General features: G+C 41.1%; 5 protein-coding genes across 5 annotated transcripts in view; 2 read left to right on the forward strand and 3 right to left on the reverse strand.

Moving 5' to 3' along the window:
- The first annotated feature begins 15,710 nt into the window (after positions 1 to 15,710).
- Positions 15,711 to 21,246, forward strand: irak4 (interleukin-1 receptor-associated kinase 4). Its single transcript, XM_085357616.1, has 11 exons — positions 15,711 to 16,009; positions 16,112 to 16,257; positions 16,601 to 16,738; positions 17,176 to 17,336; positions 17,417 to 17,481; positions 17,576 to 17,690; positions 17,789 to 17,898; positions 18,495 to 18,681; positions 19,199 to 19,261; positions 19,620 to 19,784; positions 21,163 to 21,246. Exons 1-11 carry the CDS (start codon positions 15,849 to 15,851, stop codon positions 21,223 to 21,225), a joined length of 1,374 nt encoding a protein of 457 aa, XP_085213742.1. The 5' UTR covers positions 15,711 to 15,848; the 3' UTR covers positions 21,226 to 21,246.
- Positions 21,247 to 22,462: 1,216 nt separating this feature from the next.
- Positions 22,463 to 30,540, reverse strand: twf1a (twinfilin actin-binding protein 1a). Its single transcript, XM_085357618.1, has 9 exons — positions 30,458 to 30,540; positions 29,032 to 29,112; positions 28,707 to 28,885; positions 27,589 to 27,684; positions 27,322 to 27,426; positions 25,509 to 25,634; positions 24,672 to 24,822; positions 24,408 to 24,529; positions 22,463 to 22,730 (listed from the first exon to the last, which is right to left on the reverse strand). The coding sequence occupies exons 1-9, from the start codon at positions 30,480 to 30,482 to the stop codon at positions 22,563 to 22,565; spliced, it is 1,053 nt and encodes a 350-aa protein (XP_085213744.1). The 5' UTR covers positions 30,483 to 30,540; the 3' UTR covers positions 22,463 to 22,562.
- Positions 30,541 to 37,314: 6,774 nt separating this feature from the next.
- Positions 37,315 to 83,882, forward strand: tmem117 (transmembrane protein 117). Its single transcript, XM_085359382.1, has 8 exons — positions 37,315 to 37,585; positions 37,957 to 38,258; positions 55,572 to 55,704; positions 67,157 to 67,256; positions 73,084 to 73,181; positions 74,800 to 74,959; positions 79,945 to 80,074; positions 81,110 to 83,882. Exons 2-8 carry the CDS (start codon positions 37,979 to 37,981, stop codon positions 81,769 to 81,771), a joined length of 1,563 nt encoding a protein of 520 aa, XP_085215508.1. The 5' UTR covers positions 37,315 to 37,585; positions 37,957 to 37,978; the 3' UTR covers positions 81,772 to 83,882.
- Positions 48,932 to 51,812, reverse strand: LOC146628157 (P2Y purinoceptor 1-like). Its single transcript, XM_085358897.1, has 2 exons — positions 51,767 to 51,812; positions 48,932 to 49,920 (listed from the first exon to the last, which is right to left on the reverse strand). Exons 1-2 carry the CDS (start codon positions 51,810 to 51,812, stop codon positions 48,932 to 48,934), a joined length of 1,035 nt encoding a protein of 344 aa, XP_085215023.1.
- An 8,197-nt stretch (positions 83,883 to 92,079) lies between the features above and the next one.
- Positions 92,080 to 127,012, reverse strand: part of nell2a (neural EGFL like 2a) — a 93,903-nt gene continuing 58,970 nt past the window's right edge. Inside the window, exons 14-20 of the mRNA XM_085359383.1 lie at positions 121,438 to 121,560; positions 118,852 to 118,947; positions 104,496 to 104,636; positions 101,298 to 101,491; positions 97,298 to 97,474; positions 94,105 to 94,329; positions 92,080 to 92,121 (exon numbers count right to left, since the gene is read on the reverse strand). Coding sequence (XP_085215509.1) covers positions 92,080 to 92,121; positions 94,105 to 94,329; positions 97,298 to 97,474; positions 101,298 to 101,491; positions 104,496 to 104,636; positions 118,852 to 118,947; positions 121,438 to 121,560 — 998 coding nt within the window. The remainder of the gene's footprint in view (positions 92,122 to 94,104; positions 94,330 to 97,297; positions 97,475 to 101,297; positions 101,492 to 104,495; positions 104,637 to 118,851; positions 118,948 to 121,437; positions 121,561 to 127,012) is intronic.

Below are 127,012 nucleotides of genomic sequence, written 5' to 3' on the forward strand. Positions count from 1 at the left end.
CAACAGCTTCATGTTTCAGCATGACAATGATCCTGTACACACTGTCAATGCAGTAGAAGTCCATCGCCTTGAGAATAGAATAGAATAGAATTCAACTTTATTGTCACTGCACATGCACAGGTACAGGGCAACGAAATGCAGTTGAGGCCACTGATGTTGTGATTTAGTGCTGCATAAATAAAATTGAATTGAAGTGAATTGAATAAAAGCCTACCTGGATAGGAAAAGACACTGTGGAACACTATCAGTCATTGACTGGCCTCCCCAGAGCTTCAAAATGATTGAACCAGTATGAGATCATCTTGACAGACTCTAAGGAAAAGCTTTGGATGTCCTTTAAGAAACCTGGAGAGATATTCTTCAAGACTACTGAAGGAAATTTGACTAAGAGAGTTCAGACTGTGTTAGAGAATACAGATATTCATACCAAATATTGACATTTACTCCTCGAATTAGAGTTAGAATTGTAAAAAAAAAAATCTTTTGTTGCTCTATGTGCTGTATTTTCACGTGTTTGCACATGTTTTAATATGTTCCAGTCAGCCAACATTTCTTACGATCTCAATGAGTTAGTACTAAAAAGCTGATGAAATTTGATCAAATAGTTGATAAAAAAGGATATTTGGAAAAGTTGTACGTCGATCTGCTTATCACTATTACAAGCATTATCACGTCAAGCAAAACAAAACTGCAGAAGTATTAGCAGCAGTGCATATTGTGGCAATAATAAGTGATGACAATTTGTTACCCTGGTGGTGCAGGACATCTAATTAAAATATAGTTATCCAGAGCGCGACCTGTCTCTACTTCCCTGTTTTGCTCCTGCTCTGGTTGTATAACAGATGTGGAGAAAAGTAGGTGGCCAGTGTTTTAAAGAGAGCAAACAGTGTTATCCAGCATGCTGATAACATCTGTATTCCATCAATGACAGAGCGGGTGTGGCTGGTGGTTTCAAGGTTTTGAGATGTATGTAAGTGTTTGTACATATATGTATGCACGATGGGTGTGGGGTACTCACTGGTGGGCTTAAGGTGGACCTGCTGGACAAATACTGAGGGTGATCTGTCAAGAATGGAAAGGAAACAAGTTGGCACAACCTTAATTCACCTACACAGTGAACTTTTGTCCGTGGGATCACGTGACTCCTTTTAGTTTGCGAGCACATGTTGAAACAACGTATGCAAACAACCACAACATCCTGCACTATAATACGACTTTAAAGATTATTCAGTCACACATTTGAACTCACAAATCCAGTTGTTTTAATGTAGTAATACGAGGGTCTATTGGTAAAAAAAAATAAAAGTTGCTCCAACATTATAGCTAGCTATTTGAGTATGTGCCCCAGAATTCCAGATCATATAGAATAAAGCAGATCGTGAGCTTCAATTTGTGCATTCTTTAAGTAATTTGGAAATCAGTCAACTTGCTCCTTACCCAGCAACTATTGTAATGATAAGCTGAAGCCTGTAATCTGTGGGTCTGAGTTTCCACAGAGCGCTGCAGTCGGTATGGATGCACCCTTACACTTGTCTTCAGCGACCACTTCTGCCTTGGCTTTTGATCTACTCTTCAATTATACCATGTAGCAATCATCTCCCCATGGCAGAGATGGTGGGTGAAGTTAAAAGGATTCACACTGATAATTTGCAAACACACTTGGCTATGTTAGGCAACCACAATTTGCCAATGTGTATTTTAAGGGATTTTGCAACTTTTTTTTGTAATTTGTAGATGTTCTTTTCCTGGTTAACACCCACCCTCTACAGTAGTAACTATGCCTGTAAAATCTAAAAAAAAGATGATGTTGCTATGACTTGTGGGACATTGTGCATGATAACACTGACAGTGGGTTACATGTTAAATATTGCACTCCAGAACATGCAAGTTTTTTACACTTACTGGGTAGTAATGTTCAAGTATTAAAGAAAGCTAAAATAATCATTCAGAACATAGAAGAAGGATTTCTTAAATTATATTTTTTTTTAAACTTGTTTAAAGCTGTAACCAACATATTAAAGAAAACTGGTTTGAAATGACTAGAAAGAGAAAGCACATTTCTCCCATATTGGCTTTTCTTCATTGGCTTCCTGTTAATTTTATGTTAAAGAGCTCATAGTACCATATGACCAGAATAGAGCACTTCAGTCTCAGGCTTACTTGTGATTTAGCCTCGTCTTCTCTGAAACCAGCTCCCAGTTTGGATTCTGGAGACAGACACCCTCTCTACTTTTAAGATTCAGCTAAAAACTTTCCTTTTTCATAAAGCATATAATTATGGCTGGATCAGACGACCTTGAATCCTCCCGTAGTTATGCTGCAATAGATCTTGGCTGCTTTTGAGTTCCCATGACGAGTGTTTATTCACCTATTTTCACTGTGTGTTTATACATGTGTTTATCCAACAATTTGTATTTAATAATTTGTTAATTTATGACTCTCCTCCACACTGTGCCTCTTATCTTGTTTATCCCCCTGCCAGAGGTTTCTTCCTATCAAAAGGGAGTTTTTCCTTCCCACTGTCACCAAGTGCTTGTTCATAGAGGATCATCTGATTGTTGGGGTTTTCTCTGAATTATTCGAGGGGCTTTACCTTACAATATAAGGCACCTTGAGGTGACTCTTCTTGTGAATTGGTGCGACATAAATAAGATTTAATTGAATTGGTTTGATTTTTGAAAGATCTAGTCTCTGAACTGAGTCACAGCTAAATAAAATTTTGAAAATCACAAACCCGACTTAGCTTCAGCACACCAGACTTTAATGGACAGCCACATTCATCAAAAGTAATAACAGATACTTAAGTTCTTAAATTAATTTAGAATAAGAGTTATACTACTGGTGCTTCAGGGGGAAAAGACTTACACAGCCCACGTGATCATGACAGGAGACTGCTTAATCCATAGACTGAGTCTGTGGTGGGTGTGCGCAGTCCAGCATATCATCCACAGCTACCATTATTCTGAGCTGTTCTTATTTACAGTCCACTAAACATTGCCACCAGCTGTTTTCACTGTGGATAAAAGATAAATCTATGGGATTAGCATGACTCAGCATTTTAGGTGTAGGTATAAGAGCTTGTGAGGCGTTAACCCCAAGTGTAGTCAATGCACAAAACAAAAAGCCTTTGGTTTTTTCAGATCGAGAGGGATCAGTCGCATGAGAAACATGCACATCTCTCACTATAATGAATAGAAGCTCAATGTTGGAGCTTGTGAAGGTGATTATGAGATTTACGACTTCACCACGAGGCTGCTGAAGAGTTGTGACCTGGATACTAATAGTTTTTTGTTGTATTTTTTAAATATGATTATTTTTATACACCTATGGCTGATATTCATGGCCTATTTAGTAAATCATTGAGTCAATGTTCAGCACTGTAGCTGTATTATATATTATGTTATATATCATTATCATGCAACAAAGAGCACACGGGCAAACCAAACAGGAAAAAGTTACAGTGTGTGTCAGTGTATCCACCCTTTTATTGCTCTTCTTTGCTCTCCCCACAGCGCAGACCTTAACCTCATCCATCAGCAAGTTCCAACAGGTTTTTAAATAAGGAACAAATAAGGTGCAGCATTGTTTTATAGTTTAAAGAATAAACCACCTGTGGCAGTGTTCTGTCATTTTTTTGAGCCGAGACTATTGTCAAGGCCTCAGAGCTGAGGTCTAGACCTGCTTTGAAATTTCAGAGAAGTTTATTGTGGGAGATCAGAGCAAACCGCCCTAGTTTGCCTTGGGTTATTTATTCAGCTACAGAATGGCATTTTCAAGCACATCGCTACGTGACAATACAAGGGAACAGTGTAGAAAAGAGGTCAGAAAACCTTGAACAAAGTAGGAGTTTGTAAACCTTTAAAAATTGCCTTTTTGTGCATGGAGACTAGAGTAGATTAGCATCTCAAGGCACCTGGGATTGAAAGCCTCCTCAAATCTCAAAGAAAGTTCTTCTCAAGTGTTTTTTCAGACTTTCTCATGCAAACTTGGATGGCACAAGTAAGAATGAAAGCAGACCAATTCAGTGAGTTGACCCTTGACTCCTTTGCAGCAGTCAATCAACCTGCCATTGTCAAGGAGGAAATTCGTCATTTTTCTGTCAGAATCCAAAGACAATTAACCAATTTCCACCTCTGGTCATCTGCGCATTATGGTTGTTACTCAAAACATTTGCAAGTCAAACACATAAGATGATGTTTGCTTTGTAGCTGCAAAGCTACAGAGATTAGCACTGACGAGCGTTGGATTACAGGGTCCCTGCTGGGATGTCAAAGGGCTTCGCGGACTCCTTTCACCTCCACCCTCACTGGAGCAAAGCATCAGTGGCTGGGGTTACCTACCATCAATGATTTGCTTCAAGAGGATCAGAATGCCTTTTCAGTATTCAGAGTTACTACTGACCTGCAGCAGCGCCTCCCCCTCACCCATGAGTTACGCCCCACTTATATCTTGGCAAACCAATACAAAAAGATCCCTCACAGAAATCGGAATTCAAACAATGGAGGTTATAGGCTCAACGAGAGCCACTCCAGAGCTCAGACCACAGGGAAGTGAAGGCGTTGTGTACATACAAAACTATGTGGAAGCTATTATTATAAAACAGTTCAATTTTAAGACTTTGAGAGCAAATGTTAGCTGTGGCACAGTGGGTCAGCTTGATCAGACACTCTGACAGCTACAAATGTCACTTAGGACTAATAAGTGTTAGTCTGATGTTTCCTGTAAAGGAAAAAGGGTCAGAAAATTGAGATATTGATGTCGCTTCAATTCAGTGTTGTACAAAAAAATAAATAAAGCAACACTTCAAAAACACATCAGATGTCAGTGGGGAAAAATAATGTTGGATATGCACACTAATGTGGTTTGGGTAATGTGTTAGGAATGAAAGGATGCTGCATCATCTGATGGAAATGATATTATTAACCCACAGAGGGCTGAATTCAAAGATATCTCAAAAATCAAAGTGAAAAATGATGCAGCAGAAATGAATTACTTATCCAGGAACTGTCTACATAGTCTCATCACAAGCGGCCAGGCATTGTGGAGGAATCCAGAACCCACTGGGCAAGTGTAGAGTCTGACAATAGCTTCAAGGATGGGTCTTAACTGCTGTTGCCTAGCCTGTAGAAGTCTGTGTGTCCCTCCCCAGACCGTCACTGACGCGCCACCAAACCAGTCATGCAGAAGGATGTTATAGGCAGCATAACCTTCTCCACAGCTTCTCCAGACCGTTTCATATCACTCATGTGCTCAGAGTGAACCTGATCATCTGTGAAAAGCACAGAGCACCAGTAATATACCTACTAAATCTACTATTCTATTGTAAATGCAAATCGGGCTCCATGGTCCAGGGCAGAGTGCACAAGGCCTGCTAGAGGACATCGGGTGCTGAGGCTACCCTCACAAAGTCTGTTTTCTGATTGTTTGGTCAGAGACATTCACACCAGTAGGCTGCTGGGGCTCATTTTGTAGCTCTGGCGGTCCTCATTCTGATCCTCCTTACACAAAAGAGCAGATACCGCTCCTCCTGATGGGTTAAGAATCTCAACAGCCCTCTCCAGCTCTAAATGCCTGGCTCCTGGAATCTTCTCCATGCTCTTTGCTGGGAGACACAGCAAACCTTCTAGCAATGATACGAATTCATGTGTCATCCTGGTGGAGCTGGACTACCTGTGCAACTTCTGCTGGCTCCAAGTATCTCCCCATACTACCAGCAGTGACACTGACCATAGAAAAATACAAAACTAATGAAAAAACAGCCCAAAAAGATGAGGAGGGAAAAAATGTCAGTAGACCTATGAAACCATTCCCGTTTTAGAGGTTTCCTCACTAGGAATAACTGTCTTGTGAAACCAGTCTTAATAAAGGACAGTGATCTGCCACAATGCTATGTTAATAGAAACATGCTCCAGATACACCACCTCACGTGGTCACAGTTTTTATTTACACTTACTACCCGGTAAGTGTAAAAACACTTACATGTTTTTGGAGTGCAACATATAGCATGTAATTCACTGTCCTCATACACAATTCACAGCAATTTTCTAGCTTATTGCTACATTTTTACATCTTCAAGGCCAAAGTAGCTGCTGAGAATACTGAATGAGTTACTCTGAGTGAAACTAGTGCGCTGATACAGTGGGCAAAGCAAAAGTGTAAAAGTTTAAACCTACAGTATGTTAACTGCCACACAGTCTGTTATCTAGCAAAATGCTGTGGTGGTTAACACTATCGCTATTGTTGACTAAACAACGTCACAGCCAACGATAAAAAAGTATTTACATTTGTTTTTAGATTTGTTTCCTTTGTCTTTATCAAGATAAAATAAAATTTGTGAACAAATTTCTATAAAAAATCTTAGTATTTTTGATTTACACTCTTCAATGTAAAAAACAAAATAAAACAGGTATGCTTATATTTACGGAGCCCCCCAGGGGACATGGGAGAAAAAAAAATTAGGGAGGAAAAAAAAAAAATTAGGGAGGAAAAAAAAAATTAGGGAGGAAAAAAAAAATTAAGACGGACTTTTGCGAGATCTCGCAATAAGTATTGCGAGCGCTCGCAAAAGTATTGCGAGATCTCGCAAAAGTTTTAGCCGCATTCTTCGGAGGCCGCCAGCTCGAAGCCGACCGGGAGGTCGAGGCACGATGTGCCGGGAAAGTGGTGTTCCTCCCGGCTGTAGTAGGTCTCGACTTCCCGTTAGCTTCGAGCTAGTGGCCGCCAGCTCGAAGCCGACCGGGAGGTCGAGGCACGATGTGCCGGGAAAGCGGTGTTCCTCCCGGCTGTAGTAGGTCTCGACCGCCCGTTAGCTTCGAGCTAGTGGCCGCCAGCTCGAAGCCGACCGGGAGGTCGAGGCACGATGTGCCGGGAAAGCGGTGTTCCTCCCGGCTGTAGTAGGTCTCGACCTCCCGTTAGCTTCGAGCTAGTGGGTGTCAGATCTCCAAAAACGTCGGAGCTCTTTTGCAAATATGTGATGTCTTGTAAACCGAGCAGGTATCTGACGTTTACACAACTACATTCACGCCTCAAAATATCTTAAAAGTGTATTTTGTGACCCAGAAAGAGTAATATTACAACTAAGTAGCTGCCGCCATTGTTGGAGTTTTGCGAGATCTCGCAATACTTTTGCGAGCGCTCGCAATACTTATTGCGAGATCTCGCAATACTTTTGCGAGCGCTCGCAATACTTTTGCGAGATCTCGCAAAAGTCCGTCTTAATTTTTTTTTTCTCCCTAATTTTTTTTTTTTCCTCCCTAATTTTTTTTTTTTCCTCCCTAATTTTTTTTTCTCCCATGTCCCCTGGGGGGCTCCGTATATATTAATAAATATACCTAATGGTCTGTTTCTATGTGTCATGCTGGATTAAATTCAGACATGGCATTGCATGACTCCTGGCATTTTTCCAGATACCCCAGAATACACCGTGCTAACAAGTAGCTTTGGAGCGGTGGTGGAGATGCCAGGGGAGGCTGCTCTTTTTGTTCTCATGCTGGTGTGCTTGGTTGGACAGAACATTTTGGGATCGCAGCCAGAGATTTTTTGAGGAAATATGAGAGGGCAACCTCCTGCAATCACCCAGTGTCGATGACCACTCGAGTGCAACGCAGTGGTGAGCTGCCACTCAAGATGCCGCCAGATCATTCCTTAGAAGTAAACTCCTGATGAGCTGTGGATGTGTGAGTGTATGCTTGTGTGTGCGTGTGTAGGCCAAGAGGAAATTGGACAGGCAAACAGCTGCTCTTTCCCTGCAAATTCTTCAGCCCACAAGGCAGAAATGAAAGGATACTTTGAAACGCAAAAATTGCTTTAATTTCTGGTTGACTTCAAGCCGTATTGCCTTAAATTATGTGAACTATTATACGCTGCAGAGGAAAAAAGACAGGGTTTCTTTGTGTGTGTGCATGTGTGTGTGTGCTAGAGAGAGAGAGAGATTTCAACATTGCCCCATATTCTAGGTTTATGCATATTTAAGTAGGGCTGGGCGATATGACCCAAAATTCATATCTCGATATTTTTTAGCTGGATGGCGATATAAGATATATATCTCGTTTTTTTTTTTTTTAAGCCATAAGTTAAGAACAAAAAGAGAGTTCTTAGTCACACTGTGTCCCAGATGTCACACGGGCACTTTTATTTACATACAGCGTAGATGTACATGAAGAAATTACTCAAAAATAAATTATCAGCATTTATTAAATAATCATGGTCCATAAATAAAAGAAAATGTTGTTTTTGTGCATAACAAAAAGCTCACAATTGTGCAGTCAAAATGTAAACTAATAGACGCTGAGCATAATAACAAAGAGACAGATTTCACAGCTGCACCACGTCTCTGAACAGGTGCCATTTGTGGTCCTTATACACACACAGTACGTATCACTCCGCGAGGCTCCTCCCCGGTAGCCATAATCCTCCGACATCAAGCCTTCACAATGATGTTGGAGCTGTTAGTGGCTGTGCAGTCGTAGGTGTAGAGTGAGTACAGGAGAGGGCTCAGTACACACCCCTGTGGAGCACCAGTGTTCAGTGTGATGGGGGATGAGGTGATGCTGCCCAGTCTGACCACCTGGCGTCTGTCAGACAGGAAGCTAAGGATCCAGCTGCAGAGGGAGCTGCTCAGTCCTAGATCCTGCAGTTTCCTGTCCAGCTTCGAGGGAACGATGGTATTGAATGCTGAGCTGTAATCTACAAACAGCATCCTCACATACGTGTCTCTCTTCTCCAGGTGTGACAGGGCAGTGTGTAGTGTCAGGGCTATGGCATCATCAGTGGACCTGTTGTGGTGGTATGCAAACTGTAGAGGGTCCAGTGAGTCGGGTAGTGCAGAGCAGATGAAGTCCCTGACCAACTGACCAACTAGTCAAGCAGCCAGGCATGCAGACTGCTTCTACAAACATTCGTGAAAGAATTGGTCACTCTCAGGAGCACAGGGAATACCAGTATGGTACCGTGATAGAATGCCAGTTGTGAAATTTCGTCACTATTAAACATTCCACAGTTGCATGTTAGTGGTATTACAGTAAAGTGGAACTTATTGGTAACAGCAGCAACTCAGCCGTGAAGTGGCAGGCCACATAAAATCACAGAGCAGGATCAGCAGATGCTGAGGTACATAGTGTGCAGAGGTCACCAAATTTCTGCACAGTCAGTTGTAACAGACCTCCAAACTTCATGTGGCCTTCAGATTAACTCAAGAACAGTGCATTGAGAACTTCATGGAATGAGTTTCCATGGCCAATCAGCTGTTTCCAAGTTTTACGTCACCAAGGACAATGCAAAGCATCAGATGCTGTCGTGTAAGGCACCCTGAGACACTGGACTCGAGAGGAGTAGAGACGTGTTCTCTGGAGAGAAAAGTCCCACTTGTCCATCTGGCAATCCGATGAACCAAATGGTTTTAATGGTTTAAAAATACTCATTATTATTTGAGAATTGTGCCTTTTATGTCCCCTGTTATTGTGTTTTATTGTTATTCCGTATCTGCTTTAGTTTTGAACTATATCACAGTCTCCTGAAAATAATATTCTAATGGGATTTTTTTTTATTATATAAAGGCTACATCTGCTATTCTGAGGGTGAAATTTCTCAAATCTTTTCCTAAACATTTCAACAATTTTAACCACGGTTATTAAGTTGAACAGTTAATAAGAGTTTTCCAGACTCCTAAAAGCTATGAAACAATAACGTCTGCTGCAAAAAATATCCCACATGTAACCCCAACACCATCATGGTAATTTGGGAAATAGACGTAATTCTGCATGTTATGCAATCATAATGGACTGTATAGCATCCGTGGCTAGCACAACTTCTCATTTCATGTGTCCTTGTTTACCATTAAAGTTTCCTAGATATCACATGACTTCCTCAGATCACTTCCTGCACCTGCAGCGTTTCCACCCGCTGATTTAAGCCACTTTGGCATGTCTCCCACCTCTGCCCTTGTTCCCAAACTACAGGGGACCTCGCTTTCTGCTCTCCCTCACATCTCCACCTCTCCTTCGCCTCTATCAGATCCTCTTCTCCACCTCTTTTCCTCTGCACTCTAATTATCGAGAGCCTTCTCCCCTGTGCTGGCTGTTAGTTTTCCTTTTTTGTTGTTGTTGTTGTTGTTGTCTTTTGAACTTTTATGCTTCTCCTCATCTTTAGCGTCAGACTCTCCCTTTCCAGCTCTCTTTATTTTCTTCTCCCTTCATCCCTCCACTTGCCACAGGAGAGCAGAGGCTCTGGCTTCACTCCCTGCCTCTGCGTGTGAAGTGTGCATGCAGTGTTTGGATCCTGTCAGTTGGGTTAGAGGAGGCACGAGATGATTAGGCACTTCAAAGAATCTCCTGCGCACAGGTGTGAGAGCTATCCTTCACCAGGAGCACACACACACACACACAGGGAATTTACCTGAGCTCTCGGCAGCTCGGGTCCTCGTCAAACAAGCGTCTTCTTTGATGGTCTCTTGGGCACCGCTGGCTTGTGTTCGCACCCAAGGTTAGCACACATACACAGAAAGAAGACAGGTACAGATACACTCCATCTCCTCTAATGAAGTCCCACGTCATTATGCAGAGGTACTCAAATGTCCTCACCTGTCATTTAATAATAAACAACTTCTGACGAGCTCCAGTTGGTCTCATGTATTATGTATTTGCAAAAGATGGCATCAAACCTCAAGCATAAAGAGAATAAACCCTTTCGGGCACCACAATTGCAGTGATGGCTCTCATTATGCTTTTCCCTCACAAAATAACTTAATTGCGTTTTGGTTATTTATGTGGTGAAGTCTCCTTTTCATGTAATGCAGACCATCTGTATGCATTGTCATAGAAGTTGTTTTTAAGTTTATGAGTCACTAACTTTTATTAAGAGTATCACTCGTGGTGTCATCAGCCAAGCCTATAAAAATATAATCATAAAAAGCCTGTGGGCTACAGTTGCCTCTCTCTGCTTAGATCATCTCTTGTATGCTCCTTTCACAGAGACAAAGTGAAATGACTCGCAACTGTGTAAAATCATGCAAATGTTGCTTGTCATCATTGGGACTCATCAAAATCACATGCAGCATTAAAGAATTGTATTAGCGTGTGTTGTGAGGTGCAGTGATGGCCATGTGCTCTGGGTCACTGGTTTCACAAGCTCCATGCTAAAAGTAATAGCCTTACATACAAACATTATTTATGTCTTACTTCAAATAGGTTTTGGATGACTTTGGGTAGATTGAGATGACATTTTAAAGTTTAGTTTGTAATGTAATTTTCAATCTTTTTTTTTTTTATGTGTTTGCCTGGAAACAAAAGTTGAACACAATATATATATATATATATATATATATATATATATATATATATATATATATATATATATATATATATATATATATATATAAAAACACCCAGTACGCCCCTGCGGGCGGTTTTATCCTTCAAGCTCGGGTCCTCTACCAGAGGCCTGGGAGCTTGAGGGTCCTGCGCAGTATCTTAGCTGTTCCCAGGACTGCGCTCTTCTGGACAGAGATCTCCGATGTTGTTCCCGGGATCTGCTGGAGCCACTCGCCTAGCTTGGGAGTCACCGCACCTAGTGCTCCGATTACCACGGGGACCACCGTTACCTTCACCCTCCACATCCTCTCGAGCTCTTCTCTGAGCCCTTGGTATTTCTCCAGCTTCTCGTGTTCCTTCTTCCTGATATTGCTGTCATTCGGAACCGCTACATCGATCACTACGGCCGTCTTCTTCTGTTTGTCCACCACCACTATGTCCGGTTGGTTAGCCACCACCATTTTGTCCGTCTGTATCTGGAAGTCCCACAGGATATTAGCTCGGTCATTCTCCACCACCCTTGGGGGCATCTCCCATTTTGACCTCGGGACTTCCAGGTTATACTCGGCACAGATGTTCCTGTACACTATGCCGGCCACTTGGTTATGGCGTTCCATGTATGCCTTGCCTGCTAGCATCTTGCACCCTGCTGTTATGTGCTGGATTGTCTCTGGGGCATCTTTACACAGCCTGCACCTGGGGTCTTGCCTGGTGTGATAGACCCCAGCCTCTATGGATCTTGTACTCAGAGCTTGTTCTTGTGCTGCCATGATTAGTGCCTCTGTGCTGTCTTTCAGTCCAGCTTTGTCCAGCCACTGGTAGGATTTCTGGATATCAGCCACCTCCTCTATCTGCCGGTGGTACATACCGTGCAGGGGCCTGTCCTTCCATGATGGTTCCTCGTTTCCCTCCTCTTTCTTGGGTTTCTGCTGCCTGAGGTATTCACTGAGCACTTGGTCAGTTGGGGCCATCTTCCCAATGTATTCTTGGATGTTCGTTGTCTCATCCTGGACTGTGGTGCTGACACTCACCAGTCCCCGGCCCCCTTCCTTCCGCTTAGCGTACAGCCTCAGGGTGCTGGACTTGGGGTGAAACCCTCCATGCATGGTCAGGAGCTTTCTTGTCTTTATGTCAGTGGCTTCTATCTCCTCCTTTGGCCAGCCTATTACCCCAGCAGGGTACCTGATCACGGGCAGGGCGTATGTGTTGATGGCCCGGATCTTGTTCTTACCATTCAGCTGACTCCTCAGGACTTGCCTGACCCTCTGCAGGTACTTGGTGGTTGCAGCTTTTCTAGCGGCCTCTTCACAGTTCCCATTCGCCTGCGGGATCCCCAGGTACTTGTAACTGTCCTCTATGTCTGCAATGTGTCCTTCTGGTAGTTCAATCCCCTCAGTTCTGACTACCTTCCCTCTCTTTGTTACCATCCGACTACACTTCTCCAGTCCGAACGACATTCCAATGTCATTGCTGTATAGCCTGGTAGTGTGGATCAGTGAATCGATGTCTCGTTCACTCTTGGCATACAGCTTGATGTCATCCATGTACAGGAGGTGGCTGACAATTGCTCCGTTCCGTAGTCGGTATCCGTAGCCAGTCTTGTTAATGATCTCACTGAGGGGGTTCAGGCCTATGCAGAACAGCAGTGGGGACAGAGCATCTCCTTGGTAGATCCCGCACTTGATGGTGACTTGTGCTATGGGCTTGGAGTTGGCCTCTAGTGTTGTACGCCACATCCCCATTGAGTTCCTGATGAAGGCTCTTAGGGTCCCATTGATCTTGTACAATTCTAGGCATTCCAGTATCCAGCTGTGGGGCATTGAGTCATAGGCCTTCTTGTAATCAATCCAGGCAGTGCACAGGTTGGTCAGTCTGGTCTTGCAGTCTCGGCTGATTGTTCTGTCTACCAGTAGCTGGTGTTTTGCGCCTCTGGTATTCTTGCCAATTCCTTTCTGTGTCCCGCTCATGTATTGACCCATGTGCCTGTTCATCTTAGCCGATATGATGCCTGACAGGAGCTTCCATGTAGTACTGAGGCAGGTTAGTGGTCGGTAGTTGGAGGGGACCGGTCCCTTCTTGGGGTCCTTGGGGATCAGGACCGTCCGGCCTTCAGTTAGCCATTCCGGGTGTCTCTCGTTAACTAGCAGCTGGTTCATTTGTGCTGCCAGACGCTCGTGGAGTGCAGTCAGCTTCTTTAGCCAGTAGGCGTGAACCATGTCGGGCCCTGGTGCTGTCCAACTCTTCATACTGGAGACCCTTTCTTGGATATCTGCCACTGTGATGGTTACTGGACCCTGTTCAGGGAGGTCGCTGTGGTCTGCCCTCAGATCCACTTGCCACTGAGCATTGCCGTTATGGGTTGCGTCCTTCTCCCATATGCTCTTCCAGTATTGCTCCGTCTCCAGCCTTGGTGGTGCTGTTCTCTTATTGTTCCCTTGCCACTGAGAGTACACCTTTGCTGGTTCTGTGGAGAACAGCTGGTTTATTCTCCTGCCTTCGATCTCTCTGGTGTACCTCCTCAAGCGGCTGGCCAAGGCTGTGAGTCTTTGCTTGGCAGTTTCCAAGGCCTCAGGTATGGACAGCTTGCTGTATTTCTTAGGCACCTTATTTGTCGCACCTTTCTGCAACTCCGTTAGTTGGCTAACCTCCCTCCGTGCTACTTACATATATATATATATATATACACACACATATATATATATATATTATGTAAGAACAAACATTCAAAGGAGTGAGAATTGTGTCCCATTCATGACTGAAAGTTTAATATCAAATGAGATCAAAACTCAAGCAAACCTGAATTTAACTTTTGCTTTGATGCAGTTTGGTGTGTGCACAGTGCAGCAGGTCTCTGTGGGTGGTTTGTTTGATGGTTTGAGCTGATGTTAATAGCTCAATAAATATCAAATGGATTTTAATTTCACTTGTTTGTATTAGCATTCAAAACATGTTATTGTAAGACTTTTCTGATGCAAAAATAAGTTTTAATCTTGTGTGTGGGTTTTTTCTCTGAAATTTATGTCTCACACACACGCATCTTGTACTTCATCACAAATCCACCCAGTAATCCATCCCATCCAGTAATACAGCTAGGCCTTCCATTTGCACATGGAACTGATCACAGTTCATCAAATACAGTGCAAATAGCAAATAACACACACCATAAACAGATCCAGCTTTTTTGTAACACAGAAACAAAAAAAGGTACTCCAAGCAGTTTAGACCAAATGCCTCCAGCTGTTTGCCAAATTGGTTTGACATGAGATGGCTCGATCGAGGTCACCTCCTTGATGTGGTTTTAAAGTTTCCAAGAAAAAAAAAATCTGTTAAAGAAGTTTTTTTTCCTGCAACACATTTGGGGAGTTTATTTGGGGAGTGGGGTTCTATGCTGGACTGTGAGTGGGATTTAAACACCAGTGAAAAAAAATTGTGCCTTATGGGTGATGGATAGGCTGATCGATACCTAACATCCTGCAAAAATGGCACCCTTTGGTTTATATTGTGTGTTGATGTAGCAACATAGGAGTTCAAAAATGTCCAGTTGAGTGTTAAAATACACAAATGGGTACAAAAAAGATGTTTGTTTTTTCCTAATACTTACTTATATAGTTATTTGATCACATTTCCAAATGAATGCGTGCGTGAAACCTAGAGTTCAATAAGAGAAGATGAAGATGGAGATTGAGAAGATGTTAAGGGAACTATTTTCTTCTGTTTTTGTGCATTTAAATTATATGCATACAAGTATTCTAATATTTGACATACGCAGCAGTTATTATGAATTCAATCACAGTTCTAAGGTCTCTCGGTTATTCATTCCATCCATCCTCTTCCGCCTATCCCAGATATCGTTTGGGTGAGAGACAGTTTACACTCTGGACAGCTCGCCAACCTGACGCAGGACTAACACAGCAAAACAGGCAACCATTCACACCAACGGGCACCACTAACTACATGTCTTTTGAAGGCAGAGCGCCCACGCAGACACCATGCAAACTGATCACATGACAGGCCCAGCCGAGTGGTGGACTCAAACTCAGGGTGTTCTTGCCGGATACCGTCAGTGTGCACCCACGAATGGAAGATTTGTTTTATTTTCATTATCCACTAGAGGGCACTGTGACACTGTAAATCTCCAAACCACCATCACACGACAGCTGTCTCCCTTTCTGCTCTTGTGTTATCAAAAAGATAATTATATGAATAACCACACGCAGGTTTATTGTTAGTTTGTTGTGCCCGCTTACAGGTAAGAACAGCCAGCACAGACTGTATTATACCATAGCACTCAATCTTTGCGTTTCCGCTTTGTAGGTGGAGACCTTTTGTAGGACAGCCCTGCTGTTTACGTTTGGGGAAGTTGCTCAATATCGGAAAACACTTTTTCTTTTAGGTATGTGAGCAAAACCTAACTGTTTGCGATTTTTCTGGGTTAAAGAATCCACTCGATGGAGTATAATTAACGTCTTCAGGTCTAAGATCATGACAGCATGACTGTTAGATAAAACCCAATCTCAGGTTTGGTCACAAGCTCCCCGCAGAATGGATAATCCAGTAACTTCCGCTACTTATATTCGCAACATCGGTTTTCGTTTACGTCGCAAATTGTCCGATTTTTTGGATCCTCAGGACAGGTGGAAAGAAGTTCTTGTAGATATACAGAAACCGAGCGGGGAGCCGAGGTATTCCCAGCTTCATGTCAGGTAAGATGCGGGCAAACTTTCTGACGTGCTTGTTTTTCATTGAATGAAATCACGCTGATTGTTTATTTATTGTTTACTGAATTTGTGCCGCTGTCTTTGAAGGAGATTTGAAGGTCTTGTTGCACAGGGTCGCAGTCCCACAGTGGAGCTGCTCAATGACTGGGGGACCACCAACAGCACAGTGGGTGAACTTGTGGACATTTTGAAGAGTCACGAGTTACTGGCTGCTGCCAGTGTTCTGCTACCTGGTATGACTTTTAAAAGCCATTAAATAATAACCACACGCAACAGGTAGAATAAACCTGTTGAATCTTAACTTACCCCAGATCTTTTTCCCAGTATCGCCCTCTTTTTAAAAAAAATTATTGTAAGAAAATAAGATGTTAACCACGAGTTGTGAAATTGCAATAAGAGATGTAGCAAAAAACTTCTGCACTTTTTGGGTAGAGGATGAGTAAACATCTGTTATGTTATATTAAAGGTGTGATGCCTGGAGCATGAGGAGAAACAGTCAAACCGCATTGATACAGGATGTAAAACCCAATCATTTATTCTGATCATTTTTTTGTTTTTGTCCTCACACAATTGAAGAGTCCAGTCCACTGGAGACACAAACCCAAAGCACTGCTTCAACCAGAGTGCTGGAAGAGAGAGATGTGCAGCAGCAGCCCGTCACCACTGTGCTGCAGCTTCGAATGCCACAGGAGAACACCGAACCAATACACACAGGTCTTTCACTTTTTGATTATGTATTAATTTTACGTTCATATCTTGATTGAACATGTGACACTGAACGTATGACACGTATGACATTTATTAACACAGTCATTTATGAGTCATATTCATGCGATGTTTTAAGTAGATAATGTTCATCTTTCATTATCTGCTGAAAAGTCTGGTTTCAGTGAATTAAAATGTCATATCTTTCTCAGCACCATGTAAATCTGCCACTGCAGTACTAAAGTAGTGCAATAAATCTACTTGATTACATTAGAGCACTGTAAACTAAGCTGCTCTATAGTGGTGTAGTGTAGTCAACAAAGATGTTTAGATTTCGATGCCGCTTCTTCGTAAAGATGTGATTTTACGTAATCGACAGCAGGTGGCAGCGTCGGGCTCTTGATCAGAGAAGTTAATGAGGCAGTTTACTGTGTCTCCCTCCTTAGGCTTCTCCAGTTTCTTATATAGTGACCTGATGAGGATCACAGGCAACTTTGATGACCGGTCCACGTCAGCTGGTGGCAGCCGAATTGGAGAGGGAGGCTTTGGGACGGTATACAAAGGTCTCCTGAATGACAAACCAGTTGCAGTGAAAAAACTCAATCCAGTAAGTGAAAATATTTTTTAACAGAACCACATGCCTCTGTGTACTGCTGTTAATTGCATCTGAGATATTGTATTATTTAGGTGGATGACATACCACTGGACAAGTTGCAAGATCAGTTCAACCAAGAGATCCAGACTCTGAAAGTGTAAGTTTCCCTCAGGAAGAAGGTGAAGAAGCATATTTAACATACATGTATTTACAAATGCAGGTATGGTTTAATAACAGCATTTGTTCCACAGGTTGAAACACGAGAACTTGGTTGACATGGTTGGATTTTCCTGTGACGAACAGCACCTATGTTTAGTGTACGCTTTCATGGCCAATGGATCGTTATTAGACCGACTGGCTTGCTTTGTAAGCATTATTTACTCTTCTACACAAACAGTCTGCTTTTCAGTCCCCGTGCATTCATAAAGGGATTTAATTACATGCTTTTTTTTTTGTTTATTTAGGAAGGAAGTCCTCCACTTTCCTGGCACCACAGGTGCTTGATAGCAGAAGGGACAGCCAAAGGTTTGGAGTATCTGCACTCCAACCATCACGTCCACAGAGATGTTAAAAGGTTCATAGTGCGAAAGCTTTCATCGTTATTGGTTTAGAGATATCCTACAAAGAAGAGAGAAAATATCCTGTTTTTGATGTCCCGTACCTTTATGGAACACTATGCAAATTACATCACATTACTGTTTTAGACAAAGAACCAAAAAAAGACTTTGGGGATGTAGAAAAAGCTTTCCCATATGGTTCTCTGCAGATCATATGACAAAATTAAACTAAATTAAAAGTAGAAAAAGGTTTCATTTACACTTGTATTTATGTCCCTGTTCAGAGGCACATGAAAAAACTGATGCCACACCTAGATTTATTTTATTTTTGTTTAATCTGATGACACCACTAGTAGCTAGTAGTTTAAGTTAACATGAAGATCACGAACAGGTTCATTAGTAATGCAACAGTACAGTTTGGGCACGAAAGGTACAGTTTGGTAATTTAGTGAGTTTTATAGAGGCTCATAAGCAAAATCATGCAAGAGGTATTGATGTTTTAATTTAACTCTTGGCAAGGAAGCCAGTAAAATCACATTTCCCTAAATGTAGAAATATACATGACACATGACTGGATGTTTTGTTGCTCACTCTGGTATTTCTTCCCTGTTAGTGCGAACATCCTGTTAGATGAACACTTTGTGGCCAAAATCTCAGACTTTGGTCTGACGAGAGCATCGGCCAAGCGAACCTCGACAACCATGATGACTGAGAGGATCGTGGGTACCCGTGCGTACATGGCACCGGAGGCGCTAAGAGGAGAGATCACACCAAAATCCGATGTCTTCAGTTTTGGAGTGGTAGGCTTTCTTCAGACACACACACACACACACACACACACACACACACACACACACACACACACACACACACACTGATACACACAGGTAGGGCTGGAGAAACTGCAGCTGTAATGTAAAATGTAGAGCAATACTCAGCACTTTCCTTGACTCCAAGGTTCTCCCAAACTACTGACACATATATAACTGCAGGACACAAGCGTTGCAGTATACTTTTTTCAGTATTTGTGAAATAAGTGCTCTATATTGTTTATCATCTGTCATTATCCCAAATCTGCTGTGGGACACAGCGATACGTATTAGTAGCTATAATTGTCAAACATAGGTGATTATTAGGTGATCATTAGATGATTTCCGGGATCAGTACTTTAGTAGAATCTCTGACCTTGCCACGAAGCATATGCATTCCTACATGCTGTGGGAATACTGCAGTGTTGGCGATGTTACCCGCCGCCACATGTAAGTTTTCCTGTTGCCCAGAGCCGTGCGATTAACCCCGTCTCTCTGCCATCTACAGGTGTTGTTAGAAATATTGTCTGGACTCCCGCCAGTTGATGAAAACCGGGAGCCACAGTTCTTGGTAAGTTACACAAAAGAGGCTTTCATCGTGTTACCTGCCAAGCTACACTTTGTGCTTCCAGCTTATTAAAGGCTTTGCCTTTAATAAGTCAGGGAACATTATCGGTTAATAGTCAATTTGTTATTGATTTAAACAAAAAAGTTCAAATCTTCCACCTTTAAAAGTTTCATCTGTGCTCATCATGTGCTGATACTGCATTTGATGTTTAATATACAAGTCAGCATCTATGGAACATGCTTGCAGAAGATGATTGTTACATCACTGTGTGTGTGTGTGTGTGTGTGTGTGTGTGTGTGTGTGTGTGTGTGTGTGTGTGTGTGTGTGTGTGTGTGTGTGTGTTCCCTACTTCATTTCCTAGATGGAGATGAGGTATGACATAGATGATGAAGATGAGGAGCTGACTCTGGAGGATTTTGTGGACAAAAAGATGAAAGCCTGGGAGCTGAGCCAGGTGGAGAGTATTTACTCCTTGGCATGCAACTGCCTCCATGAGAGGAAAAACAGACGGCCTGTCATCAGACAGGTACAGGAACGATCCCAGCAGATTTAATGTATAGGTCAAGCTACTGTGTTGGCATCTGCACAGCTTTTCACCTTGAGCTGTTTGCCTGTGTTATGTGCCTCTGCTGGACCAGGCTGAATGAAGAAATCCCACAAAGGGATTTTTTTTTTTTGTTTTAGTTTTTGAAAAGAGGATCATTAACAACTGAGTCGGGTCATTGTTTGGTTTTTTTTTTAATGGCATTTATTAGCAAAAATACATTCACCTGTTTAACTGCTTATTAACACTAATATCTAAACAGCCAATCACATAGCAGCAACTGACTGCTGTATAGGCGTGGCTGTGGTCATTTAAGCACCTCGAGGTGACTTTTGTTGCGATTTGATGCTGTGTAAATAGCACATAACCATTTCCAGTGAGTGGCAGTTTTGAGGGTGAAAATGCCAGAGATCAAAGGAAAATGGGCAGACCGTTTAAAGCTGATAGGAAGTCAACAGTACTCGTTATCTTAACAAGGTATGCAGCAGAGCATCTCTGAATGCACAACATGTTGAACCTTAAAGCAGATGGGATGAGCAGCAGAAAGCCGAGGCCACAGTTCACTCAGACAACAGAACATTGGAAAAACATTGCCCAGGCCAATAAGTCTTGATTTCTTCTATGACATTTAGATGATAGGATCAGAATTTGGCAAAAACAGCATGAAAGTCCAGCAATGTACCAAAACCTCAGGCTGCTGCTGGTGTCATGGTGTGGGGGACATTGTCTTATCACACTTTGGACCCCTTAATACAAACTGAGCGTTTCTTAACCACCACAGCCCACCTGAGTGTTGTTGTTGACCGTGACCACAGTAAACCGACGTTTTTATGACTGCTTCCAGGAAGGTAACACACCATGTCACAAAGCTCAGATCGTCTCAAACTGGTTTCCTGAACATGACGAGTTCACTGTAATTGAATGGCCTCCACAGTCACCAGATCTTAGCCTTAATAGAGCATGTTTGGGACGTGATAGAAAGGGACATTTGCATCATGAATGCATGATGCAAATGTCCCTTTCTGCCACATCCTGACAAATCTGTGTGACGCTATATTAACCAAAATCTCTGAGGAATTTTCCAACACTGTGTTCAATCTGTGCTGCAACGAATTAAAGCAGTTCTAAAGGCAAAAGGGGCCCAACTTGATATAGCAAGGTGTACCTAATAAAGTGTATGGGGAGTCTATGTAATAACAAACATATTATTTAGGGGATTTAGGGAGCAAATGCAGGCAGTAAGAGAACGGAGGCTGCACTCTTGTCTTGTTGAACTAAAGGAAAATGTCATATTGTTGCTACGATATATATATATATGCTAACTTCATGATGTAGTCATGATTGTTGTGTGTCTGAACAGGTTTACGCGGAGATTCACGGAGTCGTCAAAAACATTGCACTGGATCTTGATAGAAAGGCGTGAAGCAAAGCATCGTGGGAATTGTGAGCTTGCTTCAAACTGCAGACTGACAGAAGAATTACTGCACTGTTTTTTTTTTTAAAGGCATGTAGCTTACGTGTGTAATTGCTGTAAAAATACTGCTGAATACATTTCTGTGCGGCCTTTAAACAAATCTAATGGCCGAACTCTTTCAGAATGCTGATTGGTTGTTCTTCCCAGTGTTAAATGTATTTATTACGAACAATTAAAGAAGTGAAAGAAAGTGATTTAAATATTTTATTTTTCTTCTTTAAAAGAATTATAAGAAAACATAAGACCAAACATGATTTTTCTATTATAATGACACTGTATGAACATAAAGGGATATTCCCTTCAAACATGAGGTGAGCGAAGTAGTTTGCCTAATATTAATCAGTACATCAGTGGATGTGGCAACATTTTGATCAAGGTAATTATATTATTCCCTTTCCCATCCAGTAGCGTGGCATTCCCTGTCATTATGGGAACCAGAAAAGCTGGAAAAGCTTCCTTCCTTGTGAAATCTGAAATGTGTGGATGTAATATTTCTGGAAGCCCCAGTTCTTTCACTGTGATCCTTACCGACGTGGACATCTACCTCAACAGACCAGACTGTTTCTTAATCAAAGAGCATCACACAGCTACAATATGTACATTTACAGCACTTGCATAGAAAAATAAGTATCTCAGCAGATGATTTTTTTCATGTAAACCACAGTTATATCAAAAAAAGAAGTCTTTTTTTTCCCCCCCCCAATATAAAATGAATCATCAGACACAAGTTTGAGAATTTTTTTTTTTCTGCTTTGGAGCACCTCATTGTGCAAACAGTAGGAGACAAATAATCAACACATTAGACACAGAAACATTAATTGACACGAGGAGGAATGGAAGTTAGGAATTTGAGCACGTGAACACAAAATGGGGTCTTTTCATCACATCGGCGCAAGTTCACATTAGTTACACTAACATTTTTGAAGTCTCAGAGCTGGCAACGATGTGAAAATTAAAAAAAACAACCTCATCTTTGACTTGGTTTGGGCCTCTCTGAATTATAGTAAAAGGGTTTTTATGAATGTACTAACCTACATGAATGTACTTCCATTTGGCAAGCTACAAATGGACATTCTGAAGTGTGTCATTGCTCAGTTGTCCTTGGCGTGCATAGCTGGGTCTGTGGGTGAACTCTGTGGGAATTTGAGGTTTTTGTCTTATTATTTTAAACAAGCGTGTCGAAAATGATTAACCCCCCCCCCTCCTGCCTTCCCCTCCCCAAAGCAGGAATGTTCCTCTGTGGACCGTGCTCGGGGTAGAGGTGGTGGTCGGGCGGTGAGGTCTGTTTAATCTTCCTCCTCTCTCTCCCCCGGTGGTCGGGTGATGCGGCGGCCGCCCTTCTTACCAGCGGGGCCTTTGGGCTTGGCAAAGCGCTGCTTGTGTGCGTGCTGCTTGGGATGCACCTCCTCGTACAAGAAATCACTTGTCAGTTCTTCTCCGTTTTCTATTTCCAACTGGGAAACAGAAATATTTAAAAAGTGCATTAAAAAGATGAGCTGGACCACTGGTGCATTGTGTGACAGATTAAAGGAAAAACATTCACCCCTGTGCCCAACATTGAGCATGCTGTTTGAGGCCCATTAGAAAAGGTCACTACAAATGAGTTCTAAGATGACAACATGGCTTTTATTTGCATGACAGATGTTTAAGCTGAACAGACAGTAAATTGTGGAAGTGTTCCTGAGCCTGTGCAGCGTTTTCCATGACATGTGTGCTGTTTAAAATACAGCGCATGTGCTCGAATCGATCCAAATATAGATAGTATCAATGCCAACGCTGGTATTGGTGTCAGATCAATATTAGTGCCATATTATTAATGCTTTGTCTCCATCCTTTCCTCCCAGTTCAGTATGTAGCCCACTGAATTGTGTTAAAAAAAATTTTTGAGAAAAACTCAATTTAAATGAAAAAAAAAAAAAAAAACTATGAAAAATGTCTGAACGTTTTTGTTGACTGTCACGTTCAGAATTTGCAAATTGATGCCGATTTATCTCATAAATCATGACACACTTCTCTCCCCTACATAAGCTGTATTAATACATTAAAAGCATTGGCAATATGATGTGTAATGCAATGTGGAGTAAATTATGGGTAGAGTGCCCTTCACCACCATCATCAAAACACCTTATGAGGAAAATATGCTTTGGAAGCATGGCGCTCCACCCTTCCTGTAAATGCCTGGAGATTTACTGTAGAATCAATAATAACACTCTGTAGGTTTTCAGTCTTGTTTAAGCAATACATGTAGAATAAGGTTTACATTTGTAATCAGTCATATCAGCCACCAAAACCATTTTAAACTCTGTATGAAACACAGTACACAAATACTTTTGTTATCAGGAAATCTCTTATGTAAATAAATGATATTTATTTTACATAAGACATTTGATTATTATAGTATATCATAGGGCTGTTCGATATAACGATATATATCGGATGACGATATAAAAACGTCTATCGTTTCATTTTACGCTATCATTTGTTTCGTGGTGTCGCAAAATAAACTGTTTACGACAATATTTTTTCATCGTTTTGATGGTCACTGTAGTGGTTATATTAATTTCTTAAAGTTCTCTCTTTCTCTTATATGTAATATAACCACACTACTGACGGACAAGCGCCTGTTTTTATGAGTTGTCGTTAGCAACAGCGACAGCAACACCTTCGTGGGGCCGCTTGTTTATGTTCCACATAAACCTTTCACAATAAAGCTCAAGATCCTGTTGAGACTTTTCAGAATAAACTGAATCACGTGAAAGAGCAGATTATTTACGGATGAGAAGTAAAAAAGAGCCGCCAGGTGCTAAAAAATAAACCTTAGACTCAAACGTTAGAACAGGCTTTTCCCCGCAGCACGCCGTGTAATAAATACAAAGAAAACGGCGGCCGTTACAACTTATGTCTAAAACTGTATAGTTTCATGCATCGGTTAAAACACTCGACTCCAGATACATGACACGCAGCTGGAAACACTTCACACAAGTCGAGCTGCCCGAGATTCACAGAATTTACAGAAAATTTTTGCGATTTATATCGTTATCGGGATTCGGGACGATAGAATTCTTATATCGGGATATGAGATTTTGGTCATATCGCACAGCCCTAGTATATCACAAAACACAGTGTCTTACTTTTTTCTCAATCTCAATCTGGAGATTGTTTTCCACCATGTCGACCAAGGGATTTTTGCAGCTGGAATACAGCATCCTCTCTTTGATGCTACACTTGTACCCTGGCATAGAATAAATGAAGACTACAAAGAAAGAAGGAAAGGACAGTGAGATTGGAATCACGTGAAGCACCATTCAGAGCAGAACAACACAGAAACCTGCACAAAATACAGTGTTTGTTTGTTTTTTCCTGCTGTTCGTAATAACCCGTGGGAAATCATTTACCTGTGGACTCTAAGTAGTCGCCCTCATGGGAATGTTTGTAGAGGAAGAAGTGGTAACGTGGAGTATCTTTAGGGATTCTCATTGGGAGATCTTTCAGCTCCGTTGGCTCAGTGCCGCACAACCGAATGAGCTCCTGTTCAGCATCTAATTTCTTTTTTGACAAAAGAAGCAAAAAGTTACCCTTTAAGCAAGCCGAGTGCTCCTGTAACTACAAGCTCCCTGCTTTGGTTACCAGACAATGTGAAAAATCTAGGTGGTGCCAGTAAATACCAAACAGCTCCCTTTACTCTACATGCTAATGTGATCCTCAGCAGCCAGGAGTAAAACTAGTAAGGATGAATAGAACCCACAAAAGAAAGAAATTCACTTTAACTAAGCTTTTAGACTCATGAAAAGGAAATCTGATGCACAACCACAACAGTGCTACAATTATTCCTTTGTACTGGACTCATCTGATCTTGTGACACAAACCGACAGAATTTCAATGAGCAGAATTTACACAAAGGCTTTTTGGACAAACTGAGTAACTCATTGTGTCAAACTAGAAAGGTCTCCTCGCCAAAACAATCTGCATCTTTCCAAACACAAGGTAAAAACTCCAACTGCACATTCAAATTATTGAATATGAATATGTCAGTGCTGAGCTAATTACTGTCATTTAGACCAGGATACAGCCTTGCAGACGTGTATGCAGAAAGCTGCAGACACCAGGAGTATGTGGCTGGCCTTACAATACTTTGTAATCCCATGGCATGTAAAAATGCCCAGATGTAGTGCTGTGACAGGTATGCTGACACTTGGCCATGTAGAGGCTAATAACCCCAGCTAATAACTCACCAGTTGTACGTAGTTGATTTTCTTGTCCCTGAAACGTTCAAGTGCTGCGATGGCATCTTTATGAATAGGGAAAGCCACTCCCTGCAGAGTCTGCTGCTTGGTGTCCACACTGATGTCAGTCTGCACCTAAACACACCACAAACGAAGACACAGAAACGAGACACACTTTGAGTTCTACAGTCACATTATCGTCATTAAAACACTACAATTGACAAAAACACTGAAAAATGATATCAAAGCCTTTAAAGTAGGCTGATCAGAGCATTACTTAGCAAGCATCAAATGTCTTCAAAATCAAAACATAAGCCACAATAATTCAATAAGTGTAATCATGTGAGGGCACACCGTTAAAAAAAGAACACAAAAAAAAAACTTTTTAGGATTACAAGTGCTTTGCACATCTTCAGAGCTAGACCTGATGATTACAGATGAGGTGCTTGTATCGAAGTGACAAGGCGCCTCCGAGAAATTGCACTGAAAACTGGAAATTCTGGAAGGATTACACTGATGGATTGCATCTATTTTTAGAGGCTTGTTCCCACAAAATGAAATGCCATGCAAACATGATTGAGCCTCCCATGTAGCTATCGCGCATACCAAAAAGGATTGCAGGTCTTTTATCCATCTGCTTGGAAAAAAGTGTGCAGTCTCCGAGGCAAAGCAACAATAAATATTTCAAAGGCTTTTTGAGCTAGGCAGTACAGATTAACAGTATATCATCTTCCTTCAACAGCTGGGCAAGTGGGAAGAGCAAAAAAACCTCACTTCCCATTTGCTCTGCTGCTTTTAATTGACCGTACTTTTGGAGACAGCCTGCACTCTACTCAGAGCACTTCCATATATGGTAAGAAAGATAGTTCTTGTTCATGTGGCGGAGCTGGGAGAGCAGCAATTAGAAACAGGTTGTTTCTTAACACTGAAGAAATTCTCGGCAAAATTCTAGGAATACTCTCCAGAAGTATAAAGAGTGAAACTTCAAATGTTCCCATTTTCATTTGTCTGTTGGAGTCTATGTGGCACATCCCCGGAGACCTTGATATCAGCACTGTAAACACTGCTGACGACACTGCCTGCAACAAGTATCACATTACAGCACTTCTTTATCTGATCACAACAAAGGCACAAGCCATTGATGCAGCTCACCTGTACTCTTGTGACCAATCACTGCCAAATACTAAGAGCTACAGAACCCTCTCATTTGCATTTAGCTCCCAACATGTAAATGTTCGATTAGAACAATCAAAAAGCTCTTCTTTTAGTCCCTTTGCTGATTAGGCTAACCAGTGTTTACAACTCTAAACAGCACGTTTTGTGGAGCTAAGGATATACACACAGCTAATAGCTTTATCTCTTCCCGATGCATTAGAACATCCTGCTGTTCTAATGCATCAGCATCTCTGCACTGCACTGATACTGCCAGGCAAGCATATGCACACTTGCATTGCTGCTGACCTTGCGCTGTTTGGAAAGCTTCAGCGCCAGCTTTCATTGATACCCTACACTGTACTGGTTTGGATTTACCTACCACACCCAGGATATGCAATGAGGAGGGATACCGCTGAGCTAAAGCAAGCCAGTGCTTTCTCCCAGTGAAGCCTCCAATGTGATAATGACGTAATGCCAAAAGAGAAACGAGAAGCCTAATCCACACCCACTTTAGAACACTTCAAACCAGAGAACTTGTCAACAAGTGACCGCATGTGTGCAGCAAGCACTGCACAGAACATCGTTTCCTCCAAGATGATGACAACTCTAAGCGGTGACCAAGTGATAAAATCCAAATCACTTGTCTGTGTGTGTGTGTGTGTGTTACCTCATTCAGTTTGATCTGCCTCAGTTCCTCTTCTGCAGCAGTAAGAGGCAAAGGAGCAGCTTGAGAGGTCAGATGTTTCTTGTAACCACTGAGGCTCAAATCATCCTGCAGGTAAAGAACAGCCCAATCACACGGCATGCAGAAACACACACTGACTCACTGTTACTGATATAGTAATCACAGTTCCTATTAGGTGCTAAACACTAACACTGACATTTAACTTGGCACTGTTAAACTACTGAGTAACAAGCCTTTCACTTGACCAACCTTGCTGGTACCAAAAATCTCATCCTTGATGTGCCCGCCTCCAAACTCCTTCTTCAGTGTTGCTCTGGTAGCAGCATATAACATTTTGTGTCGCACCTGTTGTGAATATCCAAAAAAAATAAATATAATATTTAGCAAACTTTACACAGGACATAAGGTAATGAGAGCTTTATCTTTAAAGAAAAAAAAAAACATTTTATTGTTGCTTGCCTTAAAAAAAGTGAGAAATATTATAATACATATTACAGCCGGTGCTTCTGTCAAGACATTCTTTCATGTGTTTGCTGGTTTATTGCTGCATTTCCTGTCATAAAAATAGGGAACTGCTCAAATTCATAGTTACACTAGTGGTAACCAAAACTTTACAAGATACCTTTAAATATCAAACGTGTGATTTAGGCTACGTAAATCCAGCTCCAGTTCTAACGAAGCGAAAAAGAAAATGCACATGATAAAAACGAGTGCATGCATGCATTGGAAAAATGTTTTGCAACTTCCAAGCAAGCCTAAACCTGAAGGCTCGTGCTTTATACTAGAGGTCAGGAATGCTGAGCTCAGCTCCTCCTTCAGAAAGTGATTCTAAAGTCCACCGTGCTACAAATAATCCTCCATTGCACTTTATCTGGGCACCGGTCGCTTCTCCTCGCAACATTCCCCATTTCACTGCTGCAGAAACACACTTGTGTGTTATTTGTTACGGCTATTCTTGTTCACAGCAACTCCAGGCTGCAAGTGGTTCATCAAGTTTTAGTGAGACCAAACAACAATGACTTAAATGACACTGTGCGAGACAAGAACGCATAAATTGCAAGCACACACATTTGCATTACAACAAAACACCAATGCATGAAAGGAATATGCCACCTAAAAGCAATGAGGGTAAATTTTAAGTCAAGAAGGAGAGGCTGAGGCTATGCACCGTGCTATTTGGAAAAACATAATTTACCCATATTTAGCTTTCAAGAGGTCTGTTAGGAAATAATGAATGCATATAAAAGAACGGCTGCCTTGATGTGGTAAACCCCACCCGTCTGATACCCATAGCAGAGAAGGACAAATGCCATGCAGAATGGAAAGCTATTCATTAAAGCTGGGGTAGTTTGGGGTTTTTTTCTTACAGCAGAGTGGTCCGGTGACCAGGCCAGGAAGATCCACTCGTAGCCCTGGTTGTTATTGGAGTCTAGCCGGTATAGAACGTAGCAGGGCACATCATCGTCGAGGAGGGGTAGCACTAAAGAATCATATTCCTGGTCCCATTTTTTAGATGCTTTCCTGCTGGCACCTAGAGTCAGCTGCTCTGGAGAGCAGATGTGGACAAAGAGAGAGAGAAAAAAAAAATCAGCAGTGCAGAGTTTTGTTTCTTTATAAAGAAATGCTAATGTCAGCCTTGGCAGACATTTAGGTAGAAGTAAACAAACTCCAGGACGCTAGAGCGCTGCTTACCATCCTTGATGACGATCTTTAGGGCACGATACTGATCCCCGCTCTTCGCACTGGCAAAGATATCCTTCACATCATTCCCCGCTGAGAGAAAAAAAGACATAAGGTCAGGGTTTTCTTCCCCTCCTTTAAACAATGCAGGCTCAACAACATCACGCTCATCTTAACATGGCCATCATGAGTCATATGATTATGAGTCTACACCTAAAGGTTTAATGACTCATAATAGCCTGTGAACCATCTGATGTCAGCCATTAGACAAAGGCCACAAAATGATCTTCTCATTAAGCATTCAGCACCTGCAGACCTTTGTAAAGTTAGCATTTTATCCCGTATTGCACAGGCTTTGAGTGAGCAGGCCATCAAGAAAACTTGTCAGTCCTATTATTTTGGTTCAACCTTTGATCTCAAACCCAGTCACAATAAATACATTTTCTTTTAATAAATTTAAAAAGGGTGATAATTCAGATTCAAACCAACTTCTTAATAGCTGTAACACAAAGCCCAAGGGAACCTTAATGGCACAAGTCCAACAAACTATTTAGACATTTTTAAAATCACTTTTGCAGGAAGGCACTAAAGAAAAATCTTCCATGTAACACAACACATACATGGTAGTAAATGAACTGGGTCATATTCCCTGAATTACTAGGATTCACTTTTGTTTTTCACCACCACCAAAATCTGGTGAGCTACAAACAACCACAAAAAGGGTTTAGCTTAGAGGAGCCCCTGTATTAAGCTTTACGTTTAACATATATATATATATATATTTAAAAGATAAAACAGAAAAAGAAAAAAAACACTATTCGGACACAGCAGTAACAAGTACGTTTGTACTTCTATTTTAAGGTTGCCTGATTTGTAAGTTTAACCTCGGGGGTTGTTTCTATTTTTGCTGCGATGCCATCGTGTATAACAAGTGGTCACGCCCTGCATAAATCCCTTTTTCCTTTTAATTACAACACGGCTTAAGCAATGCCAGTACCATTCACGGATTATTGCAAACACCGACAGGTATCAGGCCAGCAGTTTGTCAAAATGAAGGCGTCGTCTGTCCATTCAAAATCTACTCAAAATCTAAACACTACCGGATTTATGCTTGATGCTAAAAGGCTGGGGAATTACAGGCTTTTCGAGCACTGCGAGGGTGAAAAAAGTATGAGTAGTCGTGTTTTAGGTCGCTCGTAAACTGATTAGAGACTCAGGATTAGATTTCCTGGTCATAAGTGTCCAAACAGGGCACGCACACACACATATGCACACATCAGGATAGCTCAAAGCTAGCTAGGAGTGGCTAGCTAACGTGACGCTAGCTTCCCCTTGCAATTAATTGTTGCAGGCGCTTAAAGCTCGCCGGGCAATCAGACACGCAGCAAAACAAAACACGTAAAGGCCGAAAGCTGTGAATCAGAAAGAAAGCATCTACCTTGAATGCCCGTTTGATGTGACATTGTGGCTTTCGTCGGATAAAAGGCTGATGCGGCTGATCAGGCGAAACCAGGGCAGAGAAGCAGGAAGTGGACTACATCGGCGAGACCCGCCCCGAGTCTGTCGTCACTAAAATCCTAACAGGAAGGTAATCGTGTTTTATTTTAATATGTGTTTTTTTTTCAGTCTTTAAAAAAAAAAAACAAACGGAGACGATACTTCACTCTTTATTATTGTCTTTATAATTGTCGCTGCTTTCTTTTTGTCAAATATGAAAACTGTGTTCTAGCTTTTTTTTTATTTTTACTATCCTGTGGAAAAATGAACCATACAGTTTGTTGATTTCTGCTGAGCTGTGTCATTCAAAGACTCGGCGTGTAGCATTTATAAATACTGGGGTTCTTTTGTCACATTTGATTAAAAAAAAAAAAGAAAGACATAAATATCGACTAGTCAAGTCCTGCACCTGAATGAAAACGACCAATCAAGGGGAGGGGGCGTGCCCAATGGTTGCTCGTGCATCATACCTTTGCTGTGAATTAAATTGGACTCAACAGGCCAAGATATTCTATAACTTCTTTTATTTTTTGTCTCTTTTGGTTATGTAGTGCATGCTCGGTGTGAAGTCTCATTTTTTTCATTCACCTTTTATCTGCAGGTGCATGTGGCCTCTTGGTGAAGAGGTGGAAGAACTCTGGTGTGGATTGCCTACCAGCCAGGAAACCAGTGGCTCTTTTCGTGGCTTCCTGCTTTCAGAGGTCACAGTCACACCTTAAAACTTGCAGTGATGATTATTTTCATGATAGAATAAAATACAATACAATAGCCTTTTATCAGTTTTTCTGAAAACAGGCTTTGTTTTTCTTTCTTTTTCATTTTTACAACTTCTGCTTCTTCTTCCTGATAAAGAACTCAATTAATAGAATAGAACGGAACAGAATACCCAAACCTGGCTCAAGACTTGGCAGTTGGTCTTGTAATCGGAAGGTTGCCGGTTCGAGGCCCAGCTTGGACAGTCGTTGTGACCTTGGGCAAGACCCTTCGTCTACTGGTGATGGCCAGAGGGGCCGATGGCGCGATATGGCAGCCTCGCTTCTGTCAGTCTGCCCCAGGGCAGCTGTGGCTACAACTGTAGCTTGCCTCCACCAGTGTGTGAATGTGAGAGTGAATGAATAGTGGAATTGTACAGCGCTTTAAGGTTCTTGAAAAGCGCTATATAAATGCAATCCATTATTGTCATTGTACATGTAAATGAAATTACGGAATTAAATAATGATTTCAGCTCTATAAATTTAGAAGTAGTATTTTTCAGCATTGATTTTTTTGTTACTACAAATACAACAGTACAAATCCTTCTACTACACCTCTTCCAGAAGCTGAACTTAGAGCTTCTTTGAAAACAAAGGAGAAAGTGCAAGTGTTTGAATGTAAAAGCACTAGCAGCAAACCTCTGTAAAATGTGTTTAGCTCTTATTAGTATCATTGCTTTAAATCATTTTTTTTTGCAATTACTCTGATATATACACTATTGTTGAATCCCAGGATACTATTGGTGAGATGTTTTCATATTCATAATGGAAATAATAATGAAAAATAATAGTGACATTAAGTTAATGTGCTACCTTGCTGCACTTGTCCCTCTTATCTAGTAAAAACAGAGCTTCCTTCCTCTGACCTTTTTTTTTTTTTTTTTAGAAATATCTTTGCTGGTATAAAAAAGTCAAAATATATCTTGTATTTCACATTTTCACATGTGTTCATATGAGCATGGATGAAACGGGACATTTTCTTACACAGGGAACTAAAGGGGACCAGGCTTTGGGCAAGCACAGCAGCAGTACTCATATGCACACACCATTTTAAAATAAGACAATTACTTAGTCTCTTAGAAAAGTCAAAATACAAAAGTTTAGAATTGCCAATTAACCTAAAACCAAGCCTTTGGACTGTCAGGGGAAGCCAGAGTATTAAGATAAGATAACCTTTATTAGTCCCACACGTGGGAAATTTGTTTGGGTAAGAATTCAAACAAGCACAGGGACAACATGCAAGCTTCACACAGACAAGCCAACACAAAGAAACAGACATTCATAGCACCAGGCACCAGCCACTGAAAAGAGTCAAGAGAGTCCTGGGTTTGAATCAACCAGCTGGCTGGCGCCCTTCTGTGTGGAAAATTCACGGTCTCCCTGTGCTGCTTGTGTTTTCTCGAGGTACTCCAGCTTTGTCTCTCATACAAAACACATTCATGTTCGGCTGACTGGCAATTCTAAATTGACTGTAGGTGTGAATATAAGTGTGAATGGTTGTCTGTGTAAATGTCGTAGCCCTGGTGACCTGACTAGAGGAAAACTCACCTCTCACTCTGACTCTACTGGTGGGTTTTCAGCCTATCCCCACCCCCACCCCTGTGGCTTTCTTCATTTCTTGTTTATATGTGTTCTTTGGTGATTACATATAAGTCTGTTTTTTCAGTGTTTGAAAACAGACAAAAACATTCTGTACAAGGTAATAGATCTTAAAAGAACCTCACATTGGGACTCTGGACAAGGAAAACTGAAAACACTGTGGGTTTATTCCCATGGCTTATGTGATGCTAAAAGTCTATCCAGTTTACCACTTTCTGCCCAGCAGCGTGATTAATGTGTGAGACCTGTCCCAACATTCACAACACAGAAGGCAATCATATCCACAGCTTACCATGCTATTTCTTTTACAGTTTAAGGGTTAGTACTTAAGTTTCTTATTGCTTGTGTTTCTTAAAGGTGATATTTGGCTATTGAAGAAGCAGGTGTGCTTTCAGTTTCAATTTCTAGAAGACTGCATGCGATTTGTATTTTCACCAACATGCTGTTTTCTGTGCTAAATATACCTTTGGCTGTAGTGGCAAAGGAGCTTAAATTCTACTGCATTGGAGTCCAAAATAACTTTGGCTTATCCAGATGTGGCTTTGCATACTATTTTTATTTTCATCAACACTGCACACTGGTAGAGTGCATCGCTAATCCTGCGTAACATTTGAAGATTTTCTGTTTCTTTTCACTTATTAAAAACAAAAGGATTCTGTAATACATAGAGTGCCTAAAGTTTTATATGTGAATTCATAGACTATACTATGCTGACAAGGGACACATTTCTACACAAGTTTATGTTAAATGAAAAAGCCAAGAAGAAAGGGTATAAGGATACTCTTTCGCATGTGTATTGGTCTTGGTATGTTGAGATGCCAGAAACCCACGAAGAAGAGCATCATATATATGCATATTCATGCTAACAGTTCTGGTTTATTTATGGGATATTTTAATGATATTCTATTATTGGGTATTTAAATTAAAGGGATAATAAAATAATAATGAATGCTTTACTCCACTATATGTGTATGGTATCTGCTTTTATAATGTAATAAGTTCCAAGAAATAAAGTCAACTTGTTTTCTGGTTTAAATTCAGCTATTTTCTTCAAGAAAAGAAAAAATAAAGCACTGATTGTATTTAATTATGGCTTAAGATGAATATTAATATAAAGATCAATATTCATTCATCTTTCATTTTTTTACATTTTATTCAGTTTTTCCACATCTCTGATCTGTCATACCAAGCCACGGGCTTCCTGCCTCTGGTCTCCTCTTTAAATAAATAAATGAGCCCCATGGCAGCAAATTCCCTTCTCAGCTTTGCGTCAAGTATGACACACAGTAGCACAGGAAGTGATTTGAACCCCCCCCCCCCCCTTTTTTTTTTCTTTTTACAAAATAAACAGATTCTAGTGTGGCTGATGAAACCTGTGCTCTGTTACTAGTACATTTATGTGAAACAAAATAATTTACCAATGGTATTAAGCAAATTGTTTACTGAGCTCTGGTCCACTGATTGAGATGGGCTCATCTTCAACCATTCAAATCAAATCAAATCACTTTTATTGTCACATCACATGTGCAGGCACATTCTTCGATGTGATGTAGATTTCAGAACATATAAATGAGTGTAAGTGTCTGATTTGCCATTATTGTGACCAGAGATGGGCAGTAACGCATTACTGTAATCTGATTACTTTTTTCAAGTAATGAGTAAAGTAAGGGATTACTATTGCAAAAACGGTAATTAGATTACCGTTACTTTCCCGTAGGAACGCTGCGTTACTGCGTTACTAAAACCATGATTTTTGGAGAATGTCTCACCACAGTGACTAGACAGTGACGTAAGCGAGTGCGCCGTTAGTGACAACAGCTGTGTGCAGATCAACAATGGATCACATATCAATTGTGGGAGAGAGTATGAGCGTGCAGCGTTTAAAGCGTGGAAGTACTGACCTTACTTTGAGTTTGATTCCATAAAAAGTGACAAAAACATTAGCGTCCACCGTGCGTGGGAAGAAAACTTCTTTTTACAGCGAAAAAACCCCTAAACTTCCAAGCAAGCACCGAGTGTGCAACGACGTAATGGGAAACTCACAGAGAAACTCGCGGATTCTTCAACTGACCGCGGCACACCTGCACCAGGGTAAACCTCCGCCTACCGCAGTCCTGCTTTACAGATGAAAATAGAGCAACAGGACCGCTGAGTCTTTGACTTTATTTATTTTCTGCTGTGTTTTACTTGCATCTATTTGAAAGACTGAGTGTAAACACAAAAAATATGTTATTTTATGTGCTGGAACGTGCAGAAAATAGGTTTAAATGTTAAACTAATTTATTCAAGTCAGAGAATGTTGCATATAATTAAATTTTTGCTTGATGCATAAAGTTAAAAGATTAAAACTGATAAAACAAGTTAAAAAAATAGACTTTTCCATTTGATTACATTTTGTATGATGGATTATGCAGAAAAAGTAGAATTGGGCTGAAAGATCTATCACTTTATCACCTCTTCAGGTTGTAAATCGTGTTTTTTAAAAGTAACTAAGTAATTAATTACTTTTGAAAATAAGTAATCAGTAAAGTAACGGGATTACTTTTTGAGGAAGTAATCAGTAATTAGTTACTGATTACTTTTTTCAAGTAACTTGACCAACACTGATTGTGACTAAACAAATGAATGATCACTGGCAAATTGCACCTCGTTCCAGTGTCCAGGTAGGATAGACTATTCCCCTGATATGATGAGTTTAGATAATGTGGATAATTTTATCGGATATTCTGGTTGAAGATGAAAGACCGTTGACACTCAACTCTTCAACATAAACCAGGACGATTACAGTCACTGTGGAAGTTTGTTTCTGGCACTGAAAAAAAAAGCTGGGATCTCAAAGTTTTGAATTAATAATTCAAAATTTAGAGGAAATAACTCCAAATTTCGAGTTAGGTATCCCAAAGTTTTGAGTTAATAAGTTAAAGATTTGCGTTATTATCGAGTTATGGGTGACAGTTTTTTTTCCAGAAGCGGAAAAAATCTTCCTCAGAAAAATCCTCATAGAAATCTGGTAGTTTCTAATGATGTTTAATGGGTTAAGTTCAAGTAACTTGAAAAATAAAGGAAAACAACATCTAATCCGTTAATATTAGAGGTTCGTCCTTGGCCTGTTGTGATACATATATTGGTATACTTATAGATTCCTCAAGTCTTACTTGTGTTATGGATGTCGCTATCATTTTATTTTGAAACACGTGAGCGGAAGTCGTGTATTTGTATTGGCTCTGACTTTGGCGCTAGTGAATCAACGTGTTGGCTACATTGCGTTGCACTGATGCTGCGCTTGCTGTGTGGATTCAGCCTCCTCCATCCTTGCTACAGCGGCGGTAGAAGCGTCCTACTTACTACCCAGAAACCGCACCTCACGGCGGGGACTCAGTGACGAAGCACCGCCCGCTTAATAGCCGCCCCGCCCGGCGTATGGACAGTCCGGCACAATGACAGAGGATTTGTGGGTGCCTCTGTCGTATACCAACAACAACAGGTCGCATGGATAATCCCACTTCAGCCCTGTCGTATCATCTCCTGTTTAGGATGATTAGAGCGCCGCTGCCGGCTTGATGTGGCCGGAGAGCAGAGCGGGAGCGGGGCTTCTCGTCCTGGACATCGACTGAGAGATAAAACGGCGTGGAGCAGGTGTGTAAAATCGTGTTGACTTTACCCACTGCACATGCACAAATGAGAAAAAGCGACGTGCATGCAGGTAACTTGCACGGATTTTGGCTGTCCCACATCTCACTCGGTGTACCCTACATTCAGATAAGAAGGAACCAAAATGGTCAAGCTTGTTGTGATATCTCATAATTATATAAGGTCAGTGATGTGACATTTGGCGTCGTTAGAAGGGAGATTGGTGCGATCACGCACTAATGCCCTGAACACGATAGTCCATTCAGAAATTGCCAGAAGTGCCTCAAATAGAGAGGCCATTTGGAGTATTTCCTGCAGCACTTAGACTGCTCTGCTCTGATCAGTGCAAATCTAATCTTTATGCTTTAGAGGGAGTTCAGGTCCCGAAACATCAGTTGAGCTCTTCATTACTCATCGTGGTTATCTAGGGTATAGCCCACCCACCCACCTTCAGATAAACTTATCCCGGCCCAGTTTGTTCTTTTTTGGGTGCTAAGTCCCACTTAACTCATGTTTTGGGACTCTCTGGTCACAAGTTGCTAGCCACAGAATGGGAGCAGGTCCCTGGTCACACTAAAAGTCTGCCTTCTCCTCCTGCTCGTCTTCCTCTAAATGCTTGCAGTTTGATAAAGAAAGCAAACTAAATCTGCATTTTACCTCATCAGCCTACTATCACCCAAGGTGGCAGCATCATGACAAGACAAACATGATGCTGGTGAAATTTAATAGCCAGGTCTATTTTTGAAGCCATTACATAATTCCTTCTTCCCCCTCCATGCCCTGTTTTAGGGAAGGTATGAAAGCAGGCAGAAGTTCAGCCCAGCAAAGTCAGATGGTTCAAAGAGGTAGAGAGCGATGGAGTAAAGAAAGAGTGGAGTTCATGGGTGAATAATGATTAAAAATACAGGAGGGACGGGGTGTCTGCAGGTTACTCATGCACTGCTTGGCTGGTGTTGCCGGGGAAAGCCTCACTGTAATGCTGGAACAGTTTTTTTTAAGAAGAGCGCAGAGCAGACGGGCTGAAAGGAGACGAGCCAGCGATTTATAGCTAATAGATATATAGTACTTCAAGAGTCCACCACTTCCAGGTATGACACGTGATTCACCGGCACAAGAGGACACTTGAGTGGATTGATCGTCCACTTTATGTTATTTTTCTCTCCTTTAAATCGCTTACAGGATATAGGCTGTTTGCTAATTTACAGCTGAGTGATAATCTTAGGACTGATTGGAAACTCTGGTTTTGTGTTAAGAAATCTGTGTGCGTTATTGGAGGTGCTGCTCTATCTGAGCCGGGTCTGAATTGAGCATGATCCTAATCCATTATCTTTAGTGATATTCCAACCACTAATCTGTGTCTGAGGGGTGCGTTTGCTCTAATCTGCCTGGCTGGTAATGTAATCTGACTAAAAGAAGCACTTTCTCTCTCTCTCTCTCTCTCTCTGACTCCCATGTGTAGTGTGGCTGGAGGGCTTAGCAAGATGGAAATAGATGCCCTTTTTCGCTACTATTTCCAGCACCCGTGGTCCCGTCTCATTGTGGCGTACCTCGTCACCTTTTTTAACTTCCTAATTTTCGCCGAGGACCCCATCTCTCACAGTCAGACAGAGGCCCATATGATTGTGGTGGGGAACTGTTTCTCTTTCCTCTTCAACAAGTACCCAGGCCTCGGGTGGAACATCCTGAAAGTAATTGGCTGGATACTGGCCATTATCACTGGCCTGTTAGCCGGGAAGTTTATATTTCACCGCCAGCTCTTTGGTAAGTCATGCACACAATAATGCAGTGGAATGTGCAGAGTAATGGCTTTTCTGTCTGAGGGAACTCCCCCCACCACCCCCATTGATGTTCTTGTTGTTGCTATTCATCGGGGAGAAGCACGTTTATACTCCTGCTCTGCTTTTTTTTTGTCAATGGGAACGTAATTAAAGAGATTGTTAATTATTTTCTTTGTTGAAATCGCTGCTGATTCATCTTTTCATTGCGGCAACTAGATGTACACTGAAATTCTATATGAGGACTTGCATTCCTTCAACAGATTTGTGACTAGAGGTGTTTAGAAATGTCTCAGTAGAAAAAGTGCAGATGGAAATAATATTAGAAGATTACCTCAGAGACTTAACGTTGGACTCACAAGCACACTCCTGTATTCATGGCAGACACCCAAGCAATAAACAAAATTTCCCTTATTTCTTCCTCTAATTATTCCAAAATATAAAATGAAGAGTGTCTGCTAAAGTTTGTGTATGCAGTGATCTTTTTGTATGTGTTTCTTTATACATTGCTGTGCAATAGTCCTGAGCTTTCTCTCGTTTTAATGTATTTTTGCTGTTGCGGAGCCAGATGTTCTTGTAATGTTTTTTTTAACCTGCTCTTGAGAAATATTTCTCCAGGCTTTCTGAAGGTCTGTGAAAGTTTTTCTTTGGACATTCGTTTGCTTTTTTATTTTAATTTTCAGTCCTCATAGCTGACCACTTTCAAATGCTTTTTGTTGTTGGTTTGTTAAGTGACTTAACAGGATGATTTATAGGTCAGTGTTATGTATTTACACATAACAGACAATTTAGCAACTTCTACATTTTAAACTGTATTTATTATGTGTTTATACTTTTATATTTATTTATTTTAGCTTGATAGGCATACAATTTATGTACCAATAAGGTGATTCCCAAAGAGATACTAGTCGAAAATCTGGTGTTGCATAAGCAAGCATGTTGTGCAATGTGCCCTTAAACATCTACAGTAGATCAACAGTATCTGAAGGCATTGTCCTTAAGAAATATAATAAAGTACCAGCAAAGACTTGACACAGAACCTGAGTGAAGCATTTCGCTGTTCAGTTGATCCGTCTGCTGTTCACTGAAGCCTCGTCAGAAATGGTCTCAATGGTTGTGAAGACGTCTTTCTTAAGGAAGGGAAACGGGGAGAAAAAGGCTGAGGTGTGCCAGCTACACAAGAACTGAACTGTGAAAAAAGTGGCAATCGGTCTTAAAAAGTGATGAACTTAAAACTTTGAGATTTTAAAGCCTGAAGTATTTGGTTCAAATTGTCATCGATATGCATGGAAAAGATCAAGAGGGAGGTACAACAGTGAGTGTTCAAAGCCATCTGTAAAGCACGGTGGAGGCTCTGTCATGGTCTGGGACTGCATTTAAGCCAGTGGTGTTGGGGACATTGTGAATACAGAAGAGTATGATCTTTTTGGTTCATCTTGCTGATTCATCTGAAAAGCATCTGATTGGTATCAGTTTCGTGTTTCAGGACACCAATGATCTCAAACACACTACCAAAGCAGTAATGTCATACGTGGACAGAAAAAAAAAACACAGTGCGACACCATCAGTCATCGACTGGCTTTCCCACAGCCTGGGCCTCAGCATTATTGACGCAGTATAAGAACAGAACAGAAAGCAGCCAACACCCAAAGAACAGCTTTGACTGATCTTCAAAAATCCTGATGAACTATTCCTAAAGACTACTTAAAGAAATGTCAAGAAAACTTGCTTAAGAGAGCTTACACTGTGTTGAAGAATACAGGTGGTCATATAGTAAAGACTTTCAATCATTTTACAATTTTTCCTTTTCTATATCATAGTTGTATGTATGTTTATATGTTTCAATAAATCACTTCCTCTATTTATCACTTCTCTAGGATAATACTGTACAATGAATTGAGGGGTGGATAGAGACTTTTGCACAGTGCTTTAGCACTTCGCTTTTAACATTCTTGCTAACAAGAGATGGTTGTAGTGAAATAATATTAACTGCAGCATGTCGTATTAACAAAAGTGCAATGAAAGCTTCCCAAAAAATGTTACACCAAACAGAACAATGGTGAGAGTGCGAGAGACTGAAGAAAGAGTAAGAACCTGACAGGAAAGCATCATCATCAGAGCTTTTTAGCTAAGTTTACAGTCAACTAAAATTTATTGTAAACAACCAAAGAGAAGCTGTTGGAGTAATCAGTATGAAATGCTTCCAAACTGCTGGCGTTCAGCTGTTAGCCTCCTCCATGCTGTATTAGCTTTACCAGTAGCAGCTGGTGCACTGCTGTGTGGTATAATAAACAGAGAGCAACATGGAAGTGAATTCAATAGATTAGCTTTATATATATCAGCAAATTGTCACAATATCCGATCCAGCCTTTTGAGTCAGGATAGGACTGATAACTGACCCAAATCAATTTTTTTTCCCCCCCACAGATGCAGTAGTTGTTCTCAAAATCTGTATTCAGATTTTGATGTGTGATATCAGTAAAGTTCCCCGTTTAATAGAGCTGTTTTACTAGAACAGGGCTGTAGTTTTTCATGCCAGTCAAACTGTCTCAAGTGAAAGACTAAGGGTTTGTCACTGCAAGAAAGTTCAGGTGGTGTCGGCATACGAATGCATTAACACTAATGAAGGCTTTGTTCAAATATGATAGACTATAATAGCAGAACTCTTTATGTTGTTACTTCGAGCTGTGTTTTTCCTGCTGTGACAGGTTGAGAAGCTCTGCAGCGGAACATGTTAGTCAGCTCTCACACCTCTTTGATACATTTCCTCTTCTTTTTCACCAACCTGGCTTTGTTTTCATCTGTTCGTATGACACTTGTATCACTCTGTTGCTCGCTCGGCTTCCTCCTAGTCACTCTCCTTTATAACGGCTGTGACTCCATTGTCATCCTCCCTTCACTTTTATGAACTGCGCAGTGCTTCCAGTTGAACTCACGCGTTTCATTTCCTGCTCACTTCACAAGTCACTTAGTGCCGGATATTATTGGGCACGCTGGTTTATCTTCTTGGATGAACCGTTACCGACTATAATTAGACGGCACAGAGTGGTGGCGGGTGCTCGAAGTGATCATCTTCTCTGAACATAAATAGAAAACTGAGAGTCCATGATGACATGACAGTTTCAGCAAATGCAGAGTCCTTCCTATAAGACGGGAAGTGGAGCAAGTGGGGAGTTATTAGATCTAGTAATAGCAAAATTGTCTCTTCACTTGCAATCACTGAATAAATTGGAGGGTTTTTATACTTAGTCTAACGTTTTTTTTTCTTTCTTTTGGGTCAGGACTCCATTACTAGACTGAGAAAATAAAAACGTAATTTGATATGATTTAAATAAATGTTTGTCTGAAATAGAACATGTAATATTTATTCATTGCAAAATATAAAATATCATATATAGTATATAATACATATAATAATTGCATTTTTAAAGCCTTAACAAAAGGCCTTAACATGATGCGTAAATTTACATATTTTGGATTTTCTGGGCTCATCTATCATTGGTGGGTATAAATGCCCATATCTAAATAAATGCAAGTTTTGTTATAGGAAGTTGGGTTGCTGCAACTACTTCTTGATCAGCCACAGTGATGTGTTCACGGTGAAAAGATAAAAGAATGGATTTTCATTTGGTTTAAGATGATAAAACTAGCTAGCTTATTGCTCAGAGGTTCTAAATTATAGCTTAGTGTCACTGTGCGCTTGCGTGTATAGACCATCAACAATGTGGCAAATTAAACCCCTTTCAGACGTGTGTACTCACTAGGCTGTGAAATGAACACTGATCACTACAACCTCATACACACTTTCAGTACAACAAGTCTGAACTGCATGGAGTTGCATTAACGAATAGACACCCATCAAGAGTACTGACTAATTGACTCACATAGGCAATGCTTACATGTGTGAGACATGAGACTGTAGAGCACCTACCCAAGAAGTGGCACTTTAGTCCCTACTCTGATCATCACATTAGGGTTAAGATGAAATATTTCTTTCTTTGTTTTGTTTTTTTCACGGTTTCATTTTCATCTTCTGGGGTATTTCTTGTTGTCTATCTCTCTCTCTCTATATATATATCTATTGTACCAGTATCCAGTATCGGTTGACTTGAGGTGTTTTATGTTGTAAGGTAAAGACCCTGCATTATTACATATCACAAACCCTATGAGCAAGCACTTGGTGACAATGGGAAGGAAAAACTCCCTTTTAACAGGAAGAACACTCAGCCAGAACCAGGGGCTGCCATCTGCTGCGATCGGTGACAAAAGACATGCTGTGAGAGAGAGCCAGAGTTTAAAAGTAACTAATGATTAAATGCAACAAAAGGGTCCAGTGTCACCTGATGCAACCCTAACTATAAGCTTTATCAAAAAGGGAAAATTTAAGCCTAATCTTAAAAGTAGAGAGGGCATCTGTCTCTGGAATCCAAACTGGGAGCTGGTCCCACAGTAGAGAGGCCTGATAGCTGAAGAGTCTTCCAGCCATTCACTTCTGTATGCAAAATCTCATTGCTTTTTCTTTCTTGTTTAATTTTTATTAATCTAAATATCAGTACAACAATTTCAATTTCAAAACATTGTAAAAAGGAGGTTTTAAAATTAATTGTAAATGTGTTCTTTAGGTCCATCTGCAGTACTTATATTGTCCACCAGATTAATAAAGGAAAAAATTTAAAGGGTCTATTCATCCTTCTATCTAACCACATGACCAGTTTGGTCGGGATTAGGAATGGAGGATAAAGTAAATTGTCCTGATTTTTGTTCATCTGCTTGGCTGTATTAAGAAAATCCTTGTGAGTTAGGGAAATACCCACTGACTCTCATCACCAGAGAGTGCCTTCACTTTAACAGACTGGCAAAGCCAGCGTGTTACATTTACTGGATGTAACGGAGGTTAAGTGTCAGACTGCTCCCCAAAACAGCAGATTTTAAAATGCGCGCTGCCATTTCATTACAGTCGGGTTAATCAAATTTTATTCATTGTGCATTTGGCACTCCGAAAGCATTTCCAACGTTCATACAAGACTTCAGTCAGAAAATGTTTAGCAGTTCTAACTTCTTCATCGGAACGAAGTTGCTTTTTAAAAAGTAAGTTTTGTGATATTTTGTTCCCAAACTATTACATGTTTATGCTACAGTATTTTCTTGGTCTGTGATTTTAGTTTGTTATTGGACGATTGCTAAGCAGCATGATGGCGTCACAATATGTCCTGCACAATCAGGTGGCTACAGGCAGCATGATGATGGAAAAGAACCTACAGGGGACTCGGGTGTATCTGTTTGCATACAAATAAATCCACTATATAACTATTTTCATAATTCACATAGTGCTCAAACTGGGATTTGTACATCATTTTAAAATCACATTGACACAAAATATTTTTCCAGTTCTGGAGTGTTGTGGAAGCTCCAGACTCTTGGTGTGTTACACCACCAGCATTTTGTCAGTTGCATGATTCATAATGGTAATGTACAGTAGGTGTGCATGTAGTTCAGTCAGTTTTATGTCAGGTTTTACACTAGGGCCCGGTGGATCTGTATCGGGTCAATGCAATTGCATTAGCTCTAAGGTATGTAGGAGAGGAGTGCAGCTCATTCATAGCCAGGTGCAACTAATGCACTTTAACAAGCTTCTGAACAGATGGTTTGGACTTCTGTGTGCGGGCGTGTGTGTCTGTAAGTGTGAGAGAGCGGCGATATTTTGCAAGCACATGCACGGATGTGTGTTTGTGCGTGTGTCTGAGTGAGGCTGAGAGTTGGAGAGGCGAGATATGCCATGCACAACATTTCAGTGGAGCGGTTATGCAATCACAAACACAGGTAGAGCATAAGAGAAGCACTACAGAAGCAGGCCCACAATAAAATCTATCATCCATTATAAGTCTGCCACACAGGCCCACATGGCCCACTTACTGCTCATCGTGATATCCCCCACTAACATTGTGCAGATATCAGTCTACTATCTCTTCTATCCTCTGATACGTAGGGAGCCAGTGGGAATGCTTCTGGGTAGGAACACAATCCATGCAAAGGTCTGAGCATCTTTAAAAAAAAAAAGCACTTTGGAGTGGCAGACTGAAAGTTTTTTTTGTTTTTTCCTGTATCCACATTTAGAAGAGGGTGTCTTCTTGTTCCCTTGAACCAGAGCTAAAGTTCTGACACTGTTTGCAGTTTCATGCCTAACTTTATAGAAATGTGTCTCAGGCCTGGAAGCTGACATCGGTTTTGAAAGGTGACACATCCCCTGCATCATTTATAATTTATCATGGCCTAGAAAATGTTTTGCTGTGAATTGCACCCACAGCCTTCCTCTTTTTGTGCGGTATTTGTCACAATATATATATTATGTCCCCTCTCAGAAACTTACAGTTTTTAATCCAGTTGCTGCATAACACTTTATTTGAACTAGTTTTCATTCGTGTTGCTATACGGGTTAGGCATGGGTGCACTGCAGTGTTTCCACAGTGAATAAACGCTCTTTGATGAGTGACTTGTGTGATTTTTAAGTTGACATTTGAGGCTCAAGGAACAACCTATCCTGCTCCATTCAGCCTCTCAAGGCTATGTTTGCTCTCTAATCGAGTGGGTGCTAGCCAATGACTTCTGGTCATTCAAGGCAAGACTGGCTGTCATTACACATTTGTATGAAATCTTGGGTCATACTGGGTTCTCTGGGTTTCATGTCAATGAGTTCCTAATGAAATAATTGTTAGAGCCAGACCCAGTGTTCCAAGTCTCAGTCACGCAAAGCCACGTAACTATATGGGTATAGCTATTATAAATGCCGATACCGATATATGGCTAAATTGCTAATATTAGCCTGTCAGTCGGGCTCTAATAAGTGTGTTACAGGTGAAATAATGTGAAGAAGGAAGATTGTTTTTAAAAAGTACAGCTAAAATTTAACATTTAGTTTAGGTTAGTATAAATGCAGCCGTCTATTTTGTCAATTTTGACTTTGCAGAAAATGACACTGCCCATCTCTTTAATGCTGCCTCAGTGACCATATTAGCATAAAATATTCACCTATTTCTCTCTGAGGCTTTGTGAATTCCAAAAGGCAAAGTGAAGGGTAATGTTAATTCATGTGGAGCACTGTCCTAACTGGATTAGAGCCTACTTTGCATGTTATTACAGACACTTACATTCAATCAAGCTATGACTTCTCTTATCCACCTGAATGAGTCATTTAAGGCTCCAGATATTGTGATTAGCTCTTAAAAAATAGTAAGTAATGTGAGAGTTGTCCTCCTATGGTCACAGACATCTGTGTGTGTGTGTGTGTGTGTGTGTGTGTGTGTGTGTGTGTGTGTGTGAGAGAGAGAGAGAAACTGTGAGATGTGTTGTTGGCTGCTCTGTTGCTGGAGTGCCTCTCATCCCCTTTTCTCTAGTCTTGATGATTGTAGCCTGCAGGATGCCATCTGGGTTCTGTCATGAGTTATTACTGTGGCAAGCAAAGGCTGACATGGCTTATGTACAGCATTATGTGGCCGCAGGTCAAAGTGAACTGAGTCTGTGTAGGAGTCAATGTGTGGGTGGCAGGATAAGAGGCTCTGTGTGTTATATTTATATGTATGTAGCTATGCGATATTTTATTGCCCGTGCATTTGTCTCTTAGATGATGTGCTACAGTCGTGAGCAGGAAGTCTTTCCGAAATAATGAATTGTTGAAGTGAATTTTAGTTGCAGTCAGTTTCCCTGACTTCCCTGTCATTGTAAATTTAGGTGTGAACAAAAATAAATGTGCTACCTTAGGCTCCAGGAAAGGTTAAATGCACACAGGTTTTAAAGCTTGATCACCATCAGCACCTCTCTACGGAATGTTTTTTAGAATCATTGCTTTGGTTCAGTCTCACCATTTTCATGAGAAATTCAGTTAGTGTTTTCCTAGCTCTTGGACATAGCTAAGCGTGTGTCAGCTAAAAACGTAACACAAGTTATTTCCCCAGGATTCTGGCTCTTGCACCTCCTACTACATGACAAGCAGCAGGCGTAGTGGAGAAAAGGAAATCGTATTTGGAAGCGTACCTTTCCTTTATGAGATAATAACATAACCTTTTTGTTGGTTGTGAAGGGAAATTTGCCTTTTATCTTGTGTTGATATACAAACCTCAAAAATTATCTGGAATATCACATGAAACTACAGATCAAGAATTAAAAAATCAAAAACTGACAAGTAATTGAACAGCAGAGGGAGACAAAGACACAAAGAGCAAGCAAACAAAGGAAACCAGCCAAGAGGAAATTGCTTATTTACCTGAAATGTATGACTTCAGAGCCAAGCCATAAATAACAAAACTAGACTTCCACACTGCTTACTGGAACAGGTACAGTGGTACACTGGCCTAGTTGCCAGCTCTCTATGTCTCGGCTCTATTTTCTGCAGTCTCCCAGTGGAGGGAGTTCTTTTGTCACTTTCCCACCTCTGATTTATTATCCATATGCTTAGTTACAGAGGTGCTCAGCTCTGGGGACATTAGTAGCCGTAGCTGCTTCAACAAACACCCCCCACCCCCCCACCCTGCCTCACAGTGTTGCCACAGCTTGGCAAATAAGCAATGTGATGAATGGGTTTGGTCCTGTTCACATGCTCAACTGCAGATAGAGAGGAAACTCAGGGTTTCTGTTCTGTTTTTTTGTTGTTGTTTTTTGTGTTCTGTTTTTTTACTCTTAGATCCCTAAGGGGGCAGGATTGTTCTGAGGTTTGGAATCAAAACAAGATGCAATAGTGCTGCATACTGAAACCTAAAATAGATGAAAGTGCATATGCATTATATGCAAACCCTCACAGTTTACAGTATAATGTGTATGAATAGATGACTTGAATACAGAGCAATGTTTGCAATACAAAGACTGTGCATTGTGTAGTTCAGGTATCAGTATGGATGGTACATTGTTGATGATGATCACATTTTCCATGGTAGCATCCACTTCTCTGCAATACAGTCAAAATATTTGAACAGGTACGGGCACCATAACTAACGAATAACAAGCGTCTAACAGGATTATATTTAATTTACCTGAGCCTTTCTGTTTTGATACAGGCTGAAGTCAGAACCTGAACGTCATATAGGGATTGTTAAAATCTTAAGGGTCGGGTGACATAGAGTGTGTTTGGCAACCACAAGCTGTCAGATCAGCTTTGATGCTCCTCTTTAATAGACTCTGATAGTCAGTGTGGGGTGAACATTTGATAAATAACACAATTCACGTGATTGTCATGCTATGAAAAGCATAGCAGGCTAAACATCCATTCAAAAATGAGTAAAGTTCTGATAAGCAGACATTTAAGGTCTTCGAACTTGACTGGTCTGATGTTTTAAATTAGTAGTGTACTATGCAGTGTGGACTCACAGACACTAATTTGTGCTTTGAGGTGTGAACGTACAGAAAAAAGATTAACGGAGACTGGATTTTTAAGATTGATACCAATATTTGGCCGATGTATATATAATTTTTCTTTTCACGAAACATAAACAGATTTCGGTATTTTTTGTTATGCGCAGTTACAGAGTTCTTACTATCATAATGTAATATGACAATGCAGTTTAAAAATAATCTTGTTTTATTGTCACAGCAAGTCGTGGATTACCTGTTTACACTCTGCCCACCTCTGCTCGGATCAGCTGGTTGTTGTGTTTGTGGCATTCCGTGTTGCCAACAGGGAAGTTGTGGCCAAATTCACCAATGTGGAAAACTTCCACATTGGTGAATTTGTTATGAGTAAAAGACTCACTGCCACCAAAACAAGGAAACTGAAATACTTTGATGTAAAGCAACAAATAAAATCTGCTTAAAGTAAAGGAAAATTGAAAGACTTGGTCGTGGTATAATATCCTTAAGCCAGTGATTTAGACTTGGCACACTAGTAATATTAAGAAATTCTGTGGACACAAAATAGATTGTGCTATTATTTGCCAACGGTCTTGGAGGATGAGGTACTTAAAGAACCTTTTATTCAGGTCTTTGGAAAATAATTTGTCACCTGTATGACTCTCATACATTATATAAGCAAAACTCAAGCTTGTGTTATCAGTGAGTGTGACGTTAGCTGTGCACAGATTTTAATAGGCACAGCTTCAATGCACAAACAAGGATAAGACCACAGAAGATTTATTGATTAATCTGATTTATTTTCATCTTAACCAAATGTTTATGTAATATAGAATAGACAATAATGCAATCTTGCTGTGTTGTTGCATTGATCCCAGATGGTCAGTCACAGCACTATACTTTTTCATTCCTCTTACACAGTAGATTCAGTAGCAGACAGGCCAGGATAATTATACTATTATATCATATCTGCCACTGGCACTGTAGCAACAGGGAAGCTGGATTCTTGCTCTAGCACTTTTGTCCATTTGTGGAGGCGCTTATGGTAAAATGCTGATTGTTTGAACTGGAGATAGTGTGTTGACTATACATTGTTTTTAACACTTAGTGCTACTATACTACAGACCTGGTTGTTATGCTTTGTATCCTCTAGGGGCCATTAGGCCATAATTGCCACTAAGGTTGTTCTATATATTTTTGCCACTGGCTCTAAATGACTGGGTCTGCAAAGGAATGCATAGCGCCAACATTATCCTAGTACCATGCCAGGACCTTATTTGAACCAAGGCAAGTTAAGGTAACTAGCCATAAACTGTCTCCAGCAAATCACTCAATTACCCCAATCCTCCTGCTGGCTCTGCAGCAGAACCTCCTGTATTGGCCTCTTTTCCATGCCAGGAACTTCCTCTGGAATTGTTCACCTGCCAGAATATACAGCACTGGGTCCAGGCAGCTGCTTACACTGCACATGGCTTCAGAAAACTCATAGCAAGCATAGAGTACATTGGTGTTGGAGGGGGTCACCAGGTTAGAAATCCTCATGAATACCATGGTGGTGGCCATAGTGTGGTAGGGCAGAAAGGAGACCACAAAGACGAGTATGGCGGCAGTAAGGAGATGCAGGGGCTTTCCTCTCGCTCGGTTGCTTTGACCTCTTGGGAGACGCCTCAAAACTCGAACCGTCATGGTGTAAAAAGCAAGCATGACAGTGAACGGCAGCAGGAAGCCTATTGTTGTTCTGATAATGATGGCTGTTCTGACATAGTAAAAAGGATCCTGGATCTGGTCCACACACACAGTGACATTTTCTGTGGGCTGAATAGAAAAAGTTAGAAATAAGTCAGGAATGGAGCTAAGGACGACCAGCACCCACACGCAGAAGGAGCACAGTTTGGCTTTACCCGCATTCCACCAACGAAGAGAACTGATCGGGTGCACTGTGCCAACGAAGCGGTCGAAACTGATTAGAGTCAGGAAGAGGATGCTGCCATATATGTTGATGTTGAAGAAGGACTTCTTGAACTGACAGAAGATCTGTATGTTTGTGATGTGGGGCCTCCTCAAGGTAATGTAGAGGGAGAAGGGCAGTGTGAGGATCCACCCCGAGTCACACAGAGTCAGGTTAAGCAGGAAAATGTTGCTGGAGCTTGAGGTTTTCCTAAAGCAGGTGTGGTTGATGAGCACTACTAGGTTTCCCAGCAGTCCCACCGGAACAGTGAAAGCAAAGAGCACCAGCACGATGTAGCAATACCAATAGCTGTCCTCAAAATGGTTGCAGAATTCTGTTGACTGGTTCAGGAACACGAGAAGCTCGTCTGGGATTTAAGGACAGGAAGTTGTTAGTTTTTACTACAGTAGTTTTGAAAGGTTGGCTTAAACTAATGTGAGTGGTCAACATTACCATGAGGATAGTTGGATGTCTAATTTACCGAACGTAGCCTTAGAGCTGCTTTGTCTGTCATATGAATGTTTGGACATTTGAAGAGTAATTTGCTCTATTGCTGAGAAGTTGGTGACAAATTGGAGACAGCTCACACATCTGTTTGATGTGAAACTAGATCCAACCAAAGTCTGATAAGCCTGCATTTGTGTTATAGGAAAAAAGTTGATTAATTAACAAGATACCATATTTTAATTTTGCATTGCAATAGGCTGTTTGGGTCTTACCATGATGCACTCTTCTTTACTTCTTTTCACTCTATGTGTTTATAGACGGGGTGCAGATAAGTGGTCCGCAGGTGCGCATGCGCTGTCAAAATAAAAGACGCGCACCAGATAAGAAGTTGCAACGCGCGCTTGCGTACATATAAAAGGCACTGTTTTTGTCCGCTAGAGTGGGATTTTTACGGCATATTCTGCACCACATCTCTGTGCGTTCATCATTGGTTTGAAGCCAGCTCACCTCCTGCAACCACTTTTCCGAGAATACGCGCTTCTTTTGCGGTTCGGACTCCTTCTGACATCTCTTTGGAGGTGGAGGAACACCAAAGTAATTGCTTAAAGGAGCTTCTTCGACATCTTTAAGAGTTCTAAACAAATGTTTGTCCTCCTCCAGAAAATCTTATGTACGCAAACGCGCGTTGCAACTTCTTATCTGGTGCACGTCTTTTATCTTGACAGCGCAGGCGCGCCTGCGGACCACTTATGTGCACCCCTGTTTATAGACCACTTTGCATTTAAAAATGAGTTATTATTAATATCCGTCTCTATTCTACAGTGTGTTTTTGCATCAAACTGAATCTCATCTCATGAAATCGCATTTTGTGTGTTCACAAATGTAAAATTGTGGTTTTCCAGGTACAGCAGTGGGGTTCTTGAAATCTTGTAGCCTTTGAAATCGATGTTAATGGTCAAGAAATGGTGTTGCCCCTCTTGCCTCATTCTAGCACTATATTTACACGGACACACTTTAATGTTTTATGTCATTCTTATTCTGTATTTTAAGACTGCATTCAAAATACTGCATTTTTGTATTCAATAGTTTTTTTTTTTCCCCCCCAAGTCAGATGTTTTCATTTGTTTCACTGACTCTGCTGAGTACTTAAAGTAAGATGTTTCCCCACTCTCTCTCAGGGCTCTCTGTATTTACACTACTGTCTCTATAATCTCTGAGCATCACCAGTGTGTCCAGGAAGTGAGTGCTTGATTGTCTGCTGTGAGCAATGAAACCTGAGGGGACTGTTGATCTGTTCCCTCCACCATGTCGGCCGATGTTTGCACTTAATCAGAGATCAAACATTCATTTTGCTCAGGTGAGCAGACCTTTAATAATTCACATCTTAGCACCCTCTGAAAGGGAGAACAGAAAAATGTCTGCTTTGGTTATTTAAAATGCGTAAATGACAGTGAAACATTCGTCACACTGGTATACTGTACATGTAAGTAATAAATTGTTTCCACAGCAGGAAGCTTTGCATGTTTAATTTGAAAAACCAAAAAAAAAAAAGAATTTGTTTCTCCTTCCAGAATCAAACTGGGAATCTTCTTTTGCTCCTGAGTGCTTGGATTAAATTGCAGGGCACTATATAAGTACTGCTCCATTTACCATTTACTAATTATGTCAACAACTACTTTTCACTCAGAAGCTTAATGTTAAGTTTTATAGGTTCATTTACAATAAACTAACTAATGAAAGTATTTGAAGTTGAGATTTGATCTTACCTTCTTTACTTGGTGCTGTACTGTCCCTTTTTAAGAGCTGTGTCATGATGGAGGGATCACATCTCAAGCTGGCTTCAATGCTTCACCACCAATTGTTTGTTTCCCATGTGACTGGAGCTATCGGTGCGCTGCTGCTTTATCTGTGCTGTGTGTGTGTGTCTGTGTATCTGTACATCCGCACAACACAACAAAAAGAGGATTAAACAGAAGTACTGTTTAAATATCAGGCGTAATTGCTTGTCCACGTGTGCCAGTGGATGATTGATTGCTGACTTCTGTTAGTGTTTACTGTCTGTGTGACCTGTGAGTGGATTATGATTTTGTAACCCGAGCACTTCCCCGAAATATCAAATAGAGGTGGAGACTGGAGACCATAAAGACAGAGAGGACCCTGCAGACACAGATTTAGCATTTAATAGAAATGACTTAGGAAGGAAACTGTCAGATGATGGCTAATAGTAGATGATGCCGCCTATTTGTAATGAAAAATAAAGCACAAAATACTGGTGTAATGTTTTATGTCCCAAAGATTCTGCCATATTTTACGCTTTATTTTTTACCTTGGTAAACGTGCTATGAAGACGGTTATGTGCAGTGTCAAATCGTCGCCAGTAGATGGAGACAGAGCTGCATCATTGATTTAGATAGAAACGACTTGAGGGAATTTGGGCACTTTAGTAACAGTTTCAGAAGAACGACACTATAAACGTAACGGGGATCAGAATGTAATGTCTGTGTGTTTGCACTGTGATTTACAGACATGCAAAGTGTCCCCGTTTCTCTCTGTCTATCTTTTTTTCTTTAGTTAATTTTGTGTTTATGTGTGTGGCTTTCTTGTCAATGTGTGGTGTTGTTGTTGTTGTCCCCAGCCGGGCCGAGCCTTGCAGTAGACATTGCTCATGAATCACGCCTTATCGGGATCCTCCACGGTGGGGAGTTGCAGTGACTCAAAAGGCTTGGCTGAATAGCCTTGAATCACCCCCGAGTTCAATCCTGCCCATACAGGCAATGAGAGGACCCCGTGTTCGATGGCTCAGCGCGCTGCTTTAAAAGTCAGATGTGCCGATGCGCACTGTGCATCTACATCTAAGCGAGGACTCAGTGGCACCGGAGGCAATTAAGTTCACCCATGCAAGTCAATTCAATTATGCAACTGTGATGAGCCCTGAAATACCACAGACAAAAAGACGTATGGTGTGGCCTCACACCAGGCCACTTTGCTTTTGCTTCAACCGCTCCCTCACACCCCTCAAAAATTGAGGAGGAATAATGTTATCAGGAGAACTTTCAGCTTTCTATTCTCTGCAGTACTTGCAATCAATAATCAAAGCTTTCACTAATCCAGCAAGATAATTTTATTATATATATATATATATATATATATATATATATATATATATATATATATATATATATATATATATATATATATATATATATATATATATATCTCAAATTCATTTTCTGCAGGATTTTCATTCATTATAACCTCACTTTTTTTCTTTCTCTCCTTATCTCAGCGCCCCTTCCACTCCTTTGGAATGTCAACCTCTTGGGGTTTTTTTATACGCACAGTAGAAAAAACTGACAGTGAGCAAGCAGAGATCGAACAGCATGTAAAACTATTCAAGAGTAAACCAGCCAGGCTGTAATGGGAAAATAAATGGAGCATTCTGCTTTGCTGTCTCTCTCTGGCTGTGTTTGTGTGTGCGCGCTTGTGAACACAAACACAATGAGCTCTTCGGGGAGCTGTAACTCAAAGGGATGCTGACTGAGCTCGAGGAGAGGAAAACAAAGAGTTGTTCCTGGGAAGATGGCCGCTTCTGGCACTGGATCACAGCTCACAGAGATGAAGCAGAGACTGTGCGTGTGTGTGTGTGTGTGCACATACTGTTATAAACAGTTGGTTTGTGGCTTGTGACTTGCTAATGACAATCACAAGTTGTTAGCTTTTAGAGGATGGTTTCACACCAGTGATAATCCTCCACTTTGAAACATAGCAGGGACAGATTTATAAAATAGACTTAATTTTTTATTCAGCGTAACCCAAAAACTAGTGACTGAGCACTGAACTCATTATAAAAGTGTTTACAGAGTTCAAGTCAGAAAGCTGTTTCCTCAGAGGCTTGTATAGGACTGCAAGTCTTTTTGCAACCACAGGTATCGCCATCTAATGGCCTGCAGATGAAGTGCAGATGTAAGGCACTTTTGCATTGACCTGAAAGCTGGATCCATGTTTTATATGCCTGTGGTCTAACTGTTTGTAACAGAAAATCAATGTTCAGTCAGTGTGCTAAACTGTGTTTTGTTTAGTTTTTTTTTTTAATAAAGACATTCTTCACGGATCTCTCACATCACCTGCATCGTAATACAGTTATTTGTTAACTGGGTTTATTTTACTTGCATTGTAAGTGAAAGGGACAGAAGTAACAGGATATGTTTACTTTTCTGTCAAATAAGGCAACACACACTGATGTATTTGACTTTGTGGGGATTAATTGTGTTTTCGTGCTCAGTCACCGCCCCCCCCTCTCCAACCTGTCCATTCTGAGCCAGGAAAAAGCCCTTAATGAGCACATTTCAGTTGGAATTGATTATTGAAAATCAGATTTTCAATACTGCTAATTGCAATGGCATGGAGGTATGTCCTCTCTATTAGCTAATATTTATATGGATATTTCAAGCAGAGCTGCCAAAAACAAAATTGCTTGCATTTTCCTAGCACTTTTATCCAAAGTGCTTTGTAATTGGCCTCTCACTCATCTATTCCATTCTCACTCAGACGCTAAAGGCAGCAAGCCACCTTGTAAGGTGTCGTTCTCCAAGGACACTTCAAGCCATCAGCGCTGCGATTAGAAGATGACACGCTCTCCCGAGCTAGCCTGCTAATACCTTCGTTGAGATCGTCAAGAGTCAAACAAAATGATCCTTTTCATGAATTTCTTCTGTGATTATTCCGATTTTATAAATCTGCAATGTAAAATCTTTTGGGAATCTCCTAGTATATTTAAGTGTCATCTATTTAGTTAAAGAGTCAATTTGACCCAGGTGGTAGGAAGAAGCACACTAAATGTGCAAAACAGATTGCTTCTGTTGTGTGAGCACTTTTGGGTTGTAGTTCGAGGACTTTGACAGGTGTTGTGCAGTTAAGTTATGCGTGTCTTTGCTTCACACTTGCTATTTTCCCATCATCTTACTTACAAAATAAATGCCTTTTCATCCCACTCTAACCACCAAGTGTGACTTTAAGGTGTAAATATATTAAACAGGAGTCATATTACAAAAGCCAAAATAGCTGTAGTTTTACTAGTGTACAAAATAACCTTCAGAGTTGTGTTGAGTCCTGCCACCAGCTTTCTTTGATTATGTGTTCTGTGCAGAAGGCTGCGTATCTGAATCAATCTTATACTCTGCCAGAAAGGTATTTTACCATAATTTGATTCAAAGCCAGGACTGTATTTAAAACAAAACACCACGGGTCACAAATGTCTGAATAATTTCTCTAAACTGTAAGCGTCATGAAACACAAGCAGACATCCATCGCTGGCATCATCAGCAGATATAACGACATCCTGAAACCGGGCAGGAAAAGGCCCTTACTTCAGGGCGCTAGAAGTGACGCCTCTAACTGGTCTTTAATCTTAATTTCACTGTGTAAAGGGCACGTGTCTGGCTGTGGAGGACATTATTGATCTCCGACTAATTAATTTACTTTTATCCCCATTTTCGCGGCCATACGTGTTAGCGGGTTGACATGCTGTTTGAAGCGCCACTGACGGCAGTGTCCTTGTCGTGCTCCCTTTAGGTCGATACCTGCGCCTGAAAATGTTCCGCGAGGATCATGGCTCCTGGATGACCATGTTCTTCAGCACCATCCTCTTCCTCTTCATCTTCTCACACATCTACAACCTTTTCCTGCTGATGGCTGGGAGCATGAAGTAAGACGTTCAATCTCTCTCTTTCTCTCTCTCTGCTCCTTCCTACCCCCACCCTCCTTACCTCCTCATTCTGTGCTTCCCATTTGTTAGGGCCATTGTATGCTCCCCTTTGGCTGCTGTAATTGATCTAAATGTCTTGCCTGAATAGAGACTCGATACCGGTCTGATTAATCAGCCCTGACTTTAAATCTCAGGTGAGGGCAGACAAAGTGGAGGGTGGTTAATCCTGAAAGATCACCTTTAGCACCTGCACTTATTCTCCCACGATCTTGACTTTTATTTATTTATTTTTTTAATGTGTTCTTGACATCTCTCTGGCTTAAAACCAAAATGTTGTTTGTTTGTTTTTGTTTTTTTTTCCCCGTGTCACTCAGTCTGGGGTCTCGTGTTTTTAGCTACTGCTGCACCAGCTTTCCTGCTGAGAAACCATAGCAGAGCTCCCACACCCACACATCAAGCCCGTGACAGAAATCAGTTTATTGCATTTGCAATGTGGCCATCTAGATGAAGGAAAACACGCCCTTGAAGCGGGCCAGCCAGCCAGACACGAGGTCGCAGCAAGGTGATTTACCATTTTATCTGTTTGGCCTGTTAAAAGAAAGAAAGAAAGTGTGGCAGCTGTCTTTTCAGGTACAAGCTGTCACGAAGGGAAGGCCAAGGCTGTTGTGTGTCTATACAGCACTGCTTTTCCATATTAACAAGGAGCTTGAGCTATCCATGAGGTGCAGGCAGATGAAGGCTATTAGCTATAGGCAAGGTGTGGTGTTTTTCTATGGCCAGAGGGATGAGTTTGTATAATCGGCCCATCTGTCACGCCGGCCGGCACTGTGGCACCGGCATCCATCTTGTTCTGTGTCTCGCTGGCCGAGAGACGGGAAGTGGACGGCCTAGCAAAGGGGCCAGAGGAGGTCTGGGAAGGGGGGTCTGCTGAGATGTCGAATGCTGCTTGCTCAGGGAAAAGTTCCCCTCGCAGTTCTGCCGAGTCCATCTGTCACAGAGATGACCCTTATTTTAACATTTCAGTCTTGAATCATAGAGGGGGGGCGGCTTTAGTTTTTTACTCTGTCACTGCATTTTAGAACAGTGTTAAAATGACATCTGGATAATAGTGATGGGGGAGAAATAATGACATGTTCAGACGCTTCCAGAGGCGTAACTTATCATTTACATTTAACATGTGCAAGTTACACAATCTGTTCATGCATCAAATTCATCAGTTGTCTACGTATGAAAAATAAATAGATAAGTAAAAATGGCAGCTGTAACGGCCAATTAAGCAATTACACTAAAACCCATCCCTGTTTGCTTTGGATGTGTGGAGAGTTACAGCAGTTAGTGGGGGGCTGTAAAGCTCTACTGGTGAAGACAGATGGTGCTGTTGTAAAGCGAGTTAGGCCGCCGCTGCCAAGACACCTGCTCAGTTTTTTTTTCTCCTTTCATTTTTTATTTATTAATTTATTTATTTTCTGCAGTTGCTCCCACCCGCCCCCCTCCTGTCCCTCTATCCCTCGCTTGTTTTCTTTCGGCTCCAACAGTGTGTCCACCAAGGACCCGGGCCCTGCCAAAAACCATTAGTGCCAGGACGCTCCCTCAGAAAACCGGGCTCTGGGCTGTAATAGCAATGTATGCAGCAACGTGAGCGAAAAAAAGGTGACGGAGGGAGGGAGGGAAGAAGCGTGGCGGGCAGTGGGAGAAGTGCTTCAGCCCTGATGATGCAGTGAAACTTAAGTCTTTTGATCTGTGTCCAAAACCCTATTTGCATCGCCTCCTTTCACTCCTCAAAGCGCTTCCCTCCTCCTGCAGCGAGACCGTTGGAGTTTTTTCTCTCTTGCCACAGCCCAGAGGAAAAGTACAATATCCCTTTGTGGCTGCAGCTGCCCCTCCTGTGAGGACGAACGCTGCTTTACCTTATTTATTTATACTGAAAGAAGCAGCTCCTGTGAGGGATCATTACCTCTATGAGCAGGCACGGGGTTTTCCAGCTTTGACATCTTGCCATGTTGCTGCACTGCAGGGGATGCTTTTCTGGTGGCCAGACAGGGGTTTGGCCCGCACTCACACACGCACACACACCCCATATTGTTCACGTCTTGCACCTCGCTCAAGTTAGTAGGGGTGTGTGTGTGCGTTGAATTGGGTGTCTGAGTATGTGCGTGTATGTGTGGAGGGGTGTTGGCTCGCTGACCTGATGCTGTATGCTGGCCATGCCCTGCGCTCATTAATATGCTTTAATTTTCTTTGACCTTTCAGTTGGTCTTGAGCTTGATTTAATTAAATCCAGTTACAAATCTGCAAGGAAAAAATAAATAAATAAAAAGATAAACTGTGCCATCAGGATGCCAAACCTTCGCTGATAAGAGATGGCATATCATATTTTCTTTTTCTTTTTTTTTTGGATGACAAGTATTTAGCCATGATTAGTCATGTACAATGGATTCATCAGTGCTGTTATCACTCAGCTGAAAGAGGTTTCCAGACTGTGTAATCTTGCACGTCCAACTGCATGTTAGCCAATATTTAAACAGCCACTTGTAGGTCAACAGCGATCAACCTGTTACCTGGCTTATGTCACATCAGGAAAAGGCTTCATCCACCGTGGCTCCCTGGGAGCTGTAATCTACACTTGTTACCGAACCCCTCACATATGGGCTATTTGCATTTTAATGTAACTGTCAGATTAGGGGAGGGTGGAGGCGGGGGGGCTGTTTGTGCGAAACCAGGGGAGTGTGACCGCCCAGGGAGTTTGACGGGCTTCATGAATGTTCTGTCACGCCGCGCAATCCCATTCGCCATCTTACGGCACCATTACCAGCCGAAATCAGTCCCTAATTAGATGGTGTTATTTAATTAAGACGGCCCAATGCGTGGCGCACACATTAATCATGACTAATTTAGAGGAAGGGGGAAGGTAAAGTATGCAGAGGTGGAAGAAAAGCGGGGAAGCCTGGAAGTTAGATTTGAAACCGAGTTAGAGTGGGATGGGCGGTGGGGGAGGCTAAAGCTGAAAAATGACATCTATATTTCTTTTCTTCCTTATCCAACACAGAGGTAGATGGATGAATGCCGGGCTGTCGGGGCAGGAGGGGGTGTAAGCTAAGCAATTGAATTGTGGAGCAATGGATAGGGGGAGGTTTGCAGTGGACGGATATCTTCAGCGAGGAGCGGAGAGGGTTGGATGTGACATTTGACTACTGTGAGATAAGACGCCACTATAAGTTTATTTGTTTGGTTTACCATGATCCTTTGTGTCGCATGCATGCAAGTCCCCCTCGACCGTCTGTTTGCTTGTCTGGCACTAAGCTGGGGTAATACCACAGACAAAAGGCTAAATAAACAGTTCTGGTACGCGGATACCTCCTGTTGCTTGCAGTGCGGGACTTTGTGTTGCCTATGATACAGTGGGTTCAATGAACTGCCCTATACTTAATGATGCGCTAGAAAGAGGTTTATATTTTCTCACTTTGTAGTATTTTTTTTTTTTTTAATAATTCCTGAACTCGTGTTATGAAAAGGGTTAAGATGCTTCATTTCTTTCTCCTTTCTGAATTTATTTCCCTGCAAATATTAACACTATATTGTTACTTCATGCTGTTGTTATAGAGCTGGTTGATTTGGAACCATTGATTTGAATTGTTTCCTTGTGATTTGGGGATTTATGGCATATATGGAGCATAAAATCAAAGCAGAAAGACGTTACAAAGGCACAAAAACATTGAAAATGTGATCATCACTTTTTTTGGTGCCTTTTAGAGATCCTTTCGTTCAGTGGGAAAATAATTGGCAGATTAAAGTGTGATGAAAATAACAATTTGTTAGTCTTAGATCGGCATGCTGATTAATATTCGATATGGCTCAGTGTTTTAGAGGTTGTCCAAAATACTTTACTCTTACGTCTTAATATTGAAACTCATTTACAGTTTGCAAATCACAGTGAATATCTTTGGATTGATTGCCTTTACCTACACCTACATGTACATTCTAAGAGCTCCTCCTGTTTTGTTTCACACTCCTACACACGCGTTTCACGTTGCTATCTGAGTCATTACTGTGTATTTATGAAGTGTTTAGTTATTGTAAAGCGTTTCCCTTCAGAGTTGTTTTATCTTTGCTCAGAATATCTCTAAACACAGTCTGGGTGCTATATCAAACTGTCGTTTTCTCTCTGACTACATTAACGTGCGGTTTCCCTGGAGCGTCAGCGGTGGCAGTTCTAAAGAGGTGCGTGCCAGCTGGGCACTATAGTTGTATTATTTATATTATAGTACAGACAGACATGTACTGTAATATGTAGATGATTTAGATATGTAGATATCTAGAAATGTAATATGTAGATATACGTAAATGAAAGGTGGGTAAGGAAATTGTACTAAGACATGAGGTCCACTGATTATGAATGAAACAGCCACTCCACACCTCAACGGTACAAGACTCAGCTGCACCCTTGCATTTAAAGGAGAAAGGACTCTTTTTAGAGGATGCCAATGTTCTCATTTTGGACCTAGAAGACAGATCAAGACTTAGAGGTCATCTGCATCCACTGCGAACGAGCATTGTTGAACAGAGGTGGTGCTTTACAACATCAGCTGTCAGCCACCTACAATGCAGTCCTGAGATCCCTTCCCAGGTATCTTAACTCCCCACTCTCACCTTGCCTCAGGCGATCTCAATAGCTCACGTGATGGGGGGTCAGGGGGGGATGTCTTGCAGATGTTCCACACCTTGGGCCTGGTGACAGTAATGATCACGACTTTATTCGTACCTTGGGTCATATAGCGATTCACACGATCAATAGTGGGTTGACAACCGTCAGGACCATCACCACCAAGGGGGCAGTCCTCACTAGGGCTCAAATATCTGAGGCTCTGTCAGTTGTTTTAGAATTGAAAACATCTTTACTAACGTAAAGAAGTCCTTTCTTTTATGTACTCAAGACTAATATGGATGTGGTCATTTAAAAATCTGACATTGGCTGATATGTTTTTTTTTTCTTCGAGACCCACAAAACAGGGTGACACTGAATAGATTTCCCTAACATTTGTTATGTTTAGGTATTTATGAGTCCTTACTGACATAATATAACAACGCTGCTTAAAAATAATCTTGTTTTATTGTCACAAAAACAATACGCTCTGGCAGACTCTGTCATGATCAGATGGTTGCTTTGTTTGTGGTGATCCAAACACGTGTCGCTTTCTGGTAAACAAACTATGCCACATCATTACTCATAACGCAATAAAAGGGTGTTTCTCTTGTCTGCTCTTTACTTTTTAAATGTTAATTTATTTATTTCAGTACCAATATATTGGTAAATAGCTAAAACAAGCCATTGTATCACTGAATTATCAGGCTCTGTTGTGCATTCATGAAATGAACTGGGGCATAATCGGACATATGTGAGAGTGACTGGCCAGTCACCATTATGGGCTGGGAATACTGGAAATCGGCAGATTCTTTTGCCTGGCCGGTCGATTGGTGCAACAAAAAAAAAACAACAACAACAAAACAACAACATAAAACTTTACGTGCTGTGTTGCTATTACATTTTTGGTCAATTTTTCAATAAAAGCAATTCATAAAACATTCCCTGGCATTTCCAAATGCCACACATAGCACAGAATAAAACAATACTAAGCAAAATCTTTAGGTTTACATCTATACAGGGTTTTCTGAATGTTTTTCACTACCTTTGTTGATTTCAGATGTGCCCTTAAGTTGAACTAAGATGGATCTACTTTTGATTTATGAACCTTTATGAACTTAAAAATCTAAATATTGTCACTGATGAAGAACAAAAAAAAAGGTTGTCCAAACACAGAATATCAACTTTATGACTGCACAGTGCAATCAGCCTGAAAATCTTAAGTTTAAAAATAAACTGGGATTCCTGCTCTTGTATTTGTTATGGTACTGTGAATAAGGCCACTTTGTTTGTGTCGACGTTAGTGGCAAAGGCTTGGGATTAGTGACAAATCCACAAAGAGCTGTCGATGTCACCGGGAAATCATCACATGAGAAATAAAGAAGTTAAAGAAAGAACCCTGCGTAAAGTCTGTAGCACCTTTTGTCATTTGCTTTTAACCAAATGTCCCTCATGTACATTAAATGTTTAAATGTGTTGTTTAAAAATTTTATGTTTTATTGTTAAGACTTTGAAGTGCCTGTAAATGCATTTGGTGGTAAAATACACATGCACCTAGTTGTGGACTCTTCTGTCCTAATAGAAAACTGATGAGTAGAAGAGCCAGATACTGTCTATGATATTGCTCACTGATATTTACTCCCAATCTTGAGCCAAGGGAATGGCAAAGACTATAGGACTCAATCTTCAGCCAGTTTAATACAATGGGTGAGTGACAAATTGAGATTGAGATTTTTTTTTTTTTTTTTTTTTTTTTTTTTTCTCCCTTTGGAAGTGACATCAGAAACAGCAGCATGTGACATCACGTGATGGCGGAGCTTCAGTTCATCCTTTGTCATCCTTTTTTTTTTTTTTTTTTTTTTAATAGGACAGGGGGAAAGAATGAAAGAAAGAGGGGGAGAGGAAGAAAGAAAACCAAAGGGGAGAAGAGACGGTGAGAAGGGGGGGAAGAGAGAAAAAAAAAAAAAAAAAAAAAACAACTCCTGGGTCACCTGTATGGAGAGAAAGAAAAACAAAAAAAACAGGGGAGACAGCAAACAACAAAGAGCAACATAATAATAAAAAAAAAAAAAAAAAAAGCACCATCACAATAAACTAGCTAGTCATAGATATCAATAGTTACTAAATAATAAACGATATTGTGCAGCACGCAAGATAGACAGCGCACAGTGTGCTTTGAGGCAGCAGCCAAGAAAGCTGTAGTCCGCATCTGTGAATACCCATGTGTACACCTGTGTGCATACCTGTGTGGATCAGCATGCTTGCATTCCAAAGGTTTCTCCATGTAATGATCTGCTAGAGAGTGTGGGGAGCCACAGCCCTGTCCTCTATGGTATCAAGCAGGTATGGAGGAGATCAAAACTCCAGACATCCAGAGGCACCCAGAACACAAGAGACCAAGGAAGACCCACAGAGGGGCAGCCGCGCCACTGTCCCAGTAAGAGCTAAGGAGAGTCCCAGATGAGAGCTCATTCAGCAGCCGCGGAGCAGAAGCCAGGGGGAGTTGCAGTGACGCGCCCGTGAGCTCCGCCGGCAGCCAGCTGTGCCTGAGTGACCGAGCCCCAGGCCGAGAGGCCGGGGGCACCCCACCTCCAAAGTGGCCCGAGCGAGCCCCAATAAGCGGCCGCCAAGGAGTGAGCCGGTGTGTACCCGGACACCCACCCCCAGATACAAAGAACCACCAACGCACCGATACCTGAGGGAGTCCGCCACCGGCAGGGGAAGAGAGATTGAGATTTTAAGTTGCCTTGGGAGACGGTGTAGTGATAGTGAAGAGAGTCAATATTGACAGCTTTATGCTTCCTGGTAACCACTGCTGCTCACCGTTGTATACTGTAAATACAGCCTTGTGTACTGTAGTGCAGAAGGAGGAGACGGGCAATGCATTTTAATGTGGAGCCAGCCAAGGTCGCAATTTAATGTTCTGAGGGAGTCCAGTCTTTACGGGGCAGAAGAGGTCACTCGGTTGTTACAGTCACTAAATCACTGCCTGTCCAAAAGAGAAAACAAGTTTATAAAAGCCAGTGTGAGGGTTTATGTATACGTCCAAGCGGACATTGAAAAAATTAATAGAAATTGAGGGCATGTGATGACTCAGAGTAGTGAAAGCTCTCTCAGCATGCTGTTTTATACCCTTAACCATCATAGCTGCTCTCACTTGGCATATTTGATTAAAATAAAATTAAATCATAAACCTTTTTTTTTTAAAATTAAATATATCAAGGAAGACGGTGCGCAGTGTGAGGGTTGGGCACAATGCTGCATTGCAGATTGCTGATGAAATGGAAAAGCCATAACAGTAGAGGAAAGACTTTTATTGGTATACATATTTAAAGCCCCTGCACAGAGCCACACTATTCCTGAGAGTCTCGTTACGTGGCACATTCGTGTGGTTTTATGTGGCCACAGTTCTAAAAGGAGGTTCCGATGCATTATCTTGGGAAAACACGTACCTCTGGCTTGGGCGATACATAATGATTTTAATAATGTTCGTGTGCTAATATAATGAAATGGCAAATAACCGAAGGCCCTGGGAAATTCTAACTGGACATTATAATTCAAAAAACTGCACTATGACTTGCTATAGATGTTATCACTCCCTAGATGAGGCCACAGCATCTGAACTGAAAGTAAAAAATATTTAAATACTTGCTTAGCAGTATTTAATTGAAATGCAAATAAACAAATTAACACAGGCTAATGGCAAAGAAAAATCTGGCTGCCAGCATTACTTTGACAAAAGTCAATATTATTTAACCCAAAAGATGATAAATTGATGCTCTTACCCCGAACCCATAAAGCCTTGATCTCCTGGAGCAGCAGTCCCCAACCCCAATATTTTCACAGACCAGCCGGATAAATACAACAAAATAAAACCAGAACCGGTACCAAAGAAAAGAAGATTTATTCATCACAAACGGGAAAAGACCCAGGGAAACCAAGTTAACGATAAAAACGATTTAAAAAAAAATAAAGCTGAAAACCATGAATTTCACACCCGAGCCTCAGCTCTCGCAGCCCGGTACCATGACAACAACCGGTCCGGGGGTTGGGGACCGCTGTCCTGGAGGATTCTTCCTGTTAAAAGGTAGTTTTTCCTTCCCACAGTTGCCAAGTCTTTGATCATAGGGGGTCATGTGATTGTTGTGGTTTATAATTTGCTTATCTACTATTGTGGGGTCTTTAACTTACAACAGAAAGCACTTTGATGTGTTTGTTGATACGAAATGGTGCTATATAAATCAAATTGATTTGAATTAGACGTGGGGCAGGGATAGCTCAGTAGGTAAAGTGGTCGCCCCATGATCGGAAGGTCGGCGGTTCGAATCCACTTAACGGCTACCCTGAGGTACCCCTGAGCAAGGTACCGTCCCTACACACTGCTCCCCGGGCACCTGCTTAGTGGGCTGTCCACTGCTTCACTGAGTGAATGGGTCAAATGCAGAGAAAAACAAGTAATTTCCCCATGGGGATCAATAAAGTATCCATTATTATTATTATTATTAAAAAAAACATTTTAAAGGAAAGTAAGTAAAAATCTAAGCACGTAATAGAACATAAATAATGTGATGTGAACTTGAGTGACAGTGACAGCTAAACCCAGAAACGTATCTCTAGAGACTTTAAGAAGTAAAAAAAGTGAGATTTCTTGGCACCAAAGGGGGGGAACGAAATATTTTGCAGATGGCAGCACTAGTGCAACAGTTGAAATGGTCTGGTTAATGTCAAACAGGGGTAACACCCAAACTCCTCAAACTTTGTAAGTCTTTAACCTCTGTAGCACAAAATTGTAATTTCTTGCATGCGATGGGACAAGACTGATAGAAAGGCATTGAAATGTCCTTGAATATTATGTCTGAACAAGTGTGGGAAACCTGATAACATTCCTCAGAGGGTCAAAGCTGGCTGAGCCGGCCGTGCTGGCACTGACATTGCAACTGGCTCTTAAGCCACGGGAGCCATTTTAGGGCTGATTATTCATGGTGCTACTGTACTGATGTTCCACTACACTGAATTCTCTCATTAGGTCATCCGGCTCTAAAGGCCATTAAATTTTCAGTCAGCATGAATAAGTCAGAGAGTTCTGCCTCTGATCATGCAGTGCGAAGAGTCCCCAAACTCATCATAGGTGCTCTGCAAGAAAAGGAAAAAAAAAAAACCTACTTCAGTGCAGGGGTAACATTTGCTCAATTAAATATGTGAGAAGGGCTGGGGTTGGCAGCAGGGTAGTTTTTTAGATTTAAAACCTACCATGTGGTGCCAGACAGCATTTCCAGAAGTATCGATTAGAATTTCGCTGCGGGTAAATGACTCCCAATGGGATCTCCTTGGCAACTGGAGCCGCGCCAAGCCACTGAATGTCTAACCGACTTAATGCAGATATAAATCGCCATTCCAATCAAGGCCGTTTTATTTGCGGCCTTAAGTGAAGCAATACGTCACCTGCAATGCTGCACATTTTCGTCAATAAAATCCTGTCAAATCCGTTAAATGCATGCTGCATTGATGACATATGATTTATGCTGCTTCGTTCCAGGGAAGGATATGTCATGCATAGTTGGAGTAAGCAGGTAGTTAAGAACGGTTGGCATTTGGGTCCCTAGTGCACTACAATTAATCATAATTGCTTTGTATTGCCTATGAACCTTTATTGTGCTTTAGATCTGCACTCCCATAGCATGAAAAGCATGAGCAATTAGCTTTAATTAAAACTAATTCCTACCCGTAATATCTTGAATGGCTTGCCTTCTGCGGCTTTTTGTCCGATTGATTCGACTTGTGTGACAACAGCTCATTTACAAAGTGAACATGAAAATGAAGCATTATGGCGAAACATGCACTGAAATAAACTACTAGATTTTCTTTTTCTTTTTCCGAAGCTTCAGCGCTATAGAAAATATTTTCATTGGTGTTTTAATGTGGCCAGAAAATAACTGGAGAAAACAAAGAGAAATTGAACCATTGACTTCAAATACGACCCCTTGAAAGCACAGCCAGAGCCCTATCCACTGCCATCTATTATATTCATGAGTGTGACCTGTCGGGGGTGAGAGGAGGCTGCAGGGGGAGGTGATGGGCGCCCACCTGCTCAGTTTCTAAGACAACTGCCTGCCAGGAGATCAAACAGGCCTCCTCGCTCCCCTCTGTTCTCCTCCTCCTCTCCCTTGCAAGTCCCATATACGAGGCGACTGACCCACTTTTCCTGCCTCCCTGAGCCATTACCTGGAGAAAATGTAGTGATGTGGTGTGCGAGCATGTTGGGTTGGTGGGTGGGTTTGCAGCACTGAACAAAAGCTTCTCATCTTCTCCTACTGTACAGAAATGAAGGTGTAACAAGGACTCCAAAGAAAGCATGTCATTTCTTATCAGATGCTATTGCATGTGAGATTGCTTCTCTAATGGCGTGTCTTGGCCTAGTATGTGTTTTGCTTCTGTGCTGCCACACATGTTAACTGAGCTCACTCAGCTAGGCAAATTTGCCAGACAAATGGATAATTTGCCAAACACTGCGGGACCAAATGAAAGTAGTGATACTGCATAAATTCCATTGCGCTGGTGTAAATTGTTTACAATCCTATGGGCTTTATGGAAGGTAGAGCCATCACTCATTGTTTTCACGGCATTAGATTGATATTGATTGACTCTGACAGCTAGCATCATGATACTTAGGCCCAGTGACCATTTTATCTCTTTCCCCCTCTTGGCTCATTTTTGTCAGTCCTCTTGCCACCTTCCTTTGTGCTTGCCTTTATTACCCTTATGCTACTTTTTTTTAAAATGTTCTTTTCACTCTGGTGCTCTCTTTCCTTACAGGCCTCACATGGTGACAGAATACATGGGCATCAGGAATGAGAGTTTTATGAAGATTGCTGCTGTGGGGACATGGATGGGAGATTTTGTCACTGCCTGGATGGTGAGATTTGAACTCATCCGTGTCCACATTAAATAAGTCAGCTTTTATGAAAAGAAAGACAGACCTTCAAATTTTAACCCTGCATTATGAAAAGCACAATGACTGAAATGATTGAAAATAAACCTCTTATTCATGCTAACACCATGATTTGTTAAATGAAATTGTGTTAAGCTTTATTTTTTTCAACGCATAGTAGATCACAGTTTAATAAAGAATAGCAGCTTTATTTAAGAAAATGTTTAAATATAATTGGAAATGCTGAATAACTAAAATACTAATACTTTTTGATAATTTTATGACTCTTTTTTTCATACCTGATACAAAAAAAATCTAATCAAGAGAAAACCATTTAGTTCAGCCTGCTTCATTAAAGTGCAATATACAGTTAGCAAAATAATAGTAAAAATCTAATAGACGAATGCATAAGCAAGTCAGTATTAAAAAAAGTGAAATAAAAACTCAGTCTTGCTAAACTTGGGATTCTTGTGAAAACATCTGCATTATATTGTGAAATGTTTTCCTGGTAACATTTTAGAACTTTTTCATTAGAGTAGCTGCTCTTTATAGCTAGCTTGCTAACTAGCTTGCATTTAATTTCACATTAGCATGTACTTAAGCTAATGACCTTTAGCCTGTATCGTGGGCGTCATAAACTGCAGAAATAATAATTGTTTGGGTTTTGTTTCGTTTTTTTATTTGTTTTTTTTATTTTATCCACTCCACACAGTGTATCTGAGACAACTGCCTGATGGTACAGAGCTAAGAATAAAAAGAGCCCTAACTTCATAAATTAGCTGAGCAGCAACAATGAGCATCAAGTATTTAATATAATATAGACTATCATGCACTGCTCAAATACACTATGCTGAATTACTAACCCACTAAGTATGCTTATAGGTTTTGATAATTTTATAAAAGTGAAATGTTTTTCTCTCATATCTGATATGAAACATTTAATCATTTTCATATCATAGAAGAAGGCAAACAAAATTCTGGTAACATATATCTGATAGACCTTCCCAGACTATAAGTTTGGTCAATATAACAAAAAAATTGTGAGCCTAAATACTCAGCCTTCCTAAAACTTTGTACAAATCTGTGACAAATGACGGACGGTGCAGAGCTAAGAATAAAAGGTTAACAGCAGCAACCTCTAAGCAGCAATGATGACCAAGTATTTGACCCAATGAGTGTTTAAAAAAAAAAATTTTTAAATCTGATAAGCCTTGCATGGCTGCAAGCATGGTTACTTTTAGCTGTGTTCATATCATAATAATTTAATAAATCATGTTTACAACCAGGTCAAGATACAAATGAAGCCATTCTTCACGTACCAAAATCTAATTTCTAGGTCAGGTGTATCCTCTCAGCCATATCAAGGCACACACTTACAATGCAGCTTTCCACACTAATCTAGTTCAGTCTGCTATCAAACCCTCAGAGGAACATGCAACTGATGTAAGGAGGGTCAGAGGAAACAATAGGTGTACAGGGAGGGACAGAGTGTGTTGTAGAAGAAACCTACCTCTGTTCATTTATCAAAATAAAAAGAGGAGGAGAGCTCCAGCGGGACAGGACTACCTGTGGTGGGAGGAGTGCGAGCTTTGACACCAGCATCCACACAGCTGAGACAACTTGACAAGCTCTCTCACCGGTCACATTAGTATTCTACAGTACATACTGCAGAGAAAGAGAGCGGGTGGAAGGAGAGACAGAAAAGGAGGCAGAGGAGGAGGGAGGTAGTCGGTAAGAAACAGAGGTGAAGGGGAAAGGGAAATGTAAAAGTGTGGTCAGAAGGGAGCCAGGGGAGGAAGCGAGTGAGAAGGTGAATCAGGGAGGCACAGGTAGGCCAAGACGAAGTGCTGATTCCAAAATCCCTCCAAGTTTTTTTTTGTTTTTTTTTTACATTTGATTAATTCAATGAGGCACTTTGAAGATGACCTCTGTGTCTCCTCTGCATAGCAGATTTACAGTATAGCTTTACTGGTTGAGTGAACAGGAAGTGTCTGTTTTTGAAATGGTGCAAAGCCAGAAACATCTCATCGATTCCCTGATTCACATTCTTTCTCCAACACACTATCTGCAGTGAGGTGCTTTATTGACGAATTGACCTTGCCTCTGCAGCAGCTCCACATAAAGAATTTCTTTAGACGCTATGCTTTCTGACACAACTCTGCAGCCGTGCAAAGAAGATCTCCCGTAATTGACTTTTAATGACATTAAGGATGACAGCGTTGTTGAATTCTCCCAATTCTTTGAATCTTTGGGCTGAAGGAGGGACAATACTCGGTGTATAAATGCTCAATCAACAATCATTTATTTCCATACAATTCAACAGTCAGAGCATTACAACGTCCGGACGGGAGAGATGCTTGCAGAGGTTCGACAGCATGTCTCAAAATGGTGACGGGTTGCTCAGCTTTTTATAGTCTCTAGTGGCCCCCAGCTAGTCGTAAAAGCCAAAACATCACATTCTTTCTCTGTTACAGCGCCTAAGTTATGACCTCGGCAGTTGTTTCTCTGCTTTCTGTAAGGTGGGGGTGTGGAATGTGGTCTATCTATCTCCCCTGTCTTTAGACACAGAGTCTCCTGCTTACAACCTTCTCTTCATGATTCAACAATTAAGCATGTCAAGAAAACAGTGTAACACATTCCCAGCAGATCAAGGATACAGAGTGATGCACATTTATCTAATGAACTAATATGTGAATATGTTCTGTTAACTCAAAAGTATAATGAGAACTAAACTACATACAGCTCACACACTCTATATTAAAGGGTATAATGTGATCTACAGCAGTATTCTAATTCAACTACTTTGATTACATATATAAGGTAACATATAATAACAGAATAATCTAATAGCGTAAAAACAATTTCCCTAGCTGTTGGAAGCACAACATTAATACTGAAAGAAGCGAGTATGTTTCAAGGTAATCACATAGTCATTAGTGGTAAATCAACAATGGAATGCTATTCAGTATGAATCATTCAGTATTCACCATTCAGTATTCACAACTTTATATCTGTTCAGTATTCAAAACTGTATACCTGTAGAGTAACATGTCATACAGTTTAGGGAAATAAGCATTTAATCAGCTGCCAAATTTGTAAGTTTGCACAGTTAGAGACTTATTATTTTTTTAATTTTTATGGTGCTTTCATTTTAATTAAGAGAGAATATTAACCAAAAATCCAGGAAAAAAATCCATTACAGAAAAGTTACACACTGATTTGCTCGTCACTGAGTGAAATAAGTGTTTGATTCCTTCCATGACTTAGTACTTAGTTGAGAAACCCTTTTTGGCAGCAGAGGAGTAAGATACTTTCTGTAGTTGGTCACAAGGTTGACTCTCGTCTTAGGAGGAATTTAGACTCACTCCTCTTTGCAGAAACTCTCTAAATCCTTTCGGTTTCTTGGCTGCTGCTTGGCAACTCAAATCTCCCTCCATAGATTTTCTATTGAGGAGTGGAGAATGGTTAGGCCACTCAGTGACTTTAATGTGGTTCTTCTTTAGTCTCATTTGTTGCCCGGGTGGTATGTTTTAGGTCATTGTCATGCTGGAAGACACATTGACATCCTCAGTGTTCTGGCTGAGGGAAGGAGGTTCTTGTCCAAGTTTTTATGGTACATGACATGAAGTCAGCCCAAAGCATAGTGGTCCTCCCCTGTGTTTGATGGTGGGGATGGTAATCTTTGGGTCATACTTGGCATTTCTCTTTCTCCAAATACAGCAGGTCAAGTTGATAGAGCAAATTAGGTTTCATCTGACCATAGGACTTTCTCCCAAACCTTCTCTGCATTGTTTGAATGTTCTGCAAACTTAAGACAGGCCTGCACATGTGCCTTCTTGAACAGGGGGACCTTTCAGGCACTGTCAATCCATCACAGTGTTGTGTTAGCAACAGTCTTCTTGGTGACTGTGTAACCGCTAACTGCCTTCAGATTATTAACAAGCTCCTCCTGTGTGGTTTTGAGATGATCCACCACCTTTTTAAGGATCATTCTCACCCCATGATGCAAGATCTTGCATGGAACTCCAGACTGAGGGCGATTGATGGTGTTCCATCAATCACTATCTTTCATTTCTAAATAATCAAACCAACCGTTGTCACCTTCTCACAAAACCTCTTGCCGATGGTCTTGTAGCTCATTCCAGCCTCGTGCAGGTCTACAGTCTTGTCCCTGATGTCCTTCGACAGCTCTTTGCTCTTGCCCATGGTGGTGGAAAGGTTGGAAAGGAACAAATTGATCCTTTATACACATGACGAGTTGAGTTAAGGAGTGTCTGCAAATAACTGATAGATTTATGGGCACAGAGTCATGTACACGCATACATGTATATTTAGGAGGCAGAATTATGTCCTTCACTGTAAGTTTGTAACTCTGGAGCAGCATGCAGCATTGTTATTTGTTTAGCATATACAGTAGTTAGCATATGTATAATTGAAATGTCCTGATAAACCAGATGGTTTGATTATGATTTCCACTAGATGGAAACTTTTAAGTAAGAAATGCTAATACTTTGTTTCTTATTGTTTGTTGAGAATGTTTGCACACGTAATATGGCAACACTTGAACATTATCTAAATGGACTGGCATTTATATAGCACACTTTTTGAGTCATATTGACGTGTACACATCTATGATTGCTAAAGAAATATTTTTCAAAAACACTAATAAGATATAAGAGATTTATGCACCACCCAAAAATTTAGACGACATAGTCAAAGTTTCCCTTTGACTTTGAAATGATTCATATTACTTTTATGGCTTTCTAGTACATTACATATGTAGCTACATCTAGAAGGTGGTTAGCCCAAATCATTAGGGAAACAGGTAGCCTGCCTTCATCAACAAAAAAATATAAAAATCTTTACGATCCTCCTCTGAAATTTTCAATTAACACTTGGGTTTCATTTGCTGTATCTATCCATGCTCCTCTGAAGAGAACCTATGGGAAATGACTACCCTGCCTGGGGCAGGGTTACCAGGGCCCAACCACGGAGCCAGCCTTAGGGAGGGGCACAGTTAGAGCACCTGGTGGTTCGGTCTTAGTCGACAGGGCTCAGCCAGATGTAGTCTGAAGAAGCAACATGGGCCTGCCCTCTGGTAGACCTGGCTTTGGGAATGCCCCAGTGTCCTTCTGGATGAGCTGGAATAGGTGGCTGTGGAGAGGGAGGTGTGGGCTTCTTTGCTTAGACGGAGGCCCCCATGATGCAGACCCAGATAAGCGGAAGAAGATGGATGGATGCAGTAACTTTTTTGACAGTTTGCTCACTAACTCCATTCAGACAGTTTCTTCTGCTTATCAGAAGTTGGGTTGCAGTGGCAGAAGCCTAAGTATTTTAATCCTGACATCATTGTGTTTGCCATTTTAATCCTAGAGGACCCAGAGGCACTCAAAGGCTAGATGAGACACACAGTTCTGTCCCGGCATCTCCTCCAAAGGGAGGCATTCATGAATGATCCTGATGAGATGCCCACACCACTTCAGCTGCTTCCTTTTGATGCAAAGGAGCAGTGATTCTGCTCTGATATTCTCACTGTAAACCTGAGCTGAGCCATTTTACAGAGGAAATTTATGTCACTTTTATCCGTGACCTTGTTCCTCCGGTCACCATCCAGAGTTGGTGTGAGGGTAGGTGAAAACAGGGCCGAGTGCCTGCATTACTGCGGGCAGTGGGCCAATCTACAGGTCAATCTCATGCATCGCCTGCCCGTAACTTGTGAACTAGATTTCAAGACACTTGAACTTCCTCAGTTAGGGTAACAACTCTCCCCCAACCCACACAGAGAACTATTACATTATTTTACTTTCTACAGGTGACAGACATGATGCTCCAGGATCAGCACTACCCAGACTGGGGCAAAGCTGCCAGAAGGTTCTGGAAACAAGGCAACAACAGGATCGTCCTCTTCTGGTATGTCATTTTCTTACACTGAAATAGAATGTCTGTTAGACTGTGCTTTTCTTTACCTGCATGCACATAAGATATCAATATTTCCTCAAGCTTTGAATTATACTACGTCTTCCTGTAATGCTCTATAGGAGTGTGTACATGCATGTGTGCGTGTTATGTGATCTGTTCAGCGCGTTGCAGGGTTACACACAGTCAATAGCCATGTTAATCATCCCTCACTCAGTGTCAGCACCTTTAATTAGAAGAACAGGCTGAAAATCAATGGACACAGCGAGGTCTCCAGGCAAACCATAGCCCCGGCTTTTACTTACTCATACCACAAGCTGTGACCCTGAAATAAGTGCTAAACAAATGCTGCAAACCATGTCTGATGCGCACTTTACTCAGCAGACAAGTAGAACCACTCCCTGTTTAGATGCACTACACCACCGCTGCACGGTCCCAGCGGCATTCATTCACAAAAGTCCTTTGGTGCTGTCAGATAGTTTGACATAGCGTGTCATTCAGATATTTCACGTAAAAGCTTCTGCAGCGGTTCATCTCGGGGTCATTGTAAAAAAGTGAAAAAAACTGAAACAGGTCTGACATCTAGTTAATAGGAACACAGAGAGCTCGAGACATCTTAAACTTCAAAGCGAATTTGGCCGCAGCGTTTTAACATTTCCTTTTCGCCGAATTGATTCACCTGCAATTAGAATGCAGGCGGACGAACTGTTCGGCGACTTTTCTGCAGCCCTTCATTATATTGATGGATGCCTCAGCTATCCGTGTCACAATCAATGCCAGATTTGAGCTATCGTTTGAAATTCAGCGCTTGAAATGTGATTGATAAATGCGTCGCTGGATGTGTCTTGTCAATATGTGCTGAAGGGCCGTTGCAAATTGTAAAGGACAGCGCCAAAAGTCGTCCGTGCTGAGGGAAGGGAATGCCGCTTGTGGAATAATAAAACCCCTCAAAATTTATCTCTCAAACAGCTGAAATGGGATATGAGCTGGCAGTCACTATCTGCAATGCAGCCAACCGATGTGTGGTGTGAGAATGCACACAACTGCACAATAATCGCTGGGTGACATTGAGACAAAATACACAGTGGAGAATAATACTAAGTCACATTGCCTCTCTTCACATGGCTGAGAAATTTTTCAGTGAACACTGAATGCAGAGTAATCCCAGTGTGACATGAACGAAATGCGGGAAGTGTTAAAGAATGCAAAAAAACCCCAAAAAGCCCTCTCTAGGTAAGTGATATTTTGGCTCATGTTAAATATGTAAATGCATGGAAATATGTATGCAGTAGAGTTTTGAATTACATTGTCTCTGCATCCACAAACAGACACAGTTATTGTCTATGCACATTCATCTTCCTGGAAACTCACGCTATTTGTCAAATCTTGGTAAAAGAGTGTGGTTCAATGCATTATTGAGTCCATGAAGAGAGACCGAACAGTGCAAGATTGATCTTCTCTTGTAGCTGTCGTACCTGTTGTTTGTGTTCTGAGATATGTGATGCTAACTGTGCACCTATCTAGGCTGAAATTTAGAAAAAATATTTAGATGTTCTTTTTTTTCTCAAGTTTAATGCTTGTTATCATGCTCCTCTTCTCTCCTGTGCTGCAGGACAGTACTCATCTCTCTGACATCAGTAGTGGTTCTGGTCATCAGTACCGACTGGATCAGCTGGGACAACCTGAACCGAGGCTTCCTGCCCAGTGATGAGGTCTCCAGAGCCTTCCTAGCTTCCTTCATCTTGGTCTTTGACCTTCTCATTGTTATGCAGGTAGATCAGCCCCATGGGGCCAATTTAAGGGGGGGGAGAAAGAAAGAAAGAAAGAAAGAAAGTAGCAAGCTGGGATGTCTCTTGGCTTACTCTATTACCTACCTTGCCAGGTCCTCTGCCTCCCCCTTTTTCCTTCCTATTCATCAATGGGGCACTGCGGCACAAAGCAGTGCGAGGGCGGTTGATCCCTCTCAGCTGGCACGGACACAAACTTACACACACACACAAACACACGTATATCTGTTTATATACGAAGATACAAACAGAGAGGTGTGGTGTGGTGTTAAATATAAATTATTGACTTTTTAAAAAAATCTCTTTTACCGTCTTCATCATGTTTCCCAGACCTCCCTATGAGCCTAGAGACGAGTTTATTTTGTTTAATGATGACTCACAAGATTGGAGTCCCCACTTCCCCCACCGCCCCCAACCCAATGTCTTCTCTCTCTCACAGGAGAGTGAACATCAATAAAGCCTGTGTCAGTCACTCATGAATATGCAAATGTGCTTGTCTGGGGGGAAAAAAACCCCAAAAACACATACTGTGTGCTTAGGAGAAAGATTGTGAGATTTTTGTTTTCCCCCACACTGCTAACCATGCGCCTGAACCACAGGCCAATCATCTATTTGCTCAGAGCTTCTTGAGCCTAATTCAGCAAAGCGCCTCCCAATGTTTAATGAACATATTTCACTGGAGCTCGTTAGCAGGTATTAGAGGACGTCCTACAATACCAATATCTCGTATCCCCTAAACATATATTTCCACTCTGTTTATTATGGTAATTATAAGGAGCCAGCAAATGTATGGGAGGACATTTTTCAGTGTTATAAATACCTCACTCCACAGAATCCTGGCACCGACGCCATTATTATTCCCTTGGTATTGTGTATTAGAACAACTGTAACACTAAAAGTGATTTCTAGACTTATTTATTGAAACAGTTCATTATTTTAAGAAGGGCTTTTTGCTGCTCAAGCCAGTAATTACTTCACGCTGTGGTCTTTTCCTCACAATTATTGTGATTATGCAGATTTAAAGCAGTAGCTGATCTTACACTGTGCAAGCGTTTCCTCCCAAACATCCTCGCGTCTCGCTGAGGCCAGCTTTTTCGCCTTCCTTGACCGACTCCCGGACGATGTGTTTGACATCTCCGTTTCTGGACCCTCGACTCTCTCGCTCACGCTCACTCACTGTAACTTGGCTGTTTATCATTCCCGGCTCGCAGTGATTTGTTTACGACAGGCCTCCGCTCATTTTCTGCGCGGTGTACAGCAAGCACATTTACTGCAATTATTTATGGGTCAAGTTAGCTTGTGCCCTTACAGGGCTCTCGCACCGGCGGCCGTCACTACATTCCTTCGGTCAATAAAAATTCATCTGCCGCAGCCCTCCCAACAGCTTCATTCGCCTCTATCCTGGATCTGTGCCATAGTTAATCTCACGCCTCCATGAGAAAAGATGGGTGATTTTGTTCTCATGCTAATTAATGCTCCAATTAATGACCTGTCTGGATTTGCCTCCGAGCAGGGTTTTATCTTCTTTTTTTATTATTATTATTTTTTATATAATTGTGGCTTTTTGCTGTTTTGGGTTTTCTTTGGCAACCAAATGTCAGATTTCTGTATATACATATTTACATATGTGAAAGATGTTGATACACCCTGCCAGTTTACTCTACCTGTATTTGTTGTAGAGACTCATTATTTTGTGGTAGGAATGTTTAAATGCCATGCCTGCAAGTGCTACGGCAACCGATACAGCAGCTACGGAAGCAAAGTGGAGGACTTAATTAATATCCAAGGGGCTCTCGTCAAATTGTTTTGCTGTTCTGTTCATAGATATTGGCACAGGAGACCTTGGATCACATGAGGACGTAGTGAATTCAGATGTGTTAATTTCGTGCAGAGCAAGAAGCTCTGTGCAAATAACAGAATCAAATGGAAATGGAGCTAATCTGAAATTATGTGTGCCTTGTTTTTTTCCCCTCTAATAGTGATGACAAAAGCTAATTTGCAAAATGATTAAGTCAGCTCAGCAGAAAGAAACTGTTTCATAACATTTTCCTCTCTCTGTCTCTCTGTGTGACTTTCATTAGTTTCATCTGTGTTTATAATCATTTTAATGCCATGCTTTTCATAATCTTAAGTAACTCATTACAGAAATATTTAAATACATTTTAAAATGGTGTCGTAACACGGACATACAGTAGGAATCGTCTCCAGCAGCAGAACAGCAGACAGTAACAATTTAAGGCTCTGTATTCACTGTTAGGTTAGATTTTACTTTAAAAAAATTACTTGATCTTTAATTTTTTGATAACAAAAGCAAATTTTTGCTCACTGCCCACTTCATTAGGGACACTTGTTCAATGGTTGGCAGAAGCCTACTGCGTTCAGGTATTTAGACATGGTCAAGATGAAGTTTAAAGCGAGAATCAAAATGGGGAAGAAAGGGGATTTTAAAAGACTTTGAATGTTGTGTGGCTGTTTGTTCCAGATGGTGGTGGCCTGCAAATTGGTGATCTACTGGGATTTTCCCACAATCATCTCTAGGGTTTACATGGAATGTAATGCTCTGAACTGTCAGGAAGGCAACAGTAATTCAAATAACCACTAGTTATGACCAAGATGAGCAGAAGAGCCTCTTTGAATGCACAATATGCTCTTCAAGCAGACGGTCTCTAGCAGCAGAAAACCGGATCAGGAGCCAATCCCGTCAGCTAAGAACAGGAAACTGAGGCTGCAGTTCATACAGGCTCACTAAAATTGGAAAAATATTGCCTGGTCCTGATTCTTCAGCATTAGGATAGAGGCGATCCTAAATGTCTTCTTGCCTTGTATCTAGGAGACCTTAGCAGGGAAAAATTTCCTCTGACATAAAAGCTCCTGGGATCACTGAAACATACAAACCACCTCCTTGAATTATCAAGGAGTTTTAGGACTCCCTGATAATTCAAGGAGGGAAAGGAGCCAGCTGAGGGGGTTTGGGCATCTGATGCCTCCTGGACACCTCAAAGGCAAGGTGTTTCAGGCTCCAACTGGGAGGAGGTCTCTGAATTTGCTGGAGAGATTATGTCTTGGCTGGCTTGGGAACAACCTGGTGTCCACCCAGGTGAGCTGGAAGAGGTAGGAAGTCTGGGCTTGCCCCCTTGACCTTAACCTAGATAAGTGGTAGAAGATGGATGGATGGATGGACTGAGCCCCTTAGTTCCAGTTGAGCATCATTTATATGCCAAAGCCTAGCTGTATTGTTGCTGACCATATCCACCCCTTCATGATCACAGTGTACCCATCTGATGGCTGCCTCCACCAGGGTAACACATGAATCATTTCAAACTGGTTTCTTGGGCTACGTTCACACTGCAGGCGAAAGCGCATCAAATCCGACTTTTTTGATCCTATGCGACCCATATCCGATCATGTGAACAGCACAAATCTGATATTTTCAAATCCGATGATTTGATGTTTTAAAGCGACTGCTGTTTGAATGGTCATGTCGCATTAAATCTGTTTTTTACGTCACTGACACAAGACAGACGCCAATAATCAGCGCCGGAGAAGACATCGCGGACGCTTCCTGGCCATCCCGTGTAGATGTTAGTGAAACTGAAGCTCATACGGAAAAAAGGGAAAAAATCAGCATAAAAATCAATAAAAGAAGCAAAGCGTTTAAAGAGCAAAGAGATGAAGCGTCCACACTCACTAGGGAGATGGAAAAATGAAGCACCACTCCTCTCTAAAACAGCAATAAGAATGATTATTAGGCCATGTGTAAATAACAAAACAACTTTACAACTTAAAGCAAAATTGGGAAACGTAAAGTCCAAAAAGTGTCTTTATATTAAGGGCCATCAGTCAAACAATAGTGTTTGCTCTGGGTCTAAACAGAGCACGTTGTGTGTGACTTCTCCTTTTGCTCATGCGGGCCACTTTGAGGGTTCACACTGGAGCGTGTTTGCTGACACATTTTATCTGTAGTGTGAACAACTAGACAAAAAAAATCGGATTTGATCCAAAAATCGGAATTGAGCATTAAGATCTGCAGTGTGAACATAGCCTTAAACATGATGGTGAGTTCAGTGCACTTAAATGGCCTCCACAATCGCCGTATCTCAATCCAACTGAATACCTTTGGGATAGGAACGGGAGATTTGCATCACCAATGTGCGCTTGTCAAATCCGCAGGTGTAACAGATTTGACAGCTGCTCAAGTTGTCATGTTAATACGGACCAAAATCTCAGAGGAGTCTTTCCAGCACCTTGTTAAATCTATGCCATGAAGAACTAATGAAGTTCTAAAGGCAAAAGAGGTCTAACCCAGCTCTAGCAGTGTGCACCTAATAAAGTGGCTGATGAGTGTATATTGTTTATTAATTAGAATTCAGTTAAATTTTGATTAAAAAAAATAAAATCTAATCTAAAAAAGTTCTTCAGTACTTCACTGGTTTAAAAATGCAAAGCTGTAGGACTCTGTAGAACTGACAGTTTTCCATTTTCAAAAAAAATAAGAAATAATACTTTTTTCACCTAATAAATGAATCATGTTTTGTGTATGAATAGTGAATAGTTTCACTAAAAACCTACTAGCCACCCAATAAAACTACATATTTGCAAAAAAGAAAAGTGACACCACGGAGGCAGAGGAAGATGCTGATGTTGAGCTGCCTGCTGATATATATATATTTTTTTTTAATCTGGTGAAATCCCATGTGCACAGGCACATGAGTACACACCACATGCGTGTAAACACACAGATTCGTCTGCCGTCTCCAGTAGCTGGCACCACGTTTAACCTCCAGTCAGTTTATGAAGAGACTCCACTGAGTCTTAATATTAGCTAATATTGAAGCCTTCTGTGAAGTGTTCAGCATCCAATAAACTATGATGCAGAGCTGACATTGGTCACTTCAGTGTATTCAGATGGGTGGCAGCATCACAATTGCGAGCTAAATTTTCAAAACCTGTTGTATTTGTGCGTGTTTTAGGACTGGGAGTTCCCTCACTTCATGGGTGACCTGGATATGAATCTGCCAGGAATGTCTACAACACATGTGAAGGTTAAGCTTCCTGTCTGCAAGCGCATCTTTAAAGAGGAGTACCACATTCATATCACAGGTACACTCAGATACAGGTCCTCCGGACAAAGAACGGGGTTATTTCATTGTTTTTTTTTAATGAGAACCTCTGTTTGTTTTTTTTTGTTTGTTTTTCTATTTTTTTTTTTTTAATTTTTTTACAGCTGTTGGAAATGGATTAGGCAGCAGAAAGAAATGAAAATGTCCATGAGGGAGACATAAATTTGCCCTATTTTTGAATTGTGAATACTTAAAATAAAAAAGTGCTGTGGCTGCTCTACTTTTCCACTCCTTTCTTTCTTTGGGGAAGTGTTTGTTGGTTAAACCACAAGCAACCATTTATAATACATGTGTAGTTTCTGTGGAAAGCAGGTGCCAACGCCGCTTCGATTGTGTTTCCTGTTCCTCGCGTTCCTCCCTGATGTGCGAGATGCTTCCCTCATCATCTCTCGCATCTCGGCCTCTTTAATGTTCTCTGCAAATGAGTGTATTTCCCATTTAAAACCGTCCTACTGGTTTCTCTATTTGGTTCTGCCACATGAACACGGCCTGTCATGACTATCAAGGGGAGGCGAACCAGTGTTCCTGAGCTAAATGTTAAACTGTTCAAAGGCTCAGTGGTTCGCAGAAGGTTGTTAACCTTAATGCATTGCATATCCATTAAGCATTATGGAAATGGCTCCGGTGCGGCGTGATTGGTTTAACTGAAAGCTTATTAGCATCATATCTCGGGGAAAGGTAGGGAGTAGTGTCACATATACCAGGGGCGACATCTGCCTGCTATCAGACAACCTGTGCAGTGGTGGTGTGGGCTGTCTCATGGTAATATAGTGATCTTGTTAGGAGATACCATGGAGGAGCTACCACCTCTATCTGCATGCAAAATGAGAGGAATTTCTGATTAATGAATGTGACAGCATATCCATCTATGGACTCTGCCCGCTTAGCCATGTTTGGTGGAGGCTTGTGTGGTACATCGTTGAGGATATGCTTTAAATCATCTTTACAGTGCGTGCATGCTACTTAGCTTTCAAATATAAGCCTGGTCTAATCCAAGTTGAAATTCTCATTGCAGGTAAGTGGTTCAACTATGGTATCATCTTCCTCGTGCTGATTTTGGACCTTAACATGTGGAAGAACCAGATCTTCTATAAGCCCTATGAATATGGGCAGTATGTTGGGCCTGGTGAGAAGATCTTCACAGTGGAGGAGCCAGAAACCCTCAAGGACTTCAATCACAGCACACTCACCTACGAGTGGCGCTCCACCAACGTTGACCCTAGGACCAACTTAACCTACGTGGAGCGGGACATGTTCCTCCACAGCCGCTACATTGGAGCCAGCTTGGATGTGAAATGCCTGGCCTTTATTCCGAGCCTAGTGGCGTTCGTACTCTTTGGGTTTTTCATCTGGCTGTTTGGTCGATTTCAGGACAGCGAGACCTTCACAGAAAATCCAGACAAGAGTTACGAGAGGATAAAGAGGAAGTCGCCATCCGAGTACAGCAAGGAGATGGGCGCGACGCCAGAGGAGACACATGTCACTATGACCGATAGCCTCAAACGATCGGGAACGCCGATGCTTCTGTCGGTGGATGGGCCGCACTTTGGAGCGACACCCTCTACGAACTCTACGATTTCCATGGAAACCCAAGAGACACATCCGAGCATTGTGATCGACAGCACGGAGCAGGATGAACCGGCAGTCTCTTTCGATGTTCACAAATTCTCCCCGTGACTTGACGAACCTCTGAAACTTTGCACCTGCAGACAGGTTGGAACCAACATGATCAATGGTAAACAACTCGAGCATGTTTATTCAGGACAGCACGAGATGTCAGAGGAGGATCTTTAACACAGTTCTTCAAGTGAAGGACAGAGTGTTATTTACCTAGCCTAACCTTGATGGCTGTTCCAGTCATATTAATATATTTTTGTACCAAAAGCATTTTAAAAGTCTTTAAATGGCACCAATTCTGATACATAGCAGATCCATTGCAAAACCTCAACTGACCAGGTGCTACCTTGGATTTTACATTTTCCTAATTCAATTTTGTCAAGGTACACTAACGGGTGCCTGTAACAGAGAACTATTTCTACAGATGTGACCTTCGGTTAGTGGAGTTTTATTGTTTCAAAACAGTGTTATAACTACAGCAGTGCCTTGATATTTCACATATTCAGATACGCAAAGCATATTCTAAACAGCCTGTGTGACCATCCGGATCTGCTTTACTAATGTCTGACATACTGTATGCTCTTATCATATCGACATCATGTTACCTCATTTGATCCTGAAACGTTATCATTTTAATTTATTCTCATGCGATGTCACTCTTACTACGTTTTAATTGTGTTTATGACCATCGGTGTACGGTGACGACCTCCTCATTTACCCTCACTTGATTTTAGTTGCAAAGATAATAAATGCAATCAGCAGAGATCAAATAGCTAAACAGCAAGCCACCTCATGATTGCTTATGCGGCTGCTGCACCTTTACTGAATACCAACAGAGGGAGAAAAGGTGGTTTTTGCCCTTGGCATAAACATAAATGTAAACCATTGAAGTGCAGCGGTGACTTCTCCAAAGCTCAGGGCTTCTTTATGTAAAGCTAATGGTTGTAAAAGCAGATTTTCTTTCCTGTTTTATTGCATGAAAGAAAAGGTGCATTATCCTACTGTAAAAGAAACCCTCATTTCAAACATAACTAAAAGCTGCAGCATTTTAGCTTAAACTGGCTTTAATGTGTAAAAGTGTTTGTACACCTAAGTTTGGGGGGTGTTTGGTCCAAAAACATGTTCTTTTTTGTTTTTTTATACAATAAAATAACCATCTAAATTAAGTTTGTTGTTAATTATATAATGAACTTGCTCATGCTTTTGACCAAAGATGCTCAATCATGCAGTATTTTGAACATATTTGCAAGAAAATGTGATGATTTGAGACAAAGACATGTACGCACCGAGACAACGCAAGATAGCATGTGCTCTTGTTGTACTCTGCATTGATATATAATGCACAATATTACACTGTGGCTGCAGAAATAAGAAACTATGACATATATCTATATGATATTTCTCAAATAGTCTGCTTTGTTTGCCAATGAAAGGCACAGCAGTCATCATGTAACAGAATATGACCAGATTTCTTACATTTTGTAAACTTATCTACAGTACAAATTAATATAATTACATTCACATTAATGGATTATCGTTAAATTTTTTTTATCTTTAATTTTTGAAATGACAAAAACAATTAAAATGTCTTTTATTTAAGGTTGAGGTCCTGTTCTGGTAGAACATTACACAGTGGAGTTTTCTGCATTTGTCTTTTTGTGTGTGTGAACTGGAAGCAGAGCGAGAGAGAGATGTCCACTTGTGTCTGTACATGATGTTTTATACTTAACAGTCCGTGTGTGTGTGTGTGTGCAGACACATGTGAAGTGTGTAGGTGTTTGCTGCTACACTTCTTTTCAACAAAGGCCATTCTGTGAAGAGGTCAATTTATTCAGCATAATTGGTTTGCAGCTTTTGGTTTAGTAATTATCCTTTTATACATTAAAGCTCTGTGAAGACATTAGATATTAGTGTTTTACCAAAGGGCAGAACCTCTTTGGACATGAAGGGGCTCTAATATGTTTGGAATGCAGCTGTAATTGTTTGGGTTAAAAGTGAGGCCTTTGTCTTGTTCGGACTGTTTTCATTGTGTTGTGCTGCATAACTGACAATTCCTACAAGTTCCTCTCTGTTTTTTGAAGCAAAGGGGATTGTTTTGTGTTTCCACAGTGTACTGTACTACTGTTGAACCTTGTGCTACCAATAAATTAATACATTTTTTACATTCTGTATCGCTTGACCACTTTCCTTAATTCTTTTTGAACAAGGTTGCTGATCTCGATAAGTAACTCGCAAGTTAAGTTCTGCTTTTCAGGTTTTCTATATGCTTGGGAAGTATAGTTGCCAAGCAACAGTGCAGGTCAAGCTTCTTGCATCTGCTGACCCAATTAATGTGGGCAACAGGAGAAATAATGATACTATCTCTTCACAAGGACACTCGAATACGTAGCCTGCATACACATAGCACCCAGCTCAGATTAGCATGAGTTCTCCTCTGAGCCTGTCCGTTGTTTGATTTATGCCAGTGGGAAACAATTTGAATTTGTTACTTGTTTTGTTCCCCGGCGGGATTTGTTTATAGAACATGTCTACGTGTAAATGAGTTATAGATTGGATCGAAAATGTCTGAGGGATGAAAACTGAACTCACTGCCGACAGAATTGGTTCCCAGTGTGGTGTTGGGACTCCTCCATTGAGGTTGAGAGAAAAATCTGAAGGGCCTTGAGATGATTGATAATATATTAAAGAAGAAAAAAAATGTGCTTTGTTACAGAGAATTATGGCACAGTACGGCTTTTCATCTTTGCTGTTTTGCCATGCACGCCGCTTGGCTCTGGATGGCAGTGCCGGATGATCAGAGCCACGCTGGATTCAAGAGGAAATTTTGAAAGGAATGTTGCGAAATTTTTTAAAGGCACTGAAAGAGTCCTACAAATGTTAGGGATCACATTTATAGAGTGAACGAGAGCCAGTCGCCCACTGTGCATTTAGTGTTAATCGGCGAATGTTACTGTGCAAATTTGCTAAATTTATATGACACGGATGGTAGACATAAACACCAGGATATAGTTATTGTGAGCTCTTCAACTTTTACCCTTTATCTCAAAGTGCAGCTGTGTCTAAATAAGAGATGCCGATTATGAGAAAGGGCTGAAATCCAACCAGTGGTTAATGAGAAAATACCACACAGAGGAGTGCGTTATGACAGATCTGTGATGTAACAGTTATTCACTTTCACTAGGAAATATTCAACAATTCTTCTAAGACTCTTGGATGTGCTGATCGCAAATTTAACTATAAAACAATCTAATTTAAATTGTTTGTTCTATTAAAAATGCTCCAACACCACAAACACGGTCATGTGGTCCAGTTTGGCGACTCAAATGAGCTGGGAGCTATTCTGTGTCGACATCCATGTATTATATGTACATATTCATGCTTATAATATAGGATTTCACTCTCTTTTTGGGACTACCAGATGTTACCCTTCAGATCAAGTCCCATACACGCATCTTGGCCTTGCAGGTTTTTTTTCTTGTAAGCTCTTCTGTTTTGACATATATGCAAAGATTCTATTAAAAAGGGTTGCATGTAAGCCTAAATCTAACCCATTCTTAAAGCATGTGGTTGTTAATAGATAAAAGGGACTGCAGGGGTTGCTGCTGATAAAAAGTGGTTGATCGTTTTAGGTTAAATCATGTTAAACAGTGACTGTTTCATCCATCAGCTGTAGAAAGCTGCTTCACGGGCCTGGAATCCAACCACCGGTTTAACACAACAGAGGAGTGAGTTATGAAAAATCTGTAATGTGACAGAAGCAGTTAAACAAACTGATGTGAGACTATGCTATCGCAGGTGTCATCCAATCCAGCACTCCATTGTCAGTAACCGTGTATCCCGGGATGTGTAATTGCACCCACAACACTTGAATCCTGCTGTGCCATTCACTATATTAAAACACCTGCAAGCAGATTTGTGAATACCTGAGGTCTCACGGATGCTTGTTGTTTGTCTGTGAAATAAATCCCATTGCCAGAGTGTATTAGCTGTTTTTACTGAGGCCTCTTCCAAGTCTGCCATTGGGCTGAGAAATTAGATATTGATTTTTTTTTTTTTTTTTTGAGGACCATGCAGAAAGTGAGAGAGCACATCAAAACAGGCATTTCAAAAAAAATGTTTATGGGGTGTTGGAGCCTGATACCCACGTTGTCTTAAAAGTGTATCGACTTCTCCCTCATTGCCGTGGATGCATTCGTGTTGGAAACGTTCATGATCAATTCCTTTCTGTCTGGTAATCAAATTTTTAGCTTGCTTCTTTTTTTCATGACAGAGAAGCTTTCTTTCAAACTGACTTCAGGCACCTTTGAAATGTTCCCCATTATTTACTATTTGTTCCAATAGCATGTCTACAAATCCAAAAAGACATAAGAACTGCTTTTTGAGTGAGGATATGAAGCACTATTGTTGGACCTAGAGCTAAATATAAGCCAGAAAAATTCTCTAGAGGGAATGAGCCATAGCTACAGATCAACTGGAATCTTCTCTACTGTCTTTGAGCTATCCTCCAATTAGATCAGTGTATCATGTCCTGGCATGGCCCATCACTCTGTGCTGGCAGCTCCGTGACTCTTAGAGACCTTGTGAAATTTATCAGTACTGTCAGTCCCAGCCAGCTACAAGGTTTCCCTTCAGTCTTTTCACCAAGTCTGAGATGGTTTCTGTCCCCAGTGGCCACAAGGGAAAGAGAATTCATCAGCAATTCCTTCTGCGGGTTTCTGATACCTAACAGAGGAACATGTGGCTCGGATAAATCTCTCAGAACCTCCAACAAGTCACTCAGAGGACTGAAACCCCAGGGGTGGGTTTGTGATAATGATGTCTGCCTTACTCTTCCTGTGTCGAGGAAGAGGATCAAATTTTATTCAAATTGTTCGTAAGTTATATAAAATGAAGAGCTGCTTGGTGAATATTAAAAAAAAATTCAGTTGCAATGTCCTTCAGTGGAGCAGCAGGTAAATGACGATAAAATCCAGTGTTGGGGAAAAATGTCTCTCTTTTTTTTTTTTACCAACATTGGACCTACAAAACTGAAAATATCAATCAGAAAAATATCTAATAGAAAGATATCTGTCACTGTGCAGCGTATTTCTTTGTGAACAGTGGAAAAAGTTGATCTTGACATTGTAAGCCTTGCTGCAAAACTCACACACTGCACTGTTTTAAATAGTTTTATATAATATGTTAAAGTTGAGCTCCATCTCCCGACCTAAGCACACTGAGATTTAAATCAGCTGATATTTTCAGGTGACTGAAATACCAGAAAATACTAGTAAGTCATAGCAACTGACCAAGAGACAGGGGTGTAATTTCGAGGAGGGTTAGGGGGGTTATGACCCCCCCCCCCCCCCCCCCCCCCCCCCTTCAATAATGAGATCCAACCAATATAACTCCCCAATAAAATTATGAATTATCTTGCATAAATAGGCTGTTGATTTTCTTTACTCATTTCAGGTATTACCAGCAAAATAGTTGCATGTTTATGTTTAATCATCTGGGAATTTACCCAGATTTATTTATTTATTTAGACAGAGATCTTGATCCCCCAAATGTTCAGCACAAAATTACGCAGATGCCAACAGTCAGAGAGGAGTGTCCGGAATGCATGGAACTGATAGGAAGGCAACAGTAATTAAAGAAACAAAAAAACACTCTTTGCAACTGAGGAAAAAGCATCAAAACATTGAAGCAGATGGCCTGCACTAGCAGAAGACCACACTGGGTACCACTACTGGTACTGAGGCTTCAGTTTGCACGGGCTCACTAAAATTGGACAATAAAAGCCTGGAGAAATGTTGAGACTTGATTGCTGCTGTGACATTAAGATGGCAGGGTCAGAATTTGGTGTAACCATCATGAACGCGTGTATCCACCAAATTTGCTATCGGTGGTGTGTGGGATATTTTCTTGGCTCACTTTGTGCCCCTTAGTCCCAATTCAGAATTGCGTAAACACCACAGCTTACCTGAGCATTGTTGCCGCCCGTGCCCATCTCTTTGTGACCACAGCGTTCCCTGCTTTCCGACTGCTGCTTCCAGCAGGATAGCACACCTCCTGGTTTCCAGCAACTTGTTGAGTCAGTGCTACAAAGAATTAAGACAGTTCTGAAACCAAAATGGGGGTCTGTATACTAAACTGTATAATACAGTTTTGTTAATCTCCTGAGGAGGTTCTTCGTCGATTAAAAACAAGTTCATATGAAATAATCTGTACTAAATATCCTGATTGTAGCACCTTTGGCTGCACCCACAGTTGAAGCTGGACCCAAAAGCTATAGGTGCTGTGGGCACAGTGAGCACTTGTGTGGATGTTTGCTGTAACACAGACAATTCAAAGCGGCTTCCATTCTTGCTTTGGCTCATGCACTACATGCTTATGCATTAAGTCAATCCCGCACAAGCTGTGACAAATAAGCAGAATGAACAGAGTTTACCCTGCAGCGATAAGAGGTACAAATACACGCAAATGCTATAAACTGCACATGTCCATGTAATTCCCTACACATAGTACATGCATGAGATTGCCAAGTCCAAAAAAGATGATTTTCAGGTGATTGTATTATTGCATGCTCCTGGTATCTTTTTGTCAGATAAAGACCCTTCTCATTCTTCAGAGTGCAGTGGATTTTGCAGACCAATTAGAGCAATTTGAAGGCTATAAGATCACTGAAAATGACATGTCAGCCCAAATGTATTACTAATGCGTTTTTTTTTCTCTTGATTTAAACTCCACACTTAAAGTAAAACTGACTTTTCACTGTTGCCTTGCTTCACCAGCTACAATCACAATGATATGTGTGGTCATTAACAGTGAATATAGGACAGGCAGTGAAGTGGACTCCCCGTGGGTACAGGCATCTGTTGCAGAGGGTTCAGCACTGCCATGGAAAATTGGACATTTAGGAGCCAGCTGGAGGACCAGTCTGCCCTGCTGTGCCACCACTACTCAGGTGCCCACTGGCTTCATGCCACCACCAGCTAGAAGCCACTGGACCAAAGCAGGCCAGATGGTGCCCTTGCCAACCAACGAGCAGCCGCTGTGAACTGTCCACTGCACACTGTCCACTGCCCTATCATTCAACTCAGGGATGAGTTTGGAGTCATGATAACCTGAGTTAAAAAAAGTTTTTGGAGCGAGAGCGATGCAGAAACAAAAAAAAAAGGCTCAAGTGAGCAGAGTGTGTGTTGGAATATAAATGGGCCCCCATTACGTTGCGTGTTTGTTAATGTAAGCAGCTGCGAGGTAGAATCAGTTCGTGGAGAGAGACTTTTCCACAGGGAAATAAAGCCATCTCCGGGCTGAACTCATTTGTCTGTGGCTGTGAAGGGATAGATAATTATATTAGGAGCTTTAAGTGCTCTTCTGCGATACAAGTATTACTACCATCTCCAAAGGCACAGGACAAAGTCGGGAGGAGAGAGGAATCCATGTGCTACAATTGCGGCAGTCGTTGCTCTGCATCCAAATATGCAGACATGAAAGTGTATCCACCACACGGGGCTTTGTATAAAATCCAATCACTGATAGAACGCTGTTAGATCTATAAATCACACAAATTTACTTATCCAGTGTACAATATCTGCGGGGGACAAAATCTCTGACTTTCCTCAGAACAAATTAGTTTTGATCAGTGTTTGTTTTCTTAATTGTTTGAGCTTCACTGTGCAGAATAATGTACGTTCACAGCGTGGCACTAATTCCAATTCATCAGTCAAAAGCGTAAAGTTCCCCCAACCTGAGTGTAAGGTGTGCACCGTCACAGCTAGTTTGGAAGTGAATCACGAGCAGCTTAAACTTAAAGCCAAGCTTGCGTGGCACAAACACTGAGAACAAGGTCTTTGAGTGTGGTAGGACGCATTTTGTGTCCGGTTATTCATTTTTTCACAGAACTAGGAGTAGTAAAAAGGCATTGGATTTTTTTAATGGAAAAAGATATTATTCAAAGCAGATAATTTTTATATCTAATCTTAACACAAGCCTGGCGATGGTTCTAAAAGGGCACGTTTACAAACCATCTTTTATGTGCAAGGCATCAAATATACACCAGCATTCATAATCAGTCAATCTATCAGTGTTTATTTCATTTTTAATGTGTGACTGCAATAATATGACCGATGCGTTCACATTAAAATGTTTTACTGCTGCAACCCGTGGAAGGGAAATTCGTTTTAAGTGTTTTATGTACACATGGCTACCTGAATCGACTAATGATGCGTCATATTTTATAAACTGGGTAATCTGTCTGTAAAATATAACTACATAAGTAGTGTGTTTGTTTCATGCTCAAGTCACTCCCTGTATGTTTAGTTTCCACAGCCGTTTCTTGCCTCACCTGTAGCCAGTCTGCCAGTTGACATAGTCTATAAAGTCCTCCACTGCCCTTTTGCTCTTTGTCCGATCGACTTCACAATCTCAAGCTGTTCAGACATTTTTTTGTTTTCACTCTGCTTGTGGGTTTTCTTTGTTCCCTCTGTTTTTCTTATGTGTAGGGTTCCTCGTCTCCTCTTTTTACGTCCTCCTGCCTGGGACCCGGAAATCAATCTCAGTATCCCATGTTGAAGGATTTCTGAATTGCTAAAATGGATCAGAGAGGAGAAGGCGGGCTTGCAGAGGAGCTATGATCGAGGATGCGCAGGTGTATCCTGTGCATCAGCATATAAAAGAGGCGTGGCACACAGCCAGAATACATAAACCGTGGTGGGTGATTCTTCAAACAAGCAGTGATTTGTATTGTTTCGGTTTTTAAGATGATTGTGAGGCATGTGATTCAGGGTTTGGGTTTTTTTTCCAGTATTTGTATGTGTGTGAGACAGAGGGTGTGATATCTTGCCACATTGCAACTTTAATTAAAACAGCCATGAATATTTAAAAAAAAATGCAAACAGTGTTACCTCTGACTTCACAAAGCACAGGTGTAGTTGGGCTTGAGATTGCTTTAAAATAAGGCTCTGGAGCAATACTACATCATGTTATATACTCAATGGCTCAGCTCACATCTCTGATTGGAGTGACTAGGATCGAAGGAGAGGAAAGGAGGGGATGTGCAATGAGAAAGAGGGGAGGTTTTTAACTTTTTGTCCACACCTTTGTTTGCATATTTTCAATCTCCTAGAAATTATTAGAAAATGGATTTAAGACTTTAATCTGCCTGATTTCCTTTTTAGGGGTCTTTTCCTCTGAACAGTCACAGTGTCTTACACTCTGAGACTTCAGCAAAGTTTACTGCATGTCATGCTGTGCCACATGGATCTAATAAATCCAGTTTTATGTATGCAGACTGTAAGATGATATAGTCTAATCTGCTCAGGCGCTACAGCACATGATTACAATCCCTTCTCCATTTGTTCCCACGCTATACATTCATCGGTGCAGTCATGCTGGAGGATGAGTACAGACAAACACGTCTGCTACCTAAAGTTAATCAGATTTTCTTCTTTGTTGGAATAATCGCAAACATTTTGTAATGCATGTTTGTGTTTTACAAACTAACAGTGAACCCAGAAACCTAAAAATCTAATTGAAGCCACTGTATGGCCAATAAAATCTCATATCTGTTAAATCGTGATAAATCCAAATTACATAAGAAAAAGACAAGCAATTAATGTAAATGGAAATACTTTATTTCACTATTACACAATAACAAGCTGGAAAAAAAATTACAAAAAAGAGAAATGGAACAAAATGCTGCAAAGCACCACATAATTTAGACGACTCAAATGTGGCAACGGAACCTTATGCTAACTGCCTTTGCTCTAGCTAATGTATCATCATCATCATCATCATCATCGAGAATTTAGAAATCAAAAAATATTTGGACATCAAGCAGAGTCATGCCAGTAATAGTAATATTTTACAGTTTCATGTAGCAATGATTGGGAGTGGGGAATGGTGATCCTTAAAGGTTCACTCTAAGTGGTGAGACATAACAAAGTGGTGGGTTTCAGGAAACCGTAGTCCATCATCTGTTTGGTATGATATACATTTGCATTTGGTATAAAGGAGTTGAGGAAGCAGGCGCCGGTCATAGAGTATTTGCTCTACGAGTTAAAGCTTAGCACCAGATGGGTGGAGTTTACTGTACAGAACATACAATCAACTGTGGCTAATCAGAAGGGAAAGAAAAATACCTGAAAGGTTACATTTTTTTTTACAATTGTCTGTATTTGACAATGTGACACTGGGTGTGTTATTCTGAACTTCCACCCATCTGATTCAGCAGGCCAAAACAAATCCTTACAACGCAAACACTATGTGACCCACGTCTGTGAGGAGGATAGTGAAGAGACACAGGGATGGTGTTATTTTTTATGTATTTTTTTTGTATTTTTTTACATGGAGAACACTGTACAGGTGCCTTCAGATCTGCCAGGACTAAAGGCACATGGGATCCACTGAGCAACAGATGTGTCCATTCTGGAAACACAAAGAAAGAGAAAGAAGAGAGGCACAAGTTTGTTACAATTTAACCTCAGGGCAGCTCGTTTTTTCAACCAGATAATATTTTTGGGTAACAGCAGTGCTGCGGCACACAGACTTGGTTTGGTATTTAGAGTTTGTCTGGGCGCTAACTGATACAAGGTGGCGATTTCTCACTGAGAAATGTGAACGGTCACAGAGTCACTTTGGTTTAACCCCTTCTATGATGCGTGTACCCCGGAGGTCCCTGTAGTTGGGACTATGCTGCATTTGTTCTAAAAAATAAAACTCATGCACAGTGAAGAGGCTGAGTGTTAATGCTAAAACTAAAAGGATGAAAAATTGCTGTGCTTCATTTCTGTTGAATCAGAAAACTGACTCTTTATAATTACTTTCAAATTTACACTTTTGATATTTCCACAAAGCAATGTCGAAAATCTCTAGCTGGCCTGGTGATGAGGGTGAGGATGCTGCATTTCAAGTATCCAAGAGGCCAAGGTTTTTAATTTTAGGCTTGCATTGTAAAGCTGCTACTCCAAGGACTGTTTTTAGGTGAATTTAAAAACTGCGTGCTTAAATAAAATTTGCCCCCCCCCCCCAAAAAAAGATGCATAACCTAAAGATGCCTCCCCTCCCCCGCGACCCTGACTCGCATAGAAGAAGAAAATGGCTGGATAGATGAATGGATGGTAGAGATTCCAAAAATTATGATGTTTATTGAAAGTCCTCAGAGAATAGCTGTTATTTTCTGTCTGAGATGCGGACATCATTGCAGGCACGCGCGACAAGAATATTTAATAGTAGAATTTCAAGTGAGGGAGTCAGCCTTGGTGGATTAAGTCCTAAAGCTCAGGCAAACAATTTACGCTCACATTTGGTAATGAAGAGGATATTGCCTGCATAGTTTACTCTCCCCGTGACTGCTCAGCGCTGCAAAATAAAAACTCACGAAGAGCAGCTTTCTCCATCTGATTTACTTGAGCTGCTGATGTGAGTGTTTCTCCAGACGTTTTCAGCACTTCATCCTCAAACCTGTGTGCTCCTTTAGCAGAGGGAAGAATACATCCATGATTTCCTGCTGCAGCCGAGCCAGAGGCCAGGAAAAATGACGCTGCCAGAATTTCAGTTCATTTTCATTTAAAAGAACAGTTCGACATTTAAAAAAAAAAATTGCTCATTATAACTCAGGTTACAGACCTGAAACAGGAGTCTTGTCATCACTCTGAGGTTGCGAGGCAACCAGTGGATTTACAGCAAGTTGCCGCTCCGAACCAAGAAGCAGGCCAGCACGTTACATTGTAAACCTATAACTTATTTTTACACCCTAATTAACAACTAATTAAAAATGTTAATTAGTGACCTTTAAAGGAGCTGGTAGGTTTATTACCACTCAACAGAGCCTGTTTCTAGCTTTAATCTAACCGACTGCAGCTTCATATTTAGCAGAAATACAGTGCAGTGCATCCGAGTAAGACATTCTCATCTAATCCTAAACAAGAAAAATAAAAAGCACATTTCCCGAAAGTATCAAAGTTCTGCTTCACAGAAAACTGCATTCTTGTTAATAAATATAAATAAAACATGTAATCTATGATCTAATAAACTCAAAATTAGAAAGGGAATAATTGCGGAACAGAACATCATATCTTATTTATTTGAATTGATACAGCAGCCGTCTTGTTCTTAGAATGAATATTAGATTCATTTTTTTCCCACAGCAATTACTGTGTGCATCTTGGTTTAACTAAATAGCTCCCAATAACTGCCCTTTTACAACAACTGGTAAATTCAACTTCTGTGAGGTGTTAAAGATGCACAAATTGCCTTTCTGTTGCAAATACTAGTACTCTGTTTTTGCCCCCTGAAAAAGCACAAAGGGTTCTCACTTTTCAAGCCATTTTTCTTTTGTGTCTTGCCTGCCACGAACTAGAGAAACTGTAATTTGCTGTTTCCATGCTGCCGGCAGGACTAGCAGCTTACCTTGCACTGGCACAGAGTGCACTCTGTGCCATGTTTAATCCAGGAGGAGCCGCTGAAGCGTGAGATGTTGTGCTCGTCCGTACATGTCTTGGTGATGTCGTTGCGGATGGTGTCGGCCTGGCAGGGGTCGGTGACACAGCGGGGACAGCACTCGCCCTCGGGCACCACAGTAAACTCGCAGTCCACAGGCGGGCACGGCAGAGGCCAGCAATCCACCTGCCCCTGCTGCGAAGGTGGAGATGGAATTTGAAAAGGATAGCCGAGCAGAGAGAGAGAAAAAGAAAAAGAATCACTGCAAATGCACTTTGCATTTCCTGTGTCTAAACAAGTTATTCACTCAAATGCACATTTCTCCTGACGTAGTGTATTTGTATGCTGGAGGGACCGTCTCGACTTGTAAGGAAGCTAGAAAAATAAAGATGAGCGGCACAGTCTTCCGGCAGCGTCAGCAGTTTTTCCAGACTGTGGAGGTAAATGTTCCACCTTTCTAACTGACTTGTTCTAGTCTCGTTGTTCTCCTATTAATCTTACAGCAAACTTTCGGCGCAGAAAGCCTTCTTGGATTTTTCCCGCTGCCGTTTTCACTGGCCTGAGAAAACGGGTCATAGATTTTGTCCATCCTTGCAACTCTTAACCGAACTGTACTCTACATCATTCTGTCCTGACCCACTTCTGCTCGTGCTGTCATACATGTGCATATCTGCCGCGCGCCTTATTGAAATGAAATATGAGTTCAGACTGTTTATGTTTAAGCACACCAGCAGATATAAAAGGGGTGCGCACGCATGGTGAGGTTTGATGCAAGTGTCCCACCGGGGATATTCAATATCTCTCAAAATCATCTGACTCAGCGTTTCAAAAATGTTGTAGTAAATTAGGCTGGCTATAAAGCGCGCTCTCACACAGAGCTAATGCCCACTCCCTGCTTCTGTGCTGTGTGTAAACATTCGAAGTGGGAAATCCCCCCGAGTGGCACTTTCTGCTCGCTGCCAGAGGGAGGGATTGAGTGTAGCCTCAGGTATCTGTTCCACACTGTGATAGGGGACGATGTCATCTTTGTCTGTTTATGCAGATGTGGTCTGTTATCATACAGGAGAGGCTGATGTCGGGCACAGCTTTTTACAAACAACTGACGCTGGACTTTGATATCTTTGTGATACTTCAGATGAAATCATTTTTTAATATGTCTCCATTCACGATATCTCACTGCTATTTAATCTCTAGATGTAAAGATTTGCTGTTTTTAAGACTGAATGTTACAAAATGCCTCTGGGAAATTAGAACTGGTGACATTTATCTTTGCTTGGGAATTAGCCTGCAATAATTATGCCATTTTTATTCTCAAAAATGAAGCTACTATCTACATGTATGGTTGTGAAAATCAATGGTTTCTTTGATATTTTGGTGATTTAACAAGATGGCAAATTGCAAGTGGCCCGCGTGTGCGCGGTCTGCAAAGGCCACACTCTTGATTTCAAATGATTGCACGGTTCATACAAAAGGATTCACATCTTGGACTTGAGAGAATGTTTTGCCCATCTCCCTGCTGTCACTGTGTATTTTAAGGCCCCCGCTGAGTCTGGACAGCCATGCCTCTGCTAAGTGTAGCAGCATTCAAGGTTCATTTCACGTCCCTGTCACGCTACTGGAGCCCCAGTACGGTATCGCGGGAGCAGCCTTCTCCCTTTCAAGTGCTGCTCTTTGTACTGCGTGTGCTGGTGGCCCTTTGCTCTGCGTGTGCCTCTGTGCATCTTAAACTGAGCATGTTTTATGTCTATCTGTGCGTACATGTGGACATATGTAGGATGTGTGCAGATTTTCAAGCACACGTATACTATGTTTACATTGTGTGTGTGTGTGTGCGTGTGTGTGTTGTTACAGGCGTGCCTGCAATCTCAAATGTGCTCGTGTCAACACGAGGGCCTACACTGAGTACTGTTTCAGCGAGAGCGATGCTGAAGCAAACCCATTTTCAGCCAACTGCGCTTCCCCGCTGCCCCTCTGCTGAGCGGTGATTTTCAAGCTCTTCTATAATGGCTCGCTGTAAGAAATCCAAAAAAGCAGCTCTCAGGTCCAGGCATCAGGACGGCATTACAATAGAGGGAGGGAGGGGTGCGAGAGGAAATGACATTGCTATTGCTACTCAGACCATAAATCTGTCAGAGTGGAGCCAATTTATGGTATCTTAGCTGCAAGTACGGCTGATCTTTAAAGGCAACAAAAAGAGGATGAAATAAATAGAAAAATAAGAGTTGTAAAGTACTGCTCTGAGATCCAAAGCAAAGACGGTTTGTGAGTCATTCAACAGAGGAACTGACACTGGTGTGGGTGAGTGTTACAGCATGTTGGAGGAGGGGGTGGGGTTAGGAGAAGACAGTGGGGTAGAATCTAAAGCCTTCAATTTGCATGTGATATGCATATGGAAATATGGTAAGAGGGGCAACACAGGTGGGAAGATTTATTGTTTTTGTCAGGTTTGTTGGGAAACGCAAAACGCCTCCCTGTTGCTTCAACATAAACACTGTTAAAACCTTGAAAAGGTCAACGCAGCAGAAGATGTGAACACAAAGAAAGCGGCGCATACGTCTAACTGAGAAAGATCTGTGTAGTGAACGAAATGCTGTTTTGTTTCGAATGGGAAATGGGATTAGATGTAGAGGACACTCGAAACTAGCACCTCAGACATACACGCTGCAGAACCTCCTCAAAGCACAGGAATAACACTCCCTGTTTCACCCTCCCACCTCATAGGCGACACTGTTCCCCTAACCTTGAATGTCTTCTCCAGTAAAACGTGTAATTCCAGCACAGCAGAGAGCAGCCCTTACAGTTCTTTGAATTCTTTAAAATTTCAGTAATCACTTGCTTTGGTTTTCCACTTGTGCAGAAGAAAGAAATCTTCATTTTCTCCTCTCTGCAACCTCCCTATTCACCTCTTAATCACTCCCCCCCTCTTGCCACAAAACATCTTTCCTTGACTTTTTTCGCAGAGCACATCTCTCATTCATGAGCATTTCCATGGAGACTGGAGTATTTGTTACATCTCTCGTGTGGGCACTGCGGCACGGCAATGAATGCCTATGTTGTCTTCGCTATCACCTTAAACGACACTGCACGAAAGCGTTAAATACCTGCGCTCTTTGAAATATTATCAACGTGCAGGAGGGGGTTGGTACAAGCGCCCTTTACTCACCAGGCACTGACACTGCTGGCAGTTCTCCACCCACGTGTCCCCGCTGCCGTAGGTGAGCAGGCCGTTTTGATGCAGACACTGGCTGCTAAGTCGAGGGTCGCACTCGGGGCAGCAGAACAGGTCGGCGTTGGGATTGTCGCAGTCGCACACCATCCTGCGGCACATCACTTGGCCGGCCTGCGTGGGGAGCACAACTGAGCACTGAGCACAGGATGACGCATGGGCCAAAACAGCTGCACGCACAGACAAAGGCCTCTGCTTTGATGGGATCATTAAACATACATGTTGATGATTAATAATGTAATGAAGGCAGTCTAGCTCATGCCAAGAAAACTGTTCTGAAGCAGCAATTTATGACACGCCAGATTAAAGTGTGTACTCTATGCGTACTGATGCATAGTTTCTATTCATCAGCGTGGTGTTCTCAGTGTTTTCAGACTCCTTCCAAACTCATCAGAGTACAGGAAATAATCGGCAGCTTTGAGAAAGCGTGGTAGGAGTTTTAAGCTTTTTAGGATTTTCTAAGATTTTAAGAATTAACTATGAATTGGTTGAGAGAGAAGAAAAAAGAATTGCATGATAATTGATAATGAAAATAATCAGAACGACCCTGCAGTAGCCAGAAGGTGGTGAAAGGAACAGGTACTTCTGTTGATTGTTTCCACAGAATCTTTATATGTGCATTAATCACGGTGTTTCAAACGCATGTCTAGTATCCCGAGCCCAACAGCACCCATTCATAATAGCGTGCAAATTTTCCATCCAATCCCATTTTAATCGCCGCTTTGCCTTCTTGTTACTGTTTAATTCTAATATTTGGATATTTTTCTGTGGATATTCATACGGTTACATATTTCCCGGCTCAGGATGGATACAGACGATTGTAAAAATAGGAAGTCCGAATTAACTATAGAGCACAAAATTAAATTTGAGTATTTTAAAGGTCCCCTACATTTTGCACGACGACAGCTCGGATAGGCTTGAGTGCCCAGCCCTGAGCTGAAAAAGGAGTTAATAGAATGGATTGAAAATTGATTTCAAAGAGCATGAGTATGATTTCTTTTTTGTAACAAAACTGACAATAAAGTCTACCTTTCATTCCTTTACATTTTTTGTAAAGAATTGTCAGGAATGCATTCAATGTTGCCAGTTAACCTGGTATTTTGATATTTTTTTCTGAACATGTTTTTGAAATTGGTCCAGATGCATCGATGGGTTACACTCCACCCGTCAGCACTGCAATCAGAGCAAAACAATGAACTATTTGTGTACTGCTTGACCTCGGGCTGGATGCTCTTTGTCTTTTTTCTGGGGTTTGACTTTGGTTTCCCCTCTTCAGTTAATCGCAGCTCTCCATGTAATATCCGGCTGTGTCCACCCACTTCCAAAACAATAACATGTTTACTCCTCTGCTCACTGAACTGCTCAATACAACTAATTTTGACAGGCAGCTCTTCAATCTCTCAAATCAATTAATATGACTCATTTAATTAGGGAGCCATTTCTGCCCTGGACCTTTGTAATCAAATGAATAATTTGCTGCTTGATCATTCACTACCGACACTAATCCACTATAATCACCTTCCACTACCGCCAGACACTTGGCATTAGGTTGAGTGAAATGCTGAAATGCAAAGTATGACTGCTCTGTGACCTGATAATCATGGAGGAAAAAAATGTGTTTAAGATGATGGAATGAGTTTTCTGGACCAACTGTTCCCAGATGCCTTGTCACTTTGATGTCAGGAATCAATCAAAACAAGTACATCAAGAGCCCCGATCACTCTGATAGACCTTTAAAAAGGACTATATAGAGAGAGTAGCTCATGCGCTTTAATTAAGTTGCTCACCACTACTGCATCATCTCCATCCATCCACCCATACATACATCCTGATTTTAGGACTCTAGTCATGCAAAAAGCATCAGATCAAAATTCATTCACATTTTCATGCATTTTCAGTTAGCGTTATTGCTACATTACTAGCTAGAGAATTAGCCTAGCAGACTGCATATCTAAGACGAAAAGCACTCAGACAGCACAAACCTACGCCAAGACAACTCCCTATCTGAGCTGTATTTACTTTTAAGGGAAGAGTATTGTATTTTGTATATAAACGTTATGTAGGAGGCGACCTGTTTAGAGTATACCCTACCCCTCACCCTATGGAAGCTGGAACAGGCTCCCGCCTCCTCACGATCCTAAATTGGACAAGCGGAAAATAATTGATGAATGGATGTTTCATTTGTAAATAACTGAGCATGAATAAACTTATTATATAATATAATAAGATACGGGACATTTTATGAAGGTTGGCATTATTTGACCTTAAAGAAGTGGCCAGAGGTTCAAACTAACATGATATTTACAATCCCCATATATCATTCCCTATATGCCTATATGTTCTCAATACAAACAACGGCAGGAACAAACATAGTTGTAATAAATAGCACTAAAAAGTATTATTATTGTTTTGACCTTTAGGAGAGGAAGGAGAGGTTGGGGGTCAAATGTAAAATTGTAAGTATAATTTCTAAAATAGCTTTTTGAAATCATTACATTGACCTTGGAGACCTTGGTGGATGTAAGTTTGATCAGAATTCATTCAAATCTTTTCAAGCTATCGTGTTAACGGACAGAACGCCATGCATGCAAATGCTACCAAAAACATAACCTCCCAGACAGAGGTAATAAAGACTGAAAGTTACACGTGTGGTAAATTGTCTGATCTTCTGCCGGTAATAAATGTTTAGCTCCACACACATTATTAAATTAATATTAAGGGAAGAGTCATTTAGGAAGCTGGCAGGCCAAAAGACTAAAAAAAGAAAAAGGAGATGTGAGACTGGAACCAGGAGCCTTCTGGTTATTACTGAAATACATTTGCTTTACTGCCCTTAGCCACTGGTTACAGTCAGTGTTGGTGACTTTTAATGATCTCTTTACAAAGAAGGCCAAACTGAAATATCCTCACCTGTGGCTTGTTATATGTAAAAGCCAATCATTAATAAAGAATCAAGCTATTTCTGTACAATACTGCAAAGATTTAAAACTGTTCTGTCATTAAGAAAATAGCAAAAACTGGGAAAAATAATAAATACAATGCGTATTACGGTCAATTTTGAGCCTTTCTACCTCTGTTTTAATCTCCAACAGCTTTTTGAGACTTGTACCTCTTTCTTTAGTTGCTAAGAAATCAACAGCAATCACTGTAGCATGACGAAAATCTGTAGTTGCACTTCTTGCCATCTGTTTACCATGACTGGGTGAATGCTACAATTTCCAATTTCCACAGAGGCAGTAAATGAAATGCAATTTGCTAAGACGATTTTACATTTTTAGACTTTTTGAATTTCGAAAGGTCACTCAGGAGCTAATTCGCACTTCAAAGTTGCCAAAGCTGGGTGCAAATGTTTGCTGTTGCTGGGGTGTGACAGTGCCCAAAGGTGGTCTCCCATTTGTCCTACATCAATTATCACATGTCATGTCTAATTAAAAATTAAAAAGGGAAAGAATCATTTGTTGCACTGCTGCGCTTTAGTTGTTGTTTTAATAAAATGTCACTGCTTGTTTAAAGAGAAGCACTCTGACTACAGGATAAAACAAAGTGACGCTTGCTGCTGATTGGTCCTGTGGGGAACAACATCATTCCGAAAGAAAACCAGGTTTACATTTGCTTTGTTATATTATTGTATTTCTGGTTTAAACACTTGGAAAGCAGAGTGAAAAATAACAGCGCTGAAAACGTTTCACGCCTGGATCAGCTGAACGCACATACTGTAAAAGTGTGCACGCGTCAGAGAGACAGGGGAAATCATTACTCGGCTATATACAGCCGTGGACACGTTTCCTCGTCTTTTCACTTGTCTGCCTCTTTCTGTTTCAGCGGATCCATTTACCTCTGCTTTGTTACTCTGTTCTTGGTTTGTTTGTTTCTTTGCTTTTCCTCTCAGCTTTCCTTGTCTCTGTATTCTCTGCATATGTCTCAGCCTGTTCATTACCTGGCAGGAGCACACCGAGCACCTATCGCTGTCCAGCACCCAGATTTGCCCGCTGTGCTTGACCTTGTTGTCATGGATACAGTCGCCGGTGCAGTTGTGCCCGTGGGGGCACCGACAGTCATAGCCTCCTTCCAGGTTGAAGCACACTGTGTCGTTGGCACAGGTGTTCCTTCCTGTCTTGCATTCATTAATATCTGCAGGGAATACAAAAAGCATGACATCATACATATGCTCTGTGCAGATAACAGTTTCTTCTTTCTTTTTTTTATTACAAGACCAGTAATGTTGCTTTAATAGCAGGGCGATAAGGTAAAAGCAGTTTTCCCTGTAAACGTTGATGCTCTTATATGTCGGTGAGCAGCCATGCTTTTATCTCTTTCAGGACAACAGTGCCCTGCCTCTCTGTATGTGAAAATCGCTGAATAGAGGATTTGAAATGCAATTGTAACGTGCAGCAATAGAACATTTTTCAAATCTTGCTGGGAACACGCAGTATACAGCTGTAATGTAACCCAGAAACCCACTTTTGGCAAAATTATAACTTTGCTTTGTGACGAACACACAGGCTATTTTTTTTAGGGTGGTTTTAATGCACTTTTTTCTCCCTCCTTTTCCTCTCACAACTCAAACTGACAGCTAAGATTGGGTCAACGAGTGGAGCAGCGCTAGCACTATTGTTACTGTAGATTGAGGGTTTCCATTTTGACAGCTGACACTTTTTTCTGACAGGCTGAATCAGAGAGAATGTTTCCGAAAATGAACAGGCTGCAAAAGGAAATGTGATATTTTTAGGAAGGAAAACGCAACTCCTAACAACATATCTATGCAATCATACAGGCACACAAACGTTTCAAAAATAAAACAACACCGAAAAAAAACATCTCAAAAGTTAAGTGAGTTTTTCAAAGTGGATCACTTAAGATTTTTTTTCTTAAAGTTCAGATTTCAGAAGCACTATTTTCAGTGCCGGCTTTTGTAATTTGAAGCCCTCAATCCTGATACTGGGACTCAAAGAGAGGGACTTAATGATGTGATAAAAATGAGGCATAAAAAGCCTGTCAATAGAAAATGAATGGGTGTTGCCATTAATAGCGGTCTGTGGCATTCTTGCATTGCTGAAATGTATGAACTGGAATTTAATCCTCAATTAATGCAAGGACTTGAAAAAATTAAGGTCAAATATTGATAAAGTAGGTGCCTTATCCTCTTGAGCAGGCTTTACTCTAATTAAGTCAAATAACTTGAAAACTGAGTTGCTACAGTAAAGTTGGGCATTTGTGCTCTGAGATCACTCAGGTTGGATGCTGGGGTGATGGAGGGGTTGAAATAGCAGACAGATGAGAAATGCTCAACAGTCCATATCAAAATTTTTGGACCACTTGAAAAATGTCAAAAAAAACCAAACATATTTTGCATGGTTGGATCTTAACAAGGTTCAAAGTAAGCTTCAAAATGCAACAAGAAGAAATGGGAGAGAGACAAAATGTTTTTTTGAGCATGCAATTTATTGAAAACAATGCTTTAACTGAAACAGGCTGTTTTACAGCTGATGAAAAGTTTAAGACCACATGCCTTTGAAAGGCAAAATCTGTGTAAAAATGTGGATTCATTGTCATTTTCTGTCAGGTAGTCACACTGTCATGACGTTCTGATGGCAAAGCCAAAAAAAAACCATTCCATTTTTCAACATTGTCGGGTTGCTGAACTGCATATGCAGGGTCTCTTGCAGCGCGCCGTCGCTGCTGAGGTGGGACGCAGTAGTACAGTTATCTGGAATTTCTTAAATGATCCTGATCTGGGTTATGGAACAAAAAAGTCAAGTGGAAAACAAAAATAATTTCACCAGCACTGAGCCAGAGAATCCAATTGGCTGTCCACCAAGACACTGGATGATCCTCGACCCAGATTAAGGCCGTTACTAGCACCGATTGCAGCCCCATAACCATCAGACGGCATCTGAGACTGAAGGGATTCAAAAACAAAAAAGGTCTTCAAAGGCCTCGTCTGCTTGAATGCCACAGCACTGAGCGTTTGGACTTTGCAAGAGAGCACCAAACATGGGACATTGAAAGGTGGAAGAAAGTTTTATTCTCTGATGAGAAAAATGTAACCTTGTTGGTCCTCTTGATTTCCAATGTTACTGGCATGATGAGCAGATCCCACCTTAGATGTTTTTTACACGCCACGGTGGAGGGGGCGCCATAATGGTCTTTTCCCTTAAGTGGAACAATGGAGCTTCAGGAGGTGCAGGGGCGTCAAACAGCCGCTAGCTATGTCCAGATGTTGCAGAGAGCATCCCTCATGATTGAGGGCCCTCGTCTGTGTGGTAACCAGTGGGTTTATCAGCAGGACAATGCTACAGTACACAATGTTCACAGGACAAGGGACTTCTTCCAGGTCCAAAAGAGTGATTTCCCAATCACGCTTTTGAACCATCCTGTGTGTTCCCCTGATCTAAATCCAGTTGAGAAGCTTTGGGGATGGACGGCAGGGAAGTTTACAAAAATGGACATTTTGATGCCCTTCATGCGGCCGTCTTCACCACTTGGAGAAATGTTCCCACTCACCTCATGGAAACACTTGCATCAAGCATGCCACACTGAATTTTTGAAATGATCAGCAATAACGGTGGAGCTAATCATTAATGAGTTCATGTTTGGAACTTTGATTTCTGTTTTCGGGGGGGTGTACTTTTTTTAAGGAGGTGTGGCTTTAAACTTTTGATTGGGACTGTATAACTGGGATTGTTTGTTTGTTATATAACGTGAGGAGAGTGAAGTATGTTATGTATGTTTCCTGCCTGAAACAGCTTCCAGTTTTCTCTCTATGGCGTAGCGTTATGTCAATTCCAACAGGACACATTTTTGGCATTTTTTTTTAGAATCGGATAGACTTATAAACACAATTCTTAAAAAAAACAAAACATTAAAATAAAAATTTTTAGGTCTAGTTTTGGTAAGTGTGAAATTTCTACCAACTTCTTTTAAGACTTTCAGAATTTTACACGATCATATTTATGTACTTTTTTATAAATGATCTGAATTATTCGACTTATTTTCTTTTTTTAGTGTGTGAAATGTCACAATTATGTGTTCATTTTTTTACTGTGTCGTGTGGTGTGCTAAATAAAGACGTAATTAACCTGAAACAACTTTATCGCCAATATTTGTGTTGTGTATGTGAAGGCGGGCTACTCACCTATACATGATTCCCCATTGGCGGAAAACAGGCCGTTGTCATGGTACCCATCCCGGCACTCACAGTGATACCAGCCGGGCAAGTTGACACAAGTGGATTTACTGTCGCACTCGATAAAGCCGTCCGCACACTCATCAATATCTGGAGACGGAGAGAAGATAAGAAAAGAAATGAAGAAAAAGAAAAGTCACCTCGGATTTAGTCAACATATCATGTTGGTTCAAAATAGTTTTGTACAGTGAATGAGGGTGCTCAGCTGCATTCTTGCCTGGCAGGCATTTTCAACACCGACTGATTCATAATTGATAAAACAACATGTCTAGCATATCAGTAAATCTGGTCCGAAGGCTTTATTGATCAAGCATAGTTTCACAGCCAGAGAAGGACATCTGTATCAATAAAAGATAGCAGGGAATGAATGAATCTAACATAACAAGCTTATTCTAGGAAGACAGCAGCGGGGAGCGGCTCCGCAGTATGGTGGCTTATACGCGCGAAAGATCCCCGGTTCGATCCTGAGAGGAGACACAAATCCCTTTGGGTTGTGTCAGAAAGGGCATCTGGCATAAAGAAAATCTGCCAAATCAAACACGTGGAGCTACCTTCCATGGCAACCCCCTTGTGAGTAAAGAAGCAGCTAAAAATAGTTTACTGTAGGAAGACAGAGATGTTACTAGCTTGTATCTGAAGAGGCCATAAAGCTCCTTTGCAGTCTCATCTTCTCATCAAAATATGCAGTAAAACAAATAAATTCCACAGTGCGTGCACAGTTTTCTACAACTCTGCTCGGACAAAGGAGTTTCTATAATGCCTTTGGCACAGCTTCTAACAACCTGTGGGTGGCTGTCAATAGATGGAGGTGATGTTTGTTTTCACAGAGGTCCACTTAGAAATATCCTTGACGCTGCCTCCTTCAGCTCTTCTGTTTAGCTTACACGTTCTGACTTTCTTCTTGGGTGCATTTTTCTTTTGCTTTTATCTCTTTTATTCTGTTTAATTCTCATTTTTCTCTTTCAGTCTTTCTGCCTACAGCTGGCCAACCTTCAACCCTTTCATTACGACGAGCGGCCTTGCAAGCAGCAACCAAGAACAAATCCAATACAGGTTTCAACAATGAGCCTAATACACACAGAGAGAAAGATTACTCTGATATTTTAGCTCGCATTTAATTAAACTAAGGACTGGGCCCACACGAGAGAGGAAATAAAGCCTGTTATTACGCAGTGGGGCTAAATATGTTAGGTCCAGACATGCACCGTGATTAAATGTGTCTGCATAGCCAGTGATGGCTTTTTTATGATTGTGCATGATGCATGATGCTCTGCTCTCATTATGAAAATGGCAGTGTGCCGTGTATGACCTTCTCTGCGACTGCCTGCAACAGTATCCCCCACAGAGCTACAGGCAGACGGGCTCATGGTTGAGCCCCCCCCCCCCTTCCACCGCCCAGGCAGTAATGGGATTAAGATCTATTGGCTAATGAGCCCTCAGCCTTTTAATAGAATTCTGCAGCAGATTAATCGTTGATCAAATGTCCCACAGATTAGGGTTTTATCTATTTAAAAATCACCCGCATTTGTCTGCATGAACTGCAGGTTTTCTAAAATTAAAAAAAAAAACTTTCCACATTGGTGAGGTTTAAAAAAATCTCGCTCCTACAAGCTGGCAGACTTTAAAAGTGAAACACACTTCACCAATTATATCAGTTTGGTGAGAAAGGAGCACCTTATTTCCCCCCCCTAAGGACAGCAATGTTGGCTTTAAAGGACGCTGTTTAAATCGCGAGTCTGCAGCAAATAGCATAACCAGCCGATCTTTGAAAATGAATATGAATTCACCCCACTCCTGAAGAGAAATATCCAATGCTCTTTGTTGCCTGTGAATTCCAGGGGCGATAAAAGCGCTGGGAGGTTTTAAAGGGAGGAGCTGCGTGAGGTGGTGTTGCCAGTATATGAAAAAGAAATCATGCTAAATTTGTTGGAATGATTCTCTTCTCTCCAATGCGGTTGTGTGAAGTAGTTCAAAGTACAACTGAGTAGTCAGATTCTATTTATAACAAACACCGAGGGCGAAGTCAGTCTAAAAATATGCTAATGGGTTATTTTCAGCCAGTTTCATTCAGGTGTATTTAAAACGCTCGGCTGTCTGGTTGTAACAACAGCGGGTTACACCTTCAGCAAAAGGTTTGTCTTTCTTCCCCTTTTTATCTTCGCAAACCTTGTCAGCTACAATTATGGCGCAGCGCTTTTCAGCCTTCTGTCAAATCAACCTTTAAAGTGCTGCAATGTTTTAGGACAATGCAACTCATTGTTGTCGCACCTTGGATCCGACAAGGCTCGGTGTGCGAGGTGCAGCGGAGATGCGGCACGCTTGCACACACACACAAAAAGTCTTGCCTCCCCTTTTATCATCTGGAGGATCGTTGTAATTAAACCATCAACAGCGACAGTCAGACAAGGGCGCTGCCGAGGAGCGCCGTCACTACTGAATCATGGCGCTTTCGCTTTTGTTGAATCACAGAAGTGGATGGCTGTATTTTTACTTGTTAAATCATGTCGTGCTTCTTCTTCTTTTCTTTTTTTTTACCTCTCTGCACTGGAAAAATAAAACCCAGTCCAAAAAACCCCCATCACCATCACAAATAAATAAAAAAATAAAAAAATGCTTCTCTCTCCTGGAGAGGTCAAGGCAGCAGTACAGCAGTTATTTTGGACTTACCTCACTGCATGAAAGACTAGAAAAACAACACAGAAATACCTACGCAGGGGAAGAGGATGGGCCGGATGAGGAGGAGAACAAAGATAAACGCAAGAAGGTGGAGGACAGAAAGAGGAGTAGGAAGAAAAATTAGAAAGACGAGGAGATGGAGGAGGAATCGTTGAAGAGACACTGCAGTTATTCTACTCATTATCCTGAGTGGCAGCCTGGAAACAAGGGCTCTATTAAGGCAGCTCTCAGAGGACAAAGTGAGAAACAAGAGGACCATCTTTTCTCTGCCCTCCTCCTGGGCTTGTTATGCCACTCTGCCACGAACCACCCTTCCTCCCTTTATATTCATTCTCTGCCTTCACCTGTCCGTGTGTTACCTTTTTCCGCCAGCCGCCTGTCTCAAATCTAATGCAAAAATAGAGGTGCTCTAATTGTCACCGCTGCTAATCCCTGTGGTTTTCTCCCCCTCTGAGCAGAAAAAGCCAGAGTTTAGAGATGAGTTTAGCCTACCTCTTCTCTTCATGTCTACCTTTCATTGTTTCTGCTCCTGAACACCACTTCACATCATTCTCACTGGCTATTCTGATGCATAAAAGGTGCAATTCTTTGACTTCCCCTTCCAGCTTTCCTTCCCTTCACTATTCTTCCTCCCCTGTTTTTTTTTTTCTTCCCTTCTTTGACTGACAGATAGCCCTAGGGGTTAGGATGCAATTCTGCTGCCTTGCATCACTCATTGCAAAGCCTGTCACTGCTGCCACGTGTACATCTCCCGTACAGTAACCTATTTCAAAAGGATTTCCATTTCCCTGCAAGTCCACCTGATAATCCTGATTGGCACAGGGAAGAATTATTCACACCAACAGCTCACCCTGCCATTTGTCAAGTCAAATGCCAGTGGAATATAAGTGGATTTTAAAATAGGCTGAATTTGTCATGTCAGATCAGGTTTAAAATAAAGGCTGAGAAAAGACCGGAGAGTCGATAATAATGTTTGCGGAGGCGATAACGTAAGAAATGGATTGCTGATCGCTGTTCTTTTATGTATAGTGAAGTGTAATTGAGTGATTGTCACTGATCCTCAGTCTTCATTAAGAGAAAGAGTGAACTCACATAAATCAATCGCTGTGAAACCTAAGGCAAACTTAGTTACACACTGACTTCCTGAAGATGAAACAGACACTGAAAAGCAAATCCATATCTGCAAGCACTTGAGTAGGAGAGTGGATGAGTAATCACGGCAAATTGGAAACAAGTCTGGTGAACAACTGGTAGCTGCAAGAGCATACAGAATGCAATCAGTCTGCATGCAAGTCTCCCCAACCCTTTAAAGCAGGCCTACAGCTGAGACTACAAACTGCTTTGCGATGGTTGTTTTAGTTATAAAAATAGAAGGAAAAAACCCAGAGAGGTCCTTTAATCGCAAAACGTCTGCCTAAGAGTATGGATGTGTTTGATAGATGAGCTAACAAGAGCATTGAGACACAAAATAAACATGTGCTGGAAACTTCTAATTTGAAGCTTATAATACCAGAAGTCATGCTAGAAGGGACTTTTGAATCTGCAATGACAGTATTTATTTGTATTAACAATTAAAAGTCAACCCATGTACATGACTGGTTCACTGTATCGCAGACAGGACTTTAAAAAAAGAAGGAACATAACCTTCACAAGTTGTAATTGTCCACATTTTCTGCTATAAAGGTTAAGGCACTGAAGAACTGAAAACTGTCAATATGCAAAGTTTCAACATAAATAAAATTAAAAATGTCCATCAAGATAAGTGCAGCAATTTATAATTACCTCAAACTAACCATTAAGGCCAGCACAGTAATTTCAGTACTTTAAAACAGCGGTCCCCAACCTTTTTTGCGCCACGGACCAGTTTATGCCCGACAATATTTTCACGGACCGGCCTTTAAGGTGTCGCGGATAAATACAACAAAATAAAACTAGTACCGGTACCGAAAAAAAGAAAATTTATTCATAACACAGGTGAAAAGACCCAGGAAAACCGAGTAAACGATAAAAGCGATAACAAAATAACGCTGAAAACCGATAAAACCCTGAAAACCATAAATTTCACACCTGAGCCTCAACTCTCGCGGCCCGGTACCAAACGACTCACGGACCGGTACCGGTCCGAGGCCCGGGGGTTGGGGACCGCTGCTTTAAAAATTGCACAAAGTACTGCTGCTCTCTCATTTTACAACAAACAGGACACAGTCATTTTTTTATTTTATTTTTTCTTGTTCAGTGGTCAAAGCGGCCAGAGGCTCGGTGTGCCCCAGCTTGTGATTGACATTTGCAGGTTGTAGATCCAGGCCAAAAGAGAAGGCCGATTAAAGAGTTTACATTTACATGTAGTGTAAGTTATCACATGGTATTGTACATGTACTGTATTTAATAAAACTGCCATGTGCCTGCACGCCTTTCAGCACTTCAAGATTAGCATGCTGTGGTGGATAGACAGCAAATGGTGCACAGTAAAATGTTCTTCTTCACAGAAATGCATGCATGTCTGCATAAAAATGCTTCTTACAATACTATGACTCAAAGTTTGAGTCAAAGGAAATTTGAATGAATTGAACCGGTCATACTGAAAGGCAAATATTTGAGCTTTAATACTAATAACATAAAAAATGCAATGTGTAGAGTGGAATGTGCAATTTCCCATGATGATGACGAACCCACAGATCGATTGACGATTGCTATTAGATTAGTGGAATATTTAAGAAGCTTTAATCCAGTTGTTCTGGCTTTAAGGTTTGTTTTATTCTCACTGTTAAAGTAAGTTTTTTCACCTAATGCAATGTAGCTGTGTTCAGTGAAAATCAGTGTAAATCTTACTGATTTCATGCCAGACTGATATAAACACCAAAAGGATGCTTACATTGCTCCACATATGCGTTTTTCAAAATAATGACTATTTCTTCCTCTCTCAAAGGAGAGCACAAAACATATCATTTACAGATCTAGTGTATACTAGCCTGCAGAGTAAAAGCAAGCATTTTAATTTAAATGTACTCTAGCTGTTCTGTGGCCAGTGCAGATCGCTGCATTGCAGCAGGTACAGTGGTCGCCTATCCCTGTGAGATGTGTAATTTAGGTAGAAGCAGCAGGTTGCGCGCAGCTAAACGACAACTCCGGCCATTAGCGAGGCCTAATTAAGACACACTAATTACAGGTGATGGAGAGAGTGCTTTGAAAGGCCGACGCTAAATAAATAATGAATACATAATCACTGTGCTTAAACAAGCCGCTTGAGCGGGCCCCGAGGCCTTGTGGGTAAATTGTGGAGGGAAGGAGGGAGCGTCATGCATCATGGGAGCTGTCAGAGATGCATCACGGGAGCTGTCAAGAGGGTGGAAAAAAAATGAATGTGGTTTTAGATATTCATTAGTGGTGGGTGGGAGGTGCCTAGGGAAGCTTTCAAAGATGCAGGCTATTGTAGGGACACACACCGTTGCTCTCGCTGTTTCAAATTATAACAATCAGCAGCTCCAATAACTGTTGGCAGTGTTATAAAATTTACCCTGGAGTGGTCCGCTTTCATACACATGCAACCCATCTCTCTGTATATAAAACACTTAGTGCTGGCCCTATCATCTGAATGTGTTTTTATTTGATATTTATCTTCCGGCCTGCGTGACTGGGGTTGTCGGATATCTGGTTTATCTGCCGTTTAGTCCATCTTTCAAGCCGCTCTTCTTTTTTCTCTGTCTAATCTGTCATGTTGTCTAAAACTCTGACAACCCTCCTCGAGTTCAACATCAATGTAAATGAGGTCTGAGGGAACAAATTGTTTGTCTGGCCCCGTTCTGCTCTCTGTCCCAGTCAATATGCCAGCATGACTTCAGCACTCTCTCACTGCCTTCAAGGTTTCCTCATGAACTCACTGGCCATCCCCGCGTCTCCTCCTATCCTCCTCCTCTTCTTCACTGCTCCCCCCCACCCGCCCCTTCCATTTTTTATACCCTGTTATAATTCCCTTCCTTTATTCTCCAACTTTTTGTCTCTTCTATTCTACTCTTATGCCCTCGTATCTGCTATCACCCACTAATTAAATATCATTTCTTCCCCACTCAACTATTCACCCATTGCCTCCTCAAACAAATGATTTCCTCACTTCCCATCCTTCTTCTTTTCCCTTTTCTCACAACAGGAAGAAATATTTGAGCAAAGGTTGCTAAAACTCGTAGAATATTTCTTTGGTAAAGCAAACAATTTAGCAACACTGATGAAAAGACACATTCTCTTTAGATTAAGTCTCTTCATGAGAACAAGACTTTGAAGGAAGACGTGTGCTGCCAAATGATTGTAACTTTAGTAACCAAGTGTGGGGTTTTTTTCTTTCAATAAAACATCATTTTACAGTGTAGGTGTGCTGCACCAGCACTCCTTGATCGTGCTCTTGAACATTAGCCTCCAGGAGTGTGTAGGAGTGACAAATCTAAATTGTATCATTAACACCAAACATAAAAATCTTTTATCTCTTTCTCCTTGTCCTCAAAGAACTTTGTCGATGCTAAAATAGCCTCTGCGTAATTTGGACCTGCTGATTAAAACTGCTCACAAGGATTCGAGACTGCAGATGAATTGAGAGATGAAATGCAGAGGTGTCCATCCCGAGCATCTGATCAAATGCTGCTCTCCCTTCAGCATCCCACAGTGTCCTTTTGAGAAACTAGCAAGAGGCCAGCCGAGGACAGCAGAGATGGCCATTAATTACAGATCTGACAGAACAGTGACAGAAAATTTTAACTGGTGGCCAAGCATCCTAATAGGCTTAGAGAGGCTTGAAAGGAAAAGCTAATGAGCTGAAAATAAAGGAAATGCAGACACAACCTCCCCATTCATCTTGTAGGAACAGGTCGGCAAACACAAATCTAAAACCTAAACAAGGAGTGGATTTCCATTATTATTTCATAGAGGTATTGCAGGTCCTTGGTTAGCTAAAAGATTATCAGAGCTACGATATTTATAAAGGCCTTACAAAATCTTCTTACATGTACGAGGTGCTTTCCTAAAGGTTTCATATCTAGAGATGCTTTAGGATGCATAGATTAATAGTTCCTCCTGCCCACTTATCTTAATAAGGCTAAGTACCTTTAGATGGGACTGGATAGAGAAAAAAAATTAATTATACAAATGAAAATAATTTCTTTTACTTTCTTTTCACAGGGAATTACTGGATTTGAATCACATGGCCATGAGCAGGTATCATCATATCTACCAATTTACTAGTTATGCAAAGGCATCCAATTTAATTTACTTTATTCATACAAAACAGTGGTTATGGGATTTTATATTGCAAGGTAAATATGAAGCCATATTTTACTGAAACATATCAAATATTTAGAAAATGTACAATTTTAAGAAATGAGTAAATCATACTAAAAAGAAAGAGCTAGAAGAACATTATCCAACTATCGAGGCTAATTGGCAACACGTCAGTAACAATATTTGGTATAAAAACAGAGGAGGCAGAATTTCTCAGAAGTAAATATGAAACAACTGAAAGGCTTTATTTAAGGTAATAATATCCTTTAGCGGTCTAAAATGATGCGTCACGATGATTTCTTTACTTCTGATATCTATCTATCTATCTATCTATCTATCTATCTATTAGGGGTGCAACGATACACAAAATTCACGGTTCGGTTCGGTTCGATACTTTGGTGTCACGGTTCGATATTTTTTCGATACAAAAAAATGTTCATGCCTTTTTAATTTGTCATTTATTAAAATTATAAATATATATTTTAACACAAAAGTACAGTTTTTAAATTTAACCCTAACCCTTGTGCGTGTTGTTTTTTAGCTCGTCATATTGCAGCCACAGAAATTCTTTTGTCCATGAAACCATAAAGCTGCACTTTCTTTTTGCCTTATAGTCTGATTTGTCATAACTTCTCCGTTTTGTGGTAAGCTTTTATTTGGCTGTCACTTCTTCACCCTGACCTGTCTTATTTGGCTCAGCAGAACTAAAATATATATCTGTCTGTGAAGGTTCTCAATCATCCAGGTCATCGTAGTGAAATATATATCCTGCCGCACTCACATAAGCTCAGCGATTCTCTGCGCGATCAACCTCTCACATGTTTAAGCTGCGGGAGATTTCACTTGTCATGTTTGCATAGTAAGCTAACAATTAATAAGACGATGTCAGAGGAATTGGTGCACAAATTATCATCACTCACAGATCAGTGCTGTCGCTCTCTATACACAGTTCGTGCGATTGCAAAGTGAAAGCAAAAAAACAAGCGCAAATTCAAACACGATTTCAATATGTCACATATTGACAGTGGCTCACCCAATGACATAATTACCCAGCTACATTTCTGAAAGAATGCAAAAGCATTGACATATATTTTTCCTTCCTACAATAGCCCGACAGGCAGGGCAGAGATAGCCCCGGGACGTCGGGCTAGCGATATTGCGAGCCCTGTATCTGATTGAGGAATCACTCATCTTTGGAAAAGAGAGTTTATTACAGAGAAATGTCTCTTTCCAAAATAAAAGCTATACTATCCGTTTCTTCTGGGCTATATTCTCAGCAGCATATTAAACATATCAGGTCTCCATAAGGAGAATCATGTGCTAACAGCTGTCTAAATGACTCGGCTAAAGTTTGTAGCATGCATGCTTGTTTTTGTCTTTGCACTAGGATGATGTCGGTGTAAATGTGCAGTCATATTCGTTGTGTTCCCACTAGTGCTTTCAGGTTAATCTCGTTGAAATAACCTTAACGCCACAACACGGCAAATCTCCGTTAACGAGCTACCCTATACAGAGGGGCTAGACGGCCAACACGTTAACGAGCTAACTGCGCTAACACACTAGCTCCCACCCATGTAATTGAGCATTGCATGGCACATCCAACATACTGTTTTACTTTAGTCCATGACTCGCTTACCTTCAGGGTCATACGTCACATGAAAACCAAAATAATTCCAAACGCCAGATCTGAATGAGGGTGGGGAGGTCCACTTCTGTCTCGCTAGCTTGCCCTGCGCTCTTCCTTCTGACCATCCTGTCTGTGTTGAGTGCTCAGTGAATCTGCGTTCGACTACTCCGCCTAGGCTGCACTCTCGAGCCTAGGCGGAGTAGTCAAATGCAGATTCACTGAGCGCTCAACACAGACAGCATCGTCAGAAGGAAAGTTGATAAAATAAATTACAAATTTTGTATTGTTCTTTTTTTTTCTCCCCTTTGGTTTTCTTTCTTTCTCTCCCCCTCTTTCTTTCATTCTTTCCCCCTGTCCTATCCCACAGTCATGTCTGTCCCGTTTGCAACTGAAAATAAAATAAATTCATAATTATAATAAAGGTCAATCAAATGGACCAATATGATGATCCACTTAAAATAAATCCTCTTGGCATCTTTCTTGGCCTCAAGACAACAATTCTGATGGCTATAGATCCAAACGGGACACAAAAAAAAAAAATTGAAAAAAAAAATTGAAAAAAAAAAATTGAAAAAAATTGTATTGTTCGATACATATGCGTACCGAACCGAAAGCACTGTATCGAACGGTTCAATATCGATACGAATATCGTTGCACCCCTACTATCTATCTATCTATCTATCTATCTATCTATCTATCTATCTATCTATCTATCATCTAGCTATCCATCCATCTACCTGTGTGTGTGTGTGTACATAACTTATATTTCATCTTCAACCTTGAAAAGCAAGTTGTTGCCAATGCCCAAATAGACCTGTTTTCAATATTACATTAATCTCATCAGAAATGCCACTTTCTTTCCTTTTTTATATTGCTCTTTTTTTCATTTTACTGCACTATTCTACCTATGTTGTGTTTTTTTTTAATAATTCACATAAATTGAAGCTCCAATCTGGCTTAAGTGCAACATCAAGCAGCCAATTTACTAAAGTAGACTGGGTTTACTTTCTTACACTTTCACCTAGCAACATAGATTATATAAGATGCTGAAAGCTTGAAGCTCTGATAACTTCAAGTTAAGCTACATTTTATGATGCTTTCAGTGCCTCTGAGTTCTTTCTTTTTTTTCTTTATTCATTTACTTTTTTGATGTATGCATTTATGCTTGTTTACAGCAGGATGCATTATGGTTTTCATAAAAGTATTAAACTGTACCACATAGCACAGCCAGCCAGATTTAAGAAGATGTGTATACTTGTTTGATTTTGAGTGAGGTATTAAGAAAAGTGTGTTAAGAATTAACCACCGTTCATAAGATAAAAACACTTTTAGACGATTATATCGACGATGGTCTAAGAAATATGTTTTCGTTTGGTGAGCAAACGACTAGTGTGCTATACTACATCACACACATAAGCAATAAGAATACAAAGCACTGAAAAAGATGACCTCGACATTCTTTAATACGATTTGTTTCACTTCTGTAGGTAAAAAACATCTTAGCAAAGTACTGAAAAAACAAGCAGATTCATTACGGAAAAATAAACATAATATTTCTGCATGTGCGCGTCTCTCCCAAGCCATACAACATATACAGCTCCAGCCTGGGGCTACCATGTTGACTATGCGGCATGTTCAGGGCACATATTACATGGCTGGCCCCGCGTACATTTATATCCATGACTGAAGTGAATGCGCCCAGCCACAGCTGTACCCTGCATAATTCATGATGTGTCAGAGTTCTCCACTAGCTGGTGTCTGTCTGTCAGCACTGCGTGTCCCCTGTCCCTCCCCATCTATTCCCCCTGAATGGCAATGACAAGGCAGCGAGTGCACTGCACACAATTACAAGAACGCATGAGCAAAAATAGACAACAACACATTCACATGCATACACAGACGCGGAATATTCGACTTATGCATACCACAAAACACTGAAACCTGAAATAAGGGGGCCAGCTGACAATTTGCAAACTGTTGGCATCCTCTCATACGTTAATGCATGCTTATAGGTGTGCGTGTGGATCTTGAAGTTTGGTGTCTTATGACAGGCCGTCAGTCTGCCGCTGCAGCAGCAGAAGCGGTGGAGTCCCTGGGGAGACCTCTAAAAGCTCACAGGGTTCTTGTGAGGGGGGGTGAGGAGCCCAGACTTAGTGAAAGCTTTTCCATGTTCATTCACCAGCTCTGCCTCTCCTCCTCCGGCAGCCCTAACTCTAGCAGCCTCATTCCGCATCCAAATGCAGAGAAAACTTGCTAACCCCTACCCTCTAACCACCCATCTATCCCCTCGCTTCATCCATTCCATCTCTGCATCAGTCAGTTTTCCCCAACATGTCTGTATCTTCCTTTCCACTTCACCTCCTCTCATCCCCCTCCTGCCCACAACCTCTCTTCTCTTTCCCTCCTTGAATGTTGCATCTGTCACTCTCCCCGTACATCTCCATCTCTTCCTCCCAAACCCAGTTTCCCCTCTCCCTCCTCCTACCCATCCCTTCTCCACCTCCTTACCACCAGTAGAGCAGAATATCCAACAGTACATTAACCCCCATACATCTCTGTGAGCTTCTGCAGCAGACGCGTCCGTCACTGGGAGTTCCTGTCACGCTGAGGAGACAGTAAGAAAGACCTTCGTCTTTTCACTCTGAATGACTGGTGGAGTCACTAAACAATGCCAGAGGCTTTCACCCTATAGAATAGGGCCCTGATGGTGGTCCCAGATGGAAAAAAACAAAACATCAATATGGTAGCTGTCACAAGGCTGACTTGGATAAGACTGAGAGGGAGTCAGATCGTGGGAGGGAGGCGTGCAAACGACAGCAGCGGCATCTGTGGTGACAAAAAAAAAATCCCACTGCCTGAGGCTTGAGGAGCATGATTGGGTGTACATGTGAGATCCCGTTTGTTTGAACCTCAGATTCTAATCAGACGCAACAAGGAGGAGATTGATCCCTGAGCTACCAGTCATTCAGCCCCAGTGGCCTCATCATTAAGAAGAACTGTTTTCTCTTTTCAGAGAAAACATTGCAGAGAAAACAAAAAATGGAAGGTTTAAACATTTTGGGAATGACACATGCTGTATTTGCTCATTCCCAGGTTTAAAATAAGAAGATTAAGTTCATTCCTTTATGTTCTTTAAATATAAATCATAAGTGAACGACCACTTTAGCTTAGCACAAAGGAAGCAAACAAAGGGAAACAGGTAGACCAGCTTTAAAACAAAAGCACATAAAAAGGAAGAAAAAAAATTCTCATCATATCTTTTTCATTTGGTATTAAAAATCTTTTGGGATGTCTATTTTCTATCATGACATTGTGTTTCTTCCTTGTATACTGAGCCGATGTAATGCAGGATCAAGTCGCTAGCATGAAAAGTCTCAAGTGTGATTGAGTAACCCAGAAAATAATAGCACAGTATGGGAAGAAGAAAGTTGTGCTACAACAAAGGAGTGTCCTCTATTTATGTCTTGGTCTCCGTTTTTACAATATGCAGTAAAATGTGCAATATGCTCCATATTTTTTTTACATTTTGGCTAGTTTTCTGGGGGGTTTTGTAAGATATGGGAGAATGAATAAAGGCAAATAGAAGAGGAGACAAGGAGCAAGGAGAGAAAGTGGGGATCTAAAACACTAAAGAAAGTAATGAAATGTGTGATTGCTTGGAACGTGCAATTACTAAGGGACGAGGTTCTCAGCACCTTCTCTGCTGCAAAATGAGGAAAAGCATAAGGCATTATGGCTGGCTAGGTGTGTTAACACAAGTTCTCTCACTCTCTTTCTCACTCTCAAACACACACACACACACGCACATACAAACACACACACACACTCCTTCCTCAGCATCTCGGGAAATTCATTTACTTTAAGACGGGCAGTAAAAAGGGCGCCTCGTAAAAAAAAGGTCCTTTATGTGCAATCAATACCTGAACCAATGAGAAAGCAAAGGGGCTCAGCTTGCCTCATTCAAACACGAGCACGCACAGTGAGAGAGCTGTCATGGCTTTCTATTGCTTTGGCTACATGTCTCCTGAAGGACACTCCATGAAAGGTTGAAATGGGTTATGAGAAAGGTGCTGCTGCTGTAGATTAGACATATAATGCATCAAATACAAGTACAAGAAATACAGTGTTTCTTGGTTACCTTAAATCAGCAACACTGTAGGGAAAAACACACATAGAAAGCCCTGAGTCTTATCACAATGTTTCACATATCTCAATGGCTGCTAGCTGACTTAACACTCAGTTCATCTATTATGTCCTATTTGATATGGTGCATCAGGAGTTTGCACAGCTGTAATGTGCATGTAGCATAAAGCCTATGAGGAGAATGCCATGCTGATTAATATGGGCTGTGACATGTATGGGCTAACGCCTATTATTGTTGCAGCTGCAGTTCAAATCCTCCACTGGGCCACTTGGGAGAGGCACAAGCTCATCGCTCACCACGGAGGCCCGACCCACACAGTCAGACTCGTTCACGGACATGCACACCGCCACAAACACATTCAAATGCACACGGGGGTAGTTAATATAGCTTAGTGAGAACACTGCAAAAAAAAAAAGCATTTACAGTACAGTCTCCCATTTTCCTTCCTTCGTTTAGTCTTATTCTCAAGAGTGTAAAACACGTCCTCGCCCTGCAACATGTTCTTTCTTACACATTCAATCAAAAGTTCCTTTTTTTTGGTTTGTTTGTTTTATGGGGGAAAAAAATGTAAGAGCGTAACGAAAACAAATGTTTACCTGTTTCACATCTCTTCCCAGTAAATCCTTGCTGGCAAACACAGTTGTTAGGTGAAACGCAGGTTCCCCCATTCTGGCACAATCCGTCACACATTGCTGGAGATACACCAGAGGAGAGGAGCCATTACTCACTAAGATTAACGAGCATTAACTATGTAATTAGACCAGCAGCAGCATATGTATTTGCATACAGAATAAGAGCTAATTTGGTGATGTGATTCATTATAGGCTTGCACAATATTATTTTGCGTGATTAATGCATCTCACCAAGGTTAATTCAAAAATGTTCATTATCCGTGGGTAGGCTGTTAGTTAATGTGTCCCCAAAACACAGAGAAGTCACTGAAGTTGACACAAATGGAAATGGAAATAAATGTAATATATGCAAAAATCATACCATGCTTCCTCAGAATAAAGAGTGAAAAGTACTGAAAGCAAATGAAAACCTGTTTAGTAAGACGTGTAAAAGCAGTGCTTAAAAAGAGCACTCCAAAAATGAAGAATTGCACTTTCATTAAGTTGGGGGATACAAAAAAACACCAAAAGACAGATGCAAGAGTCTGTCTAAACTATAATAAATTATTATAGCACAGTTTTGGGTGAAGGGTTCCAGCTTCTATCATGTATTTGTATGTGCATGTTTGTGTAGTGTACCTAGTGCTCATCATGACCAAGCAAAGTTATCTTAATGTGCAGCTCCACCATAAATAGATTTCTACTCAAGAAATAGATTAACCAGCTGAGGTCAGGTCAATTTTCTAGAAAGCACAGAGATCACATATAGAACTGCAAACATGACAGAGGCACTCATTAAATCTGGGTCACAGAGGGCTTTTCAGTGGGTGGTGGAGAGAGTAGAATCACCATCATATACTTTATGATATGATATGCTTAACAGAACAATGGCTAAAACTAATGATCTTTGACAGAAATTTGATGATGAAGATGGTAGCAATGTTTATTTTATATCATTAATTTACCTGTTCATAACTTTTGTTTGAATGGTTTTGTACAAAAGACTGTATTATTGTAGGGTCTTTAAATTGCAATAGAATGTGCCTTGAGGTTACTGTTGCTGGATTCGCAAATTGTGTAATCACATGTACTGCACAGATGTAATATAGCCTTCTCTATGAGGAGGCAAAAACTCAGAAGCTCAAAATCCATAGAGCTATATGCCTGAGGAATATTCTCACATAAATACCCTGCATTCAGCCCTAATATGACCTTGAGGCCATCAGAAGAGAACATTGTGCAAGAAGGATGCACATTCAAAGCATGAAAGTAAACCAAAGACTTTGCAGATGCCAGAGTGAGAAGCAATGCAGTCTTACATGAAAGAAATGTCATATCTACAGACTGGATGAGTTCAAAAGTTGGGGGGCGACAAAAGGTGTCCGGCACCAAAGTCAACCTAATCACATGGGTCTCAGCTGACAGACTCTTTCAAAAAAAAACAAAAAAACCCACACATGGCAAGATGATGTGCACCTGGCATCACCACATCAAAGCCAATATAACAAGCAGGTATACCTGCCAAATAAATCTTAATTTTAGAAAAGGGAAGACTCTCTGGTGATTCCAGCCCTTTGGATCGTCGACGCTTGGGGGCAGACCTTTAGCTATCAAATCTGACCTCTCAACAGGTAAGCATGAATATGTCACAGTTCTGGGTGTGAGTGAATCACCAGGGGGTATATGTTTGCAGGTGGGGCTCTGCATATGTCATCACAGGTCATCTGCCTTAAAGGCATGAATAGAGGTGACCTCAGCGAGGACTAAAAGGGAATCATTTTCTATCTTTCCACAGTCAATTTCAACCTCCTAGGACCCTGCGTCCACATATGTGGACATCACATTTTGGGTTATTTAGACCAAAATATTCAATTTTGCTCTACAAGGGCCTGATATCCACTTACGAGGACAGCTACTGTTCTATCAAAATTTTAAACGAATATCCTCATTTGTGGCTCTCATTTTTCTTAGAAACAAAAATCAGATAAAAAAAAAAAAATCTGGTAATTCTGGTAATTCTGATTTTACATGCATCGGGCCCCAATCAGCCCAAATATCAAAGAGAAATTAAAAATGCATGCTGTGGAAGAGTTCGGGTCTTAGGAGGTTAAATTAAATTTGGCCCAGAGAAAAAGGATGGAACGTTTAGTATTTTTTTCCAGGGTGTCATTAAAACCAGCATAAAAAATAAAATAAATTAATAAAACTAGAAATTATTCTGTTTTTGTTTACATTTCTTGGCTGTGCATTGTGTGACACAATACACTGACATTCTTGAAGACTTCATTACACTCCGACTTATTTTTTCATATTACACGGTCACTGGAAACAATGCTGTTTCCCCCCGAAAGTGAAGACTATTTAAATGTTTTATCATATATATATATATATATATATATATATATATATATATATATATATATATATATATATATATATATATATATATATATATAGTATGTGATACAACATCTAAATTAGAAAAACACTGTTTGTTAAAACAAGGGGAAAAAACAACAGTGGTCAAGTGAAGCAGGACTTAACAAAACAAAATGAGCCTGGTGAGATTACCTTTGCAGACTGTCCCATTGCCCGTGTAGCCTGGCTTACAGGAGCAGCTGTGGCCTCCGACCATGTTGAAGCACAAGGCATTCTCATCGCAGTTGTGGAGTCCGCTGAGGCACTCGTCATGTTCTGCAAACAACACAATAATAAAACATGCATCAATCCGAGCAGGTTCCTCACTAGTACAAAGTATACTTTTCGTATTATGCAGCATCTTCCCAAATAAGCAGAGGAAAACACTCTAGCAACAGTTCAGAAATCGTCTTCACATCTGCAAAGACCTACAGGCATCAAGAAAATAACACTTGATTAAAGAAAAGTGAGCGTTTATCCTCCTTTGTAAATATCAGAAATGATCGCAGCCAGCTGGTGATTTGTTTTACTAACCATTAACAAAAAAAAACAAGGACAAGATTTCAAACTGTGCCTTGTTTTAAACGACTTGATAGTTAGACAGCTGTGAGTCTAGTAATAAGACATCAGTGACAAACAGCCAACTGGAGGATGAGTCACTTTTCTCTCTTCCATCAAGATTTGTCGTGAAAAAAATTGTCTCAGATGTTTTGCTGCAATTTGCCGTTTTTGTTTTTGCACATCATGAGGGACGGAGACGTCTCAGTGTCTGCTTCGTAATAGCAGAAAATAAACACTTTAATTTCCGCGCACACACCAATACGGTTCATCCTTGTGTAGCAGTTTACATACAGTACATAAGCCATTAGCCTTTAGTTTGAGCGTTGCAATTGGCACAATTGGCGTGTTAAGTACCCACAGGAAATGTTTTATACAAGCATTAACAAAATGTCCCCGTAGAACTGGAACTCCCAGGCTCCCATCACTGTGGAGTTAGTGATATGCTGTGTTATGAATCACTGACAAGCTTGACTAATGGCTACAGCCCGTGACAACATACTGTAGCCAACTGGCAAACAAATCTCTTTTCCTCTGTGAGGAGAACTTCGGGAAGACTGAAGTGGCAAAACAGAATCAAATGAAAACCTGGGGTGAAGGCTAATAAAACAAACAGTCCAGTTGCAACTATGTAATGATGCCACATAAAGAAGAAAACAATTAAGCCATTAGGGCTAGTAGGTACAAATTTAAAATAAAAAACATTTAATTTGAAAGTAGCTGTTTACGGAAGACAATGTCTTGTGACAGCTGACAAGAAATCTCAATTAATTGTCATATTTTTACTTGAGGGATCCGAACTTATAAATAGGCCTCTTTAAAAAAAAGGAGTGCTGTGAATGAAACCATTTGAAGCAGCAGGGGAGACGTTATCCTGATGATATCACTCTCTGTGTGTCTGCTTTTTCGTTTGTCACAAGAAGATGTGTTCTGAAACAAATGTGATTTCATTTGCTTGTGGCTGGTGGATCTTAACACTTCCTTGAAACAAAATCATGCTCAAGTGTCACAAAAGTACTGAGTTTTACACCAAACACCACTTCGGTCTCTTCCTCACAAGCACTTCATTCTATCGATTACTCGTATTAATAAAGTGAGAAACTACCATTGCTGAGTTATCGGTATTTTAAATTTGTTTACACCGGTAGAATTGCAAAGCTTTGTTATACTATTTGATTCAAACGGGTCATTAAAAATACAGTGGCAGAAGTTTTTGGCCTGTGCTCACTTATTGACTTCTTTTGTTTTATCCTCCGAGGCCTCTGTGTTTGTTTACACAGTAAATAAACATAGAAGCAATAATGCAATGACGAGTTATTGGAAAAAATCTTATTTGAAGCTGACCTACACTAAACAGTTAAAGAACTCTAAAGCATTTAAGTCCGTTCCCTTGCTACGGGAAGATGGATCTTGATGCAAGTCCTTCATCTGCCCCTGAACATAAAAGCAGATCTTTATCCCTCTGAGAATCACACAAAAGAAGAATACTCATCCATAGTATTTGGGAGATTCACATAAATATTGCATTCTGATATGTACTTGCTTACCAAGCACAGAATAAGTCTCAAAAACCTTCTAGACTTTATCCTTTTGAAATCTTCTTTTCCATACTTAACATCTCTGTATCCCATCGTAGCCCGAGAGGCTGCAGAGCACAAGCCGTTCATTAAAGGTCCATACAGTACAGTGTTCACTCTCTCAGCTGGAGAATCTTGTTTTTCAATTCATATCATCATGTTGTTTGTGGTGAAAACTTTTAATGGTTGCTAAACGGATAAGCAGTCAACTAAATCTCTCCAAAAGGGTTAAGACTCTTGAAAAACACAAATACAAAGCTTTTAGTGCTAATCTGGAGTAAACCGTTTGGACCGTTTCTTGTTATTTTAAGGATTTGGGGGTAGCTTCAAGCTTGCCAGGGGACGGGAATAAACAAACTTCTCTGAGCTGGTTTCTCAAATATATTTTCTTCAGACATGAAGTAAACTTTTGGAGCGTTCTTTTTTATTTATTTATTTTGCTCAACTTTTGTGCTTTTTTATGCTTGCACTTCGTAAAGACAGTCAAGACTTAAAGACGGCACCTGAAAGGTGAAAGGATCAGAAACCCGAATGCTTGTTGCGGTAGACCTGAGCCGCATCATCCATTTCCCTGCCATCACCCAATCCATTATATCTCCTGAGCAGACCGTGGGCTCTTCCAAATTGAAAGTGACATTGTGATGAGCTCCTCCATCGAGAATATGATGTATGCGTGCAAGTGTGTGTGAGATGGATTGAAGGGCACTTAGTAGGGCCCACTGCACTGCTCCTGTAACACACACACACAACTTTCCTGCTGTTGGGCAGAATTAAAGTCTGCTCATGGGCATATAAAAACAGTAATAGGAGCACAGGAGAGAGGAAAGAGAATTAGGTGCTTTTCTTTTTCTTTTTTTCTTGCCAAGGTCACATCTGCCAGAGCAGCAAACACCAAGCTGTCTCTTTGAACACACACACAGGCAGCAGAGCCACCGGGTGTTTGAGGGAATCCAGAATGTGCATCATCACTATGACCCTTGAGTTCTAGTATTGGTTCCTGGTAATTTGGGTTATTTATAAATTTAGGCTTATTACACTCCTGCACTCAGTGTAAGCGACTCCTAATTTAATCACCAACTAAATCCCTAAAATGCGTACGTGTGTGGTAGCGTGAGAGAAGCATTTCCTCGCTGGCTGCTGCTGCTCAGGCTGTAGACAGATAAACAATCAATTATGTACAGCCTGTCACCAGGGATCTCTCTCTAGCTGTCTGTTTCTCCTCCCGCTTGACTCCATCCACCTTCTGCCAAAACAACACCAGTTTCATTGATGTCTGACCTTCCAGCTGCTTTCCCCAAAACAATGTAACCTCCGATTTAATTTTACAATCCCAAGCTTGAAAAGACTACGATCTTATAATGTTTTACAACAAGAAAAACTTCTGTTCCTTTCTCAGTTTGCCTATTTTGGTGACCAAGACGATAAAAAAAAAAGAAAACTAAATGATGAAGAGCCAATATTTATTTGTTCCTCTAATAACTTAAAGCCAGGACTGGAGCACAGTTTTGGGGATTTTTGTACAATATGTTTCCCATTTTGTTTTAACATCTGCACCTGGATGATGTGATGCACAGTCCAGTCAATGATTTTGTACTATTTCTTTACCAGGAAATTTAACACGATGCAAAAAGAAAAAGAAAAAAAAGACCGCAAGCAAAAACAAAATTAAATTGTAATGTAAATCCTTTACTGTGTTTTGAAACTGATTAGGAGAATATTTAAAGGCGAGAGGAATTTAACTAGAAGTGTTTTTATGGTTTTTGTACTTCTTAGCAACTTCTGCAACAAAAACTCTCTAGGGCACCTTTAAAATGCCAAAGACATAACACTGTTCAGACCAGCAGAAATTGAAAACTTTTAAGTCTAAGTGCCCATGGGATCCTGTTGTTCAACCAGAATACAGATGTCCTTTAAAAAGAGGGGAAAAAACCCTCCATGTCAGCTGCAAGACATCAGATTAAAAGTCATCTTTTCTGATCTCTGCTGTTGACAAACCTCCTGCTCCACCTGTGGCCTTCATCCATGCCTTACGCCTTGTCTCCCGCCATCCCAGCCCTCAGCCGGTTCCTCAGCCTCAGGGGCCCAGGTCTGGTTATCAGGGGATTAGAACCGGGACACACACTAACTACATAGGCACCTTAGGAACAAGGGGAGGCGTCCACATATACACCTAGCAAAAACACACACCTCAGGACAGCCTTCTTTAATAACGTTTAAACGGAGAGCACAACCAATCCCCTACCTTTCATGGATTAGCTGCTAATCTCACAGAGCCGGGAGCACCTCGGGCACTTTGGGGAAAAGATGAAGAATGGGTGGAGGGGGAGAAAGGAGGCGGAATCTTGACCTTCAAGATGAAGGATACAGTAGCAAAAGAAAGTTGCACATGCTTCTCTCACTGTACCCTCAACCATATAGAGCCTCAGCTTTTGGCTGGACATATTTCATTTAAACAAGTACACAAAGTCCACATGTTCCAGTCCACCCCCAGCTGGGGTCTGAGCCCATCCACCTCCCTCACCGCAGGTGGTTTTCATGTAAAATATGGTCTTCTGTCTGAGCTCGCTGACCCCCTGATAAGCTGAGGATAAATAAAACCACAGTTCCATGCTGGTTCTCTCAGGCCTAAATCTGCAGATCAGCCCTTTAATACACCATCGTGCATATAAACACTGAGCCATGAAATGAGCTAGGGTCAATTTAATCCTCTTTACCAAGGCAGACTGGTTAACATGCAACACTGTAATGCGTGCAGAAATTCGTCCATCAATGCTGGAACCATTGTTTCTGCTGAGATTGCAATTTGTTAATTGGTGAAAGGCGCCATAAATGATGTAGTCACACATACATCATGCGACAGCTAGTGCGGGGGGGGCTTTAATCTTTTCTTCCGCAGCTATAATATTTTATGTGTGAGCAACTTAGAGGAATCAGCATTCCCTTTGGACTATTTTCAAACACAAGCAGATGTTCAATTACTAAGAAGCGGTAGATTCCTGCAGCTAGTAACTTAGCATCTTCCTGTTGTTACTGTCAGTTACTGCCACTGCAACTACCAAGGTGGTACTGATCTCAGCACACAGGTATACATTAGGAGAAGTGTGTTTTCTGGCACATATATACTTTCCATTAAGGAATAAAGGCACCTAATTTGACTATAATTTGGCTTACTAATTAGTCTAAGAGGTAAGGTGATACCATACCACTGACTGCACACTGTATCAGACAGTGATAGTAGCTGTGTGGAAGAACACAGTCCAATAAAACTGCAGGGAGATCATGACGGTAATTTGACTGAAGCAAGGGGGAAAAGTCATTACATCAAGCCTTTGCATAAGCCTAGGTTTAATCACACAAATTGACTTTTATAAGGAGGCGCATAGCTGTGTGTTCCACTACAGTGGCTTGAAGGCATTTTAATAGGAGACTACATAAAATATAGTGACACAATTTAATCCATTGGGTTTGTGGAATTAATCTTCATTGTGAATCTGGGGCCTGAGCACACAGTGGAAGAAAGACAAATGGGTAAAACAATATAACTTGCCCACAGCTCAGAAGACTAGAGAAAACACAGTGATTGAAATCACACG

The sequence above is a fragment of the Diplotaxodon limnothrissa genome, linkage group LG7 (assembly GCF_057381915.1).
Source record: "Diplotaxodon limnothrissa isolate DT_005_m linkage group LG7, D_limnothrissa_male_GT1.1, whole genome shotgun sequence".
NCBI classification, from domain to species: Eukaryota; Metazoa; Chordata; class Actinopteri; order Cichliformes; family Cichlidae; genus Diplotaxodon; species Diplotaxodon limnothrissa.

Bases quoted from the DNA above. Each gene is read 5' to 3' on its own strand.
- irak4 (XM_085357616.1), top strand. From the start codon at position 15,849: ATGGATAATCCAGTAACTTCCGCTACTTATATTCGCAACATCGGTTTT. The intron at 16,739-17,175 runs GTCTTTCACTTT...CTCCCTCCTTAG, and splicing joins CACCGAACCAATACACACAG to GCTTCTCCAGTTTCTTATAT. The intron at 17,482-17,575 runs GTAAGTTTCCCT...TTTGTTCCACAG, and splicing joins GAGATCCAGACTCTGAAAGT to GTTGAAACACGAGAACTTGG.
- twf1a (XM_085357618.1), bottom strand. From the start codon at position 30,482: ATGTCACATCAAACGGGCATTCAAG. The intron at 29,113-30,457 runs GTAGATGCTTTC...TTTTTCTCTCAG, and splicing joins ACATCAAACGGGCATTCAAG to CGGGGAATGATGTGAAGGAT. The intron at 24,530-24,671 runs GTAAATGATTTC...CTTTCTTTGTAG, and splicing joins CGACTACTTAGAGTCCACAG to TCTTCATTTATTCTATGCCA.
- tmem117 (XM_085359382.1), top strand. From the start codon at position 37,979: ATGGAAATAGATGCCCTTTTTCGCTACTATTTCCAGCACCCGTGGTCC. The intron at 73,182-74,799 runs GTATGTCATTTT...CCTGTGCTGCAG, and splicing joins AACAGGATCGTCCTCTTCTG to GACAGTACTCATCTCTCTGA. The intron at 80,075-81,109 runs GTACACTCAGAT...TTCTCATTGCAG, and splicing joins GTACCACATTCATATCACAG to GTAAGTGGTTCAACTATGGT.
- LOC146628157 (XM_085358897.1), bottom strand. From the start codon at position 51,812: ATGACACAGCTCTTAAAAAGGGACAGTACAGCACCAAGTAAAGAAG. The intron at 49,921-51,766 runs GTAAGATCAAAT...CTTAAATCCCAG, and splicing joins TACAGCACCAAGTAAAGAAG to ACGAGCTTCTCGTGTTCCTG.